Source organism: Poeciliopsis prolifica, unplaced genomic scaffold (genome assembly GCF_027474105.1).
Source record: "Poeciliopsis prolifica strain line A6 unplaced genomic scaffold, Auburn_PproV2 SCAFFOLD052, whole genome shotgun sequence".
Taxonomy (NCBI): Eukaryota; Metazoa; Chordata; class Actinopteri; order Cyprinodontiformes; family Poeciliidae; genus Poeciliopsis; species Poeciliopsis prolifica.
The window spans coordinates 1,087,335-1,206,904 of NW_026562427.1; the positions used below are offsets into that span (position 1 = coordinate 1,087,335).

Here is a 119,570-nt window from a genome sequence, read left to right on the forward strand (position 1 = left end):
GTGATGTCAGCAAAGAGGTGGCGGAGTCATGCTTTGGGCCGAAATCATGGGGAGAGAGAGAGAGAGCTGGTCGGCCCCTTCAGAGTCCCTGAAGGTGTGAGAATGACTTCAGCAAAGTATATGAACTTTCTGACTAATTACTTTCTTTCATGGTTCAAAATTATTCTCTGTCATTCGCATTGACCATTTAGGAAAATCTGAGAAGATATCACTTGCACAATAATTTGGAACACGGTGTATTTTTACCACTAATTAAAGAAATCATGTACTCAAACACCATCATGTGAAATTCGTTTTATGTCGACTTTATTTAACAGGTGAAATGCAACCTTTACGAGCAAAGCGATCACCTGCCGTCTATTTGCAGACATTTATAAAAGCAGTAAAACTTGCCGCTGTAACCATGCTCTGCAGGCGCAGTAAAACAGAAATAAGTTAGTGCTGCAACCTGCTGTGCTGGGAACCCTCGTAAAACGCGCTGAGTACCGTGAAAAACCCAAAAGTGTAGCTTAGTCTTGGAAATGGAGCACTGGCAGCTAAAATGGCATTTAATGAGGCTCTGCGGCCCCTTAACTTTAAACGCTTAAATTTGTTGGCCGGTTTTGTGTCAGAGATTTACAACTAAGGAGTATATCTTTACTTCCATGCAGTAGATGTCAAAACAAGTGACTCACACTTTGGTTTTGTAGAGCGGGGTCAGCCAGATAAAAAGGAAGAATACACCTGCATAAAGACCGTGAAACATTTTATTCTGCTGTAGAAGGCAGCTTCACTGAGCCGTAATATGACAGAATCTAGATGACAACGTGGCCCGAAGGAGTGAATGACCTTTCAGGATGAACCCAGCGGGAGGAGAGATTAAAGCCAACAATGTCCTTCACGCCAGGTTGGAAACAAACCTATTTTTAGCATTCTACTTGTGTTCCTTTTATTATTATTGTTATTATTTCTTGTAAAATATACTAAACTCTTGTGTTTTTATGCGAGTGCATTCTGAATATTTAAACCGACCAGACATTCCACATCACTGAGACAATTTGGAGGTGGAGAGAAATACCTGCACAAGTCAGTCCCTTAGAGATGTCAGCAATTTGACTTGTACGATGCTCCAAAACACAAAGATTCATTCTTTGTCCACCCTGTTTGTATTTTACTCTCAGTTTAATATGGGTGTTCTCTAATCCATCAACTGGAAACATGCAAAACTTTTAAACGTGAAAACAGTTTTGCACAGCATCACCATGCATCCCTGCAACTTTTAGATGCAACAAATCTAAAAAAAAAATACTTGCAGCTGTAATCGCAGCAAAATCTGAGTGTGGCTGATCAAGAATGCATGCCACACTTTTCACATTTTTGTTAATAACATGTTTTTTGGTTTTTTTGGGGAACATTTCACATAAAATCTCAATGATATTAAAGCTTCCTCTTATGACTTGACAAAATGTGAAACAGTTGAATGGGGTGTGAATACTTTTGCAAGGCACACTATCTGCAAACAACACATCAGCAGACAAAAAAAGGTTCATTTGAAAAACCTTTGCAGCGCTATAACATGTTCTCTGTCAAGTGCCATGGTAATGATTTGCCTCACAAATCTCATCAGTGCATAATGAGGGAACAAGTGCTATTAGAAAGATGTAACTGAGATGCTTATCTTTGAAGATGCATCGGGAGCCGCAGGCTCAGTGACAGGCTCACCCCTGCTTTAGGACAGTCAAGATGCAAGCGGAAATCACTGCTTTATCATGTCAGATGGAGCCAGGAGGAGACATTAGCTCCACGGCATTATGTTTTTTTTTTTTTGTTTGTTTTGTTTTGTTTCTGTGACAGAACGTATACCCGCTGATTCCTTCCAAAATTTGTTTGGAGGCAACATGACTCAGTTTTTAAGTGAAGTCAGAGGCAAATTTGAGAGCGAGCATCAGTGGAACCTCAGCTCTGCAGGAATACACAAATATACTTTATGCAGATTGCTCTGTTTTCTTTCTTTTCCCTCTCTAACTCCCTCAGTGTTTCTCATTTCTGCAACTCTACAAATCACGGCCACAATAATGCCCGGGGCCTCCCTTTCTGAAAAGTAATATACTAAGATGGATGCATGCAAGCGGATCAGCGAGCAGCTGCAGGACAGGACTTTGGCACTTGGGCTCCCGATATTGGGTGTCTTAAATCGAGAGATAATTACGGTATTACACGGCAAGCATTGTCTCACCATAATACATCACCGGATCTGAAAACACAGAGCTAATTTAAGAGTATAATTTCTAAGTGCTGCGTTGTTATCTTGAAGGAGGAGTTATTTCATTAGCAAGTCTCAGCTCCCTCTCCAAAGACATCAGGGCGATGCTCATTTCCCAAGAATGCAAACTCCATCAAGTGGAATTTAGAAATCCAATAAAAATCTTGATTGTTCTGTGCTTTGCGAATAAATTGAGTTGCCCTTTTAGAACTTGTAGCAATCCTGTAAGCACATCATGCCGGGGAGAAACCAACAGTTTCAAAATTAGATGATGCTTCATGGAATGATTTGTCAATCATCAACTATAAAACTTTGAAAACATTTAATGTTCCTCCTGAAAAAATACAAACATTTGCATAAATTTAGCAGAGAGTGCAAAATACAGTGCCAGGCAGGAGGTATAAGCTCGTATTGGTTTCAAGCTCTTAATTATTTATTTGAAGGGTTAATTTTTCCTTGGTGGAATAATTGTACAACCAAGAAACTTCAATTCATTCCAATTTCAAAAACCGAATACACAAATTTAATTGTCTTTTTTTGGCACAAACTTTTAGGCAGAGTCCATGCAATTTGGTATATTTCCAAAAAAGCTTAATGTTACTTTCCTTTGGCAATTCCACAGCTAGTTTGTGTTTTGGGGGATCGTTGTCCTCTCAGGATACCCAGTTACATCCAGCTTTCAACTACCATGTTTAGCAGAGGAGAAAAACTTGATTAGAATAGTCAGGAACAATAAGGCTTCAGCATATCATGAACTGGAAGCTGCCAAGTTCCCTGTTAGTGATTTGCAATGCTGCCTAAAATGGTGCATAATGTTGTAATCCCTGTGAGAGAGATTCATGAATGTTTTCTGCAAATTTCTCTATTTTTAATACACCTACAATATATCTGTCTCCCAAAGGCCTGCGCCATTACACATATACTTTTGACGCTCCACGGAGCTCTCGTTGTCCTGAAAGCACAGCTTGAGACTTGAGAAAGCAAAAATAAAAATGTATTCACTTCAAGGAAAGGCGAGGATTGATGTGTTCACACTGAACACTGGAAACAAAGGCGGAAACCACAAAGACCGTCTGTCAAACGAACGGTGGCAGCCGTTCGGCATGTTAACAGCAGGGGTTGGAGGTCGAGAACAGAGGTCAGGTGAAACCGCCGGAGAAAAAAACTCACAGAGTCTGGCGGGAGTGATAAGTGGTAATTTTGAAAATGTGTGGAAAAGAAGTATGCAGCATTGAAAATAGGAAAAATTTTACCAACAGCGGTTCTGGGTCCTCAAATCAACAGATTTGCTTCCAAACTGCAAGGACACCATGTCACTGAAAGCAGTGACTGTCTGGCTTTGCAGACCAATAGATCAAGAACATGAGCGTGAAAGAGGAAAGAATTTAAGTCTTTAATCATTTACTGTTAGAAATGCAATGCGAACTCATCCAGGGACTGGAGCAGAGCTAAATAGTGATTGACCAGGACCCTTGGCACTAACACATAGTCTCTTCAGTGGGGAATTCACGAGGGACGCGTTCGTTTAAAAATGAAGTCAGATTTAACACAAAGCTGTTTTATCCATTCTAGCTTTCAAGATGCTGGATTTAGAAATGGTGGCTTGGCAGAAGTTTTGGAAATCTCAGCACTAAGGTAGGGGTATGTAATCTCTGGGGAATAATCAGAAAAAATACTAACAGTTTTAACACGATTATAAAATCTCTCTGAAACACTGTAATGTTGCCTTTGTTCCTCTTTCTATGTTATGTTACAACTTTCATTTGATTTATCATATTTTAGAAAGAACTTCACTAAAATCAAAGATCAAAAATTGGACACATATTTCTGATCTGTGTATCAGAAGAAACAGGCACATTAAGGCACATTAGTACACAAAGCACGGCTTTTGCTCTCCAGTTGCCAGAAAGCTTTTACTGACACATTTGTTTTCTCGTTGTGTATTTTTCCCTTTCAAACAAACGAAAAAATAAAAAAGTGGTTACATTTCAGTGACCTTTGGTTTCTGGGGGCTCCAGGCATGACTGTTCGTGGACCGTGACCGTGAGCTTGGTTCATTTTCACAGCAGAGGTGAGAGAAGATAAAACTTTCTAGGAAAAAAAACTCCTTTATTGTGCTGTGAAAGGGCACGACCAGCGTCTCCATATAATTCCACCATCCTATACGATGCTCCCACTTTAGAACTTCGGTTTTACATTTTTGTTTTTACACACCAGTATTTGATCGTTTGTTGACTTTTAGGTGAATTTGATCATCCGAAGGTACAGCGATGCTCTGCAATTATTAGCGTTTGACCACAACGCTGAAAACGTTCACATATTTCGACATGAAACGCTGTCCTCCTTCACTCTGCTGGCTTAAAGGCGCACACACTGTCACCTTCACAGGCAATTTCTGAGCTCTCAAGGCGAGGAGCGATTTGGGTTTGGTCCAGTGTGCTGTGACATTGGTGCTGTCAGGAGGCCTTCTGAAATGCCACATCGTCAGCTTCTCAGCCCAAGATGGAAACTTCTCGACGCAATTTAGAGCTTCCTCTTCCAGCTGCATTATTTTTTTTAGGCATTCAGTCTTCTTGATGAAATGGGTGCTGATGCTGATGAGGGAACTGTATTCACCGCGGCGAGGACAGCGCGTCTTCTTCTCATCGCCGTCCCGGATTCGGCAGAGCCTGAAATGATCAACTATAGAGCAGGTGGTTGCATAAAAGCTAAAAAATATTCCAAGGAACTTTCACTTTGTAAAATAATGGCTCCCTCCCCCCATCAAATAGTGAGCATACCTCCATCTCATCTCCAGGACGATCTGCATCTGTCGATTTTGTCCTGTTATACACAGTTTGATGCTGGTGTGATTCCAGCAGAACCTTTTGAATAAAAACCAAGGCTGTAAATCACTGCCAAGCTCGTGGGATTATAAAGCAGGACACCACATGGTGTAGGGCTGCCTTTGTTTTCCCCGCTCACTCATTATGCAAAATCTGTCAGCCCTGAAATATTGACAAGAATGGCGTTGGCTGGGAACAGGCAGTGAAGCAATCAGAGCATGTTGTAGGAGAGCTGGAACAAAGTTTGTGCTTTATTTAATGATGAGATCAAGAGGAAATTAGCAAACCTTTTAATGAGGGATTAAGGAAGTGCTACATGTTTTATTTTTAACTAATTTTCCACCGATACGGAACTAATGGAATATTCTGACCTGTCGATACCAATTTCAGCAGATTGGGTTTTAATTAGAATCATAATTATGGTGAATGAGCTTTTCACACTTTCAGATGATCAAATATTAAAGGTTTTCTAAGCAAATAAAAATAAAAAAAACAAGTTTCAAACAATTTTCATTAAGGGAAACCTCTCCAAACCAAAGTGAGTCCTTTGTAAAGATGTCATCAAACATTAACCTAAACAAAGTAAGTTTAAATGAGTCATGAAGAAAGACATCTAGATAAAGAATTGAGTTAGACGTGGTAATGCGTCATCTACTGCGAATTGTCGGTGGAGGCTCGGAAGGAGGAGTCAGAGTTTGAGGGTCCGGTTTCAGCAAATTGACAAAATATCCAGTGGCCAATTAAATCCCATTTTACATCTGGCATAAAACTAACACGAACCTTTTCAGAAAAACATCAACACAGTCGGACGTGGTGGTGCTAGTGGCTGGAGCTGAACATGGATGAAAGACCATAACCATACAGTGAAGAGGAGGATGAGTTTAATAATAAAATAGAACATGTACATTTTTTGTAAAACCATTCTGTCAATGATTGTCACTTTTCTTTTTCTGTTTGCACAGGGCTGATAAAAGAAAACAAACTCATAGACATACGGTGCTAACATTTTTTTTTTGATGATTTCCAAAGAAGCCTGACTTTCTTTGACTCATTTTATGTGGTCTTGCGTAATAGCCCTCTGGGAGTTTTGAAGATTGTTTTAATTTAAATTATTTTTTTTTTTTTGTCAATTTTTAGTGACCATGTAAATCACTCTCTTCATCATTTTCTACAGCACATGTTGACCCATCCAAAGAAGTTGACCCATGATCAGGAACTTCTGATCATGAAGCAAAATAAAATCCTTTGGCAGCTTTGTGGTCTGACAGTGTTCTGTTGCAATTGTCCATGCTTGTCAACCCTTGCCATTGACATACAATGAATGGTTCTCAAGAGAGAACCGATGGGGTTTTATTACACAGCAGTGATGCTTGAAAGGTACTAAATTGAGAACAGCGCTTTGTTGTGAAGGGATGGCCAATGACCAAATATATCTGGTACAAGATGTTATGCTGAATATTAAGGAGATGTTTTCTGACAAGTGGCGCACGTTGTTCTGTCCTTTAGAAGGGGAAAAGTCTCTTACGTAGCACTTTGCATTGATCCTGCCGAGTTACTCTCTGTGTCTTCTAAGGTTTAATGAGTTCATTTCTATTAATGAGGGGTCACATTGCTGCCGTGATTTGTGTTTTTCAAACAGCTAGAGGCGGTCTAAAGAAGAGTTTGTCAAGGTGTCAAAGTGAATAGCTGCTGAAAGAGGTGTATGACCTGCCTTTTAAAGGTGGAGACCATGGAGACGCCGCGAGGCAGTGAAACTAATAATAAACAGTCGAAAAGACAACTGAGTGCACCATAAGTTCCTTATGGGGGTTTCATTGTAAGTCAACCACCCTGAGACTGAACAATAAGAGAAAACCTAAATTTACCCTTTGAGCATCAAAACCACTTTGCTGAGTTATTGCTGGTGAATAACTCAGCAAAGGTCTTGCGGGACATCAGGAAGGTGAATGTCTCTGGAGACAGAAATTGAAGGCGCGAGAGAAGGACAAAGAAGAACCATCTTGAAAGGTTAAGCATGTATCACATGCAGACTGTTTGGCTGGTACTGATGATCCCTACCAATAGGGACATAAGGCTGGATTGAGGAATAGTTTGAGGTGCTGCTCATGCCAGATCTAACAACAGGCACATAGCAGAAAAGCAATAGGAACCGGCGTCAACCATATCATTAAGACCCAAGCTGCAGGAAAGACCTACTGACATTTCCTGCAGAGGCAGTTCAGCACTTAATGTGAGGTGAAAGACGGAAACAGGCAAAACATGCATCGAATTGAATAATTCAGTGGTTGAAGAGGTCCTTAGAAACATATTTGCCGAGTTTGACGGTTTGAGGCACGGTCAGGGTGGAAGAAGAATGAGGGTGAAGATTCCAGCTCCAGACTGGCAGACGGATGATAGGAACCCAAAGTAAAGACAGTGGCAGTGAAGAGTAAAGATCAAAGTTTAAAGTATGAAAATCTTTAAAACATCACTTGAAAACCTTTTACTTTTCAAATTTAGCTGTAGGTTACCTTTGGGAGCAATTCTACACATTGGATACAGACATTTTTTTGAAAACACAGTGTGTATTTTTTAAAAAGAATATAAAGAGGTGCAGCAGCTTTATCGGCTATTTCTAGAAAATAATTGATTCGAACCTGAAGCGCTCAAGCAGATGATGCTAATACAAAGCAGCAAGTTTCTATTTGAGAGCAAGGAAGAATTTATGATTACAAAAGCAGCTAAAAATGTTGTCTGTTGACTGTATTACTGATAAACATAAATCATTTTCTCTGCCTGCGTTTAAATGTTTTCAAATGTGTCTGTAGCTTTGATCTTTAAGCGCTACTTTAAAGATTATAACTTTATGAGAATGACATCATTTTAACAAAAGTTTCCAGTCAGAGGTACGTAGAGGTCATGATTTCATTTTGGGTTTTTAATGACACAACAGAACCACTTTACTCACTGCGATCAAGTTTGACCATGGGTAACTTCCACTGGGACATTTAAGCAAATATTTGTGTGTGTGTGTGTGTGTGTGTGTGTGTGTGTGTGTGTGTGTGTGTGTGTGTGTGTGTGTGTGTGTGTGTGTGTGTGTGTGTGTGTGTGTGTGTGTGTGCATTTGTTTGAGCCTTCTGGTGTGATTCTGGCCCTCTGTGGGTGACAACAAATCTCCAATAAATCCAGACTTGTGCATGCAGTTCCTATTTTCAGAAGCCATTGCTGCTGAATCATTTCATCCTGATACAAAAATGACTCAACTAAATCACCAAAAGCCTAAAATTAAAAAAAAGCATTAATGTTCACAATGATTAAAACAATTAACCAAAACTGTTTAAATGAGTAGAGCAGAGAAAACAGGGAAAGAGTAAGTCAATAAATTATGTTTGTGCCCTCGTGTAAAAGTCGTGACTTCAGTTGTTTCTCCTCAGTGTGACACTAAGATTTGCGCCCACATTTCATCTTTTTTTTGTCACCCCTGGTCGGTCACACAGAAGGTTATGAAATGAATCCCTACAGGTACGCACAGAGGCCAGAGAAATGCACTGCTGCGACGGCCGAGGACGAACCGCAGAGAGGTTCAAGAAGGAGCGATATTAACATTTTTATCAGGACTGCGGGCAAAGCTGATGCCGCATTCCAGTTAACTCAGAAAATTGGACTGATAAACCCTTTATATCGTTCTCTTTTTTTGAATTTTTTTTTAAAATTTTTGTCTACATTTCACCTCTCAGCCCTGTGATATTCAGCGTCGGCACGAAAACAGCAACTTCGAAACAACAAAGCCGTCAGGAATGCAGCATCACGGGACACGGGTAGCACAGAGCTAGGAATGAACAAGTAAAACGCAAACAGAAATTGAAGCATAAAGTCATTTCAAAACACGGAAACACCTTTTGTTAAAGGAAACAAATTGAACATACATATATGTACATAATAATTCCAGAACTGTAAGCATAAAATGGTGTCTAGAAATGTTGCCTCTTCCATGTCCTATTAACTTAATGTGTGTGAGGCGTGTTTCACCTCTGCTTCTGTCTTCATAGCTGTGATGAACAAACAGTACCCTTTGGTTTAGGTGAGGCTAGGCATGATGTGGTCCTCAGCTTGATAGGAATAATAATAATCATAGAGATGGTTTTCATCACTCCAATGTTGTTTGTCAAAGTCTTAGAACTGCTACCCACTTAAGTGTCACATTTAGTACTGTCACCAAGAACAGAAAGCACCACAGCTGCAGTAATTTGTTTTCCTCTCTGTCTCTGTGAGCCGACCCACACACAGAATAGCAGCTTTAGAAAGTCGGCAGACATCGTGAACAGCTCTCCTCTCGTGCTGCAAGTTCTCGACATCAAAGTTCTCAAAAAGAATTAAAAAAACCCAAAAAGGAGCCGCAGCAGCAACATAAGAGTAAAGTGTAAATAAAATGCTTCAGTCTCGTAGCTAATCCTCTCTCCTGGTGAGCGCTGGGACCCGTATATTGACCCCGTGCCAGACAAATTAGCCTTAGAGATTTATTCGCTGAGATTTATTCATTTTCTCTCTTCTGACCCGGGTGTGTGTCTGCCGTTACGCTCCGATGAAAGCGTAGCCTAAGCGAACGTGTCTCCCGATTTCAGCGCCACCAGCTCCGAGTCCTTTGTGTGGCAGCCGTTCAGGTGCTCGGCGTTGCACTCGTGGTGGTACATGAAGGCCGGCACCTCGGTGATGGAGGTGGCCGTGTAGGACGTAGAGCGCATTGAGCAGTGGTCCTTCCGTCGCTGACCCCACTGGGTTTTGTACTGCATCCATTGCCTCTTCAGAGCTGCCTGCACCTGAAGTACACAAAAAAAGACACACAAAAAATAATAAATAAAAAAATGCACAGGTCTTATTAAAATAATAATAATAAAAAAGACTAAAAAGAAAACATTTACCCCAAATTCAACATCTTTCATTTCATTCCTCCTGTCTGCTCTGCTAATGACTCCACCAGACATTTAGATTTACATCATGTGGTTTCAGCGTGGGGTTAGAGGGCAGACACCACATAACCAACATTATGTGAGAATATTAATCAAACTGACACTGATCGCAACTGATGCAGAGCCTTGCAAACATATGCGGACAACGTCTTCACACTTTTGTCACGTTACAGCCACAGACTTTGATGTATTTTGTTGGGGTTTTATGAGACTAACAGATTGTGTGATTCTCAAGGGGAAGGGAACGAATAAATGTTTTTTTCTGATATTTTTCTAGCTAGTAGGAATCTAAAAAAAGCACAGTGTGCATTTGTGTTCAACTACCCCGAGTCAAAGCTTCAAAAGAGAAACATCTTTAGCTGCATTTTAAGCTGTAATTCTATTGAATATGTTTCTACTCTTTCTGGCATCTACACACTGAATGTTATCATAAGAATTCACAGAATAGTTGATGTTCACCAGATTGGATGCATAGTTTCTGGTAATAGTAATTTTCTGGACTTTACATAGATTCTCATTTGGATATATAACAGGGATTTGACTGAGCCATTTTAATTCATAATTATGCTAAGCTGTGAACTATTTCTTTGTAGCTTTGGATGGACCTTTAGGGTGTCTGTCCTGTTGAAAGGACTTGTGACTTGGATTTGCTCAACAGTAGGAGTGCAATCTGTAATCCAGGCATTTTTACCATTAGTGACATAACAAATTTGCTCCTTTAACAAATACAATCTAGAAGGTATGAGTAAAAGAGCGCCCAGATTTTTGCCTAACATTTTTTAGTTTGATAAAATAACAGGGTGCAGATCTTTCCACTTCGACATGTTTTGCAGCCATTTCAGTGTCAGAGAGGAACTTGAGAAATTAGTTCATTAACGGAGACTTACTGTGAGCATCTGACGCAGAAAACACTTTAATAAGCAAATGAATCAAATCTATTTTGTGACATCTCAAAATCCATTACTTCCCTGAGGACTTACTGGAAGTAATCCGTGAAAACCTCTCTCTTTCGTCAGTCACGCTGTTATATAAAGAAACGTAATTATCTTGCAAATACAAAATTCAGCAGGGATGGTAACTGACAAGAGTCACAGGCTTTGCCTCATAGATGGGCTGACAAAGCCAGGGAAGGATTCTTGTGGATCCATCATGATGAACAGAACATATGTAGTTTGTTGGAAAATTGCTGCAGCTGTTAAAATACTTCAGGAGGCAACAAGTTATTTAAACCTAATTAATGCACTGAGCAGCTTCTGACGCATTACCAGAATTATTACGGACTCAACTTTTTTCACCTACTAATTGCTCTGTCTCAGCATCTCATTCACAAAGCCAACAGCACGAATGGCAAGCCCACGCAAACTCAGCCATCGATCACTTCAGGTGTTAACAGCGTCTACTGTTTTGCAGGAGGTTTAAGTTGCCTTTCGTCACAAATTAAATATGAACGTCTGTAGAGGATACAGAAATGGTGTCTTACTTCCAGGTCAAAGGGTCTCTGCAAAACTGCAATAATATCACTGTGTAAGTGAGGAAAGTTAAGAATGTCATTTCTGAGTCATAAAACATATTGCCAAAATTGGAAAAAAAAAACATTTTTCCCTACATTCCTTATTTTCACTTAGTGGTGTTTGCTGCCCAATCATTCCCTCTTATAGAGAACAGGAAATTGGGTCAGACTGTACACAGTTTGTTTGAGGTGAGGATTCAGGACTCAGTTTGGGCTGAAACTAATCTGAGCCTTGGAGAGCACCAACGAGACCCCAGAGGATTTAAACAGATGACAAAACTAGGTCTCTTGACCTAAACAGATTTTTGCAAAGTGACAGAGGCAGAGCGGATGAAGTGACCGTTAACCTTAAAATGAAAGAAATTTTCAGGCTGCATCCATGATTCACAGTCCGATGATCCTCAGCATTTCCAGTATCACAGATTTTAGCCTCTAGACACGCATGGTAGAAACTTTGCTTTTAAATTGAAATTCTAGATAAAATGAATCAGCGATTCATTTTATAAACACTTATGTAACAGCCAAGGCACTCTGACTTCAACATGAACAGAGTTGACCCGCTGTTTCAGGTGCACTGTGCTTACTGTAGTTCTCCTTTTAAACAGTAGATGTCTCTGCAGAGAAAACCTGCCTGCCTTCAACAAGTGTTAGCAAACAAAAAAAAGCATCAGGAGAAGGTAAATACTTTATATAAAGTTTAGCAATCCAGGTGATACTTTTAGGTATTTCAAGTATATATATAACATTTTGCTGTGAATATTCACTCTTTCATTAGAGCCAACCTTGCACGCTTTTGTTGAAGTCTTCTTTTAGACCGCTGTTTGCTACTTGCTGACAGGGTCGGTGCTGCAGTAATGAGAGGCAGTGTGTCGGGGCACCAGTGAGAAAGTGAGACGAACACTACACCTCTGAGTCCGTAGCAGAGATGATTGCACAGACGAGTTGGTGAGAAGGTGTGAAGTGAGAGGCAGCAAGGGCAGAATGATGAAAGTTAATATAATGTAGATGATTGCATCATGATTTTATTTGAATCAAGGCAAATCAAAGGCGGTGCTCATCTTTGAAGCCTTATCACAAAATCATTTAGTGGAAATGTTATCTGTGCAGAGATGTCATGCATGCTCATGTCATGTTTTGTGAGGACACGTTCACACTAATTGGACTCCATCCTGGAGTGCGATCAAACCAGAAGCTCAGTGTAAACCAGTTTGTTCAGAGCAGCACACTAATACTGGTGTGAGTCCTGTGGGTAGTACATTACCGCATAGCGATGTAATGATATTAATGAAGCTGCTAATTGTCGTAATGAGACAAAAGAGCAGCCGAGGCTTAAAACTCCCATGTAGGACATCTTGGTTGATGACACAAACACAACTTGGAAGCTGTTTGTCTTGCTGCCCTCGTGTCACAATGGAGCCATTGATGGAACAAGGCAGGTCTGTGCAGTCTGGCCTTGAAATAAAACAAAAAAAAGTGAATTGAGCCCAGCCCCAGAAACCCTTGTCCTGATTAAGGGAGCATGAATTGGTTATTATGTGGGTGAAGAAAAACAAGCCTCGCTCGTTCCCCTGTGACAGGTTGTGTGCTTGGCCCTTAAACATATGCACCACACATTGTTTTTATTCAAAGAATCGTTTACATAGTTCCAGATGATTCTCCTGGATGCTCGTGTAGGAGTTAAAAGCTGACCTGTTTTTGCAAAATAAAGGCAGAAACCCAAACTCCACAGTAGGGGGATTTTTGTCATTTGTGCCAACATCTGCTTGTTGTGTGTTTGACTGTTTTGGCCTTTTCTTTTTATGAACTCAGGCCTGGTGTTTGAGTTAATAAAACAAAATGTCATCGTCTAACTAAGGGACGGATTGTCAGCAGGACAGGTTTTTATACACAGAAATGGCAGACGTCAGCTTACATTACTTTGCTAAGCTATTCCTTCCCCATGAACTTTTTCATATTTTGTCATCTTACAAAATTCACAGCGTCGTTGTGAAACAGAACAAAAAAAGGAACATTTTGTTTAACTAACTGAAATCAGGACATTTATCGAGCTTTCCTTTATGCTTACAATATGCCAATATTTATATTTGACAAATTAGAATGTAAAAGTTTGTCTATTTTAGTATCTTAATTCATTACATGACAGCATGGATTACATTAGTTACACACAGAGTCTGTTAATTATGATGGTTTTTCACATGCAGCTAATGGAAAAAGCTTTTTCAATACAGAAATGTGGATTTAATGCAAAAGTATGTCCAACACCTGCAATAATAATTATTTATTTCAAAAGTGCTTCTGTATGAAACAGATAGGAAAATGAAACATCCCTCTTTTTTCTCCTACATCACACTTAAATACTGCTGTGTTTTGTGAAAACCCAATTAAAATCATTGAAGTTACTGACTATATCATTTTCAGAGGTGCAAATTCTTTAGCGAGCTGCTGTACATCAACATCTTACTGAGAGGCAAGTTTTCAAATTACACCGTTTTGCTCCGCCAGAATCTTACACAGATGGCTGAGTTTAACTGTCTGCTCTTTGTACGCAGTTTAAGCTGCAATGCACCAGAACAAGGTGATAAAAAACCTTCAATTCAAGCTTCTTGAAGACGTGGAGCTTAAAAGCGTCTTTCACTCATTGAAGCCGGAGAGCCAAGAAGTCTCGTCAAGCTCATTAACCTCGTAAGCAAATGTTCGTAAGAGATCTAAATCATTGGTTGGGGGAAGTGTTTGAATCCTGCTAAGGCTGTTTGTCTCTGAGCTGCCGACAGATTTGGAAAGGCTGACCTGGGAATGTGAAAGGAAAGTCAATTTCCAGATAAACTCGGCATCCCAAACAGTCATTAAATACGCAGTCTGACTCGTCACTTGATGTGACCTTTACGCAATAACCGCCTTCACATTGCGTTTCTAAGGGACAAGCACCAAAATGAATTTAAAATCTGACACAAACAAAACTTTGTCCTTGTATTTAGCGTCCCTGTTTGGCATTTTGACATGCTGTCAGGAGCAGATATATATGGAAGAGATTGAACATACAAATACAATCCAAACTTGGCTTAGCTGGTGACGCCAGATGTCCCACAATAATGCCTCAAGCAGTGAGCAGCTTTGTGGCTGAGCAGGTCTCAGGACAACAGGTGGATGCTGACCTTTACAAAAGGGCAATTGCCCCATTCAGGATAGCAAAGTCATGTCAAACATGGAACCAGATGACAAGAATTATAAAGGAACTGCTTAAAATGAGGTTGATTGATAACTAATTTATCTTATAACCATATTGATAAACCTAGACTTGAAAGTCTTTTATTTTTTTTTACAGCTTGAAGATCTTTGTTAAAGAGCCATGGACAACTCACCCAAAGAAAGGTGAGTTTTCTCCAGCACGAAGAGAAAACCCCTCCCTCACTGTTTCAGTGCCCTATTGTGACACCTGACTTTTGTTCATGTGAAAGATAATTGGGTGTTTGGAAATTGTTAGTGTGAAAACTGAAGGAACATTGTCCACTATTTCTCCAATGGTAATGTGTGTGTGTGTGTGTGCATGTGTGTGTTTTTTTAAGTAAAGTTGAGATGCCTGTTAAGCCTGTTGAATTTAATTATAAATTAATTCTTGGAAGACTATGCTAATATGTAATCACAGACTTTTGTCTGAATGTCTTGTACTAACTAAAGTATTTTCATAGATCATTGTGATACATATATGTAAATACTAGCCCATGTTCTTCCACTCTCAAAATAACATTAAAACAATGTGACAACATTATAATATGATAAATGCAGTTGATTTATGGCATTTACAATCCTGTCTCTTTTTTGTTACTCATTAAAATCTTTTTCCTTTACAATTTTATTTATACATTGTTTCATCTCCCCCGCAATTGTAAATATAGCTTGTATATTTTTGTTTTTCATTCCTGTGCATGGAGACTTTCCTTTAGTATCCAAATCTGCCTTTCTATCTCTGGTTGGGGTTCTTTTCCTGAACTTTCCCTGACATCCATTTCTATTTTTAGATGAAAATCATGGGGGAAAAAGCACCGGAATTTACATACAAGCCTTTTTAGTATAGTTTGCATAAAATTAGGAGTGTTCCTTACCTCTCCATTGAAGAAGCAGAATATTGTTGCCACCAGCAAACCCTTAAAAAAAAAAAAAAAAAAAAAACATTAATTTCCATCCATCCATGATCAATAAGATTTGGTTAGCATGTTCAGGATATAAATTAGATCCAATTTTTATCCAGAAATGTAGTTTAAATTCAATTCATCCATATAAGGAGATTCAAAGATGTGAAATACGCGTCGAGAAGCTAAAAACACATAATGGACAAAACCCCCAGGAATTTATATAAATTCTTTAAGAGCCTCAAACTTGTTTGACACACATGTGTATGTAAACATCTGACCCCAACAGGAGTAACACAAGTACGAGCTGAAAAGTGAGCCAAAACCTTTTCTATTCAAAATGTCAAGAGGGAGAGTTTTACTAATGAATACTGAGGTTTGGGTTCCATTTTTAAAAAGGTGTTATTTTAATATTACGAGCAAACTGCACTGCTTTGAATATGTTTCCCTCATCACTACCATAATGTTTACATGACCTGCCTGAAATGGCATCCATTCACAATGCACTACAGCAGCACTATAATAATTTGTAATAGTCTGCTCCTTTAACTCTGGGTTGATGGACCCAGAGTTAAAGTTAGATTAAGTTAGATTGACGCCATATCTCGGTACCTACCTGATAGTGCATGAGTATGTGCATGACATACTCGTAGACCTCACCGGCCAGGCGGTTCTCCGGCCGCCAAGGAAAAATGACAAACTGTATTCCGAGCAGGGGCACCAGGATCAGGGTGGCTCTCACCGCCTTCATGTACATGTTGGACTCTGCTCGGTGAGTGTCTCGCAACTTTGTCACCAGCACTCTTATGATATTCAGCAGGAAGAAGAGGTTAACCTGAGACAACGACGGTTTTGTGTTCAAACAAATGTCACTCTGCGTCAAAAGCTGTGAATAACGACGAGGATTAAAGTGGAGGCAGCAGACTTACAAGGAGGGCTGCCACTATGGGTCCGTGTACCGCGTAGAGCAGATGGGTCTCGACGCTCATCCAACAGCTAGAGCGAGAAAAACATCTCAGTCAGAACTGTTCGCTGCCCAAGATACACAGGAACACACACATTATGAAAACACATATGTGTACAGGCCGGCATGCTCTCACTCGGCCGCGCGCGGCGCTACACATGTGTAAACCTCTCTTTGTTTATTTGCACAAGTTTTATGGAACATTACTCACTTGTCATCGAAATACTTTTTCCTCGCTACGGCGTGGATGGACACAGGCACCAGAGGAAAGCCTGGAAGGGGAAAAGACAACCATATGAGGCAGCGTTCATTCATCATCATGCGTCCCTTAGCCATGCTGAGCTTCTTTAGAATATATGGTGTTACTTCATAGAATATCTCTGAATGTTTTGCTTTGATACGTCTTCCAATCCTAATTTTGTTTCATTGGAAACAAATGAAAAGCCACATTTTCAGTGACATTTCAGTCTAATTTGAAATTCTTCCAGGGGGGGACTAGGCTCAAATATTTTTATTTTTTATTTATTTTCTGGATGCCAACACAAAAATCCTTGTGTAGATTATTTTCACACACCAAATGCATTCTGCCACAGATCAACTGCAGATGGAGCTGAAGAAAAAAAAGACTTTTCTTTAGGCACATGCACAAAATCATGCGCTATGCAAATCTCTTTAATTTGTTCACGTTTTGTTGCACTGAAACCACAAACTTTAATGTATCCTATTGTAAGTCTACTGAAATATAGCTCATCATTGTGAAGTAGAAACAAAAAGTTAGTGGTTATTGGTATTGGACTCATTTATGTTAAGTCTTTAAGCACAAAGTAAAATACACTGAGGTTTGTTGTTGTAACAAGACAAAATATGAAAAAGGTCGAAGGTTATGGACACTTCTGTAAGGCATTATGCACACTTCCCAGAAAACGTGGCCCAAAGGACTTGAATATTTAAAATGGTAACAATTGTTGGACACACTGGTTCAAAAAAGGGGGAAAAAAATAACTAAAGTCAAATTAACCCACCAAAGGGCTTATAAAGCTGTCAGCATGTGTCAAAAACTAGAAGCTGCAGTTATAATTTAAACCCTGTAAGTTTTTATGAAACGTACATCGTTTCACAAAAACGATGTACGTTTTCATACTGCCATATGAAAACTGTCATTCATATGACAGTTTTCTGTCAGTATGAATGACACAACAATGCACTTTGTACACACACACCCCCCCCCCCCCCCCCCCCACACACACACACACACCCACACACACACGCACACAAACTCACCCCAGCCCAGTAGGTAGTACCAGTGTAGGTGCTGCTCCTCTGCAAACACAGCTACTACGATGAGTGTGTGCAGGTAAATGCCCTCACAGAGCATCCAGAAATAGTTGCAGCCCAACATGTACATGTGGAAGAAGTGCAGAACCTTACAGCTAACCTGCAGGGAGGGGATGAAATACAATAATTGATTATTTGTTGTACTTTTGCTTTCACAAAGAATCCCACCCACTTTCAATGTTGACCTGGTGTTTTATTGAGATTTAATTGTGAAGGAGAAACATTTTCAATGTTTTATTTATTTATTTGCAGATTTTTGTATATTGAACCTAAAACACATTTCATTTACTTTGTCATGCAATACTTGACAAAGTGTGAAGTCTCAGAGAAATTAATATTTTTGCAGATTTGTATATATGTACTTTGCAGCATGTGCACAAAAAGGATCCAGTTTAAGCACTGAAAAACATCATTTCAGCATGACATCAAAAAAAAAAAAAAGAAATGATCTAATGGGATGTTGTATTGCTTTTGGCAGACAATCATTAGGAGGCGTTAAGCTTCCCGGGCTGAAAAGACATTTATTCATTTACCCCCTTTGGAGGTGAGTTGAGTTGAAAATGGTGATTCTTGCTTGAACGTTAGAGGCATCTCTGATTGAGTTTGTTGAACAATACAAAAATAATTGAAAAAAGTAGCTTATGGAGAACTGCGTGGTTATATACTGCTTATGAAACTGCTGCTGCAATGCAACAAAAATGACAGCACATCTCATTATAGTTTCTGTTCCTTGATTAAGTCATTACATTAAGAAGTGATGACTTTAATGATATATTATTATCATGTCAATCTCATCCAACCACTGCCTGCTGATGTTATAATTATCAACACACATGTGGATGTGCTACAAGTCATAGTTCTTCGACCGACTGTCAAAAAAAAAGAGCAAAATGACTGAATGTGCTGAAAATCCTCCTCACTCACTCGTTTTCTGAAATCACTTAATCCTGCTCAGGGTTGTGTGGGGACTGGAGCTGATCTCAGCCGAGAGGCGGCGTGCATGTCATGGCTGACACACAAATTAAACAACAATGCTCACTGTCACTCCTGCTGAAAGGCACATTTGAGTCACCAGTCAATGTAACTTGGATGTTTTTTTTTTTTTTTTTGGACAAAAAGCTGCAGAAAATCCACCATCTTGCAAAACTTTCCATCATGGAAAGTCTTCTATTAAAAAGCAAAGAGCCTTTGAAAAATAATTAAACGGAGTCATATTTTAGCCTAACGCCAGTCGGTGATTTAAGGTCACAACAAGCGAGTACCTCTAAGTAGCTTCAAATGAATTGCCGTTTTCATTTCATTGACACATCTGAAAGAATTTCCACAGCTGATGTAAGAATCTTCCTAAAACTGATGTAGTTTCAAAGTTTGTCATTAAACTCAGCATTAAACTCAGAGGTGCCACAAAGCTGTGTCCTCGGCACCCACCACATAACTGTTTAATTTGTCAAGTTGACAAGCTCGTTTAGCGCAACACTATAGCTTATTATACTGTACTTCATTCAATAAAGAAAAAAAAAATCTCAATAAATAAATTCCACTCTTTTCTTTTAAAATTTTCCCCCAAAACAGACAATGGGCTTGACTCATCATCAAATCTGCATCATAGTGTTAAAACTCCAAACTTTCTTTAGGAGCTTTGCGTACCGAGGTCTGAAAGGTTCTGGTTGTAAAAGCCCCGGCAATAGATTATCTAGATCTCCTTTGTGTTCAGTCTCCTCCTGGGTTCGACAGAAGCTTCGAGGCTCAGATGCTCCGCAATGCTTGCAGGCCAAACCAGACTTTGTAGCACCACACCGCAGAAAATAGAAAACGCATGTTTTCTTGGTAAGAGCAAATCTTTCCTACAATCTACTGTTCCTAAATCACAACCTCCAAAAGCAGGCTCATTCATCAACAGTGGCAGCGATTAATTTCAAAATGTTTCCCAACAGGCGCATTTGACTCCAAGCCGTTGCTACTCCTGATTTCTCTTTCTGCGTGTTTTTCAGAAGCAGAGCCGCAGTGACTAATTTCGTTTTTGATACGCAGCAGCAACCAAGCAAAACTTGACCATGCTACATGGAAGAGCAACGGATTCAACGAAAACCTCTTTTGACAAATTTCGACAGCGAGGGATTTAAAAAGGGGAGCCACCACAGGCAGGAACCTATCATTATCAATGTGAGGAAACATTGACGACGAGGCTTGTCAGTGTTTTCTGCTTCTTGGATCCATTTATGAAGCTTATGTGTTGCAGAGATTTGGAGGAATCGAGCAGCAGCATATTCAGAAAACTCCTCAGTTCCAGCTGCAGCCTCTGCAGTCTCCAGTGTTTCTAATTGTTGTTTTGTTTCGTGAGAGAGATGCTTCAGCAGGGGATGATGGGATTGGGGAGGAACGTGGGCCAAATTCTACATTCCCATCTCTTCTTTGGGAAGCACTTTGATTGTCTGAACTACTTTTTTGAACCACTTTAGCTAAATGTTTACATCCACATTGTTGAGGCATGTGTTTGTCTTTTTTTTTTTTTTTAAGTCTTAAGCGAGGTTTCTAGGACACATCTCATCAGGTTTCATTAACCTGGAGAATATTGACTGCATGCAGTTTTATTTGGGTCAAAATAAAAGCAAAGATGATATAATTCTTTCTTTCATATTTGGAGAAAATTCTGCAAAACCTTTTGAGAGGCAGGCGCAGTGGGCATTTGGCGTCGGGAGCTTCCGTTGTTTTGATTTCCAAGGACGAATAGACAAATTTATGTTCAACCCTGATAGCGAGACATTCCTACATGACAGATTTATTACTTCTGCCTAGCAGACCTCGGAGTTCCATAGACTTCACGTCAGCTTTCAGCGAAGCTGCAAAACTCCAAGAGTAGAAAAGAATGGAATGTAGAAAACTAACGCTCATTGGTGTGTAGCTGAGGGCAGACTGCATTCAACTTGCTGGCGTGGCACAATAAATACATCAATGCTGTTATGTGTCATGGGTTTATATTTCACTTTGCGTAGCATAATAATGTTTTACTTCAGGAAACTGTAAGCGATTCCATTATAAACCCTGTCCTCTGTTGCAAAGTAGCTGAACAGACATCATTCGTAAAAGGATTTTTTTTAAACATTTTATTTTTGATTATATATATATTTTCAAAATACAGCTATGTAGATTTACATTTATTTATTATGTATTGGTTGTCCATTTCCAGGCATATTCAGCAAATATTATTTAAAAGTTATTCTAATTCAGAGACAATTTACTAAGTAGAAAGCATTACAAAGACAAGCTTCACACAGACGAATGTTGTCAAGCCTTTATTTCTGTAGGTATTAAAACATAAAACAAAAGACAGATGTGTGGGCTTAACGAAAGCAAAGGTATTCTGAAAAGACACGTTTGATTTGAGAAATGAATCTCATTTTAATTTACTGAATATGACTGGACATGGGATTGTTTGATAACACATCAAGTATATTCTGGGTTAAGGCGACTGACCGGGTTGCTGGCCACCACTTGGGGATTGTTGACCACGGTGACGAGGTAGATGATGGTGAGGGCAGAGTTCAGCACATAGGAGCAGAACAGGTTCTTGTGGAGGGTGATTCTTTGACAGCTCAAACTCCTGTGAGATGCAATAAAATGTCACTGACGTAAAGCTACTTTTTATTTACTTTTTATTATGTATCTTCTCTCCAGACTGTCACCTGTCCTGAAGTGTTTGGATCACTTTCCCAACTAAGCTGTTGTCTCTACAGTCAATCTGACTACTTTTATCTGAGAAATCTGGCAGCCATGACTTAAGAGTTGTAAATAAGTGAGCAGTGTTGGGACACGCCACCAGATAACTCATCGAAGGCTCAACATCTGGATCTCATAATAAGAGATGAGGATTTCTGGATTTCAAGGGGTTTGGCAAAAATATGTGCAGACTTGTGTTAAAAGAAAAGTTGTCTTTAAGGATTTTGATATTTGTTGGTGACTTTTTGAGTTCTAGAATAAAACACCTACCATAAATTAGGTGTACTGATTTATAAGTTAACTTTATGCTGTGCATAAAGTTAATAATCTTTTGTGAGACATCTCATCATTACAAAATATAAATATAAATATATATATATATATAATATATATATATATATAATATATATATATATATATATATATATATATACAATTTTATAGTAAAAAACTGAATTTTTTATATATATAGTTTTGTAGTAAAAAACAGATTTTTTTTTTACTCTTACTTTTCTCCAGTTTATATATTCTACATTTACATTAATTCAGATAATTCCCTACTAACATAAAGTGCAGACAAAAATGGCCCTGCACCTGCATTCTGTAACTTTTTGTATCTCTTCCAGAAACCTGGTTTGTTATTCTGAAGTATAATGAATATGGATTTAGGCAGAATCTAAATTAATTGCGGGACATTTCCCCTTTGGGAAAAAAAATAAAAAAAGCAGTTCATCTCTGTGAACATTTGTAATGAGGAATGCACTCAGGTGCATATGTTTCAAATAAGAGGCAATCCACCAATGTATTCAGCAGACATCCCGACTCCTTTACAGCAGCAGATTTATATGCGAACATTAATTAAATGTACTGCATGAGGAAATCAACCAATTCCAGGCTGATGATTCCATTTTAATTTTAGGCAGCAGCAGTGCTAACATCCTATACAAATCTAAAGCATTTACATAATACAAAATGTTTCCCGGAGTTAGAAAAAAAAAAAAAAAAAGCTGCTACTGAAACGGTTATCTTAATCATAATCAAAAGCAAGCAACACTGCAAAACATTCTGCGTATGTCTCTGCGGTGAGCGTTTGAATTCCCATTACTATGCTGCTTTGGTCAGAAGCTCGGGGACGATTATGCTGACTACAGAAACCAGAATATCCCTCTTGCTGACGAAGTAACAACACCACCTGTGCAGCCCTTGCGTGTCTGTCGGATACACTTTTGATGATGAAAACGATTGACCTTTAGGGGGCAGAACTTTGGGTAATTGAACCTAATTGATTCATATATGTAGGATGGGAACATAATATCGAATTGAATCAATTACCTGAAGTAGAAGAAGATGGCCAGAGAGATAAGCAGGGAGGCTATGGATAAAGCATGCCCCACAATAGCCATGTAAAACAGGATGTAAGCCGACTGTAAGGACAAAACACAGACATTATGTTAGATAAGAAAAAGGCTGGAGATACAAATGAAGTAATAATCATTTTATGATGCTGCGTCCTTCCTTTATTGGAAAGCTGCACTGTAACATTGGCTTTGATAAATTTTACAGAATCGCCATTGTAATCCCTCAAAATGATTAAAAAGCTAAAATAAGTTACACCGATTCGTTAGTACCTGTTTTTCCATGTCTCCTGACGTCCTGATTATCTGGCTCACCTTAATGTGTTTCAGCTGCACCGATTGGCCTCCTGTTTACAATCATCTGCAACTTATTTTGTCCTGCTTATTCTGTAACCATTTCCAAGCCTGTTTTCTGACCAACAATTTGTGAAATAAGCTGTTTTCCCTCAATTATTAAAGGCGGATTTTATATCTTTTATTCAAAATGTATAAGAATCCTGTGCCTGTTTGAATTTGGTCTCCAAATGTGCATGTTTGGGGGGAAAAAAAGTATCGTTATGGACAACACAGCTGGAAATGGACAGTACATGACCTCTCTGTCCAGTTTTATAAGAGACGTGCTGTTTACAGTGTGACACTGCAGCCAGGTGCTGCTCCTGATAAAAAAAAAGAAAAAGAAAGACTGGGTTTCTAGCCGGGAGCTTCTGTCTTTACAACCCGAGCGACAGAAAGCTGTGAAACATTTGATTGCTTTGTTCCAATAAATGTAAAGTTTGCTTGCCTGGACAAACAGAACCTTCTGCAACTGACTGTCCTGTCTATGAGATAAAGAGACAGCTGAACACAAACCGGTAATCAGGAGCATTTAACCAATTTTAATCTTTGTTCTCCAATAAACATCGCTGTAATAGTGTAATGTCAGATTAACTCAGCGATGCATCTTAGCAACGATGCAGCCATAAAAATGCTATTTCTTCTCACCTACCCATTCTCAAATTACCAGAGGCCTCAGAGCACAAACAAATTAATTCCCACTGCTGCCTCCCTGCAGCAGATTTAAAATAGTGAGGTCTCATAAATCACCTTTAGTTTTGCTTTAGTGTTTTCATTGCAGAGTGTGTAGTTTGACCATGTCCTGTTGGTATCCGGGTGGCGAAACCATTGCCCGTCCTCCCCACAGTACTTTGTTGCCTTCTCTGAAAGCAAATAAATCAATATGATCAAATCGGCAGATCGTTAAAAACAGACTGCTGTCTGTCTCGCGCCGTACCTGTGGGGTCAAAGTCATCAAAATAGTTGGGGCAGTTTTGGAACGTGTAAGTTCCAGCCGGAGTATCTTCCCAGCACAGCCAGCCGTCCCAGTTCCGACTGCAGTACAAACCTGTTCCGACGACCAGAACAATAACTCTCAGATTCACAGAAGAACCAAAAAGAAAAAAAAAAAAAGACTCAACTGCATTTCAGTGGCTTTTCCCCTACCTGATTTGTTGTAAGGTGGATCTCTGTTAATTTTCTCAAAGCATTTGTACTGGTTGTCAAGGATCTTTTTCCGCACAATTTCCCGATTCTTTTGTTGGACCTCAGGACTCTCTGTGGTTTCACTGATGAGATCCACCTCAGTGTTTCGGGAGAACTGTGCAGTCGCCTAAATTTGAGTAAAGTTTATATCATTAACATACCACAAAATAAATGATGTGATATGTCAACTAAATTAAACAACAAAGCATGTAAATTTAAAAAAAAAAAATCACAGTGTGCAAATTATTTCCAAAAATGACAGTATAGCAAAAAAAGTAGTAGGTAGTTACAACCTTGGCATAGCAAGGTTTTGGTATGTAACTTGTAACCAGAGGCAGCTTTTAAAAAAAGGTAATATGGCTCACTGCCCAGGGCTGGCTTTTTATGGGGGCAACACTGCTTCTCCAAATAGAGAAATAAAAATAAAAACATAAAGTTCTGATGGCTACTCACCAAATTAATGTTCTTTTACTTATTTAACTGGGAGTCCAGTCAACAACAATTTAGTGTTTTGGGCATTTTACCAAAAATCTGAATGGAGTTCATGACAACATGACTTTGCCTCTAAATCAAAGGACTATTCTCCAGTTAGTAGGTGTGCTAATCTACAGCTCTAAAGCTAATCTGCTAGGTCTAAACAAGTCACATTTGAGCCGCATTGTTCTAAACTGAGCGTTGTAAAAAAGCTAAATATAACAATATTTAGACTTGTCAAGCTTCACACCACCAATCCAACGCTGCTGCAGGTTGAGCTGAGTGTCCTGACTGAGATAATTATATAGAAACTATTCCTTTTATGGCATGACCAGATTGATGTGACTCTATGAATTTAGTTGAATATAGTGATCACAGAATTGTGAGTGAAGATAGCTAGTGAGAAAGCTGTCTAATTTAAACATGCCTCAAATCCTCAGTTCATTCTGGTTTTGCCCTGAAACGTCTCACTGAGGCGTTTCAGGGCAAAATCATTTATTTGATGCTTCTTTCAAGAGGCATTTCTTTGGCAACCAGAGCTGCTCCACTTCCTAACTTCGGATGCTTATTTAGCATGCAAACAAGAAATCCAATGGTGAGAAAAGGAAAGACAAAAAATCAGCAGAGGGTTTTTGTTTTGCTTCGTTTGTTTTCAGTCATATGCTAGGTCAGTGGAAAACTGTTGGTGAAATTTCTAAATGAATCTTCCTCTATTAAATCTCTCCCTCCTAACTAAGAGGTCTAGGCTTTATTAAATGATGCTCCTTTCTAAAAATGTGACATAAGGCTGCTTGAATGCACTGCAAGACCTTTTTTACATCAATAATAAATGGAACGAGTGGAAATGGATGACTCTATGAACACATTAGTTATCGAGAGCTCAGTGGTGGCCATGCATGACAAATTGGAAGATGCTTTATAGTTTATGCAACTCAGGACGGGTACAGGCTCACACAATTCCACCGATTCCCTTCGAGACACAGATTGGCCATAAAGAGGAATTAAATGCATAAAAATGAAATGAAAAACTGGGACAGTTACAGTCTACATATTTATTTATATTTAAATAACAGCAGGAACGTGTTGATCTAGTCGTTTTCTTAATAGTTAATTGCAGTGGTAATACTAGTAGAAACAGAGCAGAGCAGCTACAGATATGGAGGTTAAGAATAAAGTGTGTTTAGTTTAAGTGAGAATAACTTGTAAAGTCTAGCATTCTGAACATGAAAAGGTTCATGAACAATAAAAATGGGATAAAAGTAGGAGCAATAATGGCAGTGGCTCTGGGTAACCTTTACCTACGTTGTTTTGACGATTCATGCTTTGGTGGAGGTTCAGTTTATTTATTTTCACTTGATCTTGTCTGTGAGGAAAGTCACTTTAATATTAAAAAGGAGGAAATTACCCTTAATATCTCCAGGTTGTCGTCAACACACAGCGTATAATTAGTCCAAGTCATGCTGCTCACTGGATGGCGAAACCACTGCCCATCTTCTGCACAGTACTTTGTAGCCATTGCTAGGAATTAGGATACACTTTTATTACTATGCAGGACACTTGTGTGGTTTCTAGCTTTAGAATATATGAGCAGATTAGTAGGAGAGTGAAACTGATTTATTTTACCTGTGGGATTGAGGTCAGAAAAATAATCAGGGCAGCTCTGAGAGGCAAGGGTACCTGCCGGTGTGTCGTCCCAGCACAGCCAGCCGTCCCAGTTACGACTGCAGTATGGCGCTTGAACAAACCCACAAAAGCATTAAATACCTGTTTCGAAGGAACACCTGTTGATATTGTCAACCGTGAAGCCACATTAAAAAGTACCTGTTTTGTTGAGTGCTGGGTCTTGTTTCATTTTTCGCAGACACTTCTGTTCATTTTCTTCTACTTTGAGTTTCTGTGGAGAAAATACAGTCTTAAAATGACTTACTTTGTGTACAAAAAAGGTTGACTTTCACAAAAATAACGTGTGCGATAAATTCAAGAGATGCACTGTGACATCATTTTGTGATAAAAATCAGCCAGTTTTCGGTTTAGCTGATGACCGGTCGGCGTTTCAAAAGAGAGTGCCTTTCTCTGACCAATGAATGTGAAAAGATCATTTGTAGAATCAGTGAGGCGTTCATAAGAGCTTATCTAAAAGGAAATATGTTCAGCTTCGTGTTGAGGTAGTTCTAAAATTCACTGAAGAAAGCAAAGGAAAGCCTGGCTTTCAGCAGATAACAAGAAGGTGCAAAGTTGCAGGTTTCTTGCTTGAGCTGTCCAACATATGTCTGCAATCCAAAGTTATGCATTTAGAAACGTTTTCAGCTTTTTGGAAATGTCATGCTTACAGTAAAGATGTACAATCTGTAGGGATACACGGTGCATATTTATAATGGTAACCATAAACCATATTATTCACCTTAATAAGATGCTAGAGGAAGCTCATTTTAAATGGTCAACTCTATTATTATTGTTTTCATTTTTAAAATGAATTTATAAGGAATGCTGAACTGTGACTGGGCTGATGTTGCCCCTGCTGTTAGCACAGAAAACAAATAATGATTGTTCATAATAAGAAAGTAGAAAAAAACAAATATTGAACCTATTTTTTCTTAAAGAAAAATCAGAAGCACAAAACTGGCCACTAAATCAGTGATCAGTGCCTCTCTTATAAATAGACATTACCGCTGGCCTCTTGTCTTCGGTTGTCACACAGAGTGTGTAATTGGTCCAAATTTTATTGCTCGATGGATGACGAAACCACTCTCCATCTTCTCCACAGTACTTTTTGGCCTGTTCTGTAAAGCAGGTGTAATTTAATTTTTATTTAAGTTTTTTTTTTTTAATACAGCCTTTTTGAGTGTTGCGTCTCACCTGTGTGGTCAAAGTTTACAAAGTAATCAGGGCAGTTCTGGGATGCGTAGGTTCCTGCTGGAGTGTCGTCCCAGCACAGCCAGCCATCCCAGTTCCTCCTGCAGTGCAAGCCTGCCACATCACATCACAAAAATGAAAGCATATTCAAACCTCTAGCAGATGTCGGATTAAAAAATAATAATAAACCGTGTCAGTACCTGATTTATTATAAGGTAGCGCGTTCTTCATTTTCTCTAGGCATTTGTTTTCATTTTCAAGAATAATTTTTTCTGTTCTGACCCACATGGCTTCTGTGGTTGGCTCTCCTGCCGCATCCTTTAAAAAACCAATTTCCTTTTGGAGGCAAAAAAAAAAAAAAAAGAAAGAAGACAAGCAGCTACGTTGTTTACATGGAAGTTGCACAAGTTGTCTCATCTTTCTATTGCTTCTAGGCAAAAATCCAATAAACAGTTACCTCTATTTTGCTCTTTAAAGGTGCTCCACAAGCGGAGCCTATTTGGACCCAGTTGCCTGATTTGTCACAATATTTGGTCACGTTTTCTGCAGAGAAGTAGAAAAGAAGTGGCACACTGTGTAATCAACCAATAACTTTCCCAAATGATTTATTTGCAGGCACATTTTTTTCTATTTCAGCGAGAGATTTAGTAGAGAGTGTGTGCTTTGGATGCCTCGCTCTGTTATTTTTCATCAGTAGCATATTGGCATAATCCTGACACGGCGAATCTTGGCAGTACTAGAAAACTATGATTAATTCACCTTGGCAAGCAGCATCAAACAGAATGTTTTCCACCTTTGGAGTAATTTTTTGGCAAATTGTCAAATGTCAAACTTTAAAAAAAAGACATGTACAAGAGATTCGTGACGAGGCTACGAGAATGAGATCACATTATTCTTGACAGAGGCAGCAACAACAGCTTAGTCCTAGCTGACAGCTCATCTACTCCTCGCGAAATAAAATCCCCTCCCGGCATCAGATCGGTAGTACAAGCTTTCAAATGGTCCATATGGGGACTCTTAGAGTCACAGACATTTCTAGTAGGATCCCTCATGAGCCAGCTCGTACAAAAACAACCAGCCGGCTCCCTCATTCATACTGTCTCTCCCCATCCATCTCTCCGGCTCCAGTTTTCCTGCCTTTATTCCTCTCCTGCTTTTTTCCCTCCACCTACTCCTCATTCATCTCTCTGTCCTCTACCTCACCTCCCCTCTCTTTGTCATGTTGCATCTCTTAAATCATGGCATGACCCGACTCTGGATCTCTTCAGCCAGACATCACTGAGCCTCGAATTATCCACCATGTAAAAATTTTTACATTCTGTAAAAACCAGCAGTCCTGCAAATCAAGCATGAACCTTTCTTACATAATCGAAGTCCACAGTCTATTTCCCCTCAAATAAATGGCCGTATTTATCCAGCCTGACTGATCTGATAATGATTTACCTTTTATCTGATGTGCACAGCTCTTGTACCGGCTGCCATTTGAATGGTGTGTTGGGAAAAGGTAGCACAAAGAAGCATTTGTTACTTTTTTACGTTTGAACTCAGCGAGAATTTCGGCGAGAAGCACTTGACATGTCTCATGTGATAATAATCAAAGACATATGGTCTAATCAGCACAGAGATGAGTCACTAACCATAAAATAATTGTCATTTCAGATCAAAATCATATAGAAAACCCCACAGACTGAGTGGAAAGAGGATGAAGGATCATTCAAAAGATTGTTCAAAAAGGAATGGTTAAACAATATTGAATGCTTCAAATCGGTAAATGTTGACATCTGCAAAAAAAAAGAAAAAAAAAAGTCAAATTTGCAAAATGTTATTAACAGCAATGGTTTCAATAAATCTTTTCAGTTTGATTTTGTACTCCTGCAGTCATTTACTTCAAGGTTTTGAATAGCTTTTGATCAAGGACGCCAATAATTGTAAAAATGTTTTTAACGTTGGCACAGGGTATGCCCACAAGATATGAATGTTTTCAATTATATGACTGTGCCTCCTACCAAGCCTTAATAAATTATCCAGTCTTGAAAAAGGCTGAACACTGAAATCAAACTAAAGTTATCCAAAAATATGTCCTCCCATTCTACCACCTCCAACCAGAGAAAAGCCTGTATTTATTTCATTTTTGGTTTTGGTGAGAACTGACTGGACAGGTTTACTCAGAAATTTACTAGGCAATTTGCATCCGCAAAACAAAGTCTGCACAAAGTTCACTCAGAAATAAAACTGTAAATTGTAGCATTTCATCTTTTGCATGGAAGTACATAAGAGAGGTGATGTTTGCAGAAGAGTAAGCATCATCTCTCACTTCATTCAGCTCCACTGACTACCCTCAGTCGCTGCTATCAAAGTCAAGTCACTATCAGCCAGCAAAGTGCTCAATAAAATAGCTGTCAATTACTTGAACGCTCTCGCAAAGGGCTTGCGAGAGCATTCAAGTTACACTGTAAGACATTTTACAATAAGTTACACTGTAAGACATTTTACAATAAAACAACTTTTCAGAAAACACCTCCGACTGCAGCACCTACCTGGTGCACCCGTCTGCCAAATGCACAAACACCCATAAAACTTATGGAAAGGTCAATTCATTAATATTGTTTTTGACTCAAGGGCATGGTGAGTCACTAAACAAATTACATGTTGCTGCTGCTGCTTTTATGACGGATACTGAGCAGATAACTTTATCGAAGAAACTTCCAAGATGACCCAAAACCAGACAACTGAAAAGGGTGTAAGAGAAAGGGGTGTGAAAGCTCTAAGCAGAAGCATTTTTTTTCTTAGAATTTGACATGTTAGGATGTAACACAAGATTAATAAATCTAACATCATGGAATGTGAAAATAAGTAGCTGTAAAATGAGACCTGGTAGAATTAGCATTATGAGAAAACAGGGCATTGAAAGAAGTTAAGAAGCTGTGCTCGAATGATAAACTCTAAATCTGACTTAAATCAGAAAACATCAGGGTTTCAAGAGCAGATGAAGTGTTGGAGGATTTCATCGTTATGGACACACACACACACACACGCACGCAACCGCACACACTGCATTGATGTGTAAAAAATACATTTATAGTTCAACAGGAACTAGTTTCCAGCTGGTCTCAGTTCAGCCAGCTTGTTGTTCTACTCTAGTGAGAAAAGCAGAAAACTTACCGGTTGGACCGAGGTCAGGGTGATCTGGACACTGTAGAGTTACCGATTCCCCAGCCGGTGTCTCATTCCAGCACAAAAACCCATCCCACATTGGAGCGCAGAACAGACCTCAAGAGCCAAATAAGTATAATTATAAACACATACATTTTGCCTGGGTTTTTCCTCAAAGTATGACACAGTCCAGAGAACCTTTCCAATCTGAAAAGAGTCAGATCATTTGTGCTTAACCACTGCCATCACCACCAACCTTCTTAAAAAAAAAATTACGCTCTCACCTTTGCAAAAGTATTTCAATTCAAACTCTTTTTTTTCATCAAAACCAAAAACGTCTGTGTATTTTCTTGGATTTAATGCAAGCAGTAAAGCTCAGCTGTGAAACAGAAGGGAAATGGGTTTGTTAAAGAACATCAGTAGCGTCGTGAAGATCAGCATCATCAAGTAGGATGTGGCTGTAAAACAATATCCCAAAGCTTAGCAAGGTGCCGTTCAAGCCAGCATTTGAAAATGGAAAAAGTGTGGCACAAAAACCCTGAGAAGTCTGAACACCAAAACTCAAAGTCAGAATCTAAGGTTACATTTGCATGAGACCACTGCCTGAAAACTGCTGGTATTTCGGGGTGTTGATGGGGGGGAACGTTTCACATTTAGACGTCACCACCAAGACACCTTGACTGAGCTGCAGTCGTTCTGCCAGGCCACTATATGGCGTTATTTTTTTTCATGTTGTCAAATGTGCATCTGCTTTTGACCCTTAGCTTCTACCTGATTGTAAATAATAACCCATCTGTCTCCTATGATCAAACTGCTCATATAACACATATATTATTTATCAGAAATTGTGCTAAGCTGAACAGGTTAAATACCACAACACAGCCCAATGCTACCCGCAATTGTTTTTGTTGTTATCTGCAGAGTTTGGGGTTGTTACAGAAAAGTTTCACTCTGAGATCTGGTTTGAAAAAATCCCAGTGTGAGCTACTCAGGTCACTGGTGTTGTGCAAACGAATGCCTGAAGCGCAGCAAAAACGTTACGGTTTATCTTAAGAGTGATTCAGCGTGTGCATGAAGGACCTAAATCCGATCCTGAATCTGTGGCAAGACTTGAAAATTGTGTTCAATTGTGTTGGACAGACACGCTATCCAATCTTATCAAGCTTAAGGAATTATGCAGGGAAGAACATTAAAAAAAGACATAGCTTGAGCTGTTCAAAGCTGGTAGGTGAAATTCTCGTAGTTTGTGACAAAGTCTGAATAAAAATTCAAGGGGTATGAATGCATTTGCAAACCACCATTTATCTGTCACAGTTTCTGAGTGGTTTGATGTCTGCCTCTCACCGGTTCTGTTTTTTTGGGCAAATCTTTTGGATGGCTCGACACATCTGTGTTGACCTTGGCTCAGCACCTTCTCACTCTGTCCCATCTCGGTGCTCAGTCCAGGACTGAGCGATGTGTCTGAGATTGTTCCAGCGTCTGCTGCCTCCCTGAGCTGTGGAGAAAAAGAAATCAGATGTGTTCTCATTTACATTCCCTCCACGGCCAGGAACACAATAAAGTGTAAGAATCATCTTCAGCAGCAGCGAGGTCTTCAAATGTTTCACTTTGCAGAAAGACAAGCTTGAATAAAGGCGCACGTCTTTACAAATGATGGCATTTTAAATGGAGGAAGGCATCTGGAAAGTTCCTTGAAAGCTGTTCTGATCACAATTTCTCTGATTTAAAATTCTGGTCTCTCTCCAAGTGTGTGACTCATTAAAATGTGTTTCGGATCACACAAAAGAAGTTAAGCAGCTGATTTATTTTTTTTCTCTAAATGAATCATATCTTAGTCCTATTGTTTGTATTTGGAGGTAGATGTAAAATGAAAAGGTGCTGTATGAAATGCCGATTTGATCGTGCTGCTCACTGAAGGATAAAGAACTTATATTGGTGTGACTTATCTTAATCTTACTTTTCTGGGGGCGAAATTTAAGCCTCTCCGAGTGCCAGGCTTATGCATTTGCATTTCATGAATTATTTGAAGAATACTTTGCCAGGATCATGTCCAGCTTTTATCACGACTGAGGAGCTTCTTTAACCCGACTCTTTTCAGAGGAGCCAAGTGATGTCCTTACCTCTTGTGACACAAAAGAAGCTCGCAAAAGACAAAAAAAAAGCGTAAAAGTATCGTCAAAAACAGGATGTCCCATGTAGCAGTTTAGCAGCCGTACATATGATGTCACTCCAAGCATTGAAGTAAATGACGTCATACATACGACCACCAGGCCACCACCAATATCGAAAAAAAGAAAAAAAATCTTCTTTCTCTTTTAAAAAAAAAACCCCTCATTCTTCCTTTATTACAGCATCTAATTCCTCCTGAATTAAATAAAAACAGCATTTAAAACAACGTAAAATTACAATCCACAGTAACACTTACATTCGATCAGAAGTTTGAAAAAAAATCAGAGTTATATATAATTCTTTTTTCTTCTTCCTGTTAGTTTTGATGACTCTTAATTTATCATCAAGAATGTCAATATCTCATGATTGCTTTCCAACAGTTTGAACACTGAAACGCTGACTCCAGCTGCAGTCCAGACCCAATAAATCTGCTCCGAATTCTTAAATGGGTTTTCCTTTAAAGTTCTTCCAAGGCTGGGTTTATTCCTTCCACTCAACTTTCTATTAATATGCTTGGATAAAGCACTCTGTGAACAGGTTGATCTTTATTATTGACCTTTTGTGGCTAATCCTCCCTGTGGAGGGTGTCAGTGTCTGTCAGCTGAACATCTGTGAATTCAGCAGTCTTCCCTATTAATGGTTAAGCCGTGAACACGACAAGTATTACAAAGCTGTTCTTTTATTATCTTTATTTTTGAGAAACTAAACTTTGGGTTTTCACTTGCTGCCAACTGTAATCATTAAAACGACAGCTTCCACTTCTTATTGCATAATCTGCATCAGAACATCCGTGACATTTGTTTGCACTACTGCCATCAAGTTCCCTTTTTAATGACAAAGCACAGCAAAGTTGTCCCTGCATGATTTGTAGTTCTTCGGTGTGTCATGCTGGGATGTTTTACTAATGACTAGAAAAGAGTCCATTAAGCTAATTAATGCCATTTCTCAAAGAGAAGACATTATGGCTCAGCCCCATAGCGGCGGTGAAGGTTGAGCTGATAGATCTGAAGATTTATTCAAGAAAAAAGCCTTGAGCCAAATGAAGACACAGCTTAATTTAATAAATATATTCTTTTTACATTGCAACGAAAAAAAAATAGATTTCAAGTTAATGTATACCTTTCTCAGTAATCACTGGAAACATCTTTATTTGTATAGCAGCAATCAAAGCATTTGTTATCATTTTGACAATGTGTTCCAAAGCTCAATGACGTCCACAGATTCTCTGTCAGACTCTAACTATCGGTCTTACTGGGCCACTCAAAATTATTAATATTACAACAAGTCAAAACAAATATGCTGGTCAAATTAGAAGATCAATTTAAACCTAACTCTTCCAGGGGGAATGCACAGTTTTGGGGTCAACTTATCGTTTGAGTTGCTGATTTTATTTTTTTCTTTTAAACAACAATATCATCTTCAACTTCCTGATTTAATTTCACTAGACATTAGGAACACACATGCAAGTTTTCAGTTTAGCTAAATTCATTTGTATGTGGTCAGTTTTGAACAAATGTGGGCAAATTATGAAATGGTTGAAATGGGTCACAAAAGTGAGAGGAATGGTCCGCGGGGAGTATGTCCTTTATTGTTAAGGAAAAGTGAAAAAGATAGTAATTTATACCCCTGCTTTTTTGCACATGTATTCTCTGAATCTTTAGTTTGTATTGTGTAAGGGTTTTTTTTTTTTATGAACAGGGACTACGTTTTATCATCTGGTTCAAAATCTAAACTGTTCTGCAGTTTAAACCTGAACTTGACTTTTCACCTCAAAACACTGAGTCTTTCTAAACATGAATACTTTATTTTACTTCTAATTTTGAAAACTAAATAAACAGAGGATGCTGACTGTAAAAATTAAGAGATTGAAGACGTACTTATTTGTTCAGAAAGCTGCAGCTTGAAAATTTCTGTACGTCACTGATTTAGAATAAAAACAAGTGGAAATTATCCATCCTGACAACAATAAGATATTGGAAACAAATTTGTGTATGCTACACCTTATAGACCAGTGGGTTTTTATAAGAACATTGGTGCATGTAGTCAAATAATGAAGACGTTTTAAAACCTCAAATGACTGCTAATAAGACAACTATGAAAACGTTTTACTGTTAAATTAATTATTGTGTATGTTTTATTTACTAAATAAATTATGCTACTTTACTTTTGTAGTCATTTTTCAGTAAATAATCTGACACAATATTTATTCCAATATATTTTACAAAATTAAAAAACAGATAATGCCTTATTTGTGCCTTCTCTGGTAACTGTGGAGTACTATTTTAATGATTATTTGGCTGCAATTAAGAGTTTTAAAATGTAATTTCTGTCCACAACATGAAAACTAATGAATGCACAATCACAGCATGGGAATGTGTTTTTTATTCTGTGTCGATATCAGAACCTGTGCACCCAGGCACTACTCACGCAAAAAACAACAAATACACTCCCGAGTCATTCATCTTTTAGTTTCTCCAGCCAAGCTGAGCTAATTAAATAGCACAAATCATAACGGTTAGTGGAAAGCAATCATGAGATATTGAGATTCTTGCTGATAAATGAAACCATCCGACCAAAACATATTACATCTCCCTTTAATAGAAACTGAACGCTCTGCACGTGTGCACGGGATATAAAATAGGAAGGGCTTTGAGGACTTTGCAAAGTTAAATTATGAAAGCCAAATGAAAGCTTACCACCAGAAGAGACCAAACAATCCACAAGGAGCCTGCACACCTCATATCTTCCAAACACAGGTAAGTCTCTGGAGAAAGAACAGAGAAAAGCAACACGTCAAACCTATTAGAGAAATAATTTAACTGCAATGAGATGACTGAGAAAAGAAAACAATGTTTTGTTATTTTGATTTTATTTCAGATCAAGAAATAAACCTCTTGAGAAAAAACATCCACAGAACCAGTCATAAGAAATGGAAAAGACTGCAGAAGAGCCAATGCAGTTTGGAACATGTCACACTTCTCTGTATGTATCTAAAAAGCAGACACACACACATCCATATGACATGTCAGTGCATACACGAAAAGATAGCATCAAATAAGTCAATTGTGGTTGTAAAGGAATGAAGAAAAACCGAGGTGGAGTCAGACGAATATCGTTAGGAGCCATGAATTGTGTGCAGAGCCTCTGCTTCTGCAGAACAGCAAAGGCATGTGGGCTGAGAATTCACCTCAGGACTTTCACTTTGGCTTAGAAAGAACCTGCTGGAAGCTCCGCACTCCAGCATCTGAACGCTAAGGATTTCCTTCTTGCTCCAAACAGCGTCACAGCGACTCGATGTGTAGACGATTCAGCATGGGTGAGCAAGTCAGAGAGTTATTGATAGTATTTCTTTTGGCAGCAGTGGCACACTGATGGTACTTAGCTTTAAGATGACAAATAAACCTGGGAAAGCATCTGCCAGGAATTCAAGGCCAAGGGTTTTCATCTGCAGCCAAGGTTTCTTTTAATGCTGCAGTGTTTTCCTTGTCTTTTTTGACATTTTCCTAAAATGCAAAATTGAGCATGTTGATGGAAAAATTGTATCAAATGTAAAGGTTTTTTTTTTCTGTCTTTGTTTATTTTGTATGTCTGTCTCAAGAAAAGAAAATAAGTTTTCAAAAATTCTCTCCAATACTCTTAACTTCTGGATATAATTTTATTATTTTTAAAAAATGACATTTTGGGAAAGTAAATCCTTTCAACAAGTGATAGGTTTTTCCAAATTTCATCTAAAAACACAAGTGAAATATTTTTCAAAATGTCTTTTAAACATAGCAACGTCAATTTACAACTGAAATTGTCCCAGGCAAATCTCCAAAGCTCGCTGAAGGCAACTGCAGGTATTTTTTAAAACAATTTTGCCAGTGTTTAATTACCATTTTTGAGACTTTTATTCAGCTTTACATCCTTTACCAGGGTGGCCTAAAAAAATGGTTAATTCCTGGATATTTATTCCTAAAATTTGGCAAGAAACACTTTCAAAATTTGCAGATCTAGCATTACATACTTTTGCTAATTTTAAAAAAAGAATCAATTGAAGCCTCAGCCAAGTTTTAACAATGGATTGAAACTAATCTTTATCCATTCCAATATTGCACACAGTTGCTAATCTACAGCATTTTTAAAAAGACTGGCTGTGATGGACTAGTGTTAGTGATGAATCAGAGAGAGACACATAATAGGCTTGTTTACATGAGCTGCGCGGTACCAATTAATGGAGCTCCAAGCACAACTAATGGTGCTTACATTTGTGTTTGACTTTTTATAGTTACACAAGTGATCAAGAGTTAATAAGATGCAAACAGCTGCAGGCTGAGCTCTATTTGGCCTAGTGCATGATGGGAAATGTGTCCTTTCACCTTCTAAAAGAGTTTTTAGATGCCTCTCTTTACCAGCTTCCAAGCCAGAAGAAAGAATGACAACGCTTACGTCTGGAGATCGATTTTGAAAACAGAAATGGGACCCCCATTTTATTCAGTGTTCGAACTGTGAAACTGTTCATCATTTATATTCATAATCATATTTACTGCCTGCAATCATAAAACACAACCATCTTCAGGCCAAAACAAAACTTTAATCAGAAGACCAAAAGTAATTCAATGTGTTACAAAAGATCAGAGTCATAGAGAGACTCTGATATACAAAGAATATATAAAGAATTTTGGTGCTTATCTTTTTGAAATTAAGTATTCAATAAGGTGCTACTACCTGAGCTATCCTCACTCCTGGACAATCGCTCACTGAGACTCACACTAAATGCACCAAAGAACATTATTGCAGCACCTTCCTCCATGCAGCTGTCACTTTTATCAACAAGTGACACACAACAACACACATTTTTCTGTTGCAGCCATCATTGTGTGTAATGATATCAGTGCCACCTCTATCTGAGTGCAGTCACCCTTGAACGTTAATTTCCTGTTTGGACTCAATGCAGTAAATGTTTGTGTGTATTCAGTGATGTTCTCTATTATTGGATTTAAACATTCCTTAGGTCTTGTCATTTCCCCCACTTTTGTGTGTACTTTTCTTATTTTTGCTGCAGTTATGTAAATTTCCTGTAGGGGAACAAATATTACTATATTTACAGGCCAGAGAAATGCATGGATCAACAATCTCCTCGCAGGGAAAAAGATTTTCTGAAATTGACGATTCACACTAGTAAATTTTTAGCTGCAGGCAGGCAAAGGATTTTGTGTAAGGTGAATTATTTAGCCTCTTTACAGACAAATGTTCTACATCTCATGGAGTATAAGCTGCAAAACCCCTGAAGTCCATATAACTGAATGCAAGGCACTGACTCTTCAGTTTGGTCTCACGCGGAAAGTTGAAAATTATCATGCGGCTGAATTACAGAGCTAAGTGTTATAATGTTTGCAATTACAGCCACCACAAAGAGTACCTGTTAGGGGGGATAGATCCTGCACTTGGCAACAGTAAAAACTATGTCTCCTATACCTTGGAGCAATTACTTATTTTCTAAAGGTGTCAAGCACCGAAACGGTAAATTTATAAAGGCTGAGCTCAGGCTGCCGCACTGAGGGCATCGCATCTTTGCTCTGGTGGAGACAGAATTGAGAATCCAGCCTCTATCAGGTTCTGAGATCGGTTGCTATTAAATCTGCTTCTTGTTCACTGGAACACATTTAGTTCTTCGTTTGCAAATGAAAAACTCACTTTGATATTTTTATTAAAGTTGCCGCCGATTGCTACGTTCAAAATGGACCTCAATCCCCCTCCGAATTAGTGTTGTTCAGACGTAAGACAACAACAGTGGCCTTTAACTGGGAAATTGTTACTGACACAAAAGATTAGCTCCATATTGTTCAGTGCTGATGTAAAAATATTATTAAAGCAGAAAGGCCAGAAATAAATATTTAAAGTTCTTGTCCCATACTCTCCTTGACATCAAAGATCTGCCACAAAATTCAGGCTGTTGCATCTGTGTTCAAAGTTTATGTCATTTATTATTAATAATTAGGGGTGCATCAGAAAATAACAGTCAAGGCCTATGTGGTCAGTTTGGAGGTCATGCTTTTTATAAAACAAAACCTTATAAAATCAAGATTTCATTCAACATAGATCAAAATAATTTATATGCTACTCACTTTCAAAATAAAATATGAATATATATTAAAATATTTTAATAGTCTTTATCCAGTATGCCATGCATGCATGGTTTAATTGTGTTATTAAGCTTTAGTTTTGCATTTTGCAGTAACAAACATGCAAGTTTTCAAGGTCCTGGATGCCTTTACCAGAGATTAGTATCTTTATCTAAAAAATATTAAGAAACATGTAACATTTCAACATTACAGCACAAGTTTAGGTTCTTTACCAAAAGATCCACTTCTCACCTAGAACAAGTTCAGAACAAGCTTCACACAGTAGCTCCACACGTGACCCCTAACACAGACCACACGGCTTGTTTATGGCTGAATAATATCTGAAATACACCCACTACACACACACACACACAGGCACACTCCCAACCCATCCCACAGAGATGTAGAGCAAAAACAAGGCCATAAAGCAAACTAAACTAATGTTCAGCACTAAAAGCTACTGAAGAGGGGAAGGTTAATTGTTTGCATCATGGATTTGTAAAAGTCTGCTTTAAAATTAATTACTGCTTAGACTCCATCCCACTTTGAAATTCCTGTGTGATTGCTGACTAACTAAATCGATATTGTGGGTCACTGAAATAAAATATTGACAGTCTAGCTTTCAGCACGAAATGCAAAACCATAAGCTAGATTGGAGTTTTGAAGCATTTTTGTTTTTATTGTTTTACCCATCACTTTGATTATAACATTAACAACAAATATTTGAAGCATACTAAAACAGTCAACTAAAGTAAACATCAAAATTTCAACATTAAGATCCTAAATGTGACAAATTCTTCAGAAATACCCTAATTTATTGAATATAATCGTAGTTTTATGTCACTGTGGGCAAGTTTATTTAATGAATGGAATTTTTGTTTACCTTGGAAATATTACATGGATGTCTGCATACAACAAAACAAAGTATTTTTGGACATGACGCTTTGTTTAAAATACCTTCAAATAAAATACCTACTTCCTAAGACTTTTGTATTTAAGTTTTGAGTTTCAGCTTTTGACTTTGACTTTTTTTTTCTTTCTTTCATCTGCCATTAATTCATCAGTCTGCTAATATCATACAGGACCGCCTGTCTATTGTTTAGGTAGTGGTCGCCAGAGACACAATACATTTGTGCTGACATTACATCAGTGATGGAGGAAGTGCCGGCTAAATCAGATTTTCTGTGGATTTCCCACTGATTCAACACATACGAGCTCTGGCTCAGCAGCCACAAATGAGTTGCATTACCAATCCCAGATCAGGAGGATTAGCTTGACCAATGGACATATTTCAGATCTTAACCACAGAAAGCTGGTACATAAATTTCCCCTAATAGAAACACATTTGCACTGTTCTTCAAATTACACGATCAAGCAGCAAAGTCAATAGGGCAGTGTTTTCCAACCTTTTTTGAGCCAAGGTACATCGTTTTCATTGAAAGAATCACGAGGCACACCACCAACCAAAAATCTAAACAAACAAAATTTTTTATATATATAGTAGTCCTTATCAAGATGTCTTGAATAGGAATCAAATAAACACAAAGATTTATTTGTATCATATTTTATATTAGATATTTCAAATTGCACTTAACATGTCTACTTCGAAAGTACGCCTGAACAGTGGCACACAACTAGTTCTGCCCACAAGCATTCTCTTAGCCAGAATACAGAAAATAGTTCCTTTTCTGAGAGAAGCAATAATATTTGGAAAAGAAAAAGCTCACGGTATTTGCCTTTTGTTGATATCCACTCATACTCGGGCCTTCATCTGGGTCCGAAGTTACCATTTTTTCTTTTCAAAAACTTTTCCATCACTGTCATCACAGTCTTGCTGGGTACAATGCTCTCACCGCTACCTGTTTCAATTAATAATAAATTAATAAATGGTGCTGCCATCTTCCCATTGTGTTGGAAAGCAAGGCAGATATGCAACGTACTTACTCAATATTTAATGCTTCTTAACGTACCAAAATTTGAACCACAAATTTTGGTACTTGTACTTTAAAATGTTTGCCAAACCTAATGAAAGGTTTGGCAAACATTTTATTAGGTTGTCATTAATGAAGGTAGGTAAGTCTCCTAAAGCGTAATGTTTTCCTCTACTCACTAAATTTGTATACAAGTCAAGTTCAGGACAAGTCTCTCCAATGGATGAGTCTTCTGGGTGGGTAGTGAGCTCCAGGCGATGGTGATGAAACCCCTGCTGCTCCCACAGGATTAGATATTTTGTGACTCACTGGAGAGCAGATAGCAGGTTGAATTGTGTTGTTTGCAAAATCAAGGTATAAAATCAAGGTATACATAATTTTGTTTCCTAATATCTAAATAATCTGAGGCAAAAAGTACTCAAAAATGATGACAATTAAAACGAGCTTTTCTCATTCTTTTTTCCTAACTTGTAGATTTTATTCTTTGCACTTCACAGCCCACTGATTAAAACATTTCCAAGACAAATGCCCTGATTTTGTCATTAATCTGCTATTCGCCTGGTAGGCATTGATTAAACGGGCCAAGTACATATTTCCAACCTATTTGTGCAAGATCCAGCTGGATAATCACACGCTAAGCTTGCAGGTTGCTGTGAATCACTTTTTCAGGAGACCAAGTTTGTTTGAAGGTTGAGGGGTAACAGATAAACGAAGAAAGCAGCAAAAGATCTGCATCTCGACTTGCTCTTGCTTTTATCTTCGGCGTCAGAATACCAAATACTATTCTCTCCAATTAAGGTAATAGAGCACGAGCTTGTGTTGTTTTCTCTCTGCTTCTCTTCAACCAAACCTAGCTTTTCTCTGCATTCTCATTTCCTCTCTGGTCTATTTTTACCTCCATATATCTTTTACTACTATAATCTATTTCCCCCCCTCACCTCATTTTTCTGCATCTCCCCCATCCACTCCCTCCTGTCTTCACTCCAGCTCCCTCTTCTCCCTGCATTCCCTCCCTTTTTCTACAATCTGCCCATCTAAAAGCTCTGCGTTCCTGCACAGTACACTTACTTTTTCCTTCTTATTTTCAGCAGCAATTTCTAGACTCATCTTCCTTCTGAGACTCTGTTGGAAGAGTCCAGCAGACCGAGCAGTGAGCACATCCTTTAAATAGGTCCTTGCAGTGACATTTTGTTTTCAGCCCTTCTTTCCAGGTTCCCTCTTCGTGATGTGTCCTATACAGAATAACCCAAAAGCATAGAATGAAATGTGGTTTTATCTGTTATCTGTTCAAAAGCAATCTTGCCACCACAGACGATGGTGCGGTTGGTTAAAAAAAGCTCACTTGTAGTCAACTACACAGAGTAACGGGATATTGAAGTCACCAAGTCACCGTAATCAACCATTAGGGGCTTTATAGATATTATTTTAGAAAGCCTGTCAGCAAAAAAATAAATAAAAATGAACAAATACACGGAAAGTATGGAGTTTGTAAAAAAAAACTGCTGAGATTTTATCTGGAGTTGGTTGCGTTGGTCAGATTAGATTTATGATCTCCTTTAGGGCAGCACACAAACCAAGTGCGTTTGATGAGTAATAAAGGATCTGTATGTCCTGCCCCTATTAAGTATGATGGAGGACCTATGATACTGAGGGATTGTTTATCTTCTAAAGGTGCTGAGAACATTGGTGTTGATTCTATCAGTGTAATTGCTTTCTCAGCATGTCTCCAAGTTCTGCAGAGGTTTGGCAATTTACTCATTTGATTATGGCGCTGAATGAGGGAAGCCTCTACAATGTGAAGGACATTGGTCTTGGTATTATGTCATTTGTCCCAAGTAGTTCAGTGGGGTTGTGCAAGAGGAGGCCTAGTCAAAGATTCCCTTGTCTGTCAACTCCAACTGGAATATGAAAAATCACATTCCTGTGATCTTGGGTGTAGAGAAACACCAGTCGACAGTCATTGTAACATTGGTGTTTTTTTAAATGGGCTTTTATTCTAAATGCCTTCACAAAACTTGTGGCTCCACAGTTTGTTCTATTCAGATTAGAAACTTTACAGTTTCCACAAAAACCTCCTAAGGTTTCTCCACTGAACCAGCAGAAACTGATAAGACACGAGAAACCAAGTAAAATATATCGTTTTATCTTTATGACGGCTACCCCTAAATGTCAACATTTTAACAACTGCTGTGATTTAATGCATTGGGTTGGGTGTCTGTTTCATTATCATTATTATTATCATTATTTTTGTTATGTGTTGCAAAAAAAATAAAGCTATAAACATGAAACTGCGCTCATTCAGGTAATTACAAGCAACACATCTTTTAATCACTAACAATGTTGCAGAAATGTGATTCCCTAATTGTCTTGAGTGACATGTGTGACGTCTGCAGAGTCACTCCTTTTTAACACATCGACTCTTTATAGCAAAACCGTCTAAATTCCTTTGGCAGATTGCGTCCCGATGAGGAGACGTCATTACCAATGACAGTCTCGTGTTGCAGCGAGGGAAGACAGAGCAGCCGTCTTTTGTCTGCCTGCCAGACAACCAAAGAATGTGGAGAAATTTAACGGGTGTGAGACCAAACAGGTTGTGACAGTGAAACTCATCTTCATAATGAGTAAACAAATTAAGATGCAACTGAATGCACAAACACCCATTGCACTGTCTGAACTGATTAGACTGTCATCGTTTTCCACATAATCTCATCTATCTTCAAGAGTTTGCAATTTGTAATTGCTTGCAAAAAAATGATCAAATTAATAATTTATTTACCGGTGCAAGGTCTCACCAGTAATAACGCATGGGAACCTTGAGTGCTCTGGTGCGCCAGATGTTCATAATGATACTCCTTCTATTAAGCAGAGTCTCCCAAGCTATAAGTGAAGCAGTTGATTTATTCTCAATCTCTGAAGCCCTGACATGATCCCACACACTTCCCTTGCTAGGCCAGAAAGAAATTAAATGAGCATGCAGGACCAGGAGGAGGGATTATGAAGGCAGATTAATAATGGAAACATAGACTGCAAAACTAAAAGCCCCTTTAGGGTGTTTTTCCAACGCGGCTACTGTGGTTCAGTGGAAAGTGGCTATTTTGCATTTGGAGGATTGGTGGTTTGATCCTCAGCCCCACCGCATGTAGAAGAGTCCTTCGGTAAAACATTAAAACCCCCACTTGGGCCTTAAAATAATTACGGGTGTGTAATTGTGCAGATGAAATAGATGCAAGCATTAACTGGCCACATTACCAGGTAGACCAGTTCAATGACATATGCAAATCTAGTAATTAAATAGCAGCATCCCTGTACATTTAGGCATTAAGATGATGACAGCGATTTCACCGCTAGCGTCAGAATCAGGAATTTAAGTGGCGTCAAATGCGTTGTTGTGTTGGTGCCAGTCATGCTGGTCTGACTGCTTCAGAAACTGCTGATCTACAGGGATCCTCATCTCTGGGCCTTACAGAGAAAAGTCAGAAAAAGAGAAAGTAAATAAGTCGGATTGATGTCTATGTTTGGGCAAGAATGGGCAGGTTGGTTCAGAAACCTCAAATAACTACTTGACGTTTCTGTAGTTAATCAGGTGAGATCATGTAAAGTGCTATCTCTGAACGGCCAACAAATAAAACGGTGAAGCAGCAGAAAGTCACTCAATGTGCTAGCAAAGGACTAGGAAACAGGGCCGGATTGTTAATACTGGACAATTCAGTTCTAGCATTAAATGGTGTAAAAATCATGAATTGAAATTGGCAGATTGGAGTCTACATGGGAAAAGCAGCCAGAAAAAGCCTGATCTGTACATTTCTAGTTTAATTCATTTTAATACGATGATAAAGAAAGTGGAGTGACCACTAAAGGAATCTTTAGCTATTTGACGTCTGCTTGAAGCAGATTAATAATATTTTAACACAGTTGATTGGAAATACTTGTGATGTTTTTAAAGCTTTTCTGAGCAGATAACCTGACAAACTGATCAATTGATATCAACTTGTTAATCATGTGTAACTTTCTGAACATTATGCACTTGAATGGTTATAGTTGGTGATATTGTATCTGTAATGATCAACATATATATTTCAGCAGCATTTAAAAAAAACAACTTTTTCTATTATATTGTCTATAAAAGCTATTCCATCATATCACATTTTCCTTTGATGTTTTGTGGGAATATCATGAAGCTGTAATATTTTGGCCAATGTTGTCATATTGCAGAAAAACTCAAACTGCTTAGAATGAGTGAAAAGCACCCTATAAGAAACCTTTATGAACCCAAATTAGATCAAAATGGGCTAAATCGACTGTATGTGTGGATTATTCAGCCGATTTTCCGGCACATAAATATAATCCACTGCCCACTTGCCTGCTCTAAGACATGTTCCCTCCCTTCTATTTTTCTCCCACCTAGCATTAAACATCTTCCTAGCTCTAAAAGCATACATCATGTAATATTTGGAGTTATTCAGTGTTGGCCAAGCAGACTGATCGGAGCCATCTAACCATTTCCTTCCCTGGGTTTAGAAGTGACAACATGGAACAAATTGCAGCCCCTCTGAATCACTCCGCAGCCCCAACAACTTAAGCACTGGAGGACAGCTGTGGTGAGCAGCACTGGGAGTGCCACGCATCTCAAACATGTTGGAGTCAGCGTTTCAAAGTGAAAATATGTGCATTTGCAAGGTCTTCCAAAATTCTTTTTTTGTCAGGTCATGTACCGAGTTCCTGCTTCGGACAAAAAAAACGTGCAACTTTTGTTTATGTGCAGGTCATTTTATGTGGGGAGTCTACTTAATACCACCAGATCAAACAGGAAGAAGGTCAGGGCTTAACAACAACCAAGAAGAGGGACTTTGACAGCTGAGAAATGCTTGTGTCAATTTAAACGATAGCTCCACTGTCGTGATTTCAGGACAAAACACAAACACTTTAATTTGACAAAAAAAAACAAAAAACAGCTACAACTCTTTCTATAAAGACAACATTACAAAAGAATGTAGTTATCAGAATTGTCAGTCATGCAGACACTCGAGCAAACAAAAGAGCAACACTGATGATGATTAGAGGTTAGATAACTCCAACTGATTTGCATGCAGGTTATTAATTTACTCTAAAATCTGTGTGTCTCAAGGGTTCCTGCTGACAAAGGCCTGGCTTTTTGGTTCAGTGGCTTGTGAAGCACATCTTTGTGATCCTGAACTGTCCCGCAAACTCTCTGCCCTAGGAGGGAAGCTGTACAAATAAGAGACGTTTCCACAGCTTTGGAAAAGTGTCCGACCCCTTTAACTTTTTCACGTTGAATATACATTTCTGAATTTCCCCACAGTTCTGTCCCGACTTGGGAATTCTTGTAGAATATGTGCAGCATCTGCCTTTTATACAGCTGTTCTGCGAAGGTCTCAGAGATTTTATGGAGAACATTTGTGAGTAAACGGTGATATGAAGACCACAGGAAACGACGACTGCGATAGTTGTAGAGCAGAAGTTTATCTCCAGCAGAAGTTTATAAAACCAAGATTTACTCTTTCTCATCTGAAAATTGAAAGAGTGAGACACGACTGCAGATGTCACACAAGGCATGATTTTCTACGGAAGCTAACCGGGCAAAGAGAACTTTGTGAAGAGAAGCAGCGAACAAATTAAGCACTGGAGGTCAATTTGGAGGAGCTGCAGAAATCCACTGACAACTGTCTGCACAAATCTGATCTTCACAGAAGATCATCAAAATGAAATCATTGTTCAAAACAAAAGTGTGAGTACCGATAAAAGTTTGTGTTAGTCCTTCACTTACAATTCTGATTTTAAAAAATGCATACTGCCGTTGCAATGGGGCAACATTTGAAACACTTCGGTGTATCAATATGATTGCGAGTCACTGCAGAGCTCCTGATCATATTACCTTCACTTTTGCTAGAGTGCATCTTGATTTCACATTGCTGCGCTAGACGCTGTCATTTCCAATGAGAAAAAACGCAACTCAAATGTGTTTGCGGAACTTTCAAACTTGTCAGATTAGTCACTGATTAATAATCTACCCCGAGGGTAGCAGTAAAGAAAATACTTTGTTTATGAAGGAGAGCTTTGCTTGGACAAATGAGCTGGTCCATCTTCTGTTTTTCTGTTTATGCCCTGATACAATTAACCGGAACTTTATACCAAGAGTCTGTCAGATGTAGAATGAGCAGACTCAGGTGCTTATCGACATCTGGGAGTAAATAGAGGATATTTTCCGTGAATAAGAGGCTTTTCATTTGACACCCTCACCTTTCCTCGCCTTTTTCATTTCCTCTCAACTTTCACCGACTGCGCATCTTGTCTGTCACCCAACCTGGTGAGACTTTTGCATGTCTCATTTCCTAAAATGAAACCACAGAGGACAGGCGGCAAATGTCAGATGACCTACGTCAGCATTGGGTTTAGTGACACAGCGAGGAAAACTCATTTTATCTCAAACACAGGGTCAAAGAAGTGAAAATATTGAAGAAGCGGTATCATCAAATTTCTCAGATTTTCTGAGTTTTTGTGCCTTAACGTGAAAGGTTAAAAAAAAAATAAATATAATTCTGAGGTGGCCAAAAAAAAAAATTAAAATACAACCCGATAGTAGGTATCTACCAGGCTGACCAGGCTGAAGAACACAATGTTGATCTTTCCTGTCCAGCTGGAGGATGCAGTTTATTGGAAAGCAGCCCCAACCTGACCTCGAACTCTGTTTATCAGGGACAACGAGGTTTCCTATAGAGTCTCACTCTGCAGAACCAAATGTGAAGGTTAGTGCACTGTGACAGTGTTGTTCTTACTGAAATGTTTCACAACCAGTATTACTGTCTGCTGTTTATTGCTGCCTTTCGGATATTAATCGCCTCTGTTTTATGTTCCTCGGACCAAATAATTTTGGTAAAAGTGGTCAATAGTGAACATTAATGAAACTGTCATCACTCCCATTGACGCCTCTTATTAGTCGCCACTAAATGTTTTAAGAAACTCTGCACAGAATAACGAGAAGTCCTTTTTACAGCTTGATTTATGGGTCCCCAATTGCAAATGAAGATGTACAGGTGCTTTGACAAAGAGCTTGTCCAGCACCACAACAACCACAATTTTCAGTGTATTAAAACATTGGTTTGTGGGCTAGACTAACACAAAGCAGTAGCACTGAAGTGGAATGAAAGTGATGTGTGGTTATAAAAACTATTATAACTAAAATCTATCAGTACTGCGTAGAAACAATGTTTTGCAGCAATCACAGAAATCTGTTTTATTAGCTTTGTACAGTCAGAAGCTGAAATTATTGCTAATTTTTTCCTTGAAAATCTGCTTAAGTAACGGGAAGGTGTTAACAGTCATTCTTAGTTGAATTTAGGTTTGGATTTGGACATAAACGTTCTCAATGTTATTTTGTTATGTTTTTTCAGCTTCTAACAGCTTTTCTCCCATCATCGCTCTATGTTTAGCTCCCATCGTCTACTCTGAAAAAACAACATCCCTCTTGCATGACTCTTCCGCCACCATGTCTCAACATTGGCATGGTGCGAAGTACTGATTTTGCGCCACCCACCGTGTTTTGCTTGAGGGCCAAATTGTTCAACTTTGGTCTCACCAGAGCACATTTATCTAAATGTTTGGTGCGACCCCCCCACACATGACTTGTAGCGAACTGTTAACAGGAAGTCTAATGATTTTCTTTAAACAATGGCTTTCTTCTTCCCGCTCCAGATTTGTGGAGTGCAAAGTGTTGACAGATTCTCCCACATGAAATCTGGATGCCTTCTGCTCCTCCACAGAGCTACTGATGGCCGCTTGGCTGCTTCTTTGATTGATGCTGTTCTTGCCCGGCCAGACGCGTCAAGCGGACACCTCTTTCTTAGTCATTTAGAAGCAGGGAAACTCTCCACTTGAAAGGAGATACGGCAGGCAGCTGATTGCTTTCAATTTCATTAAAATAAAATGCACGACATTGCTCTAAACACAAGAATTGCATATTTCATTAAAACGTAATTTACAGTGAACTACTAGATTCTGAATGCGCAGAAAGTTTTTTTTGTCAGCTCAAAAAAAATAAAAAACTGACTGCTTGGTGGCTGTAGCTTAAAATCTAACACACAAGTAGATTGATAATTGTGCAAATTTCCAAAGAAAATGAAAATTCTCCATCTATCACCTATCACTTCCCTGGAGGTTTTGATGAATTCTGGTTTACATTCCATTTTCTCACAAAGGCATTACAAGCTTTGCTTTGCAGGCTTCACCATGATTTGTACAAGTTAAAGACTATTTTTACCCACCACATCAAGAGGCATTACAAAATGAAAAAGAAAGAAAATGGAAGTGTGAGGTGGAAGTACTCTGAGCAAAGAGACACAATATGGCTGCAAAGATCAGCTTGGAGAACCATTAGCAGAGAACAGGTGCTACAAATCAACCATACAAGATAACCCCACCGCTAGATCAAGGGTGGCAATCAAACCGAGAATTGATGTCCCAGGGTGAGATCGGGAGCCCAGAGGGCGGACATCCACCGAACCCTATTTTTCAACCATAAACGCCAACAAGACAGTTTAAAGTGCATCAGACAGTAAGGACTTATTCAGATGGAAAATGATAGGTGCTTATTGGAACAACTAATAGCTCTGGGATGTACGCTGGTGGAGAGGAGCAAACACTGCAAAAAAAAAAAAAAAAAAAAAAGAAAAACAATCCAGCTGGATGGGAAGGGAAAAAAAGAGGAGGTTGACAGAAATATCGCTGTTATAGCAGCCGCGGCCAAAACACAGTAGAGAAACAGCACGGTAATTTAAGCTGAGGGGGCATTGCTAACCCTGCATGATCCAAAAAGAGTTCAAAACACTGACAGCAATGTGCAGGCAGACGCATTTAATAAATAGGAAAAGGCCTCAGTTATCTGCCTCGGACTTCTTTACAATCACGCTCTCTCAATAGGATTATATTAAGACGGTACGGCTGCATATTTTTGCTAGAAAGCAATCGTGCAAGCACAGCTTCTCCACACATAAAACCAATACTGTGCAACCTTAACATTAGTGGCATTTCATGCCAGCAGGGAACTCATTCACCATGAAATGGATTAACATTTAAAACAGTTTCTCAGAGGAGGAAATGTGCAATCTGTGAGCGTGCATTCAGGTTAAGATGTGGACAGAAAACAGCTAATGGAAATCCTTGTGTCGGAAGTACACAGAGTAACAATAAACAGGTCTTGCTGAATCCGTATGACTGAAATAAGAAAAAAGAGGGATTGTAGTTTTTCTTGCTCTCTAATTCACAGTGTTTAAAGAAACAATGCACCTTTCTATGCTAATGTGCATTCTTCATATGAAGAATGGCCTTGTTTATATGCCTTTCTGTCTGTAGGGGTGTAGGTGCGAATGTTCTGCATGAATAGCTTAAAAGGATTACTTTTTTATTTACACACCACACTTTTCAGATATTTGTTAAACATGTTCTTTAAACTTCATATACATAATTTATTAGATATTCATAACATGCTCATTGTAAACTGTTATAGGAGATGTATTTTTTACTCTCCAAAGCCTTTTATTTGGACTTGCACTCTACATCCATTTATTTTATAAAACCTTCTTTCCCATCATCTTTGTTCTGAACACATTTGGCAAACAGAACCAACATAGCAAATCACCAACACAAAATGATAATCACAGGGAAACATGGTGGTGGTAGTAACATGGTGGGTGAAATCACGACAAGGTCAGAATACAAGTTTACACTGTCAAGTTTCTGATAGACAAACTAAGATTAAGAGATGTTTTTTTTTCCCCTTAATTTTTAAAATCTATTTCACACTTACGTTTGACCTTTTGAGATAATTGAAAAGTAGTTCTCATTTTCAGAGGGAACACTGTGCACTCGCAGCATTACTGGAAGTCCAAGCATACGTCAAAATTCACAAAATAATGACTTCTCCAGAACAAAGTTCAACATTCGGCCTTGCCAGATCCCAGACCTACATCTGCAGGGTCACACTGAACGAGAGAAATCCTCCCAATCAGATGGATTCAGAGAACTTTAGTGTGGCAAAGAACAAATTTCACCAAGTCAGGATACTGATAGATTTCTACGCTTGACGGCCGAATGCTGAAACTGCCTGTTGTGGGGGCCACTGATTCCCTTAGAGACATAGACAGTGAAATTTAAAATCATCCAAGTCGACACCATAATTTTCACACAACCAAACAGACGGACAATTTGGGTTTCTTATGCTAGGAAAAAATAATCAGCTGAAGATCTATGTGGGTTTTCAAACTAATCTCCCAAGACTTGTATTATTGTTCAGCACAGGCAGAGCAGCCTCAGCTCCAGCCTCACAACAACAAACCCGACTGCTTCACTGACTCCAGGCAGCTGTTCCACCCAATGTGGATGTCGACGATAATTACATCCATTTCGCCGGCATATGCTAAGGGAGAAAAGAAAAATGCTTCAAAAAGTTTAGAAAACAATGCTTGAAGTTTGGATATTTAGCAGAAAAGTATGACCTTGATAGAAAGCAGCAGAGGATGCCAGACTTAAGAGCTGCTGTCTGCGCAGAATTACCTGGAATGGGACCAAACCCATGCTGTGGTTCCCAAGTCATTAACAGAAACGTGATGATTTTTATTGTCCCTGAAGAAACAAAAACTATCAAATTTCATCATGGATGGAAACGCTGCACAGACACGTCCATTTGCAAGCTTCAACACTTTATCAGGTATCAGTTTCTGTCAGCATTTACTCAAAACAGGTTGCCACAACCTGAGAAGTGCTGGCTGTATTTACACAACAATAACATATCTTGCAATCTTTTCTGCAGTTCATTGACTCTACTGTGGTTAACGGTGCACCGTCTTCTAATGTAAGCCTCATTTTGTCTAGTGCTTCAGTATTTTCCCACATCATTGGTAAAGCTAATTCCCCAGTGGCTGCTGGTTAAATGTGATGTCAAATAGGGGATAAGTTCCTCAGCACCCTATTGGTCATGCCCTGCCAGTAACACCACATTAAGACGGCTTGAGAAGAGCAGGGATTTCAAGTTGCAGTTCAGAGAGACAATTATACCAGAAATCAAATGCGTTTCATGTGCAGGCAGCCAGGCCCACTTATCTTATCCTTTCCAAATGTTTTCATTAAAGGGAGCAGTATTTGCACAAAGACAAAGTCATTAAAGTTCTAATAATATCTTCCTGCGTTCCTCTAGTTTCTCTACACATACTTCTGTCCAAAGGTAAATTTACCAGAAATGGAAGAGAGCCGTGACTTATTTTTTACTTGTTTGTTATGATATAAATAGTGAGTAAGAGGGAACTTAAAGAAAAATGATATTTTTTTAAGCAGTACAATAGTCCTGAATGTACAGCAGAGAACATAATATAAAGCTGAGGAAAACTTTTCAGTCCCTTAAACACTTTTCTCTATTTTCGTCTCACTTAACTGATGTAATTATAATATTAGGTAAGCTTCAGTTAATAAAATCATAGTTTTCCAGGGATACAATTTATCTATAAAGAGAAAAAAAAAACTATCAAATCTAATTCATCGCTCCTTTCCCTTCTTGAGTAAATCATAAATTAAGGTTTCACCAAATTGTTGCATTCAGTTTCTCTAATAACTCTCATGTTTGTTGACTGTCAGGCTCTTAAAATCTAGAAATCAGCTGAGAACCTGTTTGACAGCATGACGTATGTAAAGAGATGTCAAGTAAGATTTCAAAATCACTGACTGGGGCATGTTGACAGTCACCTCCAATTACCAGATTAACATTAACAATACTCGGACACCGCTACTGCCAACATTAATAAATACACCGATGATGTCACAGACACATATACGATCACAGCACAGCGGTTTTCAAAAGACAAAGAGGTTAAATTTATTTCAACAAAGACAAATCCATACTATGCCTTTCAAATTTTAGTTTGCTAAATGTGCTACAAATCATATTTAATTTTATTTTTACAAGTGTGCACTATTTTTTTTCTTCTTTGGTCTATCATAAAAAAATCCCAATAAAATAGGTTAAGGTTTATGGTTGTTGAGTAAGAAAATGTGGAAGACATGATTTTGCAAGGCATTGCGATCAGTTATCCCTTCCGATCTAAATGCCTTCAGGGCATTTTTTTTTTAAGTCTCTCCACTATCAAACACTTGACAAATGCTTTGAGACGCAAGCGCTGTATGGTCAAAGTGATGGATGTTAGGACTTTAAAACAATCTTGTCATGTCTTATTCCTACAGATCACATCAGAACAAGCAGAAAAACACTTGGACTCTGTAATTTATAATTCAGTAAGTGGAAAAGAAAATTTAAACGGGTTGAGTTTGAGGCTGAAATTCTTGTTTCGTACCATGCACAGGGAATGTGAGCTGCCAACTTTCCTCGTTTAGCGGACACACACATGCCCAGACACACACCAAACCTTGCATACATTCACAGAGGTGAGTGTCACCCATTTCCTCTCACATCCCATGTTAGATACCATTATCTGTGCCATGCTGATGGGCAACAATTTTCAGCCCAGGAAGGGTATATGGCCAGCAAAGTACACTGCAAATTGCAGTCACTATTAACTAATCAGCGGATGAATGTGCATTGATGGGCCTAATGCTGTGCACTACCACTATTACAGTCGGCCTCATAGTAAACCATTAGCACTATGGGGATTGGGTTTCAACATAAAATGCTGTGTTCCCACCATGCAAGTTTATCTCTACGCTGTAAAAAAAAAACCCAAAAAACTGTGTAAAAAACTCTGTACAGTAAAAAAATGGTGAAATACCAACAGTAATATCCAAAACATTTCATTACCGTAGAAAATACATGGAATTTTCTACAATAACTCAATAAACGTATTTCAAGTAATTTTGACAGTCATGAAATGTTGAAAACACAGAAATATAATGTGTAATATATAACAAACAAGTCCAAAAAGTAAAGGTGAACTTTACAATTCACCTGTAGAAACTTCATGTGAGTTGACCACAGAGGAAAGCAAATCATTAAAAAGTGAGGCTGAGACTTTTGGACAGATGAGACAAAAGGTCCGTCTGCTCTATGATCACAGACACAGAAATGCTAATAAGTTTTAACTACCATCATTTTAATTGAGCCAAAATCTAAATCAGTTTGTCAGCAAACAATTGTTGACTAATTTTGTCAGTTTTACTTCAGTTACCACTGTGGGCTTTTCGTTCATTAACAGAGGGGTACCAACTATTCATGTATGCTCGCTTACAACAAATATACACAATTTGCCCCCATATTTTTTAATTTGCTATGACTTTTATTAGTAGTAGTAATAGTACTACTGTGTTATGAGACACGCTTCTGCTTTTATATTTGACTTTTAATGTTTAAATGTTAATAAATATGTAAACTGTAACTGTCCCAGTTTCTTCGTTTTATTTTGATAAATTTGCTTTTTTTTATTGCTGAGCGAGAAGTATCCCCAGATTTAGTCTTGGAAATCTGGTCACCTTAATATACACGCACTGCAGCTAAACATTTTTGCTATATGGAACATTTAATGATAATTTTCCCAGATGCAACACTTCCATTATTTAATCCCATTACATAAATAAAAGTATTTATTTCAGTTCTACTTTAGACTGCGTATGGTTAAAGTTATTGTTTTTCAAGTTTGGTTCAGTAATTCATTTGAATTAGTTTGAGTGTGAAATGTTCATGTATGCAAGTTAAAACTGTGAAGAACACTTCAGCGTTTGTGTCAATACTTTGGTAATATTTGGAAGTATAAAGCTTGGCTAATATTTAATATTTTCCTTTAACTCTTGACTGTCACCCCCCAAAATACTTACATTAAAGTTACTGGGTCCATGACAGTTAAAGGGTTTTAAGATGAGGAAATTTAAATATTAAATATTTTATAGTTTCTCTCAGTTGGGGTGCATTTCTCAGAATTTTAATTCTTAAAACTACTTGTTCAATCTTCAAATTATCATGTAACTTCTGCACATCAAAAAAGGACTTTCTAATTCCTTTGAACAAGTTGCAAATCCTTTTGAACATCATGCAGCTGATTATGTGCACTTCTCTGCCTTTTCCCCCATTTTAATTTGCTTTAATCATGTTGATCATAATGTGTTAAACGTGTCTCTGTTGAATTGTCTCAACTTCCAAAACAGCATAAGTTCATAAGTCTTAACATACATAAGTATTGAAGTTGCCATAATGTCCATCATATTTAAATTAATTTATAATACATTTTTTTCTAAATTTGTTTTGAATTGCTAAATTGCTCCCAAGTTTCTCTAACAGGTCAATGTATGAACCATTAGCTCAATCGACGATCAACCAGTTTTCTGAAACAGATTGAAGGTGCATCTTATGGACCATCAGTTGATGGTGATATACACACCAAATAAGGGCTATTCGCTTTTTAAATTACAACCCTTTGTTTTTTAAATTTTGGTGATTTTTTTCCTGTTTGACTTTCTGCATTGAGTTTAGGGGAGAGGAGCGCTGCAAAAGTACAGTATACACATATTTGTAATTAGCCCTTTTTTCTGACATCCCTGAGAATCGAATCTAAACAATCATTTTGAAAAGGTTTAGATGCAAAACACCCTATGCGACAGACGAAAACACCACCTGCATGCTGAAGCTTTGTGGTGGCAGAATCAACCTGTGGGAATGTTTTTCTTCTTCACTAGAATCTAAGTTGAGGGAAAGATTTTTGCAGCTAAATGTGGTAATTACAGAGAAATATAGGTGTATAAAATGCTAAGTACCAAAGTAATAATGCCAAACTTTCTTAATTTTAATTTTTTGAAAAAAATAAAGAGCATGTACAGATTTCCTTCCACTTAGCAATTGTGTACTAGTTGTATTGGTCAGTCACATAAACTCATTAAAAGCTCATCAAAGTGTAATTAAACAAAATGTGAAAAAGAGGAAGGAATTTGCAAAGCACTTGAAGAAGAGTTTATGTCAACAAAAAAAATCTGTTTTTTTGTAGAGTGGTTATTTTAATGTCTGATCAAACAAAAATGAAAGAACAAAATATTTATCTCCTGGTTCTGCTTTGGTAAATCTTTTCTACTTCTATGTTGCCACTTCGAACAATATTTTTACATGTGCAGGAGCAACTGGCACGGAAACAGAATCAGGTTCTCTAGAGCCGGTTCAGAGAGAGGAAAGATGGTGACAGATGGGCCGAGTCCAGGCTTGTCATCTATGTGACTGACTAAGCAGCACTCTCTATTCCACTGCTACGTCTGCACATCATAAGTCTTCAAAATTCCCATTTCCCTTCAGTTTTACTGAAAAAAAAAAGATAGTAACAAAACTGAAATCCTGATAATTCCACCATGGTATTACATCTCTCATCTTTGTCTCCTCTTTTTCACGTTCAGTTTATCTTTCTTAAGAACATTCATAATTTTATCAATCAATGCAAAGTTCTGGCAGAGAAAAACCCCACAAATAAGGGCAACTGGCATGAGCATATGAACACGTAAACTACATAAGCAACAAAAAAATGGGTGGGCAAGATTCTCACTCCATATAGTTATGCTTATTATGAACAAATAAAATCAGTAAATGCTTATGCAAAACAGCTTAAGACAAATAACATTTTAAAATGTTTTTTTTTCTATGTGCAAAAAACAGCAAATATCATAATTTTTAAAAATCAAACTTATACTTCCATGTATACCTATAGTGAAAGCAGATCAAAGCTGACACATATGAGAAAAGCATTTAATTGAGTACGGCTGCCACAGAGCTTCACTTGAAAGGTTTCAACTACTGTTCTCCTTCCAGGCAAGAGAGAGAATCTTATACGCCCCACTGGGTCAGGGGGCAGGCCGTGTTTGGCTTCTAACAAGCTGTAAACAGACTGAGGGAAGCGGGCCAAGAGAGAAGCACAAGTGCTATCAGAAATATGTGCCGTAGCAAGAAGAATAACTACAAAGCAGCACAAGTGCTCAAACTGTTCTTTAATATCGTGACCAGGAGCTAAAAATAGAAACGCATGAAATGTAAACTAATAAATGGACCAATAAGAGAAAGCAGGAAAGAGAAAATGAGCAAATATTGCATTATAAATTAAATTACAAGCAGCGGTCATGCAAATCAATACAGCAGAGATAATCGGAAAAAGCTAGAGAGAAGCATGAGGATTAAAGATTTGCAACCAGAGGGTCTCTAAACAACACAGATATTATGGTGCAAATTGAAAAGCTCTAAAGCAAAACCAATATTCAGTCTTCATTAGGCAACTGAAAGAGCAGAAGGACAACGCATTTGTTTTGCACTCTGAGGTCAATGTCTAAAAATTTAATAAAATATAGGTTATATGCATATGGAGACACTGAGGTTTACAACGTCAACCCAGGCCTAATATCAATATAGCTACTGCTCTCACAAAATGTCAAACTTTCTGGAAGAGCTGCTTCATTTGTCCACCTAAAGGTTTTTATTACATGAACAGAAGCATGTTCTTTTGTTTGAATGCAAAATATGCACAAATGTACTATTATTTTGTATTAATAAGAGCCTTGTCACTAGCCACAACAAATTCCAAATATCACAGATTTTTCCACTTATAACCAATGGAGGTCTTATCACTGGAATTAGTCTCCAACAAGTGCATCATTACAGCTAACAAAAAAAAATAAAGAAATAAATTACGTAATATGTCAGCCATTGAAGATTGTATCTGGTATCTCTGATTAACTCCAACTCAAAATCAAAAATACTTGAGCTCTTTCAAATCTGTTTTAATAACTTTTTGGCAACATAATACCCTCTGACTGAGACATTTGTGAAGCTATAAACATAAAAACATACCATGAAACTTGGAAAACAAACAACAAACAAACATCTTTAAAATGCTTGAACTTGAACCAATTTGGGAGAAAAATTCTTTCATGCCATTAGTCAAATGCTATTTTTATATTTAATTTCCCTGGAATGTAGTAATTAATTCTTCACCAGATTAGGCAACCTGAGATCGGATGTGCTGCCAATGCTGTCCTGCTGATGCTGGAGCATAAATTTCCCTCTGCAAAAACATCCTGTGAAAGCTCCTTCTGAAAGTCCTCTCAGATCCTTAGAGACTATATGTTGACCCTTCCAAACTCTTTCAATCCTACGATGAAAAAAAATAAAACTACAACAGAAAACACTTAACATTCTGAATCCTAAATTTCACAAGTCCATCTAAGAAAAAAAAAATCACAATCACAAACTAGTCGTTCATTTTTGTTTGTTTAGCTGGGTTTTTAAAATGTATTTATTGTTTGAAATTTCCCCTTGAATGATTACAAATCCCAGAAATGAACTCAATTAGCTCCCTGCATGTGATCACAAAGAAACCGTATTCAACTTCAAACTGTTAACCTTATTTTATAGGTGGCGGTAGGAAAAAAACAGCCACCTGAGTTTACATAATAGCTCTCCCTCGACACCACAGATCAATCACCAAACTTGTTAATAGGGATGATTAAACTCGGTGCTCCAGCAGACCCTGTGAGTCATAAAGAGTATGAGCCAAAAAGAAAAAAATCTCAACAGTAAAAGGAAATCGTTCATGATCTTATAGTCGAGAGCTATTGTAATAAGTCAGAATTAGCAGCCTCCAATAAAGCACACAGCGCTGTCCTTGGAGGAGGGGGAAATATGCTTCCAATCCATTAATTACCCCAAACTATATTGGGCTGTTCTTTCAAGCCACATGGAGGTCAGGGGGACTTCAATGCAGCTGATGTGCCACTAATCCTCTTGCTATAAAAGACATTTCTTTGAGCCCTGAAATGATTTCCGAATCATTTATCATCTAAATAATCTTTTGTTCACAATGACTGTCAAAGCTTTTTCTTCCAGCTTTGTGCTTCCTATCATTTCTCTAATAATGTGGGCTCTCTTTATCTGTTAACAGCCAGATCTTGACTTGTAAAAAAAAAGAATAAATCACTGCGTGAACTTCCCCTATCTAAGCAATTATAAATTGACACAAAAAAAAAATGTTTGAACTTGATAATTGAGCTGTTTGCTTGGTTTAAGCTATCAGCCCCTCTAAAGCTTACCAACAAAAAGTTTTATTTCTTTTGTGTTATTAGTGATGAAAATTAAAGAGAAATTGTCTGTGTGGTTACAAATATGTGACACCCTTTATATGGCTCCTATGTAAAAATAATAGAGACATTACAATGCTATAAAATCCATTTATTGCTTATGCATTGAAATTACTGCAGTGTTCTCTGCCTCAAGGTTAAAGTTGATTTGGATTGAACTTTGACTCCATTGTGTCAAGACCTATATCTGTATAGTCTATTGACACAAGACATTTTTGAGGTGACGCTGTTTATTAGCTGCGTAAAACATGAAAATACAGCTTATGTTGAAGTTAAATGCAGCTAAATGCTGGTCTGACTGGACGGAGCAGTTTGAATTAGCAGCCAGTGTTAATGGATGGCACGAGTATGTCAAGAGATGTTTGTCCCATTTGTTATCTGGTCACTCACAAGATGTCTATAATGGGATCTCTTCTGAAGCCAGAAATAACTATTCCCAGTTAAAGAAAGCAGTTGCAATATATTTGAAGCCCTTTCAAGGAGAATCATGAAATACGGTTGGCTACAGCATACCCTTCCATGAATGAGCAGGCTTAGGACATGTTGAGCAGAGATCAGTTTCTCAGTCATTTTTCAACAGGTGACTTTCAGATTAATCTCTGTGCTGCAAAACCTAAAACTCTGTATTGTGGAATAGGACGATTTAAGTGCATTTGTTAAATTGCCCAGATGTTGTCTTTGTTTGTAGCGGATAATTATCTAAACTTGGATTTGTGGCTGCCATATGTGATGATGGCATACTGTAGCAGTGACCATGCCAGTACTGGTTTTACCCCAAATAGCGTGCTTTTTGGGAAAGAGACGGTGCTTTTTATCATTGTCCTGGTGGATGTGGGGCAAAGGTTTTGTGCCAATGTTGTGAATGTGTCATCCAGCTAACACAAACATTATCCACAGAGATGGAAGTAGTGAAAAAGCACCGGGATGGAGGGACATCCAGCAGTCACCTGCAGCAATATGGAGTCTCTACTGAGCAGCCTCTTCAACACAACAGGCTGCTCAGTTCTGTCAGCAGCAGAACCAGTCCAACATTCTTCAAAGGGACAGGAACGGGGAGTTCTGGAAAGCAAGTTGGGGCAACAATAGAGGAGTGTAAGTGGGACAGCCTGTGGGACTTTGTTTCAGATGTTTCAGGTCATCACGACAACCTCATTGAGAGAGGAGGACCCCTGTTTGGATCTGGGCTTATGATTTGATGACTAACTTGAAGACAACTTCTTTTATATGGGATAGGAGAGTGTCGTGAACAGGAGGATGTGTTGCTGCTGCAGAGAACTTGATGAGAAGTGGATGAACTCAATTGTGAGGGAAGAGAAAAAAAGAGAACAAGAGTAGAGACAGATGGGCTGGTTCGTTTCTTCATCTATCACTGGTTCTGGACTAATTTCAGGTGGATTCAGTGCTAAATTCAGTTTAGCACTGAATTTGGAGGCTGGGTCAAAAGAATTTAAACTGAGTCCAAACAAAGGCCCAAACCATCCACCGGGACATTTGCCTTTATTAGAAATACAGGAAATTTAAAAAAAACTGCACTGGATTTATTTATTTTAAATAGAGCAATAAGACCAGGTTTTCACAACTCATATGGCAGACAAAGTGAACATGTGGAACAGGGTGCTGTGGTCAGATGAAACCAAAATGTAGCTTTCTTTCCTTCCCCCCACTTGCAAAATACAACTATAACATGAATAGTATATGAATATAATATCTTCATGGGGAAACAGTGTGGAACGAATCATGCTGTGGGGATTCTTAACTTAAGCAGGGACAGATAAGCAGTTCATAGTAGCTGATTAAATAGATGGAGCCAAATACAAGTCAATCCTGGAGGAGAATCTATTAGAGGCTGTAAGAATGATTGACACAGAGATTCATTTTGCAGGAGAAATAACCTAAATACACAGCCTGTCTAAGATACAACAGACAATTTGGTGAGTCTTAGAAGGGTCAACAATTTTAGCTACACCGAACAAAATATGAAAGTCAAATTGAACTAGAACAGAGGACTAAAATTGACTGCTAAAAGGATGCTTAATTCAATTGCTTGCTCAGACTCTGGGCTACTAAATAATGAGCGCCTGCACCATCTTTTAGTCACACTGCTTCATGGGAGGCTCCAGAAGCAGCTGATGGGAACTGACTTCGAAGACATCCTCAATCCCACCAGCTGAGCCTGAGGACCCTGGGTTGGGCACTCCAATCTCTAGGGAGGAGGTCGCCGAGGAGGTTAAAAAGCTTCTCAGTGGCAGAGCCCCAGGGGTGTTTGAGATTCGCCTGGAGTTCCTTAAAGCCCTTGATGTTGTAGAGTTGTGTTGGCTGATGCGACTCTACAATGTTGGAAGGACATCGGGGGCAGTTCATCTGTATTGGCAGACTTGGGTTGTGGTCCCCTTGTTCAAAAGGAGGAGCACAGGGTGTCCTCCAATTATAGGGGGGTCACACTCTTAGGCCTCCCTGTCTAGGCCTATTCTGGGGTCCTGGAGAGGAGGGTCTGTCGGATAGTTGAATCTTGGACCGGTGTCAGAATCTGCCTCAAATGGAGGAGTTCAAGTATCTCGGGATCTTCCTCACGAATGAGTGAAGAAGGAAACGGGAGGTCGACAGGCGGATTGGCGCAGCGTCTGCTGTGAAGCGGGTGCTGTACCGATCTGTCAAGGTGAAGAGAGAGCTGAGTGAAAAAGCAAAGCTCTCAATTCTCTGGTCGATTTACATTCCCACCCTCATCTATGATCATGAGCTTTGCATCAGACACCCTTTCTCCATAGGGTGTCTGGGCTCTCCTTAGAGATAGGGTGAGAAGCTTGGTCATCCGAGAGGGACACAGAGTAGAGCCACTGCTCCTTCATGTCGAGAGGAGCCAGTTGAAGTGGCTTTGGCATCTGGTCAGGATGCCTCCTGGACGCCTCCCTGGTGAGGTGTTCTGGGCATGTCCCGCTAGGAGGAGGCCCCGGGGAAGACCCAGGACACGCTGGAGAGACTATGTTTCTCGGCTGGCCTGGGAACGCCTTGGGATATCCTCGGAAGAGCTGGAACAAGTGGCTGGGGAGAGGGAAGTCCGGGCTTCCCTGCTGAAGCTGCTACCCCTGCGACCCGACCCCGGATAAAGCAGAAGAAAATGGATGGATGCATGGACGGAACTTGTGCACAATAAAATAATTGAAAGGTGATGTGAAAGCGCACACCCACCGACGTGGCTAATAAATCTTCATGATTTCAGATTGGGAACACTCAATAAATCAGGCCAGTGGAGAAGCACGTTTTGGCGCCAGCTGTGCAGCTGCAGTGTCCCGAGTAGTTTTACTGCCAATTGAATTTAGGTATTATTGGAGAAGAAAGCATAAGAAGCTGGAGGAGACACAGAGATATGTTAATGATAAAATTGCACTATGAGAAATCATTCTGCAAGAGTGTCTGTCTTTTTCCCAGATACGTTCTCATCTCCTCAATCTGTCTGCCCAGGCCTGTTTACCAAGGCTTCAGCGACACGCTCTACTCTAGCACCACCTATTGATTCTACTTCAGCTGCTCAATATCTGAAATGCAGTGGATTCAGCACTGCTTTAGAGTGAATGTGTCACAGCATGGAACGCACGGCTTCGCTTGCATTACATGAACATTGATGCTGGGATAATTACATTCGCCACTCGTTAATTTCATGGGCTCCTCTTCTCTGAGTTCCAGCCTCATATTCAAATGATGCAAGCTCTTCCGCCGCTAAATCCAGCCACCTGCGCTTGGCAAACAGCTTACCGAGGCGGAGATAACTGAAACAGATGACTGTGAAATTAAATTTTACGACAGCAGATTCTCTTTTTGGCTTTGAGAGCCATGCACAAGACCCTGAATGAATGCATGAATAAAGTTATTATCTGAGTCATAACACACAAACAAGAGAGCTGCTGCTTTCGCTGCACTGCAGCATTTAAAGATATTATCCAGTTCTTTCACTTTACGCTAATAAATGAACACTAACAATAAATACACCGCTGGGTAATGAAGTATTAATTTCCACTGTCGTACTTGACAAAAATACTGTTTTTCAGAAAAGAAAGTCTCCTGAAAAATAAACAATTAATTCTCATTCATGTTTATTTGAATCGATGAAATCATGAGAGGGACAAGCATGGGAGCTAAGTGACTTGAGTCAAATCCCACTTAAAAATGTATCAGCCGTACTTGTTGCAGTCTGCTGACTTTAATAATCCATCAGGCCTTTACGGAAACTATAGGCGAAACTGGAACAAAGGGCCATGATGACTGGGACCGTCTTCATTCTTTGACTGACATGAATCTGTCAAGTTTTCTTCTTGTTAAACAGTTGCCCTGTTTGTCAGCACTTTGTCAGCGGCACTGTGTGCTCTCTGAACACACCTGCCTAAACAAACACGGTTTCTGAAATGACATGTTGCTCTTGCTTCTTCCTGCTGGAATGATGGGGAAATCGACAAGAAAAATACATCCCCAGAGGAACGATTGCCAGAACAGCTGCTTTGTGCCTTATGTGATGTAACTAGTGAACCTGTGTACTAACGTTGCTTTTGGGAGGGCTCATATTATTCTGATTAAAGAACAGTTGACAAAAAAAAAACAGCAAAACAAAGACAAAAGCTGAATAGATTGTTTGGTTTGAGAGATAGCGTACTATCTTAAAGGAGTTGAATTTACAGAACAGTGTGGATCCTTATCCTTCAACCAGACCCGATTCTCAGTATTACCTTGGGTATCTATAAAAGCGTCTCCCCACTCGCACGCAGCCATTGGCTGCCAAATGATACATCAATAGCAGCATAAATGTAGCTCTATCATTGATTCAAAGACCTCTGGCACAAAGACTTCATAATCGAAAAGGTTAAACCACATTTGGATCTATTGTAGCCTGATGTATGGCTTGCAAACAAAAATAAGGTTGGGTGACCTTTCAGTTTCTTCCAGCCACTGGGAATATCTAATTTTTGTTTTGTTTAATCAGTTTACGCTTCTTTTAGAATAAAATGGAAAGAAAAGGAATGAGGAGCAATACATTGCAATGGGATAGGCAGGAAGAACTTATTGAGTGCTTATGTTCAGTAACATTCCTTTTGCGCATAGTAAACTAAAACACTTAACAAGTGGTATGAGGGACAGTGCAGCCTTGAGGAAAGCATACACAATGACAGAAAAAAATAGTTTTATCAAAAAACTATTTTGCAACGTGTAATCTGTGAGAAAAACTCGCCTTACTCTGCTGGTGGCTCATGATGCTGAAGTGGGTAGTTGATTCATGGCTTTAGGGTTGGATGCTAAATTGAGTGGCTATTTTCACTCTTTGTTTTTCTTTGGTGTGGACTGCATTCGATTATAGTTCAAAATCGAAAACACGAATGGGAGTGGAGAAAGGTGGAGGCAGCAATTATTAGAATTCTGAGTTCCTGATAGGGTATATAATCCAACTGGCTGCTTCTGCTTTACCCATATTATTAACCCGTGGCTGTAATCACACTAATTCAAATGATCTTTTCGTGATTTGTCTTACCAAGGAGGTGTAAGGTAGTGTGAGATGTGTCAACTGCGCTGCACGGTTAATTAAAGGTTGTCTTGTTCATCATATCGCCGATTATGAGGCTCAGACATGCAGAGTTATTGCGTGCATCTATGAATAAAACATGAACCACTAGCCTTATTAAAACCAAGAACTATCAACACCAGTGCAGGTCAGCTAAACTTCCCTGAGCGACAGGAGTCAATTAGATTACTTTGTGCATGGGTAGAGAGGCAAGGAAGAACACAGAAGTTCGGTTTGTGCAGCACGCTCAGTTGAGTCCTTTTGGGAGTGTGCAAGTCGTGTTTTCTCATGGGCATTGATCTGCATGCCACATAATCACAGAGGGACCGTTGTCCAAAAATAGGCACAGCAGGACAACGTAATTGCCGTGTGAATAAAGCTTTGACAGGATAGTTCGGGATTTTTGTGGAAGTGTTGTAAGAAGGTGATGTCCTACCTTCTGCACATACATCTCCAAATGTTTTTTATCCAGATTAGTTCAGGTGTGCCGAAGCTAATAGCTAGTCTGATAGAGGCCAAGAACAAAGATTGCACTAGCAGAGATTTACGTGAATGCATTTTACGAACCGTCAACCGTCTGCCTTATTTATGCAGAAGCCAATGCTTGCCAATGCTTATTTCCACTGGAAATAAAGGTAGGAGGTGTTCCTATGCGAAACACCTACTGAGCATGGAATGAGGAAAGCTATTCTGATCAGAGAAAAGAAAAACAAGATGGTGCAAAAATACTAATAAAAAAAAAGTTTTAGCTTTTTACACCCTTCACTTTACAACGGGCAGAAACTATAACTAGAAACACTTTATTTCCTTTGTTCTCAGTAAATGTTTCACACCGGAAGATTATTAGCTGCACATTGCCTCCAACCTTCATTTTCTGTATAAATCATCATCCACTTTGGTGCAAATTACCCAGCATGATGGAAACGTCATGATGGCTTAAATGTTCATAAAACAGTGTTTACATAGAAGACAGGCATGCTTTTTGAGATTGGAGATCCTTTGAGATGGTGGAAATCTACTTTGATATAAAATCTCCTTGATTGACCATAAGCTTCAAGATTCTCAACTAAATAATTTGGATTTGTGTAACAAGCAACTTGCTTGTAACCTTTGAACAGAGCTTCCCTTAAAAAATCCTGAATTGTCATTTTGAAGCGCTGTTTCTTACTGAAGTTTAGCAATAAAACTATTACCTGCTATCTCCCACAAGCTCTAATGAGTTACGTCTTTTCCTACACGCAGCTCTCTGAACTCCCATCTCCTCTGCGCCCACCCGTTTGCGATCTTGCAGACAGGTCGACCCACACCGAGGCGGAAAGCTCTCTCACAGCTTGATGGATGGCAGAGTTATCTCTGAGCCACCAGAAAGCATACAAACACGCAGCCAGCCAAGTCCAGTTCACTGCAGGGGACCTTACATATCTGAGCATGCCTGTCTGTAAAGATCTTCACTTATGGCTGTCCCTTTTTCTCTCTCTCTATCCCCGCTGTTCCTTTTCTGACAAGCTGATTGTGTGTTTGCTGCTATTCCTGTCCTCCTCTGTGTTGCACAGCTGTGCGTACATCAGAGTTCAGCATTTGCTGCTCGCTGATGCCGATCAAGCCTCTAATAAAACCCGATGGCACAGGCTGTTGCACTAAGGCTGCATGAAACCCAAAGGAATCTCCCTAATATATTGGCAGACATCTTCCTGAATTCAAAACACTATTCCTTGCTCCTAATGGAGACTGACATGAGGCGGCATCCAGGAAGAATTTGCCTCGTTTTGTTTCCGTGTTGTGGGCGGTGGGTCAATGAAGGCATGCCTATTTTTTCGCCATTTTATGTGACTTTGCTAAGTTGATCGATATGGGGCTGCAGCCATGAAGCATGGTTTAAAAAAAAAAAAAAACACAGAAGAAGAGAAGGTTGATTTGACTGACAGAATATCACGCTCTGAGTGCACATAAGAAAGAATCGTTTTTTTTTTATCCTGTTGTTTCTAATAAGAACAAGCAAAGAAAGGTCGCATACATTGACCTTTAATTACTGTGTAGGTGCTTCACCTTGGTCTTCAACATTTGACCCTGAGGATCCAGAAGTGCAACGTGTAAGAATTGCACACGTTTCTCAGATGTGTGCATTTGTGTCTGACACATACAGGAATCACCTTATTCACTTTTCTCTGACGTTGAGCAGAAAAGACACAATTGGACTATGCAATAAAGGATTTTGACCACAGTTCCTGTTGGAAATTTCTCCAAAGTGAGTGACAGTTTACTAAAAGAGAATCAGAGCATGGTATTTCTAAACATTACCCTCAATTAAGGACCAACTCAATCAGTATTCCTTCAGAAGAGACTGGTTATAATAGCTTAATTAATGATGTTGTTGTAGAAAATAATTGTAAGCGACATATGCTCAAGAACATTTTTTTCCCACTTTGCAAGATATGCAAGCAGTTGTTATTCATCCAGCTACTGCATAAATATGAGGAAAACGTCTAATCAGATCGTTTTGCGTCAGCAGCTTCAATATAAAGCAAATCCCTCCAGGCGTCTCGTTGTGCACAAAAAATGCGAAATGTAGCTTTTGAGTTATTAAACTCAATTCTAACTCATACATATTTAAGTTTCCAAAACAAAAAGTAAATAGAGCAACAACAAAAAAATAAAAAGAAAAGTAAAGAAAGTTCAGAGAAGAAAACATTCATTGTGACGACTTACAGATTTTAGATGATGTAGTTCCAGGGAGTCTAGATGCGAAAGGAGAAATCCCTCTTCCTCCGATGACTCACGGATTCAGCAGGTCAAGCAGTGCCGGTGAAAGAAAAATACTTTTATACAATTTTATCCAGGGTGAGGTAAGAAAAGAAAAGACAAAAAAAAAACTAGAAAAATCAAAATAAAACGCCGCTACTGTTGTAGTTTGTGCGCAAACATCCAGACTTTTTTTTTTAATTTGTTAATTTGTTTACTATTAGAAGACGAGTGGCTAATGAGCTGCAGAGTGAAGGTGTGCTGTCGCTGTTCTGAGCCGTGACAATTCACTGCCCGGTATAATCCAAGCGCATGGGCAAGCCTTCCGTTTACGCGGTCGGTTCCTGCGGGGCTGGAGCTCCTCCTCGCCTCACCTCTCTGTCTGTCTGTGTGCCTGCGTGCAGTTTGAGACATGCATGCAGCGAGGAGAAAGACGCCTCGGCTCGCAGCGGCTGTGCGCGCGGATTGGACCCTCCTTTGGACGCCGGTAGCCTATGAAAATAAACACTGGAGCGACAGAAAAAAGAAAAAAAAGGCATGATTGCAGTGGGCGTTTGGTCTGTGGGCGCCGGGAGTGAAATACAGGTGCATCTCAGTTGAACTGGAATATTTCTAATTTAGCACCACAAATTAATTGAAGAATTATATAGATTAATTTTGGCAGATTGGTCTATTTCAAGCGTGGGATTGTGTTCATTTTTCTGTTCAGTTTTTAATTAATAATGATAATAATAATAACTACTAATTTTAAAACAGAATCCCTGCGTTATGGCAATGTTATGACTTACGCAGTCGTGGAGAAGCCTGCTATCCAACAAAAAATATTTGCATTTTTTTAAGGAAGTTAAGCCTGTGCAAGATCCAAAGCATGTTCCTGGAAAGTTTAGAGGAAGGAAAAAATGCACATGCAAAACAGATAACTACTACTACCCCGGAAAGGTTTTGAAGCAATATACTACTGACTCAGACATCTTCAGGGCGTCTTACTTAACCAAAGACGCAAAAATGACCATGGAATTATTAGGTGTTCCAAAGACCTATTGTCAAAGGTTTTGTTTTTTTCTTTTTCCAAATTCCCAGAGACTGGAAGAAGAGTGGAAAAGCACATTCAAGTTGCTCGAGGTTCAGCGAAAAGTTTTTCAAACAAATGACAATTTGGGAAGCCATATTCTCTGCTGGTGGCAAGTTTTGACCTGACAAAAAAAGGAAGGAAAAGAGATACAATGCACCACTTTTCCTTCAGAATTTGTCCCATGTTTGTGCAACCCATATCGGTAGAGTTCCAGATTATTCTCACAGTGATAAAAACCAAGAATCATACTTACACATGGCAGACTTAGTTCCAAAGTCATATTTTCATTCAATCGAAGCATCTCTTGCTTTTGGTCTGAAAGGAAAATTAATGTTTTTGAGTGGTCCAGCCAGAGTCTTGTCTTGAAACTCAATGGAGAATCTATTGATGATGCTAAAAATGAAAGCCACGCCAAGAAACCCTTCCAAGATTAGAGATTTGGAGTCTATTTACAAACAATTTCATTGTTAAAACCACATGAATCAAACCACAAAATATCAGATGTGTCACTGCAACTGTAGATTGGTGTAATATGTCAACAGAGGATCCTAGATTCAATACATTTTCTCACTTCAAATACAAAAAATAATAATAATTTCAAGACTAAGAAAACACCTTGCGGTTGATGAATGAGTGAGTTCTTCTACCTTAAACATATGTTGCACCTGTGGAGTCTATTTGGGTTATAAACCAATTGTCTGGGGGTGAAATTTGAAATGGAATACAATAGTTTATTTCCACTGTATTGTAAATTAAAGTTAAATTGTGGGTGCTCGACAGAAGAGAAAATAATTGTGATGTATAAAACAAAAATTAGGCATAATAAAAATGCAACAAAACAAAATGTAACAAAAATGCACACAATAATACAAAAAGATACAATATAAAAAAGCATAATAAAATAAAATTGATAAAATGTCTTATTTTTAAGTTAATATCTTTAACTTCTAAGGGTGACACTGCCACGATGAGACAGTTTTTTGATGGGCCAAAGTGCAGACGGGATTTGGGAGGGTGGAGAAAGTAAAAAACGAGAAACAAAAAAGACATGGAGAATGCAGGGAGCCAGAGCAGAACAAAATTAAACAGGAAGGTACCAGGACTGGGCAGGTTGAAGCGGATTTGATGGGATTTAACAGAAGGATTCAGCGAGGAGGTTTTGCTCAGGAGAAGGGCATGCAAGAGGAACCAATAGGGAAACTGATTTGAGCCAGAAAGGGACTGAGTGAGACCTGATAAGGTAAACTGTTAGCAGCTGAGGAAGAGGAAAGGAAGGGGACTGATGGAAGGCAGCAAAGGAGGACAAACAGCGGAACTAGAAAGTAAATCTAACCATAACTTTCACAAAGATTAAGAGCATATTAAGAGTAAAACATGAGAAGAGTGAGACAAACATGTATGAAGGAAAATAAGAAATCAATACAGCGAAATAACGAAAGCCAAGAGTCCAAATAACCCTGAATATGGCATTTGGTTCCAAGTTCAAGCTAATAACCTTATTCAACACAAGAAAACCTTTTTCTAGAAAACTCACTGAAGAACAGCCCGTCAAACCAAATAGATTAGTGGCTTGATCATCATTGAGGATTCAAATCCATGTAGATCTGAAGTATGGGTTTTTACCAGTCAGTAGACCATGGCACCAACAAGGCAGTTCAAAGTGCTTTACATCATAAAAACCCCATAGTGCACATGCATTAATAAATGTTTCCTAGTTGCCAGTAATGTCGATCCAGTATTCTGTTTTAGCACAATCAAAGGACATGAGACCTCCTAATAAGCAAGGCTAAATATCTGGTGTTTCATGATGACATGAGAGAGTATTGACAGAGGGTGTCTCTAAAAAGCACACATTTTCTCAAGCCAGAAAGCATTTATGTATCATCCCTCCAGCAAGTTCTGGGTTTGCCCCCAAGGTTTCCTTCCTCGGAGTGTGCCTGGAAAACCCCCAAAAGGAGAATCCTGACCAGAAGACCAACCAACCTCTGCCAACACGTTTAGTTACGGAGGAGCGATTGCCATACTTCAAGCTCCCAAAAATGAAAGAAAATGTTCTTTCTAGCAGTTCCAATCCAGGATCTCGTTTTTCTGTCATTATGTATTATGACAATATAGGTGAGGATGAGAACGCAGACAGAATGCTAAATTCAGTTTCAAACAAATTGAGTGTCAGCACTACTGCGGTCAGCACCTCTTTCCATTTGTCCGTCTTCTGTCCTCATTTCCAAACAGGATTACGTTTTTTGCATGGTAAAGATGAAGCCCTGTGGTTCCTGAAACAGAAACCCTCCCTTGCATCACTCCACCTATAATTTTGCTGGTTTGAATTAAGAAGCAAAATTTCCAAATAGACAGCGAACACAGCCGACCACGGTCAGTAGAAGTATGTTTTTGGTTGGCTTGATAATAGAGCTTTTGCTATGGTGTCTCTCCAAAGTTGTTGAGATGTTGATAAACTGGTGTCTGGCCAATCAAAATGACCCACTTTATTTCAAAAAGGAAGAAAAGCCAGCAAAATAAATAAATAAATAAATAAATAAAATAACAAAGAGTCAAATAATAACACTTGCATTGCAAAAGGTTATTGCAGTGGGCAGGAATGACCCTCTGTGCAGGATTTTCACAGCAGATAGAAAAAGAGCTTTTTTCTGACAGCACCTTGTTAATATATTGATTTCTAAGCATATGATATTAAATAAACTATTTTCTTTTTTCCTCTTAACCTCAAATTAGTAATTGTACTCCTTCAAGCTTACTCTATGGGTTTTTTTTATCGTATGTTATAAATTTGCCTTCCTTTTTATGTAATTCATGTAGTGTGTTCTTTCTTGGATATTTAAGGAATGCATGAAATTGAAATCAAAGAGATCAGGTGAGGTGCTCACCTGGAAGCTCCAAATAGAGCCAATTCTCTACCACAAGGATGGATGGAAATTGAGAAATAAATATTTATCTGTTTGAAATTTCTTCAGTTTTTGATTTTGTGCAAACCCAGACTTTGATAGAAACACCAGACTTTGGTCTGTTAGTAGATTTGGGCCACAAAACATCTTGTATGCCTGAGCTGCTTGTTAGTGGTGGCATCACGCCAACATCTGCCCCATCCAAATGATTTTTCTGAAAGATTACATTTCAGAACACAGTCTTGTGATCAAACCCAAGCTTAGGAGTTGCATGCTCTGCTACAGCCACCATCCTTTGCTGTTTGATGTCAACTTGGCATTTGCAGGAGTGCTGACATATAAAATAGAAAAATATCTGTGAAACCAATTCCACAGGGAGTTTCTTAAAATAGAGGAAGTCTTTTATTTGCAATCTCCTTATTCCGTGTCTCCTTCTTCGTATGGCTGCTAATTACAACACAAGCAGCTGTTTCCCTGCACTTCCTGTCATCACACATTTGACATTCATCTCTCTGTGTGTTGCCCACGTATGCGTACGCCGGGACATGTTCGCACACACAGAGACAAGGCGGCGCAGCACATGTTGCTGCATATTTATAACACATTAAAAACGGTGAGAGGCATGATGAGCTTGCCATTTCCAAAGCCGTGCTGCATTTAAGACATTGCAACGGACAGAACATCCATCCGGGAGAAGAAGAGGAGTGGACAAACACAATCTACTTGGGAATGTTAGCAATCTTCCAGCCCCGAAAAACCATTTCCCTTTGTCAGCTGCATTCTATACGACTCTGCGTGAATCTTGTAGATGGGAATGGGAATGCAATGCATCAGATGAATTTTAAATGTGCCCTGGAATCAGTCCATTAGATTCTTAACTATGCTGTGGAGATAGAACAGGAACAAAAGGAAGCGTTTCATTTTTATTTCTTCAAGAGTAGGTCATTTGCCTTTTATGTCATATTCCCTCTTCCTCTCCTTCACAGCTTGCAGTAAAAAGCCACTGAGACACCATAGTGTTAAAAAGCATCACTGTCAGCAGCAGTCCCTTTTTTTTCCCTCTCTGTTATGCATCCTAAGTTGATATTTGTACTTCAGTCAGAGGCCACAGTTGCCATCAAAAGGCAAATTACTTTCAGAGAATCCCCGCATTATGTTCAGTTCTGGTCGACAGTGGAGGATGAATGAAATGGAAAAATTGGGCTAGAAAGAGATGGTTTTGTGGAAATCAGGACTATATTAATGAAAGAATAAAGGATGTGGATTCGGTGGCAGAATGACACTGCCTTCAAAATATTGACAACAGAAAGCTGAGCAAAAGTGCACTCCACACTTTTTTGATTTTCATTGGTCAAAAATCGTGAATCATTTAACTTCCGTTTCATAGCTGGGTGCTACTTCATGTTGCTCTGTTTCACTAAACACCAATAGGACACACTGAAGATTATGGGTTGTAAAGTAAGAAAATGTGAATAAAAAACAAATAAATAAATGTGTTGCTCATATGTCACTTTTGCGAAGGCGCTGGATGTTTGCAGTTTAATGTTATGCTAGCGTCACTGCATCACTTTCTCCAAGAGGGAATTTGTGTGTGACTGTGTCCTGGAAACACATGAGAAAAACAGCAGAGCAAGCTGCAAAGACTGAGAGAGTTGCACATTTAACACTGTGGGGGAGTGAGTCTGATTATTATGCACAACATGAAAAAAAGGAAACATTTGATCCACTCAGTGTGCTACAATATCATTGCCTAAATGAGCCATCCAGAGATTTGGTTTTAAATTAATTTCTTTATATACATATATGTATAAAGCAGGATTTATCTCTAGACAGCTTGGATTAGCTCCGCTAGTATTGACCGTCCTCCACGTTCCTTTTTGGATGAGCTCTATAAATACACAGCTTGCAAAACAAGGCCATTTTTTTCTTCTTTTTTTTGAGTTGACAATGTGTTTTTTACACTTACATAATGCTTTATTTATCAATATTTGATTAAATATTTTCAGTTTGGCTGTAAATCTTGAGATTTAGACAAAAACACCAGAATTCCTCTCAGCATGATATGATCCCATCTTGTTGTTGTTTGAGCTTTAGGACAATATTTTTTAAACCACACAATAAAGCTTCCAAAATTTCTATTCATGTTTAAAGAATATATCAAATTACTATGCATATGCCTTTCACTCAGCATGCACACAAATGTAATTACACTGCAATACTTAATGTGACAAGTACCAATTGTTTCTCTGGAGAGGCAGCAAACAGGAACTGAATTGATCATTCAAGAGTTGAAGGATGCATGTGCTGCAGAATTAAAGTTGTAAAACCAGAAGTGTTCATTGGTTTTTCTATGTTACCAGTGAGATGGTGTTAAAAAGTGAGCAAAAAGACTGGAAAACCAGCTGCTTATGGCTGGCCAGTGAAGCACAAATAGCCCACAAATGATAAGGCAGAGATTCTAAAGTTTGGTCAAATAAAAACCAGCTTCTCTAAAAAATACAAATAAATTATGAATAGATTAATAGTCCTCCTCTTGATGGGCCTTAATATGCTTGTTTTAATTTAACAATTTTAATTTCACAACTCTACAGGTGGAATAGCACACAGACAAAAGGCAAAAGATGTTCAAAACATTTAAAGAGGTGTTAGATGGGCAGCTTGTTTCTAGTGACCCCTGCTGGATAAAAGTCCAACAGCACATGCCATAAAACTTACATATTAATTGATTTTAATAATCCGACTACTCATCGCAGAGTCAGTTAAAAAAACATCTCGTAAGTGAGATGTTTTAGGAGAATGTTATTTCTTGTGAGGCACTCTTGGCGTTTGCTTAAGAACTAATAAATAAATAGATTAAGACCCTGATCCTTAAAGATTAAAATGGTGAGTTGGGGATTTTACACTGATTTATAGGCCTGGAGACTCTCTCTGCACCTTTAAATTGTCATGCTTAGTCTTAGCCTTTTTTGTGTGCATTTTTTTATTTATTTTCCATTTAAATGTCATCAGCAAGTTTATAAAATCCACCTTTATTCCCCCACTTACTTTGTGTACTTATTAAACACCCTTTAAAATTTTACAATTTTTTTTATGTTAAAAGTAAAACTTCTGTGTATTCTATTGGAAAAATATAAACCAACACAAGTGCTCAAGGGGGACGTGAAAGGAAAATTATGTTGCTATCAACACTTTTTCTAATCAAAATCTGAAAAGTGTGGTGTGCATGTAGATCTAACTCATCTGAGTTCGAACTGTGGAACACAAACGTTCCACAGTTTGCAACAACTACTGAAAACAAATATTTTGCCTATTTTCATGTGCAAAACACCTCCGGCTCAGTCACAATGGACCATGGAGATTACTCTCCTGCTGGAAGCTGAAATTCTGCACCAGCCTCAGATCTTTTTACTTTAACCGACTTCCTTCCAGGATTGGCCGGAATTAATCTCCGTCCTTCTTCACACCAGCTCCGACCACTGTCTGTCCCTGCTGAAGAAAACCATCCCTGTAACACGATGCCTCTTCTTCTCTGTGTCTCTTGTATCCCTAAATACCTTTCATCAAACTCCAAACATGAATTCTTTTGGCATTCTTTCCATAAAGGCATTCTTCTAGCCAGTCTTCAGTGAAGAATATATTTGTGAAGTGTACGGCCAATAGTTGCCTTCAAAATCAATATACCTTAGCTGGAGCGCTTCTTTCTTTCAGACTGTGCTTTTTCCACTTGAACCGCAGTTCAGCCCTCATCTCTTTCCATCATTTACTTTACACATGGAAAAATAACATGCCCTTGCCTGTCCATTGTATTTCAGCCTGAACGTTGCAGCTTGTGTTTGTCTTAAGATGGCAACCTGCTGCTGACCCCATGTCCTCCTACATTTCAGTGAACATCTCAGTTGTCGGATTGCTCACCACTCTGACTCACAACGCACTCCATGGTCTGTGTTAGGTGATATTCTCCTCTGTTTCATTTTGTCTTGTAGGTTTGAGAGAAACGTGACCTTTTGTAGGTCAAATTTTACAAACCATTTACTTCCTGCCGTTTATAATTATTGATGATTATACCCTTCAATTCTTTGCTCATTTTCAGAAGAAAAAAAAAAGATCAGCTGAAATGAAAGGAAGAGACAAAAAGAAGAGCTAAACAAAGGTTGTATATCTAAGGTCCTCTGCTGAGCTGTTTGACCCTCCTCCCTGAGCAGCCACCAGGTCATCTTTCAATAATCCAATAGATGTTAAAGAAATACATTATTAAGCACAAAATACAATTGTGCTACCACGTTGAGCTGCTGAGTCTGCAAAGAACTGCAGCACAGCTCAATTTAAAGACTTTGACCTGCGGGAAGCTGGTAATTGAAGCACACAGGCGAAGAGGAAGAAGAGACACCTGCCCAGATTGAGATCTCATTTTTTATTTAGTTCATTTTAGCTCTGTTCAACTGTGCTGGATAATGACAAAAAATAAAACAAAACTTGACTTGAGGGGAGAACAAAAAATAAATAAAAGAAGAGAGGCATCTGTTTTTGTTCGTTCTGCTGAAATCATTTCCAATGCTATCTTCCGAACCTTGATGAGAACCGATTGTGGCACATTTGCAGCGGAGAGGAAGAGGTGGATTTATTTTCGGCCGTGAGTCATCTGCTGCAAAAGGGACGCTATTCTCAGACAACAAAAGCCCAGTAGTTACATTAATGTCCTGCGGACAATCATTCATATCCATTAAGATAATCTTTAACTTCTAAGGAAGGTCAGAGCCTCTCCTTTAACAAAAACCGGGGTTTATCATGCAGACCGTGTCTGTCAGAGTTCACCACAGAAATTAATTGCTGTACCTGGGACGGACAAATTCAATAACACGAGGACAGGGTAAGCCTCATTCCCATGCATGGACACTCTCAGCCCTCCTCCATCTTTTTTTCTGTGCTGGTATTTTCCCTGGGGACTCGGCTTGTTTTCAGTTTTGGAAGCGTCTCAGATGTATATGTCTGATTTGTTTAAGCATGCGACGGGTTCGTATATTTGAAGGCCAGATGGACAGTAAGGAACAGCCCGAATCCTCATCACCAGACACATCAGTCCTCAGCCTGTGAGGAGGGGAGCAGGTCAGAGACATTCCACTTCATGGCAGAGGGTGATGGATGTCAGGGAAACTCTGATGCCATGTCGGGCCTGCTGACATGTTTTGTCTACGTTTTAAACAGACCAAACTGATGGCAAAGAAATTGTGACTCTTCAAAATAGACTCTTCAGCCAGACTTCTATGCTTGCATGTGGGTCTTTTTTTTTCTTTTTTTTTTTTTTTAATTGTCAATAAAAATAGAACCCTCACTGCTGACCGAAAAGAAAAACCTCAAACATTTTGTTTCTGAGGTTAAAATAAAAAATATATTTCCCATCTCCATCTTTTCCCATTTTTGAACATTTTTGAAAAAGCTCCAGAGAGCCACTAGGGCAGCACTGAAGAGCCACGGGTTGCTCTAGGGAATGCTATCTCAGATAAACATTAACATTTTGACCCATATCCTGTAAAAGAGCTTTAATTAGCAAAAGTAGAATTTTATCACTTTTTAATATGATACTGTCTACATCCACTGCTGTAACGCAGCTCCTGTTTGTTACTTAACTCATGCTTCATTCTCACTCAGTTTCATAACATGGAATTATGTATTTTTAAATGACCTTCATGTTTTTTGATATTGAACAATACCGGATGACAAAATATGGCATATAATTGTCCCAAGTAAATTATTAAATTGTTCCAAAGGATGGGCCGGCCAGAAAAAGTGTAGAGGGAAAAAAAACAGAACATCAGAATGCATAACAAGGTCTTACCAGAACCTCTAAGACTTGTTATGGAAGAATGGGTCAAAAACAGGCTTTTACACAAAATATTTAATACATTTTTGAAAGGGTTCAACAGTATTTCTCTGTGTCGTTTGATTTATTTAGCTACAATGAAGCTTCAATTACAAAGTAATTTGTTTTGATGTTCTTTTATGATGGCATTACTCTGGTTGTAAATGACATTGAGATGTGAATTTTATGTCAGCAGAGATATGTAAACTGATACAAATGCTGACATATTCAATACTGCTATAATTTTTCCAATGCTTTTTAAAATTAACTTTTAAGATTGAGCAGTTGTTTAAGAAAACCTTGCACTGTGACAAATGCATGAAAAACATGAGTATTTATCTCTATATGTCTGAGTCAATGCACTGATTAAAATTATTAATCAAAAAATATACTTTATGTATATTTGCACCCCAAAACAGACGTGTTAAGTACCATTGTGATTTACTTTATTTTAGTTTAGTTTATAAATCTACCACCAGGGGGCATGTTGGAGGTTTTCCCCAGTCCACATTCACTCCTGCAGTTTTCTGAAGCCTCTTGAAGCATCTTGAATTGAAAAATTTTATCAGCACTTAATAAAGGAGACTTACAAACTCTTCAGAATAATCTACGTGTACTGATTTAAGGTTGCTATGATAATTAGCTGAATCTATGCATAGCAGTATTATGATTCTTGTGCGACGCATGAGCTCATGACAAAGACTTCTGAAGGAGTGTTTCTGGCCTTCGCCTATGATGAAGTCATTGGCCTTAACATTACTGTGCAGTCATTGGGTTGTTTTATCTCTCGTTCTGTAACCAAGCATAGATTGTCAAGCTATGCAATTGGCATTAACCTCTCCCTATAAAATCCTTATAAAACTGTAAGCTGTGTTCTGCTCCAGGCTCTTTCTCCTGACTGTGTTCAATAACCAGAGACTTCGAATAAATATCAATTAAGAATATATTCTTTCTCTGGTTCTTTAAACAGTTTTGCCTCACTCTTTGATGAAAGAAAATTTAAACAGTACAGAATAAAAAGCATGTATTTTCAGGGGTAGATAACCATCAATGATCAATGAATAGCTCAGGATAATGAATTTGTCTAATGCCCATAAGATAACGACATACCCAGACCAGACAGATTCCTCTAAATACTGCAAATGTTTTAATAGGGCTGTCACAATATCACTCACTGATGGGCAAAGACAGCAATTTATTCTGATTAAAAGTTAACTACTGAGTCTATGCTGATGATTTATGAGGTCATTAGAATCTTTTACTAAGACAGGCGTAGTAAAACAAACAATAGCTGGTGTATGATCAATAGATGAAGTGTGATTCATTATGGTTGCTGTGCAATTAACAGTTTCAAGGAAGATTTTTAACATTTGTTGCTTTCAGGTTGATGTTTGCTGACTGAAAAACAACAACAAAACAAGTTTCCCTGAACAGCAGTGAAGGTTTTACGATTACATCATCTTTGAGAAGATGTTTATGCACTGTTGTAAAGTCTGCCTCTCTTATTATACTGTGCAACAGATGATTTAGCATTCGTTATTCCAAGCCCAGACACACTGGCGTTTCTTTGCTATTAATAGACGAGCAGTTGAGTAGTTTCTTCAGCATTCTGCCATAAATTTTTATTATCAGAAAAATCAAGTGGTGCTTATTGCTTTTAATCTGAGATGGAACAAAGTGCAGTTCCATATTTACATCCTTGCTAAAAGTTTTTGATTACACTTTGAAGCACCCATCTGAAAAAAGTGAAGTGCTGCAGACCAAAATCAACATCAAAAATTCAAAATTCGTGTTTCTGGGAGTTTCTGGTCCCAATGCGCCTGCAGCACATTTGGCTCTGGGGCTGTTTTTTTTTTTTTTTTTTTCTTTGTTTTCTTTTTTTTATTCTGTGATTGCATTATAATTGCTAAGGATTCTTTTCTAAAAGCTCATTAGGCACACTTTGAAAACCTGCAGCTTCCTGTCGCCTGAATATTCAAAGGCGCTCTAATGACTGTGCCACAGCAGCAGGGTTTACCGTCTTATGATTGCTTCCTTCCCGATTCAAGGCCATGCACAAGCAGGCAGAGATGGGCTCGAGTGTACTGCAAAGTATTACCTGATAAGGAAAGGAGACAGCAGCGTTAGTGAAGGAGATAAAAGTGAAAGCGGCCGAGAGAAAGAGCAGAAACCAGCTAAGCTTGTTTATCTTTTTTCTTTTTTGCCAACTCAAATAAGACACTCTTTATGTTTACATGCTACCTGCACTGCATGACAGAACTTGATCATTAGACTTGAGTTCCCACCCTTTAGGTTTGTTAGTTATTCGGGCAGCAAATAAGTGAAATTTGCTTGAAACAGCAGAATCGGTAAAAGTCCAAACGAAAGCAGAATTCTTCAAAATAATCTGTACATTTTATTTTTAAAAAAACATAAAAATGTCTTTACATACATAACATAGTTTTTAATTATGTAACAAAATACATAATTAGGAACAGTGGTGCACTATCATCAGAGCCAGTGTGGACCCTACAAAGAGTTTGATTTCCAGGTGACATTATTTGTCAAATAAATAGCAGTAAATAAATTGTGGAGAAGAGATTCTTTTACTCATTCACATTCAGGAAAAGAAGCATATTGTTATCTGCATAGCTTGTGATTAGTTTGCATTAAAACATCAAATGTGGCTCCGGAAACAGACATCAGTGGCAAACGTGTATGCTTTCCACCAACAAATATACCTTGACAATTAAAACAGAGCTGACTGCTAGTCTGAAGGTCTTATGCAGCAGCTCAGTTCACTTATGCCTCTGGCTGGCACAGTATGATTGAAAACTTGTGTTGTAAATCACATAGAAATCTAAAAAATGTATACACAGCATTTGAAGAGTCGTTCTATAACAAAATATACGACATGTCATTATGTTAGCTCCAACAAGCGTCGAGGACTCGTCCAAGTGTGAACTTCTGAGTGACATCAGACTTTTTGGACCCGGACTTGTGGGATGCGGCTCTTTCTATTTAACTTCAAGACCCGAATTTTCCCATAGCTTCTGATTTTCTTAGGTCCTGAAATAAAAAAAAAGCAGAAGAAAATGTCCAGGATCTTATTAGTGTAGCTCACATGTCTTATGATAGCTGAATTTCTGAAACTCCAAACTAGATAAACAGGACCTCTCAGAGATAGATTTTGTCTGGCGTTCTCTAGGTCACATGATAACAACTGGCTTTAGGATTGGATTTTGGAGGTCAAGGAGAGAATGTTTACTGATAGTCAAATCATCCGAGCTGACTTTACTCTTCTTCCCTCTGACTGAATTCGAATCAGAGCGTAGGTCTGAGAGGCGCTGCTCTGATGAATGCTTTAAGCTAAACTGTGGCTGGTGAAACTTTCAACACATGCAAAGCTAATTCACAATTTCACACCTTGAATGCACACGTTCATACAGCTCTCCCGTGACACAAAGTTGTTGCTGCTTCTCCCGCAGCCCGAGTAGACAAACTCCTCGCACGTCTTGGTGGTCGCGTTGAAGTAGTACCGAGTTATAGAGGCCGAACACTTCCCTTTGTCCAGAGAGTCCAGACAGAGCACAGGGAAAGCTGTGAAACACACACACACACAAACATAATTGAGTTGGCTGCCGATTGTAACATGCGTTCCATTTTATATTTAATCTACGAAATCTTACTAACCTTTGTGGGGAGTGCAGTACTCCAGGCAAGAGGAGAGGTCTACAAAGCGATTGCTGTTGCCCCCACAACCCCCCCAGTAAAAGGACTCACACTGCATAGTGGTCATGTTGAAGAAAAAGCTTTGAAGGAGACCACGACAATGACCCTCCTCTTTGGGAAGCCTGCAGATTGGAGGAACCTCTGTAAGGAAGAATAAGAAAAAGAAAAAAAAAAACAAACAAAAAGGAGCCTTTTTTAGAATTTAAATCACAGACATACACACAAGTATATCAGATATCTTACTAAAGAGCAATGTGAGGATCTCTGGAGGATTCACAGATGGAAAGTTATAGAAAATGCCGATACAACTGAAAGTGACTTTTGAAGGCATTTGCTTGTGCTGTAATTTATTCAGGGGTATCCGGATAAAACCAAGAACTACACACAGGGAATTCTTAAAAAAAAAAAAAGAAAAGGTATTGACTTTATGAGGTTCTTTTAAGTTAAAAACTGAAGACATCTTGAAGACTGGAGATGTAAATTGTGATTTTGAGGCAAGCTGCTCACACACGATAGTTTTTCATGAATTTTAACAGTTTGAAATGACTTTATTGGTCTTACTGGGGATTCTGAAGCATGCCTTTTGGCATTCCTCATAACTCTTGAAGTTGTTGGCATTTCCCTCGCAACCTCCATAATTAAGTTCCTCACACTTCTGGGTGTAGGTGTTGTAGTAATAGCGGTCGATATTTTCTTTGCAGGGACCATTCACCCCTGGAAGCAGACACGCGGCTACAAAAAAAAAAAAAAAAAAAAAAAAAACAGCAAGTTATTATTGCAAAAATGTGCAAAAAACAAAACATACAAACAAAAAAAAAAACAACACACACAAGTCACAGACATCTTTTTAAAACTTCAACTTTCGGGTTAAACGTGTTACCTTGACTTCGTGTTATCGCCAGGCTGCTGGAAAGCGACGCAAATAACGTAAAAAACGCCAATAAGGGAAACTCCATTGTGCGAGCAGTGATTAGTCTTTCCCCCTTCTATCAGTGCCGACCACCCCACTCAGTTCAGGCTTTATAGCCACGCAGAGCTTCCCACGGGAGGTGGAATTTAAGGGCGGGGTCGAGGATGTTGTGACTCATTTCAAAACAGACGAAATCCGTCATTAATAAATGTGGGACATGAGACGTTTTGGCGTCGCAATATTTGCGCAGAGTGGGGTTAAAGCTGTGACTAACGCTGTATTCAATCAAACTGAGAAAAACAATACATATCTCTGAGTTAGGTGCCGATGATGAAGATGATAAGCCTATTAGTAAGGTAATATGAAATATTGATTAGCAAATATAAAAATAAATGTTAATATATTACATTATGTCCTGCTTTACCAATTGAACCCCAGTTATACACAACTTTATTACTATTCAAAGTCAATATTAATAACAACTTGTCAAAGTTATTAATATAAATGAAAAATCTAATTTTGCCCCTAATTCCATTTCCAACCCATTAACAAGTACTTTTGTGCTCATGTTTTGACAAAGCAAAGGGGAAATTATTTTTCAAATATTTTGAGATAAACAACCATTAGAGGCTCAAATCTCTCATACATTACTTTTATGTCATTTTTGAATGAAAACTATGTAGCCCTGTCCACTCTCATAGACCTCCTGTAGATATTTATTACATTTCATGACAACAAATTATGAGGAGGATGTAAGAGACTACTTTAAGTCATGTGTTGTCAAAACAAAACTAACAAAACTGCAAAGGTATGAAACAGTAAAAGGGCAAGAAGACCAGCCTGTGATATTTCTGACGGAAGTTCAGTTTACCGTGTCCTTAAGAGAGAAGGTGGATGACTAAGGGGAAGGTGAAGTTATCACCATGGCAGAGATCAATGAAGTTGCAGAAAATGTCCCTTCCCTATAAAAATATTGCATTAATTGGATGAGCTTGACCAAGAATGTTGAAGATGACACATATTATGAGAAAGTCATGGTTGATGATGGGTCTGCGTAATGTCTCTGAGCGGGCTACAGGCCAACATCCATAAAGTGGCTAAACAGGGATTTGGTCCCAACATTTCCCTGGAAAAGTATATTTTAGGATGCTGGAAAGGCGATTTCTATCAACCGCTGAAAACAAGAGTGGCTCTTTTTTTTTCAAGGCCATCCAACTGTTGACCAGATCTTCACCCTTGCAGAGTTGCCTTTGGGATCATGGGGGTCTGGTTTTCCAGTTCACATATGTCTTGTGAAACTGAAGAAGGCTTTCAACCATGCCCTGGAGGCATTTTGTTAGTGGTGTAACTGGGCTGCTACAATGGTTTTGTGCCCCTTTTACACACCTTTTCGGCTCAGTGAAATGACCGAACTAACATTTTTAGACTATTTTTAGACTCCTGTTCTCCCAACCCAGAAATGGAATTAGACCAGAGGATACTTAGTAACCCTGAACAGGAACACCAAACTTACATACTCTAGATCAACAGTTGATACTTTTTCTGGAAAGAAAAAAAAACATACTTTCCTTTGGTTTGTTACTTTTTTGTATTTCCTTTTAAATCCTGCAAAGCACTTTGTATTGCCTTCTTGCTGAAAATATGCTATATAAATAAAATTACTTTTACCTTGACCTTTACTGATATAACCAAAGAAACTCATCCTGGGCATCCAATTTAGCATGTCTCTGTTTGCTTTTGTTGCTTTTAGAAGATAATACGGTTCTGTTGACGTCTACAGGACATGACCCTCAGCATGAACTGAAACATCTGATAGCTGAATGTGAAGCAGCTGAGATAATTTGGTCTGAGGCTGGAAAAAGGTGGATCGCTTTCTCATGGCTGGAGACACAAGTGCTTTGCTGTCTTGTTCAAGAGACATGATTATGTGGAGCGGAAGATATTTGGTCTGGAATAGTAAAGAAAAAAGATAAAATGAACAAGAAGATATAATTTCCCAGTCCGTCTACAATCAGACCCTTACCTGTGGTCATGAGATATGGATCAATACCAGATCGTAGATACAAATGACTGAAGCAAACCTTCTCCATGGCATGGTTGAACTGAATCTTAGAAAATGAGCAGCTTTTCCATCTGAAGACCTGGTCCCCCACTCAAACCAAGTCAGATGTGGTAGTTTTGGCATCTGATCAGGATGTCTTCTTGCTGTGTGAGTTTTTCTTTGTTGGCATGTTCCATTAGAAGAACACTTTGGGGAAAGACTCAGAAAATCCCTCCTGAAACCCAGGATGAACTGGAGAACAATAAGACGTAACACCTGTGACCCCGTTTTGAACAAGTGGAAGAGAATGGATTAAAGAATAACCCTCTGGCCTTTTTTATACCATTAATTTGACATAAATTTGTTGATATAGTCTAGCTGCTGCAAGATGTGACATGAAAAAGTGCCATGCCGTCATGTTCAGACCAATGAGGCGTCTCCACCTTGACAGGTAAAGGCTAAATACAGATTAGCCGTCTTATCAAAATGACCTAATACATAAACACCACCCACTACCCCATATATCTGACTCTGAGGAAACTTTGGTCAAACATGCTCAAATGTTGATTTAGTCTGTAATAAACAGTTTACAGATTAAAATGCTTCTACATCACATCAATACTGATCAAACAAACACCTGTGAGAAATCCTCTCCTTCTTTGATGCTGTTCCAGAATAACTGACATGATCATTCAGTGGGCCCTTGTTTTAATCAGATTAGCAGATTAGAAATGTTGGTGCGGATTACTTTATAACCCAGATTGAGGGAGAGGAGAGGGATTCTTCAGTAGGATTTTGGTGGTGGAGGACCGCTGCCTGTGAGCATTCGTAAGTACTCTCTTTTTCTACAGGTGGACTCACGCTATGGTTGAAACGTTACTAAGAATCCTCAAGCCAAGATCGTGTGTTTGTCACGTTGAGTGAGCATCGTGTTGGTTGAACTTTTTCGTTTCTTTTACAGAGAATGCCAGTCATAAATGTGGATGACCTGACGGATAAGGATAAGGCTGTGATGGAAGTAAACCAACTCAAAATTGAAGTGAAGCTTGAGAGGTGGTTGGTAAGTTTTTCTCACCCCTCTCATTTCTACTTATAATTTCTGCATGATGATGAATTTAATCTAAACACACAAGTTTGCAATTCATTTATTAGGAAAATTTTATAAACTCACATTTTATAAACTCACATTTTATAAACTCACATACCTGTCTGATCATTTTAGACATCTAAATGCTGTGAGGAAATCAAGGAGTACATTCAGGCTGGAGTGGAGGAGGACATCCTCGTCAAAGGCATTTCGGAGGAGAAGAACCCCTTCAAGGAGAAAGGTGGCTGTGTCATCTGCTGAAATGGACCTGAGGAGCTTTTCCTATCTCAGATTAGTAGCCAAGGACAATCTCCCTCCCCTCGTAAAGTGGATTTGCAGACTGAGAAGACTAGAAGGACACGATAAAGACAGGAGTTACACAACTGCACGAGCTGCCCTGTAAATGAATTCACCATTTTTGGGGGGCAGATTTGTAGCCTTATAATTTCACCCTTTGAACAGATGCAATAAATAAAAGATTTGGGTCTGCACGAGTTCCAACAACAATGCTTCTCTCTCATGTCATGTATGTAGTCTGAGTAAATGGGTCTGTGTGTTGTTTCATGCAATGAAGCAACTGTCATTAAACGTGCATGTTGATAACTCAGACTGTCTCTGTGATTACCTTTGCCGTTTTTCCAGTTAACCCACAGCAGGAGATGTGACACAGATTTGTCATAATGCTATCAGCATTATGGACATTATATACATTTGTAGCATTATCAAAGAAATGTATATTTCATTATTATTAAGGTGATGATGATATTATTGCTGGACAGTAAAAACATAACTAACTTTTGCATTTTTTTCTGTACTGCATAATTTTGAAGTTAAGGTCAAAAGACACAAATTACAGTATTCTGTGATTTTTTTAGATAGATAGATAGATAGATAGATAGATAGATAGATAGATAGATAGATAGATAGATAGATAGATAGATAGATAGATAGATAGATAGATAGATAGATAGATAGATAGATAGATAGATAGATAGATAGATAGATAGATAGATAGATAGATACGTAATTAACTAACTGTGACCGAATAATAATAATACAAAAAAATGTATATATATGAATGAATATTTCCTTAAGTCATGAATAGATTTCTAGTACTTTTTGTTCATTGATTCCCACTAACAGTTTTGTACACGCAAACCAATTCGCGCATGCGCAATAAGAAAAGCTGAACGTCAACAATGATGGCGCTGCCAGAAGCAGCCCTGCGCGTAAAGATGCTACTCTGCCGCCGCACTTTGTACAAATTCGCCTCTTTTTCAGGCGCTCGCTTGCTTTCTACGCACGGCTCCTCTCAGTCTGTGTCGCCCAAGCCCCCAGAGGTCGCGGACGACCATTTAATCTACACACAAGAGCACTTTGCGTTGAAGGAGGCCCTCAGGAAGGTACGCAGGATTGCTAACATCCTAATTTGATCACAGTTAACCTAAAGGGCAAGGAGCAAGTCAACGCTGACATAACAGTGTGACTACTTTGGATGTGACCGTCAAGTATTTTATCGACTTGTTCAAAACATAAAGTGTCAAAGGCAGAGAAAACCAAAGCTGAAAACTAGGTGAGAGGTCAAAGTTAGCTTGTTTTGAGTCCTCCATTGCTTGATGGTGTTCATATTTGCAGCCGCACTGTCCTTCACTGCAGAGAAACAAGCTAAATCTTTTCTGAAGGTAGTTTAACTAACCCACCTGCAGGAGACCTCTAACCCATGCAGGAGTTAGAGGACTCTGCATTGCTGCTGCTGACTTTTACCATATCTATCCACCTGTCCTCTAACTCCTGCATGGTTACGTCATTCTATCTTTCTATTTCCAGAACATGACATGAAACATGCAGGCAATCATGAGAATGGTTGAGGTCTGAATGTGTTGAGGGCGTCTAAGATGATCCACCAAACTGAATATTTATTTATATTTAGCACATCTGTGTGGTTACTCTTAAACTTGGCTATGTCTGCTAAGTTGAACTCACATTTTAATTGCAATGTAAAAGACAAGCTAAGTATTTTTCAGGTAAGGACGTCTTTGATAGATGATTTCATGTCAAGCATGGATGTCATAAAATAGAGTGAATTTCTTTAATCTGCTCATATTGTCTACAAGTTAGGCTTTCCGACTGTACATTTTATCCACCAATAGGATCTCAGTTTAATAAGTTCATTTTAGTTCAACAGTTAGTCATAATTTTTTAAAATATTTATTAGAAATCAACTGGCCCAAACAGGAATAGAGCCGCACACAGTTCAGTTCAGTTCAGCCTTTTGTGACTTTTATAGTTGTTCAAGAGGCGCCTATACTTTCTGACACATTATTATTGCTAATTATTTTTCGAAAGAAATAGGTTGACAACTCGTAATCAACGTGAGTCTTTTTAGATTTATTTTGCCAGACAAAAAATGGAAATGGACTTCAATGATAGCAAAATGAGACCCAGGGGGAAGGAAGCAGAAATGTGGCATAAAGTGAAGAGAAGTTTTTTTTTGTCTGACTAAAGCTTTATTAGTCAGACAATAAAGGTTCTTTCTTCCTCTCTTTTTTTAATTAAAGAATGCCGGAAGGCTGAAAATAATCCAGCACTGGGAATATTGGGAAGAATGTAAATGTGAAAAAGGAAATCCAGAACAATAAGATGGCAATGCAGGAAGGGGACTTTGAGTAAGAATGCTTTATTTTAAAAAAAATACTATAGAGCAGTGTGTTTATAAATTACTTACGATTATTGTTGGAGGAAATCCCCAGTCAGTGCTGAAGGTTACGGTCACAGAATGCCAGTAAATCTGACAGAAACATTAAACCATGAGCTTTCATAGCCCTGAACATGTCCAGGAACTGGGCAGAGTCGGGATTTTTAACAAAGCAGCTGCTGTGATGAAAGATGAATAATAGATTCTCCTGATATTATTAGGAAGCACTTAGTCATGTGTTGCTTTGCTTGGATGCAGTGAAAGATTTCCTGCAGCTTATCAATAAGTTCACCATGCATCACTCTAATTAGGGCAGCAGCGTTTTAAAACTAACCTACACTGTAAAGCAGCCGACTGTAGGCTAAGTACGCAAAGCAAAGAATATACATCCTGCTCATTAAGCCCTTGAAAACGACTTTGTTTTTAAGGGTTTGAAACCAAAATGATGATGAATGGCACATTTTTTAACAGAAGAAAGTATATTTATTGGTTTTGTTTTAAATTAAAGCATTTAGCTCTTATTGTACAACTTTGTGACAGTCATCATTGCGTACCAATCCATTCTTAGTAATTAATAATAACGTAATGATTGATTAAAACATGTTTGACAATATTAATATATGTGATATTTGAATATATTCCAGATAAAAATGAATGTGTTTAGAAAAAACATAAAAAGATTACTTCTAAATTATTTTGTCATATTTTGCCATGCTAACTAGGATATTTTACACATATCCTCCAAAACCCCTGAATGTCCAGCCGTACTGTAAAAATATTTTTGTAATGGGAAAATCCTTCCTAATTTTGTCATATCCAGAATATTTTGTACAGTGAAGAGCATCAACTTTCCAAACAGAGCATGCTGAAATTCTTCGCAATGCAACGTTTCTGACCACATGTTACTAAAAGACAGCTCACTCGTGTGAAATCTCCCAGCTGTGCAGCACGAAATGAGAAAAATGACATTTCTGAGGACATTAGGACATCTAGGGTTACTCCCTGATGACCTCTGCTTGGATTTTCCGCTGCTAACTGTCCCTCCCTTTTCCTCCTCACGATCTGAACTTTTCATGTGGATTGCAAGTTAAATGAGAGGGTTACCTGTGTTTGTTGTTTTTTTTTATATTCCCTCACAATTTGTTCTTTTCTTTTGGCCTAACTGTGACTAGTTGGCTTGGCATCTGTATGTTTTGGCAGTAATAAATGACTGTAGGCACATTTTGCAGCTTGACTGCGGTCTGGAGGTGTTGATAAGGATTTATTAAAACGTGAAAATAAAGTTATTTGGTGTATTTTTTACAATTTTGGATTCTAGTGGGTTAGCTAACTTAAAGGGTAAAGCATTAGTTTGATTTTTCTAAGTTATTTTCTTTAACAAAAAGAAAGTTTTATGTTTTTTTATTTTTGCAAATTATTATTTTTTTGTCATCTGCTGAAGTATCAAGCCTACAGTCCCCTGCTTTCCATGTATGCTTGCCAGAAACAACTTTACCTTTATCATTCTGATTGTTGTTTCTCCTTTGGTTTCCATTCTGTAACTATCTGCACTTTTTGCAGCAGTAAATATTTTGAAACAGCATAATTTACATTTGTTTTTAGCCAGAGAAAGTATAGGAACGTTCTTTCAGCTAGTTGACCCACAATGTGTGGTGTAAGAAAACATTTTTTCATATTTTTCCTTATGAAATACTATTGTTATTCTTACACATCTGTAGTATTTAGGTATGGTACAGACAAATATTTTTTCTGTTTTGAAGCCATAATTTTGGAAAAATATTAATATAACATTATACTGGCAGTCAGGCCAGTTTTTACAATGTTGTTACTTATAGTATTATTTATTTTCAAATAATTATTTATTACCCATACAGATTAGCTTGAACCTTCATTTTTGCTAAAGATAAAATGTTAAAAATATGTGTGATCACATCAAATGTTTTTTTTTTAACATTTATTTTAGCATTTTATTTGTTAAAATAAAATACTCTTCAGCTTGCCATGCTAAAAGAAGAAATTGCTCCTTGATGCTTTTAGTTGCTTCTTTATTTTTCTAGAATCTGCAACCTATGCTTTGGGGTTTCAGCAGAGTCACTGTTCATGCAGATGGAATTTGATTAATATAATTTTCAACATAAATTCTTAACAGTGCGTACTGAGCTGAATTATTGAGATTGCTATTGCCCCTTCTACATTTAACAATTCTGTGAAAATCATATTGAAATGTTTTTTTTTACTGTAACTGGGTGAATTCAGTACAGATATTAGCCTTCAACTTCACCATTTTTCAAATGCAATGACATCCCCAGTTTTCCCAATACTTATTCATGGTTGAAGACTCCCACAGAACCATTTCTGCAGGCCACTTTTGCTGATATGCAGCAGCTTGTCTCTGTTAGTGTTAAAAGGCAGGCTAGAGAACAGAAAAATGCCACACAAAAAGCTTCATTAAAAATAACGATGCATGTTTTTCTTGTGGTATGTTCTGTTGCGTGTCAATCACTTTTAGCTAAATGGATGAGATAAAACATGTTTATGCAGAAAAATCCTGCAAATTATGTACAAATAGTACTCTAGTTACTTGGGAAAACGGTTCACATAATGCTTAATGTAACAACACAGAGTGACACACATGTCCAAGATTATTCTTTTGGATTGTTATTTGTGCTGCAGCTCATCGACCAGGAGATTAACCCTTATGTGGATCAGTGGGAAGCAGAAGGGACTTTTCCAGCTCACAAAGTCTTCAAGGTACTGGGAAATGCAGGCTTTCTTGGAGTGAACAAACCAGTTGGTAAGTTGGCAGTAATAGTAAGTAACACTGAGCCTTTAGAGTTCTAAAATAAACACTTGTTTCGATGCTAAAATATCAAAAATCTCCTTATGAATGTAGAATATTTTTTCATTGAAGTGTCAAAGGAAAACAGATCTAGATCATGAAGTTAGTCACAGGAGATGTTTAACAAACAGAACCTTTTCCACTGTGTTGTACTGAAGTTGATTGGTTGATGTTATTTAAGCAGGACAGTTCATATCAATGGATGTACTATGCTGTTGATGCTAATGCTAATTTCCATCCATAGTCCGATGATTTTGGAGGTGCGAGCTCGTTGCTATTGAAAGCTATTGCATGAGACATAATGCCACGAGAAACAGTGCTCTTGTGTAAGTTACATTGTATTCAATATTGTCGCAATTCCTACTGTTGCCCGGAGGTGCAAACCACTTCAGCAAAATGAAAGCACAATCACAAATTACAAAAGCGCTACAACACGAACGAAAGCGTTGCAACGCTTTCAGATGTAAAAGCAGATGTGAAAAAAAAAAAGCCTGAAATAAATTCAGATGATGTTGCGCTAATTTTTGTAATCAGCGCAAAATTTTGTACATTGAGTTGGGGAGGGCAAAGAAATCCAACACAATTTTTTTTTTTTTTTTTTTTGCCACATTTCTTCAGGCATTTGCTACAAAAAAGAAGTAAAATTGAAGGCAAAGTTTAAAAGAATATTCAGGACGTTCTGCAGACTTGGTCATATTTCAGTTTCAGTGAAATGCAGACTTGCATCATCCACCAAAGCCATGTATCTTTAACGTTCTAACGATGGTTAAAGCCAGAGTGACTTCCAGTTCAAAACTAAAAGCGAGCTTTTACTAGCCAATCAGCAAGTTCTTGCGTCTCCCGCTGGGACATACCTCTTCCGTTTCGTTCATGTTGTAGTGCTTTTGTAATTTGTAATTGTGCTTTCAATTAATTTGCTGATGTGGTCTCCACCTCAGGGCCACCGTAATTTCCAGTTTGATTATTTTCATTTGTCAAAACATTTGACATCTTCATCTTTACCTGCTAAAGATTGAACACAACTGCAATTCAAATATAGAAAAAAATTACCAAGTAGTAGCTCGCAATACTCTACACTAAATTATGCTGTCTGCATGACGTGCTGAAAGCTAAACTGATGTCTAATCTGTCCAACCACTAGGGGGCTCTCATAGATCGTTAAAATTTTATGTGCAAGCAGTCATTTTTTGGTCCTTGAATCTGAAGGAGCAAAAAAGATAGTGACGTCATGGCAAGAATAACGTACCTCTCTGCTGAACGTTTACAGTGTCACAATGTTAACACCCCTGATCCCAATGCACACAGTCCATTTATGACTGTAACCAATTGAAAGTGTTTCCAAGCTTCATGAAGGACTTGACGCTCCACAAAAATCTACTTAATGTTCTTACATTTAAAGCCACAATTCACACTGATTCTATTTACCTGTTTTTTTTTTTTTTCAAAGTAATGAAGACCAATAATCATGATTTCAAAGCCACCAAAATAATAGGAATTTTTCTTATTATGGAGCATGATAAAAACCTATTTACAAAATGTTCTTTTTTTTTCATTTTTCTGTTTTTTTGGGGGGATGTTAATAGAAATTGCAGAACCCATATTTTTAAATGTGCTTGATTAATCAATGCTACATTTAATGCTGGGTTGGGATCTGAAGCACTCAACATTCTTGCTGTTGAAAACAACCATTTTTTTTAGGATAACCTCCATTCTTGAACATATTTCTCAACGCTAGACAGGATGCTGAACCTTTATAAAAAAAAAAAAAGAATGTTTGATTAGTAAAAAAAAAAACTCATCTATTTCCTGTCAAGTATGTAAAAGGAATCTTTGGCACAGAACTGAGTCCATTTGTATCCCTGTGAATTTAATTTGGAGAGCTCAACAAACATGAAACCAGATTAATCATCTGTGCCTCAGTTGACATGATAAATGCTCGGTACAGATTCTGTTTGTGAATCTGTTTCAGAAATTCCCTTAATAAATCCATAACATGTCGGAAGCCTGGAAAATCCTGGTGAAAGCTTAGATATTGCTTTGAATGATAGCATCTTGAACCCAAAAAGATAGATCGGAAGACCCATCAGTCAAAGATTATAATTTACATGCAGGTTCGCAATTCAGAAGAGTTGGATTCAGTTTTTTTTTTTTTTTGTTTTTTTAAATGGTTTCATTGGCTCTAGTGGCCTTTATTTGAAAGTAGTTTTACAGGAAAAAGGGTAATGAGAGAGGGGGAAGACATGCGGCAAATGTCGCCAGGCCAGGAATCGAACCTGCGACCACCGCCACGAGGACTAAGGCCTCAATACGTGGGTCATGCTTTGCCCCTGCACCAACACAGCACCCCTGGATTCAGTTTTTATCTAAATATCTCGGTCACGATTCAAAACACCTGCTTCTGCATGCTTTATAAACCATTTCCACTTGTGTTTGCAGTGTGGTTATGTCTGAGGGGAGGAGAGAGTGGGATTAAGACAGTAAAAGATCACTGCTTATGATTGAGATGAATCAAAACTTCTGAATGTGTTGCTAACTATAACCAGACTTTAGATGTTTCAGTGTTTTTGTTCCTGCCTTAACAGACTGATGTCTCATAATAACTTCCACCTTTTTCTTATCTTTATGTTTGGGAGAAGATGGCAGCATAAGTCACAGCCTTTGATGCAGAAAAGAACAAAGTATGTCATGGACAGTGTTGGATAGTGAGTTCTGAAGAGAAGATAGCATGGAGAGAGCCTGTAGGTCGGAGAAGAGGGAGGACGAAGGAATTAAAATGTGCTGAGCGCACGGGCATTAGGCATAAGTTGAGAAGATTAGAAAGGAGGATCTTCCCAGTAGTAGTCTAAAGTAGAGATGTACCATATCACTGTCAATATGTCAGTGTAAAAATTAAGTTTAGGATAATCATTTAAAACATAACATTGAAATTTTAGTTATTTTTAGACAATTTTTACTCTGTAAAAGTTTCAGAGTTCCTAGGGACGAAGACTGGAATAAAGCTGTTAAAAGAAACCTGCAGTTTGAGTAACATGATGTTTACTATAATAATGCTGATGATCAATCAAGCACATTTACGGAATGCTACATTGAATTAATTGATTTCTAAAGGTGGATTAATTGAGCGGGAGTAGGGATTTATGAACTGGTGTAATAAAGAAGTGATTCATGGAGTAGAATCACAAAAGCACATGACTTAATCTGTTCGAAAGCATCTTTTAGATTTTATATAATCAATTGATGTTTCAAGACGTTGGCCAGTTGGATAGATGGCTGTCCAGGATTCAAACATCTGATGGAGATCTTACTCACTGACTTGCTAAACCTCACAGAAGCTGATGGACACTTTAAAAAGATGGAACAAATTGGTGAAAAAAAAGACTTTTAAAAATGTGGCTTATTTGCTCAATCATGTTTCCCTAATCTTACCTTTTTTGAACAACTTTAGGGCATCTGTTAATAACTCTGTTAATAACTTTGGGTGCCTTCCAGTGTGCCTCAGTGATGAAGCTCTGTACCTAGCTTTCCACTCAACACTACTGGTCAAAACACACAGGACAGGAAGTTTTTCTTGCGCCCCCACGTTGAGGGAGAAGCCAAAGATGATCCTTGGCTCTCTGCCTGTTTTCCTCTGCTTTGAGAACGAGGAATCTGCAGATTATAGCATGGAAATGGCCTTGTCCTCGATTTGACAGATACGCCTGGCAGCTTCCACATTTTCACTTTGAGTTTTTTAAAATGCACATGTTTAAATGAAGAACCTCTAATTGAGTTTTGTGTCTTCACACCGTTTCTTGTTTTTATAATGTTTCTGACTAAACCATAGAGGATACTCCCCCTTTATGCTGTGGTGCTGATTTTCTGAAGTTAAACTCAGGACAATGGCCAGAACAGCAGGGCATTGACTCTAGATGTACAATTAAATGCGGCAGATTCATTTTGATTGGCTTAACCCAAGTCCAGATCTAAATCCAATTGAGGATTTGTGGCAGGAATTCATATTGATGTTCACAGACAGTCTCCCTCTTATCTGAATTTTTTCAAAAATCAAAATAATCTACAAAAATGTCCATCTCTACATGTGCAATTTAGGGGCTCACATCTAAATGTGTGCAAAAATCTTTTATATTTTTATTCAAGGTCAACAAAAAAAAATATATATATATATATATATATTTATATATATAGATAAACATATATATATATATATATATATATATAGATAAATATATATATATATATATATTTATATATATATAGATAAACATATATATATATATATATATATATATATATATATATATATATATATATATATATATATATATATATAGATAAATATATATATATATATATATTTATATATATATAGATAAACATATATATATATATATATATATATATATATATATATATATATATATATATATATTAGGTGTCAAAATATGAAAGTTCAATTCACTATATATACTCATGTTTCTAATGTCTGATCATTACCAGCTAAAATAAATAAAAACATCTATATATTGTAATTATCATCACTACGGTTGACGTTGTGCTCCTTATATGGAGCGCCACCCTATATCAACCTATGGTGAGGAACAGCTGCTTTTCCAGAGGGACATATGTGTTTTGGGTTGACATGTGCAACAGAGTTCTGCTTGTTTTGCTTTTGCTCCCTGGCTGAACTAGACAGCCTGCTGTTTTGTTTAAAGCAGGGTAAACCTAGTGCCACCTTTGCTCATATCAGCCGCTGCAGGGCTTCCAGTGCTCAGAGACCCGTCAACGCGCAGCTGCAACTGTTTCCTCTTAGTTTTGGCTACACCCAGCTCTCCCCTGTTTACTTATCCCACTTTATCTCCATTTCTTTGTGTCTCCAGTTGTTTGGCTCTATTGCTTTTATTCTCTCTCCTTTGTGGTCCACAGGACTGCTCTTTCTCTTTTTCTGATTACCAGTGTGACGGGTAATCAGAGTAGCGAGTTTCCTTTAAATTATATTTGATAAGCCCTTGCTTTTATATGTCGTCAGTAAAAAAACTAAGTGAAACCTTGTTACTTCCAACCATATGAATGAGTAACGGACGGCTCTCATTTGCTTGATCAGGCACAAATTTATTATTTTCACTTTCTGAAATTTCTGTGTTCAGCTGGGAACAAAAACATGTTCGAGTTTTATATCTATTCAGATTGAAAGCGGAAGTGATTTTATTTTTAGAGATTTTTTTTTCCACTGAGGAAAATTGACAGCGAAATATTTAAAAAGTCACCCATCTTCTTCGCTGCAGACAGTCGGTGCTCTTCAAAGGCTGCTATAGAGATAAAAACTAGCCCATTATCAAATGGGCTGCTTCATCTCAGCGGTGCATTTATGCAGCGCTCTCATGGAGACATCAGTGGAAAAGTAGGCCAAACAGAAAACGTGATGATCCCAGTCGTACTGGCAGCTTTGGGGGTTTGCAAACATCATCAGTGTCCCGTTAGGTCAAAGGTAGTTTATTTGTATCACACATTTCAGCAACAAAAGCAGTTGAAAGTGCTCTTTTTATTGTTAATACAGTACAGCAAAAAATATGAAACAGCAGCAAACATTACTTTAGATCAAATGCCATCATTAGGCAAAAATACATCAAATGTATTATTGATCAAAATTATTATGGTGACTCTACACAGCTGGGGTTTTAACCATGATTTAAAGGCACTCTGTGTTTCAGCTGTTTTGCAGTTTTCTGGAAGTTTGTTCCAGATCAGTGGAGCATAGAAGCTGAATGCTGCTTCTCCACGTTTGCTTCTGGCTCTGGGGATGCAGAGCAGACCAGAACCAGAAGACCTGAGGGATCTGGAAGATTGTTTCAACAACAGCAGATCTTTAATGGTGTGAAGCAGTTCAGTGATTTATAAACTAACAGAACTATTTTAAAGTCTGTTCTTTTGAGCTTCAGAGAGTCAGTGGAAGGAAATTAATAATGGGGTGATGTTCTCTACCTTATTGGATTTACCGAGAATGTGAGCAGCAGTATTGTGGATCAGCTGCAGTTGTCCAATTGATTTTTTTTTTTAGGAAGATCCGCAAAGACACTTGCTGTAATCTCCACCTTTCGATCGTTAAATCACATCTCTCTAGATAATTGTTTTATCCTTCTCCAATATTAATAAAGCATACCTTCTTATCTCTCTTTGAACACCCGTTTATCGTCATATATTTAGTTTTAAATATGAATTTCCAGAAGGTTTACTGCACCAGATTAAGAGAAATTCTTGAAATTTGAGGTAAATTTTCTGTTTTCTAGTTTAAGAAGGGCTGATGTTGCAGTGAGTGTTTAAAATGTAAAACTTTAGGTAACAAAAGAAGTAAAGCAGACTACCAACACCTCTTGGTCAGCGCAACATTTTGTTACCATGAAAAATTTTAGGCAAGACCTTCTGCTGTTCAAATGGCTTCATCAATATCCTCCAGGCAAATAACTTTGTTTCAGTATCTGTATGAAATAACCAATTGCTTGTTTCTTTCTGGAATAAGGTACTTTATTTCACAGTAAGTGTGGCAACAGATAATGAAGGGCAAACAAAGGAAAAAGTAAAAGTTTAAAATGACAAATTTGGGTTTAAAAAGCAATGCTCAACTCCATTAAGGACCTGAGGTCTTGGTAAATATCTCTCCATTGTCAAAACGGAAGAAGTAGACACCAGATGTTGACGGGGTGAGTTTGGATTTTGGTGCAAATATGTCGTCTAATGGCTCAAATCATGTTTCGTAAACCAAGTAGAAGAGATGGAATGGGAGAAAAATTACAGTGACCCTTATCTGCAGTGTGTTGCTGATCTCTCAGCAGCGCTTTTTACACGCAATTACAGAGAACACAATTAAGGATAACATCCTGTTATTAATCTGAGTGCATGTTACTGCCGTAACAGCTCACTTCACAATGATTATGTACAGAGACCTGAGTGTGTTTTGTGAGTGATGGTTTCATCACAGAAAACAGAAAAGATTAAAGTCGGGAATGTGGTTTCAACTTTGAAGTGTTTGAAAAAGATGATTGGGATATTATTCCAAAGCAGGCAGCTCTTTCTGATTTGTTTTTCTTAATGGCAAGGTTCTACACCTTTTCAGTTTTCATAAATAAAGAAGAAAGCATCAATAACGCATATTATGATAATAAACCAGAAAAACTCACTTTGTTGGTTTTCTGTCTTGTGCAGAGTACGGCGGCTTGGGATTGGACTTCAGCTATAGTGTCGCCGTAGCAGAGGAGCTGGGCAGCATTCGCTGCGGAGGCATTCCCATGGCCATTGGCGTGCAAAGTGACATGGCTACTCCAGCTCTGGCCAGGTAATCCTCTGATAATACCTGATTGTTGAAATTATTTTAAAATGACATCGCAATCAGTCAAATGTGTCCCAAAAACTGCGCTTGGTTTTTTGCTCCCAACTTTTCACAAAATGTTTTTCAATTAATTGTGTTTCACAAGGTTTATCCAGCTCTGGAAAAAATTAAGAGCCCACTGAACCCCATAGAAAACATTGTGGTTTTTCCCACCAAATATTGATTTCTGAAATATTCCGGAGTTAAAACATTAGCATTGTTGTTTCTAAATGACTATAAACTTGCTTTCTTTGCATCATTTGAGGTCTATAAGCTCTGCATCTTTTTATTATTATTTTGACCATTTTCTGCAAATAAATCCAAAATCTTTGCTTGTAATTTCAGAGACTTGTTGTTAGTAGTTCATATAAAAAGAACAACGTCCATTTTGCTCAACCATATACCTATAAAAAGTAAAATTAGAGAAGCTGATCATTTTAAGTGCAGTAAAATTTGTGTTATTTGAACAATGACTCATCCTTCTGAGGTGACGTATGTCCTCTTCTCATTACACACTGACAGCTTTGTCTGAAGTACATTTTGGGGATCAGTGGAACATTATGGTCAGGGGAAGTTCCACCGGGTTCCCTGTGATCTGGATTTGCTTCCGTGACAAAAGATCAGATATGTGTGTGCGTTTGTTTTGTGGAAATATTCACATCTATGCAAAAAGGCAGGTTGCAGGAGATTTTCTGCTGAAATGTTTCCCATTTTACCTGTCACTGACCACAGTGTTGTGTCTGAGACAAGCTGGATGTGGCATCTATCTGCCAACCAGATAGACTTGTTGTGTGAAGTGTCCCTGCTGAGAAGCATCTGCTGTTGACACAAAACAGAATTCGGGGAAACATACAATTTGAGTCTCAGGAGCTTAATTAAGACATAGAAGAAACCTACGCCTGAAACAAGGTTTATATATGAAGAGAGCTGCTCAAACGGGGGGAGCGGTTCCTCAGGAGACCTCGTTTCTGTCCCCCTGGGCCAATAGCGCTGGCAGTCTTGTAATTGTGGATGTTTCTTAGCACAGTTACACAACACAGTTTGACAGTTTTTTTTTTCTTACTACTTGTCTGGTCCTCATTCAATGTAGAAAACTCATGCAACTCAATCAGGTCGTATTGGTTTCCTATGCGTCTCTGCATTTGTTTGTGACTGCACAGGTTTGGTTCAGACGAGCTGAAGAGGGAGTTCCTGCTGCCTTCCATTATGGGGGACAAAGTGGCCTGTCTTGGTGTGAGTGAGGTCGGAGCCGGCTCCGATGTCTCAAGTATGTATTCAAAGGAATGAAAATGATCAGAACATGTTTTTTTTTCCCCTCCCAACACCATTTCGAGTAACGGCTAAAAATAAGGGATCTTGAGAACCTTTAAAATAAATAAAAGGCATTTTATTTACCTTTTATTCAATACACAGCTGCAGTATTTTTACTATGAGCAGATATTTAGGATGGAATTGAGATATCTTTATAATTTATTGTCTTTAATTCCTTCTTTGGTTTAGTCAGTGTTAGTGTTCACATTGTCTTCACCTCTCCTTTGACTAAGCAAAATTTCAAAATTTTGATTTCTTTCACCCTTTACTCACACTCAACTGCTCTTTTAATGGAGGTATTAAAACCAAGGCAGTGAGAAAAGGGGATGAATATGTGATAAATGGAGGAAAAATGTGGACAACCAGTGGTACACAGGCCGACTGGATGTGTCTCCTCGCCAACACCAGCGATGGACCCCCACACAAGAACAAATCTCTCATCTGTTTACCCATGAACCTGCCAGGTAGAGTCAAAGATGTCATATTCATATTCATTTTATACATTTTGCAAAATTAAAGACCTTGTAAAAGTCATTTAGTTTGATGAGCCAAACTTTGAACTTTAAATTTGGTAAATCTTTCACCGTTGTTTTCTTAACTGGCAATAATTATTTCCTAATATTTGTTTTGAGTGCATGCGAATTTCCTGTATTTCTTGTGTTTTCCCCCTAAAGGAGTACACATTGCCCGGAAGATTAATAAAATCGGCATGTGGTCATCAGACACAGCCGAAGTTTTCTTCGATGACGTCCGCGTGCCCTGCAAGAACGTCATCGGCCAGGAAGGCATGGGCTTCACCTATCAGATGCTTCAGTTCCAGGAAGAAAGGCTCTGGGCCGTGGCCAATAGTGAGTGTAGCGTTCTTTCCCTGGAAAAAGCCAATCAAAACATTTATTCTTTCCCCAGCTTTCTGTTTCTCTAGTTTTTCCCCTTCATTCCATCGTCTTCTTTGGTATTTTTGTTTGGTTTTAATTAGGGTTTCAAAAAACAGGGAGTTCGGGTCACGCAGTTTAAGCTCCTAATGCTTGTTTGATTTTTGTGAAAGAAGTCTGACTCAGTGTTTTCTTGGCAGGATTTTTAAGAAGCTTTTTCGAAATGAAGCAAACCAGAATGCCTTTCGTGAAATGGATGGTTGCACATCCGTCTGTCTGACAACTTGCTCAACTCGCAGTGCTGCAAATCAGTAGATCAGCAGAGCAGTTTCAATTTCCCCATCATCAGTGTGAATGTGAACGTCTTTACATATTTGGGTTGCGATATTTTGTTTCAACCATTTTCCTTTTAGGGCACACTTTAAACAAAAGATACAATCTTAAGTGTCAAGATGTTAAAAACTTGAATCATGTGAAAGTTAGAAGTTAATTAACATTTTTTCTAACCTACAAAATGTCTTTACAGGCTCAATTTTGTACAAAAACTCACAAGTATTTAAGCCTGTCCCAATAAACAATCAATTCTTCACAGGATAAATAAAATCAACTTGATCATTTTCATTCTGATGATTATTTTTTCAATGGCGAGTTTGTTATTAGACTTGATAATCCATTTTATTTGTGGGCTCAGTTGTACATGTGGTTCCCCTTTTTACTTTAGTTGTGTTTTATTTTGGATATTTAGAATATCTTCCAGTTGTAGTGTGAAATTTTCTTAGAAAAAATGTAAGCTTACTGATCTTTGAGCTGGAGTATTTGCATGTGCGCCATTATCAACATATTTCTTGAAAATTACATCAAAACATTATCTTTGTTCTCTGCAAGTTGCCAAGGTACGTATGACCAGAAAATAGTGGAAATGTATGCAAAACAAAGCTTGTGCACCAAGTGCTTGCTTTAAAAATCCATGAAAGTTGCTAGTTGCATAATCATTTCACTGTGAAAAAGGGAAAGTTTGATAAGCAATTAAAAGTCTGAAATGAATACATTCAACGATGAGGAAACCAAAAACAATTCGACTTCACCTTTCTTTCTTTTTTTTCAATTTCCTCCAGTTGTCACAACAATGGACAGCATCATTCAGGACACCATCAATTACACACGGCAGAGGAAGGTCTTCCAGCAGCCTGTCCTCTATCACCAGGCAGTTCACTTCAGGCTGGCCGAGCTTCAGACGGAAGTCGAGTTGCTCCGCTCCCTCCTGTACCGCGCTACAGGTACAGTCACTTTATGAAGCTGGGGAAAACGAAAAAAGAAAAGGTCATTGTTCGCTCCAGAGTGTGAGTTACATCCTAACACCTTTATTCTCTCTGAGCCCTGGTTCAGGCAGTGAGGAAAAGAAAATGCTGACATTTTCTGCAGTAAAACTGAATCCGGGAAGAAAAACAACCAGTCGCCTTGTCCTCGTCTCTCTTTCTCTTTCCTTCTTTTCATGTACGGTCAGTGCTAATCAGTCCGAACATGAAGATTGTGACAGATGGTAGGTTTAGACGAGGTAGAGGAGGTCTGACGCACAGAAGCATCTTATGCAGAGGTGTTTCATCAAGGAGGTGTGGTTGTGTCTCCAGCTGGTTAAAAGCTGGTCACTAACAGCCTGCGCTCATCGACCACATCACTAAAGATGATGCAGATGTGCCAAAGGGTCGTCACAGGTTGATGCAAGTTTGAAGTGATGGCACAGAAATAATTAATTACATTTAATTCATCGAACTGGTCTTATTTCAATATCTCTCCTACTCTGAAGAAAATCGATGTTTTATTAAAAGAACAGAAAAACAGTTTTCATTTCTTCATCTTTTGTTAAAAAAAAAAAAGAGTAGATCTTGTACGGACTTGTTTCAGAAATGGGTTTTTATCGGCCATTTCTCCACATCTACACCCAGTACTCTCAGAATCAGTACACACCGGCAGTATGGCTGAATTCTTGCAGTATTTTTATGAATATGTGGCACCTGTCACATATTTCCCTCTGTGGCTCAGATGCCTGTCAGGCAGGAGTCCAGGACCAAGCTACTGTCTTTGTCTACCAGTGGTCTGAAGCTTAGAATGAATGCATCTCAGTTTACAATCTGCTCTCCACGAGTCAAAGCCTCTGCACCTGTTTGGCACAAGTTGCATAATTATACACCCAACCAACCAAACAGTGAAAGAGGAAAGAACGCGGATCACTCACAGCCTTTCCCAGGCTTCCTATGATAAAAGTGTCAGTCGCTCAGGAAAAAAAGCTTGAATGAGAAAAAGATAAAAATCAGTCAGAGCCAATCGCTATTGACTCTGAATTTAAAGCATGTTTGTTTCATATCTCTTTCAATTTTATATTGTTCCACACATTTGTCTTTGATTTCAAACCTTTAAAAACATAAATAAAATCTTTTTGCAGCAATGTACATCAAAGGTAATGATGTGACCAAGCTGGCTTCAATGGCCAAGTTAAAGGGCGGCCGCCTCGCGAGAGAACTGAGCGACAGCTGTCTGCAGTACTGGGGCGGGATGGGCTACACCAGTGATGTGCCAGTCAGCAGATTCTACAGGTGAGCAACACATCTGTGCTCGTTTCTCCTTCAGGTTTCTGTTTACTTTACCTGTTCAGAGATGCCTCAACAAACTGAGCAGATGGAAACCGAACGAAACATCTGCAAGTTAGTCTCTGGCGAAGCGGCAAGCTTTAATTTAATCCGCTGTGTGCATTCACTGCTAAGGATGTGTGTTAGGGTTTTAATGATGCTTGCCGTCACCACGTACTTCTTAAGGCTTAATGATTTGTAATGATTAGATATTTTACAGCGTCCTAACTTTCAGGGATGCAAAAACTGGCATTCCTAGAAACTTTAAATTGCCCCCCAAAAATAATAAATTGTCTTATGCTTATTTGCATTTTATTTTTGCGCAGGGATTCCAGGTTGATGTCGATTGGTGCAGGAGCTGATGAGGTCATGCTGGGAATCATTTGCAAATACATGGACACGCTGCCCAGGAAGTGATCTCATCGATGGTTTCCCTTGGACTGACTTCGCGCCCGTCCTGAACGTGTTGCTAAATCATTAAACACTGAAGTGCAATTCTGACATATTTATGTTTTTAGCAGTGGAGACTTACTTTTGTCTGCTTGTTCTCATCAGACAAGTAAGCGCTCAAGTTTTCCTTTGTAATTTTAACTAATTGTATAGATTTTCCTTATTTTTGTAGAAAAAAAGCTGATTAACATGTATAAAACTTGCATTTTTATACATTGCTAAATGTATGCAGATTGCCATGACAGCCATTATGTGATAATGGAACACACGTAAATGTTCAGAACATAAAATGTGTTTATTTACAGTAACATTTTTACGTGTAATCTGAAGAAACAATATTGCTCTCATAAATCTTCTGATTCTTTAACATAAACTCTTTCAAATTGCATCTTCAGGGTGTTTTTTACAATCAGAAATGACTTTTAACATATGCTGTGAAATTATCTTTCCACTAATTGCATTTTTGTTCATAACTGTGTTATTACCAATTAAATCCTAATATTAAACACTAATATTAGGATTCTGAGTCATAGACGAATACTAGCAAGGCTTTAGGAGTACAAAATATTTCAGCTCATTTATCATCATGTCTTTTTCACATAAATGAACCGGTTTGTACTTTTAGAAACAGTTGAGCGTCCTTCCGCGGCTCAGAAACTGAGCACACATCATCGAATCATCGAATACCATCCTATTTTTACTCCATGCCTCTGCATTATCACCATTGGGTCAGTCTAGTTTAGAAATGCATCAGGCAGGAACTAAGCGATGTGGAACTAAAGGTCCAAGTCCAAGCGGAAGCTCTTATCACCTCAACTTGATAAACCAATAGAGAACAAAGAAGACAAAGAAGCAGAAGAGCAGCATGTAGCACAGCAGTTTGGTCTGGCTGCCTCTGGACAGCTTCTTGACTCGACCAATGGTGGCACCGAGCAATCCGCCCGTCGAGTCAAAGTCCGAGTCCTGCAGAGGGAAACACGGGGGTTAAAAGTTGGAATCAAACGAAAGCGCACCGGAAACAGATATTTACCACAATTTTTACTTTACAGGGAAATAAAATTTGAATACACAAAATCCCTAAAAGTAGTAAAATTTTCAATCAATGCAGTAACAAACAGAAAGGCAGTGAATGAAACGGTTACAATAAAGCTGGCATACAATGTATGGATCAACCTCTTGAAATTTTTGAAACATTGTTTAAATCTATTCAGAATTAAAAGTCAGACTCAAGTCTTGGTTTTTAGGATAATGTGTTTTTTTTTTCTTAACAGAGATTCAATGTATGAGGTTTTTTGAAATGACCACTGTGTCCAAATATAATTTACAGAAAGTTTTTCTCACTGAAACTCAGAACATTTAAAGACCTCAAGTCTTAATGGTTACATAAGTGAAACTGTTTTTAAAGTGAATGAACCCACTTCATTGCAATTACACCTGGGTTTTATCTATACAACTATGAAAGGAGATTTTTTTTTCTAACAGCAGTGCTCCCGTTGGGTGAGAGAGTCCAGAGAACAAAATTGGCCCAAGAGTGGAGCCTTGGTGAACTCCACAAAGGTGTATGTGTGCTGAGAGGTAAAGAGATGGGCTTTTGTAAAGTTAAAGACCTAAATTGTTCTGGTACAAAACATGCAATGAGAACACTGACATTCTCACACCTTATTTCCATCCAGTATCTACATACGTGTATTGCATTGTAAAGTGACAACATTTGAATTAATGATATTGTTAGGGCAATGTATTCAAAATACACGCTGGATATCACGTGCACTGCTTGAGATTAAAATACAGTGAATAACATCAAATTGGCTCTTTTTGTGAGTCTGCTGTTAATTTAATCAGAATTAAGAGTTGCACACGCCTCACTGTTTCCAATACATTTGCAAGAAAGAGATGTTTTGAATTAGAGCTGCTGTTTCAATAGGAGGGATGGATCAAGGTTTTGAATAGGCTTCCCTTTTGCAAAAAAAAAATAAAAATACAGAAAAAGCCTGGCCAAAGCAGTTCACAGTGCTCTACAATTAAAATTCAGGAATAGAAGGGGATTGTTTTTGGGGTTTTTTTTTACCATTTAACTTGGAAACGGGAGAAAACACTTGTTGGCTTTTATATGTGGAGGAAGCGTAAACAAAATGACCAAGTGAAACCCACCATGTCGTCCAACATTTTATTCTGGTACTTCACTTCGGTTCCGATTTCAATCGACAGCTGTTAAGACAGTGATATTGGCAACATGTGAACAATTAAATAGCAATTCTACTAATCGTCTCCGGTTCTGATTTGGGTCCGTGCTCACTTACACTCTTCAGGGCGCTGACTTTGTTCCTCAGTCCCTCCTGAAGATGCTCATTTTCCTCCTCATGCACACTGTAGCCGCTGGGTACATAATGTCCAGAGCTTCCTTCACCTGCAAGAAAAAATAAATAAATACCGTCAGTAAGGTTTATCATTAGCCTTGTGCTCCCGTTGGGTGAAAAACAAAAGCCTAAAACAAGAGTTCGGGACAGTAAACAGATGGCAAACACGTTAGCTAATTAGCAAACAAGCTAAACGTGAACCGTGAGGTATGATTGTTTTTTCCTACCCATTCCGGCGCGCCTCATCTCGACCCACTGAAATGAATGATTCCCGGAATGAATTTGAGGTGTGGATGAAAATTACGGAGGCTGAATGTGGTTGGAAGCGAAACTAAACCGTAGCCTGATAGTTGTGACGCCGATTTCCCACCGTAGTAAACGCCACGACATCATACGGTGGCCGACGAGGGCGAAGTTTTCCAAAGAAAAGGGGCGTTTCACAGAAACATGAGACGCTATGGTTACTACGCCTACGCAATAATAATAATAGTCATAATTAATAATAGCCTGCTGCCCTGTTTACCATAAAAGTCTAATTTCACAAATACTCTTCTTAATGCTTGTGTTTGTGTGTAAACAGTGAGTGTAAAAGCATTACATTGCAGAGTGTAGAGCTCTCTCAGACATGACAATCCAAAGTGCTTGTCATGTAGAAAGAAAGTGGACTTTTGCTGGTTTCTTGAATTTCCAAAAAGAAAGAAAAAAAAAACAAGTTAAGAGCATCAGAGTGTGGAGATTCTTGTTTCAAATCCAGGTATATCTACTGGGAACACGTAACAGTGCCTTCCAAAAGTTTTCAGCCTTTTCAGTTTTCGTTGCGTTATAACCGCTACCTATTGCATGATATCTGAACTCTTTGTGACAAATCAACACAAAGTGTATGGAGATGAAAAAGATGAACAGTTCTTAGTCCCCCTTTTTTTCTGATACTACTAAATAAAACAAGTTCCCTCAGAAGTTATTTGTTTTGTGAGTGCGTGCACCTGTATGTAATTTAATTTCAGTGCAAAAACTGTGAATACCTCAAAGAGATCATGAAGAAAAAAAATAACTAAACATAAATGTGTTTGTTATTCTGCTCCAAAAACCATGATGTTCATTTCAAATTTCATACAAATCAGAGTTGTTGTCTGTATAACAAGGTGTCAATACCACAAACAAAGACAAAATACCTTCTTAAAACAAAAAGTCATCATCATCCGTCTCTATTGACTTTCCTTCACATGTATTCTGAACTCCCAACATTTTTATAATAGGAATTAAGAGTCATCTTACTCAGTAACAGTGATCAATGCATTGTGCTGTCCAATTTGTGTGATACTTTCCAATAATATTTTTCTTTTGCAGACATTTTATTTTATTTTTATTCCATTTGTGCCATGTCACAGAGTCTGAGCATTTTGATTTCCCTTTAGTTTAGTCATCCCTGCATTTTGATATTATCCTGATTTAACACTGATTGTACTCTTTGTTGAGTTTGTATGTAAAGGGGTTTTAAAATAATACATGAAGTGTGCATCCTTTGGTAAGCTGTTAAAAAAAATTGCTTGGCGAAATGCAAATTAACAAAAAATAAAATGTATTTTTAACAGCATAGATCCCAATGTGGGAAACATCTGAGGGTTAATCTCCCTTTGGCAGTAGATGATGTGATTATGAGAAGAAGATTTCTATATGATCCTTTCCTATGCAGGCGGATTGTTTCCTTTGAACATTTTGAAAGGCAATCACCATAAAATGCAGACGGATGTTCTTTCTGGGTTCAGTTCCAGGGCACACTGATATATCCGTCTGTGCCGCATTGGATGGAAAAGATTTTCTCAACACTTCCCAAAATCCTGTAGGTGCTTTTTAGTCATGATTGGCTTCCTTTATCCCCTCATACGTGATCCATCACCCAGCTTTTAGCCAACGCTGCGCAGGGCCTCTAATCTGGTTTGAAAGATTAAAATGACTTTTATGGCGTTAATTTATCACAGACTGATATCTTTAAATAAAAACATTTTTAAAACTTATCAACTGTATCCCATTTCAGTGCCTCATTTCCCATCTCTATATCTGAATGAAAAGCTTTACTGTATATGCAGCCTTGACATGAGGGTTGAAGCTACAGATGATGTTGACTGAAATGTGTGTGGCCATCTTGGTGTGCTTTATGGATCCAAAGGGGTTTTATTTAACGAAAGGGCATTCAGACTGGAGAAAGGCACTTGGATGTTTAAAACTTGGTATTTATCCTTGTGCCAACATATGCAAATTCAGACTAGTCTGTGAGGCCATGATCACCATACCAGCCCATACCTTCATAAACCCAAAACTCTTTACATACAGTCTCCATCCCCTCTAACTTTCTGTTCATTTACAATATATATGTTGTTAGCTTTTGCATTCACACATTTCCTGCAGATCCACACCAACAAATTAAGCTAATTTCAGTACCTCCTGTTACTTTGCTGAATAAAAATAGAATAAACTGTTCGCCAAGATAAATGCCTCCGTTGAACTTGCTATGTACCAACTACAGTTTGCATAATTTTGTTTAAATAAACTCCCACATCCTCCTAATAAGAAGTGCATCACTGCAAGAGATCAATAAGGTTTGCGTGCTGCTTGTGGATACAGAACCACAATGAACAGAAAATAGCAGCTCTGTTAAATCTCTGCTAAATCCAGGCTGATGCTTCACAACATTTTACCGACCCTGATTTCCTCGATTCCTCCAGAGATTGCAGTAATGAATGAGTCAGATGACAACTTAAAAGAAGGAAAAACACGCCAAGTAGGAGATAAACTACCATTGATGCAGTTTTACTTCCTCTGAATAAAAAAATCAAAAAGGGCCTCTGATGACACTTTAGCCTCAGACGATGTCTGACTTATAAAGCAGGAATCAAATGAAAATAATTTTTTTTTATTAAGTGCATGATGAAATTTAGTGTAATGTGACTAAAACTATTGTGATACTTGAAGAGGTTGGGGAATTAATACAAGGCATAAATGAGAGCTACTTAAATGACATAATTATCTGAATAATAGATCAAAACAAGATACATCTGGAAAAACTACATTATGAAACTAGTGGACTGTGAAACTCACTATCACTGGTTTTGTTTCCACAGAGTTGGAATCAAGAGCAAATTATTATAAGAGCAAATTATTATAAAATCAAAAACTGTGAAATGTATATTACACTGACACTGGTAGTGTTGTGTCTCAATGTAGTTTAACCACACACTTTTTTTAAATCAAACTTTCGCCACCTTTTCATAAAGATAACCTTTATAGAAGAGAGCTTAGTTTACCCTTTTAAATACTGAACCTTTGTATGAATAAAACATGCAGAGCTGTAGGAAGAAAAGCTCTCGGAAGTCCCTCAGTCGAAATGGAAAATGTCTGCTGGTCTCTATCTTCAGAAATAATTGGGTGAGAGGCGGGTTACACTTTAGACTGGTCAACATCACATTTATATGTAGAGGCATTTTAGAGAAACCAATTAACTTAACATGCATATTTTTGGACTTTTCCACCTCCTGCATGAGGAGAGCTTGGAAAGTCTGTGCAAAAAATTCAAACCAAGGAGTTTAATTTTGCAAGGCAACAATGCTGGCAACTTTGTCACCGTTCATCTCTGCCTTCATATTCACAAAGCATTTCTTGAACGCTTGGTGTTTTGAAAAGACCCAGTGGCTTCTATACGTGCTTGACCCGCATACATGGCTCCTCTCAACAGTACTTTTATACTGACAAAGGGGCGGACGAAAATAACAGTGCAAGTATGCGTTGACAAAATTATGTGAAGGTTTATTTAAGCAAACTTGTACCTACTAACAAACTATATTACTATCACAATATCGGGGGGAAAAATGTGATGTTTGTTTACCTGTTTACATGTATTTATTTAAAATACAAACAGACAGTAGCAAATTGCTTTGTTATTGATTCTCTTGAAAGATATCAAATTTTAAAGAAATAATTGCAATTAGGAATTATTCATGTTCAACAGTTAAATTGATGAAAAAACTTGTATTGGCTCATTCACAGAATCTTGGTTTTCATGATGCAATAGACATGTAGAAAGAAAAAGTGTCCCTAGTAATCTGCATGTATGCCAACTTATTTTCATTTAAAAAAATATTTCTTAATGTAGAGCTTGTGAAAAAACTTCTTTATAATCATGTGATTTTGATCACACCTTCTGATCCCGCTGTTACAGAAAAGTAAAAACTGAATATGAACAGATTAAGTCTCAGTAGAAACATGAAGGTCAGACACTTTCTCAAAGTCAACGATCTGAAAGCCTCCATTATAGCTTTATGGTTCTCCCACTTGGCTGAATTGCTTTAGGGAATATCCGTCTCTCCTGATGAAAAAGACTATAACTCTCACTGAAATAAGTTGTCCCCTTTTGTACCCCTGCTGCTGTACACCTGTCTGATGTGTGTGCCTAGGCGTTTGCACTTGACAGTGAGTTTATAGCTGCAATTTTAAGAACCCAGTGAATTTTCAAAAAATTAAGAGAAATCCATCAAACACTGAAGTGACTTTCTCCTCTTTTTCTTGTTGAAGTAAAGCCTTAAAATCAAACTTGATATTTTCAAGTACCATTTACTGCTAAATTAGAATTGAAAACCCCAATCTAGGGCCTAATTATGATTCAGTTTCATTTTCTGCCCTTCTTGGTGACCTTTTAATCAATAAATACCATTGGAAGTGACTCCAATTACAAAGCACTTCTGTTTCATATTAGTGAAAGGAAACATTTTATTTCAATCAACAGCAACAGCCCGACCAGCCCTGTAAATGTTAATGTCACTGACTGAGAGTTGATCTTTTCCCTGTGGCATTTCCAGGATAATGATTGCTTGACAAAGACGTTCATTGATGCTGCAGCAGATGACGATGGATACCTTTTTGTTCGTTGCTTGATTTGGATTCAGTCGCACATGGAATGTTTCAGATTATCAGATCAACCTGAGCAAATCAAAAAGTAGATTTCAACTTATTATTAGATTTGCTAAGGGTAAAAAGTTATCCATCCTGTCCCTAAGAGAAAATATACATTTTTCATTGTTAAATCATACATTAGCTGTGATTGGTTCATTTTTGCCATACTCTGGGCTGGTTATTGGCTGACCTGCAAAATTAAGCTTCTTCAAACTATTTGTTTGGTTGTTTTTTTCTTCTCTGAAAATTTGACTTACCATTTGAAAATTGCAGTTTTCATTAATTCAGTGTTCATGTGATATAAGTGAAATAAAAAAATAATAATTTTGGCAGAAAATGTTCACGGTATTTTTTTTCTTAGTCTAAAGCCATTTTATTATTATAAGATTATTCCCTCCGTTTGATTCTGCAGTTGATTATAATCCTATGACCACTTCATTGGTCTGGTGGAAAAGCTTTTTTTTAAAAATTATTATTATTATTCCTTAGCGATGTAAACTATTATTTCCTTCAGTCAAGCAAATATTTGCCTCACTGTGTTTGCATAGTTTACGGTCTTCATGGAAATGCAGCCAGATTCAAACTTTTCCAGACATAACAAAATTCATGTCCAAGGAGGAATGTGGTTGACTGCTCCAAACACAGAGGGACAGATGCTCTGAGACCACAGGAGTGTTATTAAACGGCTCAAAAAGCACAACACCTACCTACCCAAAATGTGATAGATTTAAAAAAAAAAAAACCTCGAGAATAAAAACAGAAGTTGGATAACACAGATGACAAATGCATGTTTTGCTTATTATATCAGCGTGTGTTGAGAGATTTGTGCTTCTCACGGGCAGTAAATAATTAGATTTCCATTTCCTTGTATTTTCTTGAAGGCCTTGAACCAAATTTGACTACCTAACTCCTTTGTTTTTGACGTCAGGCATGTGTAATCCTCCAACCAGCTATTTTTGTTCCTCGTTCAGAAGCAACAAGCTCATGAGCTACGACTTTCATAAGCAACGGCAGCAGAACATACAGCTCCACGTGTCGCACACAGACCGTGTCCGCTTCTTCTGCCGAACCCACGTATTTCATTTGGAGCTGCGGCATGAAGCACAGTATGTAACTCACGGCTGCGCGGCCACTGTGTGCCATCAGTAATATCAATTGGTTTGCTCTGGCTGTGGGTTCTCACATTGTGTTTGCACAGCCACATGGAGCAGCCAAGGCCAACCGAAGAGACAGAGTGATGGGGGAATTTGGCAATTAATGTGATCCTCGTCACTCCGAAGTAACAACACTGGCACTGCATCCTTTAGACAGGCTTATTGAATGCCGTGAAAACTATAAAAAATAAAATACAAAGCTTTAGACATTTTACAGAGTGACAGGTAACACCCTTTAACAAAAAGTTACCTCGTGTCCGCCTGCCACTTCGGAGGTTCTTACCAGATACTCTTTGTGTTGTCCACTCTAAATTAAAATTTTAAATAATTAAAACACCACAACTGATGAGTTTACAAAATATTACAAACATAATTACAAAATACCTTTAGAGCTACAGAAGTCTAGAGGCTGCTGCACAGACCCAGGTTCTCGCAGCCTTTTCTGTTCACACAAATCTGCGATAACTTACAAGAAATAGTTATTTCTGATTAAATAAAATACATTAATTTTATACAAAACTCAAAATGTAAACCAAGGAACTTAAATCTTGATAGAAATAAACTTTTTTTTTTCAAAAAACATAAATTTTTCCAAATCATTTTGGTGACACAATTCTTTTTGTTGTTTACGAAAATTTTTTTTGTCATTTAGCTCATAACCACAAGATGGTGTGATGTTCTTAGATTACATTAATTATAGATTTTAGTCAGGCCTGGGCATTGTCTTTTAAGTAAAATAATTTTGCTGCAGGTTGTTGTCGCATATAAAACACAACAGGCACTTGTTGAAAAACTCCTGTTAGCACTAATAGAATCCCATATTTGTCAGCTTCTTGGCAGCGACCTTGAGCAGTTTAGGTCTTGCCTTTTCATTTTTAGGAGAAATTCCCAGTTTTTTGGGGGTTTTTCAACATAATTGTTGTCCAATACTTTCTCTAATACTTGTTGAATACTTTTAGTGACATGATGGAATAGTAATTGATGATACCTTTGTTTAATAAGGTCCTTTTCATTTTTTCCTCTTCTCCATCATCTTACTTCTTATTGGTTTACAGTCATTGAAAAGGATCCTGTCTTGCTAAACCTTCCTATTTATACATAGGGAGAGTGTATGAGACTGCTCTCATGCGTACTTCACATCTTGATATTCCTGCAGCTCCATTAATGTTGCTGTAGGAATCTTAACAGATTTCCTCACCAGTTTTCTTCTAATCTTTCTATCAGTTTCAGCGGCATATCCAGTTTTTGGTAACCTCACTGTTAAACCTTGTTCTCTCCACTTCATCATGGAGAATATTCCTTGGATATTCTTTGATGCCCTTTTCCTGACTGATGCCTTTCGACAATCAGACTGCTCTGTTGTTTTGTAAACTCTTAGCGTACTATGGCTTTTCTGTGTTATGTTGCTAAGTAAATATTAAGGAACGCCTGCTACAAGAGCTGAACATTGCTTATGATTCATCAAACTGACTTTTAATAATTGCAACTCTAATACTGACTCCAACTTAGAATTGGAATCAGTATTAGAGTTTGAATGTGGTGGCTAACTTTGAGGTTATTTTCAGCTGCATCAGTCATAAGTCATTTAAAAAATGTTTTGACATGACTTTTTATTGCAATAGTCTGATTTGAATGAAAAACTCCCTTTAGTAACAGTAACTTGGCCTAATTAGGCCTTACTGTGTCACCACTTGAAGGAGAAACGTTCGCAAGTCAGGAAGACGCAATTTAGCTGAGTGAGTCATAAACCAACTGGGAGCGGATTGAACATGCTGCCTTTGATCACACACATAAAAACATGTCTGTCGCCTCTTTGAATTCCTGCAGTCAACCAGGACACGTTCATATCAAGGTAGTCAGACTGGAGCATTTTCAAGTGCAAGCTGGTTTTCGCTCTGTTCTCATTTTGTTTGGAGCCTCGCACTTGAAAATTTGAAACCCTGCTCAATTATTTTCAGACGTAACAGGCCTGACTGCTCCATTAGCTGCCATGAGGGGAACCCGTTGTTGATTCTCGCAAAAAGGAGTAAACAAGAACAAGTTTGATGTGAATTCCAATTGAATTGCTTCAATAAACTGGGTCGCCATGTCAAGCACCGCTGTGGCATTAAAAATAAAGATTCGGTCCACTGCACATTTGTCCTCTGATGTGATTTCACTGCAGCTCATGACTGTTTCTCACTATAATTTGGTGTAACATGGACCCATATGTGCCGTCCTCTTGTCACACGATGAGCTTTGATGAGTAATTCATAGTTTGCTGGCCTGTGTGATGACTTGTGTTACAATGACACCCTGAGGGACGGTGTAATGTCAAACATCCTGCCTTGCTGTGTGCATGTGTGTGTGTTGAATACTCATTGTGAATGAAGCATCGTCTCTATTCATGTCCAGTCAGGAGAGATTTTGGGTGATATTTGTAGTTCGAATTCCCACTGAAGCGGTGCAGTGTCCGACATTTTCTGAGTGACATGAAAAAAAAGACAATTTCGTGGACACACGGAGGATGTTTCACTATTTCATTCTGAAGTATTCTAGGTTTCCTTCTTTCAGTGGAATGAGATTCTGCTCCATATACCAGAATACCTCCCTGAGCTTTGCTCTTGCTTCCCTTCTTTACACTGCAGGTGATCTTACTCCCTTCCATCAACAAACTCTTTGCATCATTCTGAATATTTGTTGATACTTTGTGTGTGGTTGTTTGTCCTGTGTGACTTTGTTGTCCAGGCTGTCCTCCTGTCCAGAGTCTGGCCCCAATGTCTGCTGAAGGACCCCCCAAGATCCACATGACGGATCTATCTGTCAGTCAGTGCACCTTCGCCACAAAAAAACCACACACACTTCTTTTATTCTGCCTGAATGCACATCAGCTTTGTTCTACATTGTATGTCTTCACCAAACAAAGCTTTTCTTCTTGCCAGAGTTTTCTGCAGTGTCTCAGACATGAATATGTGACACTGCAATCCATCTTCTTTTAAAAATACAATTTTGCTCAACAAAGGCACAAACTCATGTGAGATGAGCAGTCAACACCAGTTCAGCTTTTATTATTCTGTATGCTGTCCTGACCCACTTTTCAGTCTTGGAAAGCAAACTTTGTCTGTAAGGATGACGATCGGATCATAAAAGCCTGCACAGGAACAATTTCTGATGTGTTTTCCACAGTAAATGGGAGCGAATATCATGTCGAAAGAAGCAGGGCTGCAAATGGTATAAGTGAATCCTGATTATAGCTCAAATCTTATAAATCTGTATAGGATTTTTTTGTTTGTTTTTTGTTTACTGTGAAAATGGAGCATACATGTTGTAGCCCTATTAGAGCTTCAACAATGTTTCCATATTAACATCTTAATCAGTCTGATCAAGATGTTAATATAATATTGTTGATTTTTTGTTCTTGTTATTCAGATCCATTAAATCTGAACGATGACTGATGCAAGCCTTTCTTTTCTGAACAGCAGGGTAAAAGCTGGAAGCAGATCAACAGTGCCACCTAGTGAACAAGAACGCTCCTCTGTCTCTCTGAGAGAGACAGCAATCCTCTGCGTCTCAGGGAACATTTAGTCTTAGTGGGAAGCCTCTTGAGCTAATAGTCTGTCTATTCAGACTGATTGGCATAATCAACGTGATTGACAGAGTCAGGTTCTTTCTGGTGTGTTAGTGTTATTAGAAAACAAACACAAAGTCCTGACAGGAATGTACAATACATGCAGAAGAAGTAAGCACAATACTTTTGGTTTAATTTGACCAATTTTTCCTTTTTTGGGGAGTGTTGGGGAGGTCTCTGAATAATGAACTCTTTTTTTTATTGTGCAAATTATGTTTCGACAACTCCTGGCATGATTCACGGGCCAAGAAGGAAACTATGACGAACCAGGACCTTTTAAGATGCTTTACATGCAAATAGAAACTGATCTTTTTTACAATTTCCTTTAGAAAGTCTCTAAGTCCACTGTGTGTTTGTTTACTTAAGTTCCAACTGTTTTGTAAAGTTTAGATCAGATGACTACGTCCTGATTTAAAGTCACACTCTTGGGGCAGAGGATCAGGAATACAAAGTCAAGTCCAGAATCAAAAAACAACAATTCTGGAGACAAATCCTGAATAAGTAAACATTGTGAAGTACCCAATTCAAAAGACTCAAACATCTGGTTTCTCAGTAATCCAAGACATGACAACCCAAACTGTCTGAACTGGAGACAAACAGACATTGTCTCTTATTTTTAAAGATGTTTTCTAAAGACTTGTTAGAAACACATGAGGCTTATAATCTGTAGTCAGAACAGCCACATTAGTAGCAGAGTTAGGGTCACTAATGGAGAAAAGTCACATGAGTCACAGGCTCAACCCTCCATTCAGTTCAATATTTGGGTTGTTGTCAGACAACAACCCCAACCTCTTCCAATACCGATCAGAGCTTTTTTAGTCATGCCTTAATGTTAACATATTGTGTCTTAACACTGTTAAAAACAAATCCACTTCATGGGATGTTAAGGCAGAATCAGTCCTATTTTAAACCTTCACTGCCAGAGAAAATCTTTCTTTTCTTGCAAAAATGTCTCCAGAAAGAGGTTTTTTAAAGTGGCTCTGGAGGAATGAGAGAAAAGATAAGAAGATCTCAAATTCACTAGTGCGACACCCACTCACTGTGTTGGAAGGCTTTTACAAAGGCCAGGGAGGACATTGTTCTGACGTGTCGTTTTAAGGACCATCATCTTTTATCATTGTGCTTGATGGGGAGTTTTTTTCGTCCTTTGTAATTTTACATTCGCTTTCTTCTGCCCGTCTCGAGAAATGTTATGTATGCAGATTGGAGAGCTCTCACTGCTTACCTAGATAAAAGAAAAACCCAAAGATATACACACGTCTCTTTTGGACTTCAGTCGGTATTGTAACTTTTCCTCAGTGTGAGACTTAACAAATGCACTCTGACCTTTTCAGTTAAATTATCAATGACATTCTGAAGTTTTGAACCTCTTGTTTTGTGATCTCATGTTTTCATTACTTGTAAGAGGAAAATCACTAGTGTTTGTGTAATTAAGCTGCACGATTTTGATTCATTTCATGAATTGAGTTACTGAAATCAACAAAAGGGAAAAATTCACATTCAGTTCTTATTTGTTCTCATAATGATGCTTCTCGCGCAAAAAGGTCGTGCAACGAGTTTTCAAAACAACTTAATTAGGGTATGAAGGACCACTGTAAATGGATTTCTGTGCTAAATGACTCTAAATTCTGATAAAGTGCTAGCAAGAAGTGGTGGCCTGTTGTGTTGCTGCTTGAGATTATTCAATCTAATCAGACCATTATCCAGCACTTTAAATCAAATCTTCAGAGTCAAAAAAAACCCTGAAGTTCTCCGGAAGGAAGGGCATAGTTCAGGTTACGAAGCCAATTACCTCATGAATAATGATCTACCTGTCATAGTGGTCCATCTGCTTTCGGTCCGCCGATCTGCGCATGCCTCCTCCCAGGAGCTTCATTGTGTGGCTCTGACACTTAAAAAAAAAAAAGCTAATCTTTATGGATGGCTGCTCTGTCGTGTGCATCTGAAGCGATTTACAATTCTAATCTATGCAGATCGAGCTCTCCTTTCCCCCCCCTCACCGAGACTCTCTGTGACTCCCAAGCGACTCAACAGGACCTCTAGTAAATGCAGCCGAGCGGAGAGGGGAGAAAAAAAACATCACATTAAATGATAAAACTGCTCAGGGGAGGATCAGTTCAAGAGAAATGAATGAAAATGGGATTATCTGACACGGCCGGGCTTGGTTTAGAGAAGGATGTGACATCAAATCACATGTGACGTCTTTTGTATATCAGTATCACTAAAGGAAATGCCTTTGCCCTTGCGCTTTGTTGTGTTTTCAGAGCAAAAAGGAGATTGGAAAGAGTTTGGGAGTTTGCTGGAGAAAAAAAACAAAAAAAACCCCAAAACGACAGACAAATGGGAAAAGCTCTTAGAGACAGTGAAGCGCTTTTAGAGAAGCCACTCATGTATTGCTTTGGTGAAAATGCCATTATGAGTTAATCAGTGTCATGTCAGGCTGCAAAGTGAGAAGAAAGGAGAAGAAAAGACGTGCAGTGTTCTAAAGAAACATTGAGAAACATGGACAATGCTTGCTTCAGTAAGACAGTTGTCTTACTGAAGGTCTCGTCTGATTACTTTTTTTTTGCAAAAGTGAATATACTTACAAAGAAAAATGTAAGCTGAAAAACACCATCATGTTACATGTTTCATCTGGCATAACTCACACTTTCCAGAAAATCATGCTATGGTCTCGACACCTGAAGATAATCAGAGACCTACGTTCAAGCACCCCTTGATATTTATGGAGATGCCTCTGCTTTGTGCATAGCCAAGTATGATAGAGACATAGAGGCTCTTTTTCTCACATGGTCCATGAATAATAGAAACCAAGTCCAACTACGGTTTGAAAACAAAAAGCATTGCTTTGGTTTATTAATTATGCGCCCAGCTTGGCTCACTGTTCAGTATGTTTGTTAGTTCCCAATTCAGTGAGCTCAAAATGCTGCTGCAAGGTTCCCACTGAGAAATAAAGGGAGAGAGCACTTTTCACAAAGCAACATTTATTAGCAGCCTATTAGAATGTGCCCTTCCCCGCCCTACTTTCACTGATTTCAGTTATTCCTCCATACACAGATCCTAACGGTAAAAAATCTGGTTTATAAAGAAACATTAAGTAGAGTGTAACACATAAAACTGTTTCCTGAAAATGCGATGAAGAACTCTAAAGTCTTTGGTGGCTCCTGCAGAGTGGGAATAGAAGGGAGAAGATAAACCAACAAATGGTAAAGAATTAATTAACCATTAAAATGACTGGTTCAGTTTCACTACACTTATTTGATTTGGCTGTTTGTTGCCATACCAGTATCATTCATTGCTGTCAACTGCATAATATGACATTAAATAGGCCAAAACATCTTATATCTGGAGATGAATAAAACCAATAACAGATGGGAAAGGATACAAAGCTATTTTGAAGGTTTTGAGATTCCACTTTAGCACTATGAGTGTCAAAACCCACAAACAGAGAAGACATGGAATAGTGGTGAACTCTATACCCTGTTTTAGCCAGTGTACCAAAATTAACACAAGAACACACCATCCAGGAAGTAACCAAAGGTCACACTTGGTTCTCTTAAGGTCAGAGTTCATGATTCAGGAATAAGATGGAGAATGGGAGAACTCCAAAGCTGGATCAAACCCAGCACATGTGACTGACTCAAACAAAAATACATAATCGAATCAAATACATTTTTATTTTTGTTTTCAGGAGGAAAAACCATCCAGTCACCATGACCTGGAAACTTGTATTTATCAAATTTAGTGATTTTTAAGAGCCCTTGATGCCATTAGAGGAATATTTGGAAAGGATGTTAAATGGGCACTTGAACCAAACATTGTCCATTAAGCTGATAAATACAGGAAAAGAGAACAGATACCTGTCAACACACCAGTGAACCACAGAGGGAGAAATGTTTCTTTAGCAAAGGAGGTTTTTAAGACTTGTTTGATTCAGGTTGTCCCCTGAGCAACTGAAAGCAGAGCCAGGAATACATAAGGAGAATGGATGAATGCTTCAAATTCTAAACAATGAAGTTAGATGCAAGGCCGACCTCATCAATTTGCCCGGCAGCAGGCGGTAATTGTATCCTTCGGGGGGAGGATAATACTGCCCAAGAGGTCATTGGATCTAAAAAAAAAAACCTCTGAGACAAGATTAAGTGAGCTGCTCTGTGTGAGAGCTTT

General features: G+C 38.3%; 5 protein-coding genes across 5 annotated transcripts; 2 read left to right on the forward strand and 3 right to left on the reverse strand.

Moving 5' to 3' along the window:
* Positions 1 to 5,931: 5,931 nt before the first annotated feature.
* On the reverse strand, positions 5,932 to 67,752 carry calcr (calcitonin receptor). The gene is made up of 22 exons (XM_055058922.1): positions 67,577 to 67,752; positions 35,885 to 35,952; positions 32,364 to 32,514; positions 31,029 to 31,136; positions 28,324 to 28,409; positions 28,067 to 28,202; positions 27,870 to 27,980; positions 27,681 to 27,793; positions 26,835 to 26,907; positions 26,637 to 26,747; positions 26,419 to 26,531; positions 24,501 to 24,666; positions 24,292 to 24,402; positions 24,105 to 24,217; positions 22,999 to 23,090; positions 21,424 to 21,550; positions 17,896 to 18,049; positions 16,826 to 16,886; positions 16,580 to 16,646; positions 16,267 to 16,485; positions 15,624 to 15,665; positions 5,932 to 9,863 (listed from the first exon to the last, which is right to left on the reverse strand). Exons 2-22 carry the CDS (start codon positions 35,927 to 35,929, stop codon positions 9,642 to 9,644), a joined length of 2,421 nt encoding a protein of 806 aa, XP_054914897.1. The 5' UTR covers positions 35,930 to 35,952; positions 67,577 to 67,752; the 3' UTR covers positions 5,932 to 9,641.
* A 12,071-nt stretch (positions 67,753 to 79,823) lies between these two features.
* On the reverse strand, positions 79,824 to 82,289 carry tfpi2 (tissue factor pathway inhibitor 2). Its single transcript, XM_055058860.1, has 5 exons — positions 82,033 to 82,289; positions 81,714 to 81,884; positions 81,114 to 81,293; positions 80,847 to 81,020; positions 79,824 to 80,489 (listed from the first exon to the last, which is right to left on the reverse strand). Exons 1-5 carry the CDS (start codon positions 82,106 to 82,108, stop codon positions 80,398 to 80,400), a joined length of 693 nt encoding a protein of 230 aa, XP_054914835.1. The 5' UTR covers positions 82,109 to 82,289; the 3' UTR covers positions 79,824 to 80,397.
* Positions 82,290 to 84,845: 2,556 nt separating this feature from the next.
* gngt1 (guanine nucleotide binding protein (G protein), gamma transducing activity polypeptide 1) lies at positions 84,846 to 85,797 on the forward strand. Its single transcript, XM_055058870.1, has 3 exons — positions 84,846 to 84,931; positions 85,065 to 85,163; positions 85,326 to 85,797. Exons 2-3 carry the CDS (start codon positions 85,068 to 85,070, stop codon positions 85,449 to 85,451), a joined length of 222 nt encoding a protein of 73 aa, XP_054914845.1. The 5' UTR covers positions 84,846 to 84,931; positions 85,065 to 85,067; the 3' UTR covers positions 85,452 to 85,797.
* A 579-nt stretch (positions 85,798 to 86,376) lies between these two features.
* zgc:85777 (uncharacterized protein LOC405871 homolog) lies at positions 86,377 to 103,729 on the forward strand. The gene is made up of 9 exons (XM_055058847.1): positions 86,377 to 86,593; positions 90,559 to 90,679; positions 97,922 to 98,051; positions 99,245 to 99,351; positions 99,692 to 99,859; positions 100,070 to 100,243; positions 101,383 to 101,544; positions 102,708 to 102,858; positions 103,218 to 103,729. The coding sequence occupies exons 1-9, from the start codon at positions 86,390 to 86,392 to the stop codon at positions 103,306 to 103,308; spliced, it is 1,308 nt and encodes a 435-aa protein (XP_054914822.1). The 5' UTR covers positions 86,377 to 86,389; the 3' UTR covers positions 103,309 to 103,729.
* bet1 (Bet1 golgi vesicular membrane trafficking protein) lies at positions 103,618 to 106,107 on the reverse strand. Its single transcript, XM_055058848.1, has 4 exons — positions 105,926 to 106,107; positions 105,642 to 105,748; positions 105,493 to 105,549; positions 103,618 to 104,304 (listed from the first exon to the last, which is right to left on the reverse strand). The coding sequence occupies exons 1-4, from the start codon at positions 105,942 to 105,944 to the stop codon at positions 104,149 to 104,151; spliced, it is 339 nt and encodes a 112-aa protein (XP_054914823.1). The 5' UTR covers positions 105,945 to 106,107; the 3' UTR covers positions 103,618 to 104,148.
* Between the last annotated feature and the right edge of the window lie 13,463 nt (positions 106,108 to 119,570).

Excerpts from the sequence above, each read along its gene's own strand:
- zgc:85777 (XM_055058847.1), top strand. The coding sequence starts at position 86,390 with ATGATGGCGCTGCCAGAAGCAGCCCTGCGCGTAAAGATGCTACTCTGC. Across the intron at positions 86,594-90,558 it reads TGAAGGAGGCCCTCAGGAAG|CTCATCGACCAGGAGATTAA; the intron begins GTACGCAGGATT and ends TTTGTGCTGCAG. Across the intron at positions 99,860-100,069 it reads TTTACCCATGAACCTGCCAG|GAGTACACATTGCCCGGAAG; the intron begins GTAGAGTCAAAG and ends TTCCCCCTAAAG.
- tfpi2 (XM_055058860.1), bottom strand. The coding sequence starts at position 82,108 with ATGGAGTTTCCCTTATTGGCGTTTTTTACGTTATTTGCGTCGCTTTCC. Across the intron at positions 81,885-82,032 it reads GGCGATAACACGAAGTCAAG|CCGCGTGTCTGCTTCCAGGG; the intron begins GTAACACGTTTA and ends TTTTTTTTGTAG. Across the intron at positions 81,021-81,113 it reads GTACTGCACTCCCCACAAAG|CTTTCCCTGTGCTCTGTCTG; the intron begins GTTAGTAAGATT and ends TGTGTTTCACAG.
- gngt1 (XM_055058870.1), top strand. The coding sequence starts at position 85,068 with ATGCCAGTCATAAATGTGGATGACCTGACGGATAAGGATAAGGCTGTG. Across the intron at positions 85,164-85,325 it reads TGAAGCTTGAGAGGTGGTTG|ACATCTAAATGCTGTGAGGA; the intron begins GTAAGTTTTTCT and ends TGATCATTTTAG.
- bet1 (XM_055058848.1), bottom strand. Across the intron at positions 105,550-105,641 it reads AAGTCAGCGCCCTGAAGAGT|CTGTCGATTGAAATCGGAAC; the intron begins GTAAGTGAGCAC and ends CTGTCTTAACAG. Across the intron at positions 104,305-105,492 it reads ATAAAATGTTGGACGACATG|GACTCGGACTTTGACTCGAC; the intron begins GTGGGTTTCACT and ends TTCCCTCTGCAG.
- calcr (XM_055058922.1), bottom strand. The coding sequence starts at position 35,929 with ATGAGGTGTGCAGGCTCCTTGTGGATTGTTTGGTCTCTTCTGGTG. Across the intron at positions 31,137-32,363 it reads TGCCCAAAAAAACAGAACCG|GTCTGTTCTGCGCTCCAATG; the intron begins GTGAGAGGCAGA and ends TTGGCTCTTGAG. Across the intron at positions 24,667-26,418 it reads ACAACCTGGAGATATTAAGG|GCGACTGCACAGTTCTCCCG; the intron begins GTAATTTCCTCC and ends ACTCAAATTTAG.